Genomic DNA, 144,179 nt, shown 5'->3' on the forward strand with positions numbered 1-144,179 from the left:
AAAATGCAGGTGTGTAATTTATGGCTTTATACATTTGCTGGATTTTTGAGAAATCATACAAGAACAGGTAATTTCATATTATCTTTCCCTTTTATGTAAAATGTTTGTAGACCCAGTGACTAAAGTTTTCAAAATAAACTATTTTATATCTTGAATCTCAATACCAAAGAACACGGGGCTAAAGTTTTGGTGTAATTCTTAAGTTTTCACTAGAAAACTTTCTTCAAGTTTATTTTGCTAAATAAACAATTATAATTATGATTTGCCCTCCGCTGTTGTGTTTCTTCTGTGTTCTATTAAATTCAGAGTGCATTTACATTTTCCAGAATCTTCCAAGAGAGGGCTTTATTTGGATATTCATTCATGGAACTTACTTGATTTGTTTGGTTTTTGGGCGGCGGGGGGGGGGGGGGGGGGGTTGTTTTGGGTTGTGTTTTTTTGTTTTTGTTTTTTGAAAAACATAACTTCACTGTTTATATTTCTCTAGCTTAAGCAGAATCCAAGATCTGGTTGCCTAAGTGAAACAAAGTTTCTCTAATTATGAGCAGTTAAGTCCTCAGGAGCTATCCGCAATATAAGACGCTGGAAATGTAGTCCACATTTTCTGCCTGAGCAGAGGAAAATGCTATTACCCTTGGACTAAAAGCATAAGTCATCTTACATATAGTGTTTTTGAGTCTGATATATTTCTCCCTTGAAAACCAGGAGTGCATTGAGCATACATTTTTGAATAAGGACATGCTCACTGATTTATGGAGCTAATTGTAATAGCAGCCTTGCTCCTACCTAGGCCTTCTGTGTTCATAGAAAGAGCACTAAGCATCAAAGCCTCAAACCCCAAGAAAGCCCTGCGAGCGCCTTTTGGTGCTTCTAATATGAATATTTTGCATGAGGAAAATTTAAATTTCACTTTGAGCAATGCTACCCTTATGCCCCAAGCCTAGAATCTGATCTCTGAGAAATAAGTCTGTCCCTCTCTGGCTGTCTCTAGGGAGGGTGTCATTGCACACTGTTTAAAGACCAATGCTTTCCCTGCACAGCTGCTCTTACTAGGATTTAAACTTACTTTATTTGACAGAGTGTCCATTTACTTAACCTCACCCAACATTCCTCTCTTCTACTCTTTCTCATTCAAAAAGATGAATTGTCTCAAATGACCAAAAAGGATTTTTTTTTTCTAAAGAGTTGGGAGGTGGGCTGGATTACTCTTTGAGGTTACCAAGAAAACCTGATCTCAGCCACAAGACACAGGCATGGTTTGTAACAAGGATGGAAAGTCCAATTGAGAGCCAAATCTAGCTTTCCTTTTAAATAATAATAAATTGTATTCAAGCTAGATGATGCATTAGTCACCATTGCATGACCCTATTTAACCAGAACATGACCTCCTATTTGAAGGAGCTTTTTCAAATATGTTAATATTGCATCTTCAAATGAATGAATCCGTTGCATGAGTTTTCTCACTTCTAATAAGCAGTGCCATTCTTTAGTATTTTATTTTAAGAGAAACTTCTTAGATGATTTTAAGTGACCAAGAAAAAGATCATGCTAAAACAAGTCAGATCTTTTCATAATGAGACGTTTTATGTCAGGGATAGAGTATACTTGGGTCAAACTAAGGAACTCTTTGTGTCTTTAATTAAGCCAAAGCAATGCTAGATCTCCCTTGAAACGGAGCCGTCAATATGGACTCTGTCTCAATGCAGCTAACAGTGAAAGGAATGTTTCCAGTTTGTGGCTAATCTATGAGCTGTTGTTCAGGACTGAGCAGGACTTTAGGTGGCAGCCTCTCAGGAAATATGAACATCACATAGTTATCTGTGTGGTGAAAGCAATATATTCTGTGTTTATGGATGATTGGCTTTTAAGCTATGAAAACATTCTTTGGATATAATTGTTAAAGTCACCGTGTGTGGTAGTGAATGCCTTTAATCTCGCGACTTGGAAAGGCAGAGGCAGGCAGATCTCTATGAGTTCAAGGCCAACCTTGTCTATATAGTAAGCACCAAAACAGTCAAACCTATGTAAAGAGTTACCTATGTAAAGTTACAAGTCAGAAAGTTGGGCTAGAGAGATGGCCTGGTGGGTGTGTACATAAGGACCTGAGTTTGAATCCTGAGCACTCGTAGAATCTAGCCACAGTGGCTTTAGCATCTATACCTGTGACACAGAGGAGGTGGGAATGGATGACTCCCCGGAGTTTTCCAGCCAGCCCTTGTCTAGCAAAAAGGGTGAGCTCCAGGTCCAGTGAACTGTTGGCCCTCCAAACTCAAATGCATGAGCATATTGTCACACACACACCACAGCTGATAGAATTTACTCTAGAACTGATTTAATAATTAAAATGTATTGTCTAGACTATTAATTCCTTCACAGAGGTTTAAGTCATAATTTTTGAGTGCCACATTCCAAGACTACCAGAGAGAATGTTTTAACAGTATTTGCACACCAGACAATAAGACTTTAAAGCAAGTTTTACATTATGAATTGCTGGCTTCCTAAGGAAATTTTTTTTTCAACAGTAGGGCTTGAACCCAGGGCCTTGTACATGCTAGATATGTGCTACCCCTCTGGGATAGATCCCCAGGACTTCTTTCATTTTGGTACAAGATCTGAGTAAATTATTCTGGCTGGGTTTGAACACATTCCGTAACCCACATGGGCCTTGAACATGTGCAGAGGTGAGAACTGAGAAATTCCTATTAGTTTGTAAGACACACACACACACACACACACACACACACACACACACACACACAAAGAATCTGAGGTTCCTCCAAGTTTTAAGAAAATTCAAGTGAATGAGCACTGTATAACTTTAAAAGTCAGTTCAGGACCAGCAAGATGGTGCAGTGGGTAAAGGCACTCACTGCACAAGCCTGGAGTCTGCTCTGTACTAGGAACCTGCATACTGGTGGAAGGAGAAAACCAACTTCAAAATGTTTTCTACTCAAGTGTGCCACAGCATATGCATACATACACACACACACATGCATGCACACACACATACAGACATAGATGCATACACTAATAATAGTTTTTTAATTAAATCTACATATTTACTTAGAATTATAAAACAAGATTAGCGTGGCTATAGTCGTAGATATAACATGGGTGTACACCTGCATAGAGTGAAGGATAGGCTTGGATTATGAGGTATAACACTGAGTTTGACCCCAACCATTGAAAACATACAGATTATGAAGTTTAAGTCATGAGTCTTTTTGCTAGTAGCCCCAGCTGTTTTGCTGTTATTTGCAGGGGATAGCATTGTACATTACCAGAGAATAGGGAAGACTCTGTACTGGTCTTCAAAGGATTGCTAAAGACTTTAGACTTTGTTCTGTAGCAAGAGCTACTCAAACTTTTTGATGTCTCAGCAGAACTGAGATATGATAATGATCCATTGCTGAGAGAGCTTAGGTGAATTTTTATGGTATGAAAATTGTATATGGAGGATGATTTTACACATCTTCCTGTTCTGAAAACTGGAAGCGGCTTTGATATGCCCTCACATCTTAGCTTGTTTTCTGCTGAATTTAATATGATTCTATAAACTGAGGAAATCATAAGCAGTATCTGTCCATTTGACTCACAGCTGTGAGATCCTGATGCCGTGTACCATGAGGACTTTCTTGGCACAACAGGACATGGCCAAAGCTCACATATCTTGGGGAAAAGCAATGGAAGAAACTGAGGAAAAGGACCACACACTGCATCCTTGATAACTAACATTTTTGCAGAGGCTCATTCTTCTCAAAGCCATCAGGATGGCATGTAGTGACAATTTTGGAGTTTGGGGCTTCTTTGAAGAGCAGTAATGTAAGAACATGCTTTCTTTTTAACCTCAGGTGTGGGGATATGAGGCTGCTTCGTAGCAGCTGACTATGCTTTGCCTCCTGGCCTGGTGGGGACAGAATTTTGCTAGCTGCAAACAGTTTCTGCAATTGTGTGACATTTGGAATTCTGGGGACTTTTTGGCGGTGGCTGCAGGGGGCGGGGGGGATATATAAAAGCTAGAGCCCTGAGAGGTGGAGTGAGCAGTTGGTTGGTGCTGGCCGCATTTGGTTAAGTAGTCCTGCTCAAAGATGCCCCTAATCAGCAGGAAGTAGCCTACAATAACATCGTCCCTTTTCTGACCCCTGACTTTATTTAGGGATTTCTTTCCGTTCTCTTCTATCCTGTTTTCTCTCCTATCTAGTGTTAGGGGTTTGAAAGGGTGGGGGAAAGGGGGGAGGGTAGAGAAGGGTGGAAGGAAGAAGAAGAGCCCGCAAAGTAGCCAAAGAGCATCTACAATGGTGGTAACATTTCATCAAGTGTTCTAGAGGGGGCATTCAAACTACACACACCATTCCATATCCCGTACTCTAAGGGACGGTCTCCCTCTAACTGGAACTCACTGTAAACAATGGGGAGACACTATGGAATTTTCTCTTTAAGCGACAGGACTTGCAAAGACAGCTATGGCTTCAATGTAGATGGGCCCGGTGGGGAGGATTAGAGACTGTTTCCATGTTCTAAGCAGGAGACGATTAGCTCCTTCACAGCTCATAGGCAAAGCATTTGACTGAAGACATGTTTTGTGGGAATGTTGACCAGACAAAGGGTGAGTCAAGATCAGTCATGATGTATGTGTCTGAATCCTGTCTGTCATACAAGAATATGACTTCCTGTGTGTTCACTTCACCTCAGGCCATTTTCCTGGATTGTCTTGTTATTTCTCTTTTCAGGCCTCTTTCTCCAGGGATTAAATTTAGATTGCCATAGCAGGAGTGTTGGTGGGAAATGGAGAGTGAAGGAAAAAGATACTGGAAGGACAGACCAGGCTAATTTTAAAGAGAAAGAATACAAGGGTTATAACCTTAACCAACTCAGGCTATTTGGCAGAATGAGTATGACCACACTCCACAGTGAGCTGTACCACTTAGTATAGTTCATTACTATTTTGTGGCCTACATTGATAAAAAATAAATAAATAAATAAAATAAAATAAAATAAAAAAATAAAAAATAAAAAAAAATAAAAAATAAAAAATAAAAAAAAAAAAAAGAAAGAAAGAATACAAGGGCTGAGAGATGCTTTGGTGATTAAGAGCACTTGGTGCTCTTGTAGAGAACCCAGACCCTGTTCCCAGAACCCAGAAGGCAGCTCTCAATGGTCTCATGACCAGTTCTGAGAGACGCAGCCTTCTTCTTCTGGCCTCTGGGCACCAGGTACTTGTGGTGTAAGCACACGCATACAAACACCTATACTCAAAAAATGAAAATAAGTCTTGGTAGGCCGGCATGGAGGAGATCTCGGTGACGGATGCCCCGGTGCTTTGAGTGTGTAAGGCTCAGGCAGAGCGCTAATGATTTAGAATGGGCTCCTGAGGTTTTGAGTTAAGGTAGATTGGCTTCATGCAAGAGTTTGCAGCCAAGCCTAGTGCATTCCAAATTAAACAAGGAGCGCTGGTTTGGCTTCTAGGAATCATTTTCTGAACAAAAGGTTTGAAATGGCTTGGGCATCTTCCTTTTCTTCCAAAGAAATGGAAATAATGGGATATGAGAAAAACATTTTTTGTGAACAGGGGACATTTTGCGTTGTTTCTGCTACCTTTCATGTCACTTGGCACTCCTGCTTCAGAGTCAGGGGCGTCCAGGAAAGTCTTTCCTTTTGCCTTTTCTATTTAAACACCATCGCCACACTCACCAAGGATTGTATCTCACTGACAGAAGAATAAACTCATGTATTCTGAGAATTTTTTCCCCCCAAAAAAGGTTTCTTTATGTAGCCCTGGTTGTCCTGGAATGTAGTCCAGGCTGGCCTTGAACTCACAGATGTGCCTGCCTATGCCTCCTGAGTGCTGGGACTAAAGGTATGCGCCACCATTGCCCAGTTGAGAACTCTTATAGATTTTTAAGAATCAAAGTTGCGGTCTTAATTGAATGATCAAATTCAAACTGATTGTTATTGCTGATCACTGCCTTTGCGTGGCTCACACTTAGGGAATTTAAGATCTTTTAAAATTATGTATGTGTGCACACGTGCGCACAGACAGGGACCCACATGTGTAGGTGGGAGAGCAACTAGAAGTTATGCAATTTCCTCTTCCACCCTGGGGCCTCCCAAGGCATCTGACTCATCCCGTCAACTGTCAGAGACTTTAATAGTAGCTGGTCCTGTCTCTTCAGCAAGAGACTAGAGTCCCTTGGAGAAGGAAGGGTGGTGGCTGCTACACAGTGCCTGGCCCGTATTACACTTTTTATTCAAACAATGCCTGGTGAAGTAGAGATTGAAGAACTGAGTGCCTGGACTATTGAAGAACATAATCCCACAAGATTTTAGCATCAGTCTTGTTATAAACTAAATGTGCTTCACACTCAAATTCACATGTTGCAGCTGGATGCTCAGTGTGATGGTACTGGGTAACTGGCTTTGGGAAGATGATACAGTCATGAGGGGGGATCAGCTCTCTTGTGTAGAAGTTAGCAGTCTTATACAAGAATCTCCAGACAGGTCCCTTGTCTCTTCTACCATAAGAGTTGACAGTAGAAAGGAACCCATATATAAACCATTGCGACTGGTTCCAAGCTGCTAGTTCCTTTATCTTGAACTTTGCAGCCTCCAGAATCAGGAATAAATAGCTCTTGTTTAAAGTCCATATTTTTTTTTAGAGGGCTGAGTCAACTAAAAGCAAAATTTCTTGTAATGAGTGTTGTTAATCAGCCACAGAGTGGCCTCAGGAAGTGTCTGGAGCGGATTCAAGGCCATCATCAACTCTGAGCCACACTGTATGCCCTGAAACTCCATCTCCATGACAACGTGTGCATGAAAGATGGCTGTTAACAAGAGCACAAGTGGATGCCACAACGCTGTGATGTGTGGCATGTCAGAAACGGACAAGACTGCCCAAGATGCTACACTGCAACCTAAAATAACACACAATCCCTGTAGGATGTTGGAAACTCCGGGTAATCCACCCATTGCTACCAAATGTCAGCAGCTGCCCGGGGAAGTACCTCCGAGGTTCCAGACTTGTGCAATCCCCAAGGCAGGGCCAGCCAGCATCCCAGACTCCTGCAGAACACAGGACAATGAGCCGTGGGTGTGGAGAAGTGGGCCGCTGCACAGCAGGCAGGCTTGGTTGTTCAGCTGGCCTTTCAGCCACACCTGTGTGAGTTCACAATTTTTCCTGAAAAGGCCTGTGGCATGAAGGGTATCTTGTGTAAGTTACCATGTGTTTTCTTTGCAGCTAAATGGCGTTTCTGTGTTGCCCCAGGGTTTAAGGGCCTTATATTCTCTACCTCATGAGAGGATCTTTGGAAACTCACTACTGAGAAGTCATATCTTATTTTTTTTAATTAATTTAGATGCCATGGGAGAAAGTAGGGAATAAAGGAATATTTGATAATTTTGCAAAATAAGACTGTTTTTAAAGATAGTTTATAAGGAGTTCATGCACTGGGCTTATTTTTATAAAAATAGGCTAAAATTCAGAAAATATTTACTCAGTCTGGATTCGTATCCTGATTGCTTTAAGCACCCTGGGTGACAGTGGTAATAACACTAACTTAGTAAGGGCTGGCAAGGTTCAAGGACTGCTACCAACAGCCCCTTATAACAAACAGGAAGGCAGGCTCAGAGACACACAGCCAGCAATGGCTACAGGCCATGGTATGAATCTCAAAATAAGTTCCAGTATTTGAATTTTAAGTATTTGGAATGCACAAAATACCAAACAATAACCATTTAAAATATCTTTGAGCTACATATAGTTTTATGGAAAGTATGAAGTCTTTACTATGCTTTAACCTTTCAATGGTGTAAAACCAAACATTCATCTTTTTTGGACAAAGTAGGTTATATCGTTATTTAAAATGCCTTAAGTGAATTTTCACAATTAGAAACTAACGCGATTATGAGCCATAGCTCAGAACTCCACAACACAGCCTATAGGAAGTAGAAAATGAAATACTGCCAGCTTAAATTAGACTTCTTTTTTTTGCCCCTAGTTCTAGATTGCATTCAAATGGAGACTCACTTTGATCTCTGCAAACATAAGGTGACATCCTGATCTGTCTCCATATCTTAATTTAATATTTATTATTGTATAGATATTGCTCTTAAGTCATACATGTATGTGGTTTTCTCAAGTGGTTGACCTGAATGGAATCATTGTAAAAATGCAATGATTTTAGTTGGCTAATACCATATATAAAAAGCATCTACTTATACCCTATTTAGACAAGGTTTGCCTGGGCTCTTAATGTAAGGTGTGGAGATACAAATAGGCCAGTTATTTTTCACAATCTTTCACAATCAGCACACCATGCAGACAGCCAAACCTCTGTCACTCACTTTTTTTTTGTTGTTGTTGTTAAATACATTAGACAGGAGGAAAAGTAAGGCCCCAATTTTTGTTTGATTGGCTTAGTTTTTCTTTTGTTAGATTTAATTTTTAAAGCTTTTCATTGAAAAATTTCCACTTACTGCAGATATGTTTTGTTTTGTTTTGTTTAATTTCCCAAGGTCTTTCATGGTTCCTTCTTAAGTTTTCTTTTTTTATCTGACACGTAACAGTTGTACATTTGTGTAGGGCACAGTGTGCTGCCACTGTGCGCGTATTCACTGTGTAATGATGACGTCTAGTTGATCGGCATTTCCAGCATCTCTCGCATTTCTTCTTTCTCTGGGCTGGGAGCAGCTGGTTCTCTTTTCTAGCATGTTAGAAATACCCAGTGAGATATTGATATTATTAACCAGAGCCACTGCTGCACTGCGGGCTACTGAAGCTCACCTGCCTATCTAACTGCAGTGCGCATGCGTTAGAGTCCCCCATAAGGTCAGCTTTTCAGCGTCCTCTTACCAGAGCCTGTCTTTGCGAGCCCATCCTGAATCGTTTAACATACTACCCTCCAGGATTGCTGTAAAGAAGAGCGTTTCGTTCTTTTATAATTTTGTGAATCACAGAATGCTGGAATTGAAAGCTTTCCCACTTCAAGGCAGGGCAGGTCTCCAAAAGATTTTTCTGCTTTATTTTTCCACTGCTTATTGAGCTAACTCTAGGTTGAGTTCACAAAATAGTCAAATAAATAGTAGCCAAACATTGAATGATTTTTTCCCCCATTAAATCTAAGGCTCCAATATTTTGCTTCCTAAACATCTGATTCTTGATTAGATGAGGAAGGTCAAATATTAACATCAGCGCCCTCTAGCTCCGCCTGAGAAGAACAAACAAAAACCCTGAACCCCCTTTGTTTTTAACCTTGTGCTACTAGACTCCTCAGAGGATCTCATTTTAACTCTACCAAGACTGTGAGGATGGACAGAGGTGGCACTCTACAGGACGGTCATCCACACCCTTCCAGTATGTGCTGTGTCCAGGGCTGTGGACAGGATGACTCCACTACTGTGGTATGAGAGGACCAGAGAGGAGCTCTGAGCTCTGGAAAGTTCGGAAAATATGTCCCCATTGCCCAAGGAAGGAGAGTAACAATGGTCACAGTGAAAGCTATTGGCCTGTTACTCTTTGGTAAATGGCCGGAGAGCAACGAAAGAAAGCATTGCTAAGGGAACGCAAAGATGGCCCGAGTGGATGCACGGCCTGGGTATCAAAGGGAAGGGTAGTTTGTCAAGCGAAGAACAGCGTGACCCCATCCACAGCAGCAAGGAAGCAGACCGCAAAGTGTGGTGCTGAAGAAGAATGGGAAGTCTAAGCGGCGAACGGCCCTAGAAACCAGGTACTTGGACGAAGTAGAGCATAGATATTAGACTGGGCAGAGCGCCCACGCCAACGCAGGGCATCTGGAAGTTGTCCCCCTGAGAGCTGAAAGCGTGGTCATTTCTGACTGGCAAACAATGCTTTCTCTCTCCTGCCCTATAAATTAAGCAATAGAAGCTGTAGAAGTGACAAATACTAAGACATAGAACATAAATCACTGGTTTAAATCAATACACCTGTGATCTTCACAGAGTTTTTTTAGGTAGTAAAATGCCAGCACCCCTGTATTGTTCCCAATTGTATGTTTCTTCAGGCTACAAGGATGAAAAGTGCTCTTCTGGTTCTCAATCATTGCCTTTGTCTTTCTTTATAGCTTTATTATAATAGACACAGATACACATAATTTCAGAGATAGAATTTACTTTTTAAACTGTTTACAAATCAAATTATACTAGTCGGATGGCGTTAGTCCACACTTTTAGCTCCAGTACTTGAGAGGCAGATGCAGGCAGATCTCTGAGTTTGAAGCCAGACTGATCTACAGAGAGATTTTCAGGAGAGCTAGGGCTACACAGGGAAACCCTGCCTTGAAATCAAAAACAAAAACAAAAACAAACAATCCCCTCAGAAAACAAACAAAAAAAATTATACTAAATAAATTTTGGAGGTTTAATCCTATCATTCAAATCATATCCTATATCTATGTATGTATGTATCTATCATCTATCTATTTATGGGACAGGGTTTCTCTGTATGGCCCTGGCTGTCCTAGTACTCACTTTGTAGCTGAGGCTAATGAGGCTACCCTTGAACTCAGGGATCAACTTGCTTTGCCTCTGAGTGCTGGGATTAAAGGCTCCAACATCACATGTTAAAGATTTATCTTTGTTACTTGTTGCTACGGTAGTGATATTTATTGATTTATGTTGCTACATAGTGCTGACTTGTTTTAAACACTATGTACTTTACAGCTTGTCTGATGTTGGATATTTGTTATTTGATTTCTTCACCAGTTCTTATCCGACCACCATCCCTCTCAAGGCTTTCCTAAGGGCCTTAATAGCAGCCTCCAGCCTCTCACAGTGACAGAGTGGCCAGCTCCACCCCCTACAGAAAAATACACAAGAACAGGCCATAACATCCCACCCTGCAAAGCTCTGCTCCCTCCCCCCAAGAAACCCTATATAAAGCCTATAGAAATCTCAGTTCTTTGCTGGTCTCTCCTATGCGGAGGCAGCCACCCTCCGGTGTCTTTCCCAGTACATCTCTTGTGTGAGGTTTGTTGTGCGCTGTGACTTTGTGGCATTCCTTACCTCCTGATTTCCAGATCTTTCCCCTCAGAGCTGCAGCACTTACATCACCAGTTAGGACTTTAACCAGCTTTATTTACCTGCTGCTGTGAACAACACCACTGTGTAATTTTATACCCTGTATCCTCTTCACATGTGAATAACCACTTCTAACTTACACATGCCCTGTTTGTTTGTTTTTAAAAGAGTTTATTTTAGGTTAACTGAAAACTCAGAGGAAGGTAAGACGTCTCATGTGTTCCCGGTAGCACACGGGTGCATAGCCTCCCATTTCTTTTTCTTTTGTTTTGTTTTTCCAAGACAGGGTTTCTCTATGGAACAGGTCTGGTTGTTCTGGAACTCACTCTGTAGACCAGGCTGGCCTCAAACTCAGAGACCCACCTGCCTCTGCCTATTGAGTGCTGGGATTGAAGGCAGGCCTCCCCATTTCTAAGAGCACCTTCCAGAAAGGGACATTTGTTCCAAGGGTTTGGATAAATGTGTCATGGCCTATATGTACCCTGGACATATCATCCAGAATTTTTATTTCTTTTTCATTATTTCCTATTGCCTTTCTTCTTTTTGTTTTTTTCTCTCTCTCTCTCTCTCTCTCTCTCTCTCTCTCTCTCTCTCTCTCTCTCTCTGGTGCTAGAGCTTGAACCCCGGGTGCATGCACACTAAACATCCAGTCTACCACTGACCTTCAGGTCCAGCTTCTCTCACCAAGAATGGACCTCTAGGTTTCTTTCTGTACTCTGTGTACTCAACTCTCCTCCTAATCCTCATCACTCACTCATCGCCTTACTGTCTCCAGAGATTTGTTTTTTCCAGAGGTCATAGAACTGTACCAGCCAGTGAGCAACCTGTCCAGAGAGTGCTTTGGAGTTTTATCATCTTTTATATCTTTTGGGGGGAAGGAAGTTTCCTGACAGGGCTTCTCTGTGTAGCCCTGGCTCTCCTGGAACTCTCTCTGTAGACCAGGCTGGCCTCTGCCTCTGCCTCCCAATTGTTGGGATTAAAGGCATGCACCATCACTTCCTGGCTTGTGTCTTTTATATTTTGACAGCATTATTTTAGAGATGTGTAATATTCCATTGTCTGCATGTACGCTGTTGGTCTGTTTACTGAAGAACAGCTTGGTCATTTGTGGAAGTATCACAAAAGCTGCTATAAACATATGTGTGCAGGTTTTCAGCTGGAGACATGTTCTTGCCTACCAAGAGTCATAAATACTGGATAATAAGGGAAGAGTACTCCTATTGTCTTAGCAAGGGTTTTTACTGTTGTGAAGAGACACCACGATCATGGCAGCTCTTATAAAGGCAAATATTTAACTGCAGGCTGGCTTACAGAGGTTTAGTGCACTGTTATCATGGCTGGGAATACAACAACATGCAGGCAGGCATAGGTTTGCAAAAGGAGCTGAGAGTTCTACATCTGGATCTGTAGGCATCAGGCAGACAGTCACACTGGGCCTAGCTTGAGTATCTTAAGCCTCAAAGCCTGCCCCAAGTGACACACTTTTTCCAACAAGGCCACACATTCTAATAGTGCCGTTCCCTATGGGCCTAGGGACATTTTTATTCAAACCATCACACCAATTTTGTAAGAAAATGCCAAGAAAGTCTCCTGAAGCAATCGTGCCATTTTTCAACCCTGACAGCAGTAACTCACAGTTGTTTCTCAAACAGTTAATGTTGCTGAAAGTAGGTGTTGTGAGCTGCAATAGGGTGAGGTGATGAGGGTCAGGTCCATATTTATCCTGGGACAGAATGAAATTGCCTAGAAAACTGAATGGTACCCACCACCACCTCAAGTTTTCTAATTGAAAGCCTAATATTTTTAACATTAAAATGAAAGAGACAGACAGCCAGACAGTGGTAACACAGGCCTTTAATCCCAGCACACAAGGAGGCAGAAGTAGGAGAATCTTTGTGAATTCGAGGCCTGCCTGGTCAACAGCTTAAGTTCCAGAACAGCCAGAGCTACACAGAGAAACCCTATCTTAAAACGAAACAAAAATCTAAAAAAGAAATAAGTTTGGGGGTAAAATCTTATGAGTATTGTTGAAAGAGTAAGGTGGCTGCTGGATGTGGAAGAGGAGATACCTGCTAAGCAACTGGAAATGCCTGTGCAGAGTTTTGGAGGGGGAAGGAGTGAGGAGACAGATTTGGGGCATATTAACCATGGTAAAGAACACTGACAAGGTACAGTATAGTTCAACATTTACCATGTGCTGGAACTTTTATAAGTATGCTACATAGTAGCAGGGCATGGTGACCCACGCCTTTAGCCCCAGCACTCAGGAGACAGAGGTAAGGTAGGTTGCTATGAGTTCGAGGCCAGCCTGGTCTACAAAAGTGAGTCCAGGACAGCCAGGACTGTTACACAGAGAAACTCTGCCTCGTAAACCCAAAAATCAAACCAACCCAAGTATGTTGCATATGTCAACTCATTTATAGTCTCCGAAACCCAATGGGCCAAGTAAATGCATTTTCTTTTTTTTTTTTTTTTTTTTTTTGTTTGTTTGTTTTTAAAGATTTATTTATTTATTATTATGTATATAGTGCTCTGCTTGCATGTACTCCTGCAAGCCAGAAGAGGGCACCATATCACATTACAGATGGTTGTGAGCCACCATGTGGTTGCTGGGAATTGAACTCAGGACCTTTGGAAGAGCAGGCGGCGCTCTTAACCACTGAGCCATCTCTCCAGCCCCGTAAATGCATTTTCATCTTATAGGTGAGAGAACAGAGGCATGGGAAGATTCCCTTGCTTGCCCAAGTTTGGTGGCATCAAGAAGAAATTAATCAGGTAAGGATGGAGCTTCAGTGGGTAGCAGTATTAATGGTAGGAGGAGGCACAGCTTGGGAAGAAGACCTGGGTGAACAGTTAGGAGCCAGAAGAGAGACATAGTAGCCAAATTTGGATTAGCCGAATAAGGAAAGTACTGCAGGTGTGTGTGTGTGTGTGTGTGTGTGTGTGTGTGTGTGTGTGTGTCACACGAGACCAAAGTAGAGTCTGGCTTAGAGTGTGGCTGTGAACAAAACCTCTTCTGCTTCAGCTCACTGATTCTAAGAAAGGAAGTAAAACCTATTTTTAAAAATATCTAAAAACAAAGTACAAAAGTTAGTTACTGCTCTTTGGTCACTTTCTAGAACTCAAGTTAAAATGAGCATCCTTCTGTGGAGAGTTGAGTTATGTGTAGTTATGGGAAGGTGGTAGGAAAACAAGGGAACCAGCAGGGAAGACACTTGTGATGAGTAAACAAAACAGAAGCAATCACAGAAGCTCACAAGAGGAAGTCACGGGAGATGCCTAGTTCTGGCCATGCCTAAAGCTTCACCAACCCCCACTGGTGACTGATGAAGGGGAGTGGGTGTGGGTTTCCAGGTAGCTATTCACCCGCACCTGGGACCTTCCTTCCCCAGGGCTCTGCCTTCTGAATGCATCCCCATTTCTCTGTGGGTAGGCAGTCTACTGTTTGTCACAATTGTTAACATTGCAAGGTGTCCTCAGCTCTGAGCTAAGTGGCATGCTCAGACAGGCATGACCTCAGCCAAAGGGCTTGAGTGTGAGCTGAAGAAAACAGGTGTAGTTCTGACTGCAAAAAGAGAAGAGAAACTCTAAGTAGTCTGCCTTTTGTCATTTGCCCACTAATTATTCCCACAAACATTTATTGGCCATCTACAGAATTCTAGGTGCTGTTATAGTTGGCTTTGACTTAACAAGTTAAGTCAAATCTGACCTTCATCCTCATGGAATTTATAATCTAGTTGGAGAGATAAACAAACAAACAAACAAACAAAAATAGAAGGCATCAAATTAACTACCACAAAGCTGTCACCTGTAATAAGAAAAGTAAGGTGTAGCTGAATAAAGAACATGCGTATCAGAGTCTCAGAAAGGTCATGGGAGGTGCTGCTGAAACACATGCCATGAAGTCACGAGCATGGACCATATTTCCCCTGTCCCTTGCAGTTAGCGGGAGCCTTGAGATTCCTTCCTGCCAGCTGTTGGTGTCTGAGCAGGGCACTTCCCTAATAGAAACCTTTAATAAATAGTTGGCATAATGTGGAAGCCAGCGAAAGACTGCGTAGACATTGATCAGAGAGGTTAGAGAGATGACCATCATGTTATCAGGTGATTTATGAAGCTAATTCTTGTTCTGAAAGATTCTGTGACTAAGGGAAAACGTGGCTTTCAAGGGGGGAGAGAGTGGACGCAGCATTCCTGATGTGTCCTTGCTGATATCAGTTAGGTGTTAGCAAGGTGGCGTAAGCTCAAAGGGTAAACAAGAAAGGAACAGAGCTATTTCAGGAGGAAAAAGCCATTTCTACTCAGCTCATGTCCCAGAAGGAAAAAGTTCTTCTTACTCAGCTGACATCCCAGAAGGAAAACAAGCCCCTTTGCCTTTACCAAGCAGTCTTAAATACCCTTCAACTTAATGTCCCTCCTTTCTGCTTAATCTCTGTCAGCTGGTGCCTTGCTTCATCTCCTGACCTAGGGATAACTTTATTTAATCTGGTTCACAGAAAGTTCTTGGATAAAAGGTGTTTGCTAGAGCTGAGCCACACCACAAACCCCCTGTTTGCAATAAACAAGAAGTTCTTGGATTAAAGACACATGCTAGGACTTGGCCACACCCCAAGACACAGATCTTCCCAGTACACAATCTTGGGGTTCACAGTGTGATCAAATATCCTGCAAACATGTGACACTGGGGATAAAAATTAAAGGATGAGGAAAAAGCAATGGAGAGAAAATTCCAGGCAGAGGAAGCTTTGGCTCCAAAGCCACTGAGGCAGAAAAGGATTCACTGTGCTGTTGTTGATGTCTTAGAGGTTGAAAGTAGAGCGAATACCAGAGCTATGGATGATAGGGAGACACTGGACAAACCATACACAACTAAAGCTGGAACGATGGAATTAAAAATATCCAGAATGGTCAGTCAATTGACAAAGAACATGGCTAAAGTGTTGTCTAGTGGCTCAGGGATGGGAAGTTAGAGGGTAAGCTGGAGAGAGGCAGGAAATGAGGATGAAGACTAAATGTCATTGAACTTCTCTTTCATGGGATGAAAATGTTCTAGGTCAATGGTGGGGGGCAGTTTTGAGAACATAGTGAAATGTTGCAGGGCACACTGTGAATGAATGAATTATATAATAAAGGAAGTATATGTTTCCATCTCAATCAGGCTCTTTTTAATTCCTCAGATATGTTCCTATTTTCATAGCTAAGGAAAAAAAAACATGAACACATGTACTCTATGCATAAAGACATTCTCTTTAATGTTAAGAGTTTCCTAGCAAACGCAGTCTAAGTCATGCACAGGAGTGCCCCTAGCTGTCTCCTGAGGGCGGTGCGGATGGCCGTGAGAAGCAGCTTGCTGCAAATGCACTTGCAAACAGCTTTCAGACTCACAGCTCTGTGTTTTCGTTCAAGTTTCTCTTGCTTCCTTTCTCCAGAAATGGTCTGTGGTGATTTGAAACCCACTTCTGACATTGCTCGTGATAGACGAGAAACAAAATACACAAAGAAAACCGAACACAACCATCGGCTTTGTGGTGTGTAAACATGAGAATCTTCGGCTTATTGCTGAGAAAACTGTACAAATCATAGATTCTCCAAAAAAATCATTTAAGCATCGCTATTTTATGCGAGTCTGCTCCCGCTGAGAGCTTAATTTCTGAGCAGTGTTCTCTGGAATACAGCTGGGTATAAAGGCTGGATTACACTCAAAATTCCCCGAACTAAAAGCACTCACAGAGCCAAGTGTGGTCGAGGCAGACAGCAGGGGCTGGGAGAAACGTCAGGCTGCCAGGCAGCCTCCAAGGCTGCAGAAACTTGTGGATACAGCATGAATCCGAGTCCTCGGGAGACTGTGATTTTTGAGGCCAGAAGAAGTAAGCCCGTTGCGGGGGTGGGGGAATTTAGAGACACAAGCTGACCCAGCACTATGCTGCGGAACTCAGGCTGTGGGGAATTTCCGGGCAGTTCCAAGTGACAGATTCTGGTTTACAAAGCGCTAAACCTGACCTTCTGCCTGTAACCTTGTCCTCATGATGCACCACCTTGCTTGTCACCTTTAACACTCCCACTGTTCTGGTTCTCTTTACAACTAGCCTTTGTCATTTCGTGCATATTAATTACCATCTGCTCACTGGATTCACACAATACTCTGTTTTCTCCCTCGGTATATCCTACCTCATTTTCTGTGATCTTTCTGCTTAGCTACTGGGGATGGCATGAGACCCTTCTTTTTTTTATCTTGTTGCATATAACAGTATCAGGCATTTCCTATAGGAGCTCAGCATAGCTGGTATGCGTATGAAACATTTTTGTTTTGCTTTATTTGCTTTGTTTGTTTGTTTGTTTTTTCAAGACAGGGTTTCTCTGTGTAGGCTTGGCTGTCCTGGGATCAATTTGTAGATCAGGCTGGCCTTGAACGCACAGAGAGCCACTTGCCTGTGCCTCCCCAAGTGCTAGGGTTACAGGTGTGCGCCACCGCACGCAGTTGAGTCTTAACGAATGACTGACTGAAGAGACTAATTAATAAACTGGTTAACGGGCAACTTAGTTTAGTTGGAGAAAGAAGCTGACAGTTTATGTGAAAAATAAAAATTGAAATGATGTATTTGATTAAAAGGAGCCAGAGAGTAGAAGGTTGTCTGCCACCTCCACTAAAGTTAAATGAATAAAAGAAATGAAAACAATAGAGCTGAGGTAGAAAGGGAGGCTGCTCTGGTTAGCTTTGAGCTTTGGCGGAGGATAAAGTATTATAGAGTGGTGGGAAACCTCATGTTTGGCCATTTTAGAAAGTATTCAGGAAAGGACTAGCCCTCCTTGGCAGAGATATATGGTTGGGAGGGAATCTTGTCTGATTTCAGAAGCTATGTTGGGTTTGCCTTAGTTTTTACCTGGATGGCAAAAATGTAAGAATAAATAAGCCTTAATCACCAGGCTGGAAAATATGCACTTTCATTAGGTTTTAGTTAAGAACACAAGGGTTGTGAACACAGAGATGTTTTTTTCTTGATGGAATGTGGAAATTGTGGATGAGGAAGAAAACATGTGGAATGAAGATGAAGAGCCATTACCGAGCAATGAGAAGGAAATTAGCCGAGACACGTGGGGAGGGAGAGGTTAGGAAGACAGGACAGCAGAGACAACAGTCACGGCTTAATCAATTGTCCTCAAACAGGCAGAGGGTCTAGCCCTAGAGAGGCTACAGGATGGTAAAAACCCTGACCTGGGCTTGGCTTCTTGTCATGGCACTCTTGATTTTCTGTGCTAGGTACTACGGCAGTCACTGGTGTGTATAGCTAGGAAGGCAAGTGGACTAAGAAAAGAAAAGTTCCCTTTGTAGCATAAGCTGTTTATACTTATTAAGTGAAACAAAGCTAGCCTAGTTGACGGGCACCAAGAGCAGCCGATTTATTGTGATCTGTCCACTCAGACTCTACGTGTATGCCCTTCTTGTGGTCAGCTAAGGGTCATGTGAACTACTTAGGGTAGTTCATGGTGATCATATGCCTGTGCGTATTCCTTGGTCTAAAACTGACCACACATAGAGCCTTGGATAATACACAGTGAAGTTGGCTGTTGTTGTATGCTCTTAGGGATGTAGGGTAAGTTATAACCTGTCAGACTGAATCACTCTTTTAGTCTCAAGAACCAAATGCAGTTTTCTCATATGCTGCTCAACTTATCACAGGCATTATGAGTTGGCCGCTACTAACCTTAGAGAGTGGTGGTAACACAGAAATGGAACACCCCAGTTCAAAGCTACTGTTCTTTCTAGTATCCCCACTGCATCCGGGAGCCGGGAAATGGTAGGGTTTTCAGTGTTACAGCCTTGCTTACAGTTTATATCAGAAGAACTGCCATGAGAAAAGTAAAGACCGGAGACATATTAGATGTGTGTGGCTTCAGGTTTAAAAGTCTTTGGTTTAACTAGAGTTCTTGTCCTTGCTATTTTGTTTTGTTTTGAAACAGGCTCTCACTGTATAGTCGTGGCTGCCCTGGAACCCCAGATATAGACCAGGCTAGCTTTGAACTCACAGAGATCCACTGCCTCTGCCTCCCCCCAGTGCCGGGATTAAAGGCATGTGCCACCAAACCCAGCCTTTCAGACAGTGCTTTTTGAGTATCCATATACCCTTATCTGTGCTGACCAACCTGGTAGTCATGAAGTAATAATTTGATATTCCTCAGGTTACAGACAGTGTTATGGTATACCTGTGAAAATACCCATTCCACTAACAGGTAACTTTGCCGTACATTCAGCCTTTGGGAAGGAGAGAGAGAGAGAGAGAGAGAGAGAGAGAGAGAGAGAGAGAGAGAGAGAGAGAGAGAGAGAGAGAGAGAAGAGAATGAACTAACTACTACTAACTTGGCCTCCATCCTGAGGGGTAGAGGCATCATGCAGAGAACTAGACTTGACATCACTTTCAGTTTTTCTGTGGTTTAGCTTACAAACGGAAAATGAAAAAGTGTGCCCCTGTTTCCTGTAAATGTGAATTTTGTAATTGGGAGTTGGCTTAGGAAATAGGGTTGTTGCAATGGAGGGCGGGGGGATTCAGTAGTTTCCCTGGTTTAATCAACTGGCTACATTGTAAGAGGTCCCGCTGGTTTGGAGGAAAGCAAAGGAACAGAACACGAGTTCTCTTTTGGTAGCGTTTCAGAATTGCGGGAGCAATGTGACTGGTGCCTCAGACTTCTGCTCTGTCTTTTGCAGCTTAGATCCAGGAAGGCTGGCTAGGGGGCTGAGAGGGGAAATGAAGAATGGACAGGCACACAGACGACATCGCCGTAGGCCAGTAGTCACAGCCTGTTAACTTCCAGGAGGAAGCTTAAGTTGCTAGCCTTGCGGGTATCGATCCATCGTCTATAAACACCCAGACCCTCAGACTCGGACACCCAAGGAAAGCATTGCCTTTACGCTTGAGCCTGACCCATATGGGTATAATAGCTTTGCAAATTTACCATAGACCAATTGATCTCGCAGGATGCCCATATCAAGATAACACAGTCACTCAGATGTTCTCTCACTCAGGGCTTCCTCTGCTCCCTATAGCCCTGGGATGTGGAGTGGGTCCAGGGATCTCAAGGTTCTTAACGGGCATATTTGTGGGCCTATGCCAGAGCTAGTTTCGTAGAAAAAAGAAAGCGAAACCCAGAAAGGACTGAGAAGCCCTCTTCCCTTTTCTAACTTTGTTTCAGAGCAGAGTGTAAAGTTCACTCAAACTTCGTGACAAGCAGAGCAGAGCTAGCGGGGTGCCCAGGGTGAGCAGAACCCATGGAGAAGTTCAGGACATTGCTGGACCTGCAGAGTAAGCACCGCAGCGCCCTAGGCTACGGTCTGGTGACCCTGCTGACTGCGGGTGGGGAGAAGATTTTCTCTGAGGTAGTGTTCCAGTGTCCATGCAGCGCCACCTGGAACATGCCCTATGGCCTGGTGTTCCTGCTGGTGCCAGCGCTCGCACTCTTCCTTCTGGGTTACGCACTGAGCGCGCGCACCTGGCGCCTGCTCACCGGCTGCTGCTCCAGGAACTCGAGGGCGCGTTGCAACGTGGGGTTGCGCGGCGCGTTCGTGTGCGCGCAGCTCAGCGCTGCGGCCGCGCTGGCGCCCCTCACCTGGGTGGCGGTGGCGCTGCTCGGAGGCTCCTTCTACCAATGCGCTGTCAGCGGGAGCACGCGCTTGGCTCCACACCTGTGTAAGGACCGGGACCCCAGCTGCATCGCCAAGCTGCCACAGGTTCCCTGTAACAAGCAGGAGGCGTGGATGCAGGAGATCCTGAGTCAGCTCAAGGCTCAGTCTCAGGTCAGGCTCTGGGCGTGATGTGGAGGTGCAGAGGGGTGAGGAAGATGTCGGTAGCTTTTCTCTGGACCAAGGACAGTGAATATTTAAATAGCAGGGGAACAAGGAGGTACTGGTCCACTAGCTGGCTATTTAGGAGCCAGAAGTACCTCGAAATTTGTGGACAAATGGATTGAGCTAGAAATGATCATAATGAGTGAGTTAACCCAGAAGCAGAAAGACTCAAATGGTATGTACTCACTTATATCTGCATACTAGCCCAAGGGGCATGTCCCACGAAAGCCTTCACTTACCAGGAAACTGGGACAGAGTGGAGGACATCCTATTGGGACTTTAGATGAGAGAAGCATGGGAGAATTATACATTATTCTTTAGCGTTCACTTCCACTGTGTAGCAAGTCCTTAGGCCAGAACTCCTCTTGCCAGGCTCATATCCACTCCTCCACACTAAAGAAGGTCTGGGCCTCTTTACAATGGATGGCCCTTTCTTTGGCTCCATAGAAAGCCCACATTTTCAGTTCCAGGGAGTGATGTGTGAGCTCTTTCTTGTGCACTTGACTTGACTTGGACTTCTGTTGACTTTCAAGACAGCAGTTGTATATGTTGTACTCAGGGTGGGGGTGGGGTGAATTGTTACAAACACTTCTTATTCTAAAGGTTTAAGAAAAGACTTACTAGCCAGGCGTGGCGCACACCTTTAATTCCAGCACTCGGGAGGCAGAGGCAGGCGCGAATTGCTGTGAGTTCGAGGCCAGCCTGGTCTACAAAGGGAGTGCAGGACGGCCAAGGTTACATAGAGAAACCCTGTCTCAAAAAACAAACAAAAAAGAAAGAAAGAATGAAAGAAAGAAAGAAAGAAAGAAAGAAAGGAAAAGAAAAAGAAAAAAGAAAAGACTTATTGACTATCGAAGCTGGTAAATAGTTTAGATTTTATCTCAGGCTTTTACGTTATTCTAATGTCAAAAGTCACTAAGTTGCTGTCCTCTTGTGAATCCTGTAGGTGCTGGGTTGGATTCTGATAGCAGCTGTCATCATCTTACTTCTGGCTTTTAAGTCTGTCATTCGATGCCTCTCTCCGGTCAGTTATATGCAGTTAAAATTCTGGGAAATCTATTTGGAAAAGGAGAAGCAGATCCTCCAAAGTCAAGCTACGGAGCACGCGACCCAGCTGGCAAGAGAGAATATCAGATGTTTCTTTGAGGGCACGAAGCCAAATGAATGCAACACCCCAAGCAATAAAGACTGGCAGCAAATCTCATCCCTGTACACTTTCAATCCCAAGAGCCAGTTCTACAGCATGCTGCACAAGTACATCAACAGAAAAGAGATGAGTGGCAGTGTCCGTTCTGTGGACGGGGATACAGTGGTCCCTGTCCTTAGTTTTGTAGATGCTTCTTGCGTACATGACACTCATGGGGTGTGATGTTGCAAGTGAGCAGAAAAAAAAAAAATCGAATTGTTGCTTCATATAAAAAAATAAGCACTGGTATGTTTTATGGATGCTTACGTTCTTCCAAATTGTGAGGCTTTTGGAGCTGAAACTGTAACATAAGTTTAACCTTTTTATTACATTAATTGCTAACTGAACAAAACTAGGGGGAAATAATTTACTGGAAATGAAGAAGTTTTCTATCTCAGTTCTAGGTTTGTATCAAATAAAGAGACATTAATATAAAGCAGTTGAATTTATATTGAACTTCAGATCACTCTGTTGGGTTATCCGGTGTTAACTTCAAGGTTTTTTTGCTTGCCAAAAATGTAGTATTAACAATATAACATTTACAACATTGCAGTCGGTCTGTTCTTTGCTATAGTGGCAAGCACACTGTGCTTCTAGCCAGGCCTACTATGATTGCGCAAATACTGTGTATGACATTCTATGACTCTCATTTGGTTTCTGTATGGAAATTAATCATGAAAAGAAAAAGTGCAGGCAATGATGGTCTTAGTTTTTAAGGTCAAAGGCTGGGTATGGTAGCACTCAGGAGGCAGAGGTAAGTAGCTCTCTGTGAATTTGAGCCCCATCCCCCCCGACCCCACCTGCACCAGCGATCCAAGTTCCAGCAAGAGCTATGGAGTGGGACCCTGTCTCACGCAGAACAAAATAAGACAAACAAAAAAGATCTGTTTTTAAGTCAGAGGAAACTTTCAGAAAACCTATCCACTATGGTGAACTTAAAGAACACTTACCAAAAATTGGCTGAGGGCTGGAGGAAGGACTCAGTGATCGAGAGCTTTAGCTGCTCTTGTGGATGACCCAGGATGGGTTCCCAGCACCCACATGTTGGCTCACCACCATCTGTAATTTTGGTTCTGGGTATCTGATGCCACCTTATGACCTCTTTGTGCACCGTGTACATACCATGGTGTATGTACATACACACAGGCAAAACAAACACAAACAAACAACTTACAGACATAAAATAAACATAGATCTTTTTATTTTTAAATATATTTTATTAATTTATTCATATCACATCGAAATTGTTATCCCATCCCTTGTATCCTCCCATTCCTCCCTCCTTCCTTTTTCCCCCTTACTCCCCTCTCCTATGACCGAGACTGAGGGAGACCTCCTCCTCCTGTATATGCTCATAGGGTATCAAGTATCTTCTTGGTAGCCTGCTATCCTTCCTCTGAGTGCTGCCAGGCCTCTTCATCCAGGGGATGTGGTCAAATATGGGGCACCAGAGTTCGTTTGAAAGTCAGTCCCCACTCTGCACAAACATAGATCTTTTCAAAGAGAGAAACAGAACAAGCCATGTGGTACATGCCTTTAACCCTGGCACCTGTGATTTTGAAGGCAGCCTGGTCTACAGAGGAAGTAGCAGGACAGCCAGGAGCCCTGTCTTGAAAGAAACTAAAGGGGTTGGAATCCCACACTTAGTCATTATACATTTTCAAAAAAAAAAAAAAATCGAGACGCAAGATAAAAACACCATGTCATCTAAATAATTTTTAAAAATACAAATTGTAATTTGGGTTAGGTGAGGGGAGTTAGGGGTTTAGGAGACGCTGGAGTGTAGAGCAGCAGGTGAGCAGAGCATTTTATTCAGGTGGCACAGTGTGTGGGAGGCTGAGGAGGGAGGGGTCTTAGCACTGCTGAGGCTATAAAGACAACTGGGAATATGAGGAGGGGACAAATTGTGCAGTACCTTGGAACCATACTAGGACTTGGTGGTCAACCTATTGACATATTCCCTCCCCCTAGCCTCCCCATCCCCCCCCGCACTCCCCCCACACCCCCCCCCACACACATCCATTGTCTGTGACATCGAAACAGAGAGGAACGAACTTGACCTGGGTTACTGGTGATCAAAACAGGAAAAGTGCACTTTGTACACAGGCAAGGAAGGACTGCTGATCACAGGATATGCAGCTTGAAGAAAGCACCTACAGACAGAATCCCACTGCTTGAAACTAAGATCTTTCAGGAACACTTGTCACTTCTGTCCATCCCCCAAGTTTATGGCTGCTTCCTGTGCTGTTAAGAATGTGAAATCTCTAAACTGTAAAAGAATTAGGCCTTGATCAGAATTAGCCCTCTTTCTTCCTCTGGCAAGTCCTGTTTCAGTTTCTGTGTGGCGTTTTTTCCCATTGACTGGGACTAGTCATCAAGGATGACTAGTTCTGTTGTGGAGGGTCACATTTACCAAGAAGGTTTGGCAGGAGAAACTGCAAGGCCCATTCTTTAAAAGATGTAGTTTTGAAAATCATACCATGTCTAATTTCGTTTTCACTTCTTTTATTTATCTAGGTTGTGTGTTCACTCCCCTTACAAAGCATTACATTTTCTCCATTGCGTTGGCTTGTGCACCACATTTTCTTCTAGAATTTGGAACGTTTTGAAAAATCTATTTCAGACAAGAAAACATTATAGTGGAAGAAATCTATGAGATAAAATACTTCATTCCTTTGTAACATGCACTTTTCAGACATCGCCTCACGCCAAAAGACACTATCAACATTTACATGCCGATGCACCATATAATTTGGCCACATCAACAAATTACAACTCACCTCAACAAACAGTTGTTGCACAATTCCTGGTTTAAGTAGTATAAGCTCTTTTATTTTATACACACATTGGAAAACATACACATACTCATAAATGCGCAAAGACAAGCACTAAATTATCAAATGTGGTTACCTCTTGAAGTTAAGATTGGAGTAGAAAATTGGGGGGGGGGAAGGCCCTGGGATGGAAGAAACCAGAGGGGGAGACCATCAAGACTGGAGGATCTGGACTCAGGGAGCCCTGCACAAATGTTGTACCAACCAAGGACAATGCATGCAGCAAACTTAGACCGCCCTCCCCCCCCCCCCCCCCCCCGTTCAGATCTAGCCAATGGACAGCTCATTCTCCATGGCTGTGGGAAGAGTGGGAGGGGGGGGAATGGGAGGTGGAGGGGCTGCCTCTGAAATGAACTCTGGTACCCCCAATTTGATCACTTCCCCTTGGTGGGAAAAGCCTGGCAGGACACAGAGGAAGGGGAAGCAGCGTGTCTGGATGAGACCTGATAGGCTGTGGTCAGGCAGTGGGGGAGGAGGTCCCCACCTGTCAGCGATCTAGGGAGGGTAGGACCAGGGAGATACCAGTGAGGGGATAACAATCACAATGTAATCTGAATAAATTATAATAATTTTTTAAAGTCCTTGTGCGCTTTCATTTTTGGATTTGGGGATATTAACTGTGTAATTAGAGAAGATTCAGAGTTGATGGTTGTTGCGATCTGTATCCAACAGAGCAGCTTTGAATCTGTAGCCTGGGTTCATTTTAGACACGTCTATGGGATACCCGCAAAAACACACGTTATTCGCATTCAAGGTGAAGGACTGGAATGGTAGAGAAGATGAGCATCTAAGGTCACATGGGCAACGAAGGTAAAACTGTAGGTAGGGTCTGACCTTCGTTTGGCTCCTCGGCTGTTTTCATCACCAGCTCTCAACGTTCCGTTCTCAGCCCTTCTGCTTCTGCGCACGGACTCCCAGGTGTTCTCAGTAAGGCCCAGTGCTTCACAGTTCATCCCGAAAACCAGCAGCTAACGTAGCTAAGATGACTTTGAGTAAACTTTATGTAGCCAAGACACGATAGGATTACATCCAGTCATTGTCACTGGGCAAGAAACACCAGTCCTCTGGGCCTGGCCTCAAACAGACCACATCACGGACTCAAGAAGCATTTCCTGACTTGCTGTGTGTTTGCTGGCTTAGCCAAGGAACCTTCATTATCACCCCAGCTTTACACGACTGTCCTGAAGCTTTATTCTTAGCAGAGACTCAGGGCAGAGACTGTGTGCCTAAACCTTACTGAAAGACAAATACGTAATTATTGTAAGAGATGGCTGTAGGTAAGGCAATACAGTTCAGAGATCCTAGATTAAGTGTGGTCTCTCTCCATCCTAAACCATGACTAGAAATATCCACGTTCTTGATTAACACTACAAGTCCCTAGGGAAACACCTACCGACAGAGTCCCCAAAGTCTCTAGCTGAACAAACTGTGGGAAAACCTGTTTCACAAGATCCTACATTTTTATCAACCAGGTGGCCTGCGGTAAGTGATTCTCTAGAAGGCAAAAGACAGATAAATTGTCCTCTTGTCAGCCTCTTCTGCCGAATCTTATCTTCTTCAGCTTCCAGCTGTGGCAGTCTTCCTAAGACACCGCTTGCTTCTGTAGCTTTGAAGGAGAGATTCAGATTGTTGACCCCAGCAAACCTAGAGGCTGAGCTCCACCTGTTGTCGGAGGAAGAGGCCGCTAGTCGGTTTCCAAAACAGGAAGCTGAATTTGTGCTTGTGGGCAAAAGAGGGCGTGACTTGTAGGGCACGCTTGTCACTAAGGAAGAATCTGCTGACTTCGTCCTGCGTTTTTATAGAGGCAGTAGATTTCAGGACATTGTCCTGCAGAAGCAAGGGTTGCAAATTTGAGCCATGGAGGTGCAGCTGTTGGCTCACGAGCCAGCATTCCGAATTGTGAGGCTTTCAGCGGGCTCTGAAGGGTTTCAGAAGCATGAGTTTGTGGCTGGCCCGTTAGCATTTAGAATCGGCCGCTTAAGCAAAAGGCTCGGTGAGCAACTGGAACAGGTTTCCGTTTACTTGTAGTTTGGTTTCTGTTGCTGGATAAACACTGGCCAGCAGCAATTTAGGGGGGGGGGAGGGACTATTTGGCTCACATTTCTACATCACAATCCATGCTAAAGGAAAGCCAGGGCAAAAACTTCAGGCAGGTACTCAAGCAGTGACCTTACTGGCTTGTTTCTGCTGACTTGCTCAACCTGTTTTATTGCCTAGGGATGGCACTGCCCAGGGTGGGCAGGGCCCATCTACAATAATTAAAGGAATCATGGCAATTCCTAAATTGAGGCTCCCTACACGGGTGATATTAATTTGTGGCAAGTTGCCATTGAAACTGACGATTACAAACGGCTTCGTCGTTAGAGCTTGAGTACAATAGCAAATTGTTGTTGTTGTTGTTGTTGTTGAGGCAGGGTTTGTCTGTGTAGCCATGGGAATCCTGGAACTCCCTCTGTAGATCAGGCTGACCTAGTACTCAAACCTAGAGATCTGACTGCCTCTGACTCCCAAGTGTCAGTATAAAAGGCTTGCAACCACTACCAGTGCTTAGCAGAACTTCCTATTGTACATGTTTCTTCCTTGGATAGAAACTAGCATCCTTTATTTATACCAAGTGGGGAGATTGCATTTGTGTGTGCTCAGGGCTGGTGCAATTCTTTGTTTTTGTTAACAAAGGGCTAGAGGCCTTTGCCTTGTGTTGAAGTATCTACCCTCAGCCACTCACCCACCCTCCTTTCCTGCCTATCCTTTTCTTTCTAGTTATCTCATATAATATCTGTTTTTATTAAATATTTATTTATTATTTATACAGTGTTCTTCTTGCATGTGCCTGTACAGCAGAACAGGAGAGGGTACCAGATTTCATTATAGACTGTTATGAACCACCGTGTGGTTGCTACTATGGTGTTTAATATTGTAACATCATGGGATGTAGATCACCATGGAAACAAATCTCAAAATACATGAGAGAATTTCTTAAAATGTGGTTTTTGATTTTTGTTTTGTTTTGTTTTATTGGTTTTGGGGACAGGGTTTCCCTGGGTTGGCCTGGCTGTCTAGTACTTGCTTTTTAGACTAGGCTGGCCTTGAACTCACAGAGATCCACCAAATTAATAATATTTCTACAATAGATGATAAAAAAAAAAAACAGAAAAAAGAAAAAACAAAAATCCAAAAAAACCGAGGCAGAATTAGAAATGTGGGACTTCCAGGTAGAGAATGGGGAGGTAACCAGCCATGAAGCTTAACTAAGTTTAGTACAAACGGGATGAGAAGTTATGAGTTGGGGCTGGAGAGATGCCTCAGAGGTTTAGAGCACGGACTGCTCTTCTAGAGGCCTTGAGTTCAATTTCCAGAAACCTCATGGTGGCTCACAACCATATATAATGTGATTTGATGCCCTTTTCTGGCCTGCAGGTGAGGGCTTACTGGGGTGGAGGTCCTCTTCCGCAAACCAGCTACACCTGGAAAGCCTTTCCCAGTAGGGAAGAGGGCTTCCCCATAGCTGCATCAAAAGAGGAATTTTCAATTAAAACTGTTGCTTGCAAGGATAGATTCAGCTAAAACAAAATAAAAGCAAAAGGTGTACTGATTTAAAATATAAGAAAATAAGGTGATAATAAGTAAGATGCCAGGCAACAGACATTGTATTATATGAGGTTTATTAAGTGAGCATGGGGGAGAAGGAAAGGGGCAGGGTACCCCAGAGAGAGAGAGAGAGAGAGAGAGAGAGAGAGAGAGAGAGAGCGAGAGAGAGAGAGAGAGAGAGAGCCAGGAGGCCTGTCCTTTTATATAGCCCTGGCCAGGGCCACACCCCCATGGCAGGTAGGCAATGACATCACAAGTAGGCAGATTGAAGCAAAATTCTAACAAAAGGGGCTTTTCCAGTGGCATGAGATAACCAGAGACAAGGAGGGAAGATAAGGATGCTCTGCTCTGGGGATACTGCCGCAGACATAGTAGGTGCCTATTGTCCCAGCAGACCAGAGCAGTCTGAGAGCCAAGCCAGAGTGGAGAAATGAGCTGTGTGATTACACCGCAGAGTCTGTACATCTGCTCAGGAATGACCAGCACCCGGCCTCTGGCCATGGGGCCCGGACTGGACTGCCTTTTCAGCTGTAAAGGAATCTCCCTCAGAAATGTCACCTGTCCCTACTCCACTCGGTCAAATAGTTGCTTCTTCACCTCCTACAGAAGGTGGGAGTTTCAGTCATTAGATGTAACTATTTAGAAGTGATCTCTAACTGAGGAGCAGCAAGAATAGTTGGAAGTAGGGACAGGACAGTGAGTAATGAACATGCACTTGAGATGTATCCACAGAGGGGTTTTTTTTTTCCCCCTTACCCTGGCCTTAGGCCTATACTCTCTTATTATCTAGTTGGTTTGTTAGAAGACTCACTTCTAACTTCTAACCTGACTGACCAAATGAAAACATAATAATAAGATTGGCACAATATGGGATTCATACTTAACCTGTGTTGAAGTACATGTACAGCATCTACCAAACTTCTTATTTTATTCAGTATATGTAGATATCTGGACTACCTAGGTGGCTCAGCAGAAAGAGGTGTTTGCTGCCAGATCTGGCAACTTGAGTCTGACTTCTGGGTCTCCATGTGGTGGGTAGACAAAGTAAGGACTGAACATCATCTTCGGGCCTCCACACGTATGCAATGATACCTGCACATGTGCACAGGTATGGATATGCACACACATACAAGCACCAACAATAAATTAGTGTCATTTTAAAATTTAAAAGAATAGGTGGATAGCCATGAAATGCCAGAGATATGACAAAAGACACATAAAAAAAAATCAAACAGGAAAAAAGGTACTTAATGATTTCAGGCTTATAAAAAGAGCATTGTTGGAAGGGTAAGTCTTGGGGCTAGAGAGATGGCTCAGAGGTTAAGAGCACTGACTGTCCTTCTAGAGATTCCGAGTTCAATTCCCAGCAATGACATGGTGCTTCAAAACCATCTATAATGGGATCTGATGCCCTTTGTGGTGTGCAGATGTATATGTGGGCAGAACAATGTATACATAATAAATATATTTTAAAATAATACGCTTTCCAATCTTAAAAAAAAAGAAATGGTATGTCTTAAAGAAATTATAAGACATAACCATTCTATCCATAAGATCAGCTTAGATATCAGGAAAAAAAAGTTACAATAATGTTTGTTGGAAAACCACTGAAATCTCATTTAAGTCATTTTTGGTGTTTTTAAAACATGTTCCCAAAGACTTTAAAATTCTTTCCAGCACGAGGTAGACATTAATGCCCTCCCCCAAGAGTGTCCTGGACCAGCCAAGCTAGTTAAAATGAAGAGGAAACGGTTAAAGAGATGACAAGATCTTCAAACCCCGCTCTCATAGAGGAAACAGGATCCGCACCTCCTCCTGTGTGTGTGTGTGTGGCTGAGGTGGGGAGTACATGTGAGAAAAACCTCACCTTCTCTATGCAGGAGTTGAAAAATAGAAATACCAATGAAAGAGAAACATGGATATAATAGATTCAGAAAGGTCATAAGTAACAGAAGTGGCTTGCTATAGTAGACAGGAAGTGCTGGTATCCGCTTAGGGACTCATAGTGGGGCTGGCAGCCATGGAGCTCAGGAAGGGAGAAGAAGAAAGCACATGGCTCATATTTTAATCTTGGTCCTTAAACTATTTTCATACATTCATCTTAAAGAGTAAATTAAAAAGAAAGAAGAGGGGTTATTTGTAAAATACACGTGGAAAGGTATGGGAGATTCTGAAAGGATATCAGGCCTCCTATCACTGCTTGACATCTGTAATGCCCGATACTCTTCAAGAGCCCTTCAGATATGGTCAATATGTCTACAGAACAGACATTACTTAGGTGAAGATGCCCCATGTGCTCCTGGGCGAGAAACCTGTGGTGTGGTGGTCCAGTGATTCTGGAAGCAACTCGAGGGTTTTGTGGTGGTCTCCTTCGTGGATTTAATGTGCGCAAACCTATCCTGTTGTTGAATAGACTCCTTCTTGCTCTGGGTTTTCTTTCTCTTTATAATGCCACTCAAAAACTTTAAAGCAAGAGCTAGTGTCGACCGAGTGTATTTGTTACATGGCTGCAGTGTAGGGGTCAAGAATGGCCAGTGATGCAAAGGAGAAGGAGCCAACACACAAGCGTGCCGGAGTCTGGTCTAGCCGTTCTCAGGGAGCAGCATCACATGGTATGGATTAAGGCAAGACTTACACTGACTAAGAAGTTGGGGAAGGGCGAAGCAGGAAGGCAAAAGGCAGGAGCACAGAATACAGTTCTGGAGCCTTGATTGCTCACTGTCACAGCATGGGAAAAGGTGGAGGAAGTAGAAGCAGCACTGTGCATTCAGGATTCAACCTCTCTCAGCCTGGCAGTGCCTCAGGGTGCAGAACTAGAGAGGAAGGCATGGGGCAGCGAGCGTCACTTGTCACTCAAGGGGCTAATGCTACCCTGTGGACAATGGAGGAGCTGCTAGTACTATCAGATGAGCCAGCCATAGGAGGATTTATTTTAAACTCTGTGACTATTATATAGACATAGGACACTGCAATTAACCCACCATGAGCATGGATTTAACAGTCGTTAGAATGTCTAAAAACTAGTATTTTTAAACAAGGACTTTCAAAGGAGAGAACAGTAAAGTATCAAAAATGATGATAACAATAAATCCAGATCCCAAATATAATCAAGACGCCTATCCATATGTCAGCGTCAAAAATGATCAGTATCTTGTCTGTCTTTTCTGTGGTGCCACTGTTTCCTCAACTACTAGATTATTTCAGGCATGCCTTCACCATCGTTTCTTCTGTGAATGTGTACATATGTGCACTTACATAGTACATATTCAACGGAAAACACACCGCAGCTCGTGCCACCACCACTGTACCTGAGAAACAGCAGTTCTGTAACATTTAAAAACACCCACAGCACTTTACTCCCACATGTGTCCCAAAGGTATCAGTCACTTGAATTGTGATTCATATAAAGTCTGGGTGTTAAAAACTTAGAATGCTCTTTATATGTCTTTTTGTTTGTCTAATCAACCCTTTATTGTGGATACTTGACACATTATTTTAAAATTTTTACATTATGGCAAAATTTCTGTAACGAGAGGTTTATAATGTTGACCACCGTTAAGAGCACATTTCGACAGCATTAAGTTCATTCACAGACCTTTTGCTCATTGCGTCTCTTTCTAACATCCTCAGGCTTCATCTATGTGTTAGCACAAGTCAGGAGTAAAAGTCTTTGTAGCTATGTCCATATATATTAAAACGTACGCTGTTAACAGTCATTTGTTGATGGCCCCTTAGGCTGACTCCACATTTTTTTGGTTCTGACAAAACAATGCTGCTACGAACACGGGTGCACAAAGATCATTTCAAGACTGCTCTCAACTGTTTTTATATTTAACCAGAAGTGAAAATAATGAGTAATAGGTAATTCTATCGTTAATCTTTCGAGGGGCCGGCATAGCCTGAACCACAGCAGATGCACCATTTACATCCTTTACAAAGGCTAACAAGAGCCTGTATCTTTTCATTCTCACCAAAACCGGCAACTGGCTGTTTCTTTTGTGTGCATGTGTGTGATGTCAGCATGTATGAGGAAATGTATGTGCTCTGATTTCATGCATGCAAGTGTGGCCCGAGGTAGATACCAGACTTCTCCCTTCATCACTCTGCCTTACGGGTGTCACTACACCGAGCTTTTTAGGTGGGTGTTAGGGATCCAGACTATTATTCCACATAATGTAATTAGCAAGATGACAGCCAGCTTTCAGAAAGGGTGGGAATAGACAGCCACTGCCCTAGTGATAGTGACCAATGTAAGCAGTGACTGCGTTCAGGAAGAACTTTCATGCATCACAATGACCTTATTAGATAAAAAGAAAGGTGCTCAGCATGGTGGCATGCACCTGCAATTTCAGCCATCAGGGAGGCAGAGGCAGGTGGATCTCTGTGAGTTCGAGACCAGCCTGATCTACAACGCGAGTACAGGATAGCAAAGGCTGTACAGAGAAACCCTGTCTCAAAAAAACCAAAACCCAAAACCAACCAACCAACCAACCAAACAGACAAAACACAAAAAAAGGTGGCAAGGTGTTTTATGCAATCCTCAGGATCATTTTTCATTTTCAGTATCTCTATAAAGTCACCTATTGCAGAACTGGGAAGAGTTTTCCAATTATTTGGTTCACCCATCTGTCTCCAAACCAAATTTGTGACAAATATTTTTACTTTTTCAAAGTTAGCTACTAAGAATATCAAGATTTGGTACCACTACAATAAATACATTAACTTTAGACTACAAGAGGACATGCATAGAAATACCCTGGATTTGGAGAATCTGCATCCTTAGTAAAAAATTGCCCCTGGAGCTGTCTACACCAGAGCAGCCCATTTGGAGACTCTGTCCCTCATCCATTCATTTTGTTTCAGCCTCCTCCTGAATGGCTCCAAACAACAGGTGTTCACAGAAACTTGAAGGCAGTTTTCACCTCTTGGTTGTGTTAGAAAGAGTTTTGCTTTGAAATAGAATTCTTTCTGATTGAAGTGCAAAAGTCTTAGACAGCCGTAGATAGTTATAGCTGCAGCTTGGGAGGTGTCTAGCTACCTAACAGTTTAGGACAAGGATCTTCTCTTTCAGTTTTTTTTTTTTTTTTTTTTTTTTCCTTTCCAAGACCCTGTTTCTCTGTGTAGCCCTGGCTGTCCTGGAACTCACTCTGTAGATCAGGCTGGCCTCAAACTCAGAGATCAGCCTGCCTCTGCCTCTCTTGCAATTTTTAAGCATTTTGTAGCAGTAACAGTTGTCACTGCATTGGCTGGGGACATCGCATGGTAGAAACCTTGTTAGCAAGTACAAGGCTCTGGACTTGATCCTCAGTATAGTCACATCAATCTGTAAATAAAATTGTCTTTGACTCCAGGTTTTTGTACAGATTTCTCTGGGGGTATTTTCCTTTCCTTTCCTTTCCTTTCACTTCCCTCTCTTTCTGATCCTTCCACCCCATTTTTTTGTTTTTGTTTTTGTTTTTGGTTTTGGTTTTGGTTTTGGTTTTTCAAGACAGAGTCTCTCTGTGTAACCTTGGCTGTCCTGGACTCACTTTTTAGACCAGGCTGGCCTCGAACTCACAGGGAACCACCTGCCTCTGCCTCCCGAGTGCTGGGATTAAAGGCGTGCACCACCATGCCCGGCTCCCTTTTCCCCCTTTTCTTTGCTTCTTTCTTTCTTTTTTTTCAGTGTTATATTTACAACTTGGGACAATACTATTGTATGGTTGGGAAAGGAAACATCCCTGGATGTTTGGTTTGGTTCCCATCTAGTGACGTTAAGGAAGGTGCTTGCTTATGAAGGCGCTGACTTAAGTACCTTCACTAAAGACCTTCTCACTACCAACTCCAACCTTTTTTTTTTTGTTGTTCTGGCCAAATTACTTTGAGTCTTCTGTGGTAACTAACACCTCAGACCAATCTTTGCCTTTTGTAACTGCACTTCATGCTCCCGGGCCTCCTCCCTCTGCATGTCTGACTGGAGTCAGCCTCTGAGGACCATTCTTTCCTTACCGCCTCTTGAGTGAATTTAATGAGGAATGATGGAGGCTGAGTTTCAGGAAAACAGGAAACTGTCCCATGGCATCTACTTTTTAACTTTTTAGGGAAGGCCTTGGAACTTTTTACTTGGTTTGGACTCCCGCTCATTTGATGTGGATTTTCCCCTGCAGAACAGTCCAGCTGCCTGACGTGTGCTATCCACGGCAGAACACTCTTGCTATATTCAAACGTATGAAAAATAAAATTTTGTTTCTGACTGTTGTGGCTGCTGTGGCTATGTTTCTGTTGACTGCATGGGAAGCGAGCTTCTCCTCAGATCACATATGGTTGTATTGTACATGCGGCATTCCTTTATGGTCACCCAGTGGCTTCTGTAGATCCTCTTTGTTGACTGTTGATCTCATGCTCAGCTAACATTCTGGAAGGAGTTTTCTGAATGGAGCTATAATAGTCCCCAGCAGCTGTATTGAATAACTTCCTGTCGCATCTTTACCAAAAGAGATGAACTTCCGACAAGAGTGAAGACACACTCTGAGGACTGGGACACCAGTGCCTCCCCTATTCACTGGGTTTCTCTGGGTCACCTCTGGCATGGACTGCTATGTCTTTTTTTCTTTTTTCTGCATTTCCAGGGCAGTGGAAGGAGACTCACTGAATCTTCAGCTTTGAATTTGTGCAGCCCATGGCAGCAACTGCAAGACACACGCTTACCGTATGACCGCTGTGGCATTTGTTTCAACTTAGCCTTATGAATTCAGATTTTTAAAAACCAAAGCCATCAAACACTATTAATTACAAATTTATTTTGTAATTGGACTACATTTTTGCTTTAAACTCTACTGACTATTGAGCTGAATAGTCAGTAGATTTCAAAGACTATATCAGAAAGGAATGTAAGATGTTCATACTAAACTTACTATCTAGGGAGGTAAATAGAAATGGAATTTATTATTAACATGAATGTCACTGATGTCTTTACACCCATTTGATGCTGTTACCAGAAAAAATTTTAATTAACTTAAGCATAATGGTACATGCTTGAAATCCCAGCACCTAGAAAGTGGACACAGGAGAATCAGGAGTTCAGTTCCAGACTGAGTAAAATGACATTTCTTTAGAGAGGAAAGAGGAGGAGGAGGAGGAGGAAGAGGAAGAGGAGGAGAAGGAGGAGGAAGAGGAGGAGGAGAAGGAAGGAATATTTGAAACTGTAAATGTGAGTTTCAGGAGTCTCATGGCCTTCAGGATGAAACATACTGAATTCAAGAAAGCCATTCTGTAGGTATGTGGGTCACCCTCGCTAGCACGAGTTCAATGCCAAGATACTCTTCTCAATCCAGGATGATGAGGTGCAAGTCAAGAAATAATACTTATTTTGGTGACATCACTAGTTCTATATGCAGTGTCACTGAGAGAGAATATCAGGTAAAGCTGCCTTCAGAGCAGTGGGTTTGATGGCTAGGTTGGCAAGACAAGAGATCAGGCATAGTCTAATGGGGCCCATTCCAGGATGCAGAGAGCTTGGGCATCCTGCTTTAAGGGCAAGACTCTTAGATTTGATCTTCATGAGTTCCATCAGCCAACTATCATGAGATGATATTTGCTTGATCCTAGCCATCTCCAAATTAAAGACATTAAAACTTAAAGCTAAATGAATCAAAATTAAATATGATCTTAAATGCTTCAGAATTGGCATCCAGATAAATAGCTGGCCTAGGTAGTTGTAGCTAGAGAGTAGTTGAAGCCATAAGCCAAGGCAATATGTGAGAAAAATCACATCCATGATTAATAAAATCTATGAGAAATGTTATAAGTATATCTGTTATACACCATCTTTAGAGTCTGTCTCTACAACGCTGTATCATTTCATCCATTTTTTTTTCTATTGAAAAGAGACAATATCCCAATGACTTGGATAGGCAGAACCTTCTACCACCCCACCCCCACCTCCATTGCTACAGGTAGTTAATAGATAGACCGGCTGAAGACGGATTGAGTAATGTGTGGTGGAATTCATGCTTACTGTTTTGTAAGAAGTTATTTGTATCTGGAATCCTGAAAATATGTGGTACACAAGTAAGGCTTTTAAGTCTGCCAAAGCCCAGGCCATCAGGCCATGCAACATTTCTGTGGCTATGAATTTAGCTAACTGCCCATGGCACTCTGCATGCTATTTTTCATTTTTTCCGTCTATATTTTTTCTCGTCCAGCTTTTTCAGAAATGTTATTCCGATTTCTGTCACACTGTCGCCTTTTAGTCTGTCTTGCAAGAATGTAACATCAGCCGCCAAATGAACCTAGGAATGAAAAAAAATGGGGGGTGGGGGAGAAACAGGCTTGTGTCATTTAAAAAAACATTTGTTTTTGCGAATAGCGAACCTTGGACCATGTTCTCCGGGCATAGCTTGGCCCTGTGTCATCAGTGTGGTGTGAATACTGAAAGAAAGATAAGCAGCCCATGATGAGAGGCCCACACTTGTCCACTCATTTCAGGAAGAATATCCGTTTCTGACTCACAGATAGACCTCACTCTGGATGCTTGGCCGAGCGAAACTTCAGAGGAGAAATGGGCCCATATAGGACTCCTCTCAAGCTGACTTTCCATAAGCATTTCGTCATCAGCTGAACAATATCATCGCTTCTACTAACCACATTTAGCAATTGCCTATGGCTTTGAGAGCGTTGAAACAGACTGCCTAAATACGTTATAAATATAAAATTAGATATTGAACTGCTGGCATGAATATTTGATGGCCAGGCCTTCTTTCAACTTGAGAGCATTTCCGATTTCTCAGACAATGAAGTAAAGCCCAAGGGCTTACTTCTCTATTCATTAAAATGTGTTCATGTAAGAGCTACACGATATTGCTGAAGTCTTTTCAACGGAGTATCTGATCAGAGTTATTTTTAGTCATCGATGGAAAGAAGATAAATGAGTGAGGGGAGCCGGTAGAAGAAAGTGGAAAATGAAAAACTCTTGGGTCTAGCAGGCAATTAATTAATATTTATTGAGCCTTACCTGACTCACTTCTTCCAGATAAGGAACTCCTAGGCAGTGAGCCTGGAGTTTCTAAACCACAGACCTCCAAATGTCAGATTATCTGGCTCACAGAGAAAGCAAAAAGCCCTTGCATTCCAACACCCACCACCCAATGAAAAGAGTAAACTGTACTTTGAAATACAGGGCCTATAATTAATCTCTGATTTTTATTCCTTTGTCTATTTTTGGTTTGCTTTTTTTTTTTTTTTTTTTGAGACAGGGCTTTTCTGGTGGCTCTGGCTGTCCTGGACTCCCTTTGTAGACCAGGCTGGCCTCGAACTCACAGAGATCTGGTGCCTCTGCCTCCCTGATTGCTGGGATTACAAGTGTGCACCGCCGCCGCACCTGGCTTATTCCATATTTCTTCATTCTTGGAAAATATAACAAAAAAAATCCATTAAGGAAACACTATGCGAAAGCTCTTTGGACATGTGCGGCCACATGACTCCTGACACTTGTGGTCAGCACGTACAGTTAACAATTACCCATGAGAGCTGGAGACTTCTTCCTCCTGGTTTTGCTTTAGTTATATGCTTACCCATTTCAGTGTGACCTCCTAGACTTCCCTTTTCCCACCAGAGAAGATCAAAGCGAACTCAATCTAAGGTACATTACGGAGGATCTCCATTGTTTTACACTTTGGGAGTATCCATTACTTCGTCCTTCCTTCACGTCCACAAATAAAATCATATGCATGGGTCCTTATGGAGTAGGTCAATGACACAGGTTTAGAATGGTTAGGGCCTGGCCTTTGCCATCCTGATAGAGAAGATTCTAAGAAAACAGGACTGCTGGCTGTTGCTTCTTCATCACCTCCTCCTACCACCTCACCGGTCTTTGAGACTCTCCTCTCCATCCTTTTTTCTTTTATCATAGCCTCCACCAAAACCCTCTCCAAAGCTTGGTAAGTGGTACTCACTGTGTTGAGCTGGTCTTATTAATCTTGGAATCCTGCGTGCTCCCCTGTTTCTGTGACTCAGTTGCTCTCTAGTACTTTCCTACTTCTGAGAACCCTATGTCTTCAACCTTTACTGGTGTGTTCTGCTTAACTTTACTTTTTTTTTGGTATGTGCTGTTTCCAGTATCTCCTTTCTTCCTGCCATAAAGAATCTCCTTAGGTATTTCTGTCCATTCTGATGTCTCTCCCGTCATGTTCTCAACAGCTTGTGCCATGCCTGGTGGCACACCTGTAAGGCCTGCAAGCTGAGGCTGAGGCTGAGGCAGGGGACCCATGAGTTTGAGGCCAGCCTCTGCTACATAATGAGACCTTTTCTATAGATGGATAAGTTAAAAAAAAAAAAAAAAAAAGTAAGCCACTTCTTTCTAAACTCCTCACTGTGTGTTTGTTAAACATCTCAACACTAGCAGATTCAAGACTGAGCACTTCTCCTTGTCAGTTCCAACCCTCTTAGTTTTGTTCTATTGGTTAATAGCTTCCCTATAGGTTCTTCAGAAACCACATGGTCATTTTTCAATCTTTCTCTTTTTTTTCCATTTTGACCTTTTCAGTCAGCTGACATCGAGTCTTGTCTGTTCTGCCCTGCCAAGTGCTGTCCCAGTGAGTCGCCTCTTGATTGCTAGTGTCAGGGATTTCTTCTGGGTTTACCTGAGGTTACCAGCATCAGATTCACACTTGCTGTCCTCCCTTCTCCCCTCCCTCCTTCCCTCCGTCCCTCCCTCTTTCCCTCCTTCCCTCCCTCCCTCAGCATTCTCTCTTCCATGTATGCCCTCATCTGCCCAACAAGGGAATTTCTACAACACACGTTTCTTTTGTCTTCAGGACATGGTTTCTCTGTGTAGCTTTGGTGTCCTGGGCTCCCTTTGTTAGACCAGGCTGGCTTCAAACTCACAGTGATCCACCTGCCTCTGCCTCTGCCTCTGCCTCCTGGAGTGCTGGGATTACAGGTGTGTGCCACCACTCGAACACAAATTTCAAACCCTCATTTCCTTAATTATAAACCCGAGTCTGCGCTGATACTTTCATTGTGGAAGACTGAATTTCCAGGTCACATGGATCCTTTCTTTTATCATTAAAGAATTTAAGACTTTCTCATGGGTGTCCCTCTCTCAGTCTTCATTTTGTCCTTCTGAGTTTCTGGTTTTGTTTTTTTGTTTTTTGTTTTTTGTTTTTGTTTTTTTTTCTTTTTTTTCATTTTGAGAGGTCTTTGAAGATTCTGATCCGTCTACCTGAGATGTTTCTCTCCTTACTGAGACCTTCACCTAACCCTTATTGTTCCTTTAAAAAGCCAGTAAAGAGTTTCTAGCAAGAGCGTATGGATTCTCTCTTCCCCAGATGCCACCGGCCCGCCCCTGCCCCCCCCCCCAGCCTTTTATCACACTTCTTTGCACATGACTTCTTGAACTAGACTGGAGATTCTCTATGGGCAGCAAGTGTATCTTGTGTATGTGCAAGCTCAGTGCTAATAACTATCTCAGTTAAACTAACGAATAACTCAGGAGTAGAAGTCAGCCTCAAAAAACGCCCTGCATTCACCTGTACCCCTGTAAGACATGCCCTCAGCCATCATCCTTCTAGACAGCACCAAGGTTGGCAGCTCACACTGCTGTGCTGTGATTAGAGGTCTATGTGCTGAGGAACTTTATGAAGACTCTGCACAATGGCCTGTGAGTCATGAGACTGTGTGACCTTGTAAATAGTGTCCCTGGCATCAGCAAGTCTGCAGAGGCTACAACTAGACTGCATGTAAACTAGGCTGTGAAAGATCATTGGCCACAGCTACCTGAAGTACTCCTGGAATTCTTTTATTTTTAATTAATACATTTAACGTGTGTGTGTGTGTGTATGTGTGTGGGTGTGTGTATGTGTGTGTGTAAGTGTGTGTGTAAGCGTGTGTGTAAGTGTGTGTATGTGTGTGTGTGTGTGTGTGTGTGTGTACCATCAATAGGAGTGAAAGTCACAAGACAACTCATAGGAGTCAGTTCTGTCCTTGTGTGATCAGGGTTCCAAAGACTGAAGTCAAGTTGTTAGGCTTAATGGCATGTGCTGAACCATCTCCCAGATTTCTTTTCTTCCTCTTGGGTAAAATTTTCAGTCTTCCATTTTACTTAAAAAATTTTAATACAAGGCCTGTCAGTGATGGTGCATGCCTTTAACCCCAACAGAGGCAGAGGCAGGTGGATCTCTGAATTCAAGGCCAGCCTGGCTTACAGAGTGAATTCCAGGACAGCTACAGCTACATAGAGAAACCCTGACTTGAAAAGCAACCAAAGCAAACAAACAAACATCACCAAAAACCAAAACTTGAGGCAAAACAAAACACAAACAAAAACCCAATAGAATTAACCGGAATGAGGCTGAATTTGCACACACACACACTCTCTCTCTCTCTCTCTCTCTCTCTCTCTCTCTCTCTCTCTCTCTCTCTCTCTCTCTCTCTCACAGTTTTGGCCTTGAATTTGCAATCCTGATCCCTGTCCCTTACCTCCCATATCTTCCAAGTCACTGAGAACACAGGCTTGCAGTAACGGGCCTCTCTTGGTCTAGGATTCCCCATCTTTAGAGACTGTGCATTCATTTGATGCTGTTCCATTTTTGGGACAGCAGTGTGTAGCTAACATGCATGCCAAGATGAAACGCAAGCTTTACCATCTCCAGGGCTCCTCTGATGATGCCACAGAGTAAGTTGCAGTAACACAGTGCAGATCGGCCAGCAGGGAGCTCTTCCACGAACTCTGCCAGAGGGTTCTTGTCTAGGATCAGGGAAAACTTTGTTTTGCTTGAATTGTGACAGGTCACCCTTGGTGTAATTCCCAAGTACATCTTGAAGGCAACCTGAGAGAGGGAGAGAGAGAGAGAGAGAGAGAGAGAGAGAGAGAGAGAGAGAGAGAGAGAGAGAGAGAGAGAGAGAGAATATATTATTGCTCTTAGTCTCAAACAGAAGTCTACTCAGAAAACCCAATAGCCTATTCTAGGCATCGCAGCCCATTGATTGTCAGGCTTGCCAGGCAGAGTCTGCAGTCAGGGTGTCTGTATTCACACTTGTCTTTGTTTATTTCTGTTTGAGTATGAGGAGGGCACACAGTTAAGAGGAAAATGAGGAGCTGGTTCTCCCCTTGTACCACGTGGGTCCTGAGGAGAGAATTCAGATGGTCAGGCTTAGTGGAAAGCACCTTAACCCACCAGGCGTCTCAACTGACCCTGCAATTTCTTTTAAAGCACAACTTTCACAAGTGTGTGACCTGGTATGCAGAGAAGTTAAAAAAAAAAAAAAAAAAAAAGACAGGGAGGACTGTAACCTTTTAGTTCTTTGGCTCCTAATCCAGGGCAAATTCTTTTCACAAAACACCTAAACCAAGCTTTTAAAGCTTATTAATAGCTTGATGTGTTGCCATCATTCCAAGGCCTTAATTAATTTAATTTTAAAATTAAACACAGTGTAGGAGAGAAATGGAAGCAATCTTCTTCAATTACTTATAATTTGAAGTACAAAAAAAAGAGTTTGTTCATTTGTTCACTGGTTCATTTAACAGACACCTATAAAGAACTGCTTTTCTCTTCAAGGACCTACTGTGGTACAAATTTAACAGCCACTTGCAAATCGAACTACCGGGTGAGTTTACGATCTACGTTTGACACCACGTTTAGGCCTAGAATACACGAGCCTGGGATGAGCTAGGATTTGCTACATGTGCACATTGGGATGAAGAAGAGGCAGGAGACACTGTAGACAGAAACATGTCCTGGCACGAAGCACAATGCTGGGGTCCAGGGAAAATCCGCATCGCCCAAGGGGTGGGCAGTTGGGAGCCACGCAGAAATCCTAATCCTGCAGACTCCGAATCTGCTTTAGAAGGATCAGGATACGAATCATGAGGTTATAGGGAGAGAAAAGAGGACCCCTCTTTTTCTCTAGAAGCCCCAGCAGTTATTAAACTTCCCATATAAATTCCCATAATCCCAACCCCTGAACTATGTTTTAAGTCTTTAATGAAAACCCTTTCAGGAAGCCAGACCCCATGTCTACAGAACAAGAGAAGAAACCTATCATGAAACGCTGGATTTGGAGACTGGATTTTGCCAAACGTCAATGGCTGAACCCCATTTTCGCTCGTGCTGAGCCTCCCGCTAGAAAATTTCTGTGCTAGAATTGGTAAGAGAACTTTCCATTCGCAATCAGAAGCACATGGAAAGAATGTTAAGGGAAACCTGTGTCCTTCGCATTTAGTTTTCAGTGGTTTTGGCTGCCCTCGAATGTCAGCGTCCACCAGTAGGAGGCATTATCTGAACATTGTTGGGAAATAAGCATTCCTGGGGAATGACATTGTTTCCTTATCTGGCTGGATGCAGACAGAGGAGGACTGTTGTTTCAAAAGAGCTCCACCCTCAGCCGGAGCCACAGTTGCTGTCTTAGAACCAAGGCAAACGTCTTTCCCTCTTCGTGTGTCTCCAACATGGATGCTTTTCAGAGCATTTTGAAATTCTTTCTTAACCAAAAAACCGCTATTGGCTACAGCTTCATGGCTTTGCTCACCCTGGGGAGCGAGCGTCTCTTCTCACTAGTGGCGTTTAAGTGCCCCTGCAGCACTGAGAATACAGTGTACGGGCTGGTTTTCCTTTTTGCCCCTGCCTGGGTGTTACTCATCCTTGGATTCTTTCTGAATAACAAGGCATGGAGGCTCTTCACTGGCTGCTGTATGAACCCCAAAAAAATCTTTCCCAGGAGACAATCCTGCCGCTTCTTCTACGTCCTGGGTCACATCACACTGAGTTCACTGGTGGCCCCAGTGATGTGGCTCTCCGTGGCTTTGCTTAATGGGACGTTTTATGAATGTGCTATGAGCGGGACAAGAAGCACAAGGCTCCTGGACCTGATTTGCAAGGGCAAGCCCAAAGAGTGCTTGGAAGAACTTTATAAAGTCTCCTGTGGCAAAAGTAGCATGACACCGGTGGACAATGAGGAGGTGAAGCTCTCCCTGCAAGCCCAGTCTCAGGTAAGGACAAACATGCCTTTAGCTGCCAGTGTGAGCTTGGAGATGTCTCTCTGTCTTCCTTGCAGCCAGGTCAGGGTCTGAGAGATGCCAGAATATTTTGACACTAAGTGGAAATTGGAACATGACACAGCAGTAAGACAATCCGAGGAAAAGCTTTTTAGGGACAGGATGGCTTAGGAAAATTGCTGATTGGATTGTGCCGTCTCCATTTCCCAAAAGAGAATACCCTCTGGGTTATGCATATGTAAATACTTAAGTGCTCAAACCCATCTCTCTGGGTTGACTTTGTAAATAATGCAGAACAGAGAATCATGCACTGAGTGCTAACCCTGAGCTGTAAATAAGCATTACTGCCTCCTATCAATTATTTATTTTCAAGCCGCTATCTCAACACAAAAACAAAACAAAACAAAAAACCACAAACACATCTTATTCATCCACTAAAATATAGCTGAGCCACTACTCTTCAAAGTGGCATGTGATGTAATTAGCATGGAGATCCCCTTGAGTAACCACTGTGGCGACTGGTATCCCTATGGGCTAAAGCTGTCAGGGCCCAGAGTTTCTCAGATGAAGCAGGGATGAGCACCTTCAAATGGCCTTCAGTGAAGAGTGGCCATGTTGCCTAGGGAGATTAGGGCTTTGAGTTTCTGTGCTGTACAGCTACAGAAGTTCTCACACTAATTCAGAAGCTCGGAGTTTGGAGCATCGTTTTACTTGGTGGGCAGTAATTTACAGCCTCCGGTAACCAATACAAGGGAGGGACTTGTCATCTTGCCAGGTATCTGAATGTGCACAGATCTCGGGGCTCATTCCTGGCCTGGCCTTGAGAGGAAATCCATTTCCTATTTCTGAGGGCAAGTGAGGTAGTAGGCACAAGCCGACTCATCCTTTCTCAGGAATACTGTTGGCTTCTGGGTAAACGTGCGGGCACATGACAATTTTAAGTTTTAGCAAGGACTTGCCCTGACAACAAACACATCAAAACAAAATCTGCTCCTACAACCTAAAATGGTTAACAGCAAAGATATATTCTTTGTAAATCAATAAGCCAGAGAATGTCACTAAATCAACTCCTTTGTTGCCACACTCCTGAGTGCTTTTCGTCTTTTGTTGAGGGAAGGCATTAATTACTAATGTTATGATAGTGTGAGTGACACATGGTTTACCTCGGCAGGCACCAGGCTCCATTCAGCCAGTGCCAACCCCAAACACTCACCACTGTGTCAGCTCTTCCTTAATTATGAGCCCACAGAAAGTAGGCACATCTGGTCACGGCTTAGGTTGGCCACAGTGACCTGTTGACTTTTCAGTAGAATGAGAAGGACCTACAGGAGGATGCCCAAGAGATGTGGATGAAGGGAGATGTGGCAATAGCGGGCGCTAACCATGAGGTTCAGATGGCAGCTGGAATCACACAGTCCAAAACAATAATTGGGCATGTGGGCAGAGGTGGAAAAGTGCATTCATTCATGGGCGAGGCAGAGCAACAAGAAGCCCAGCTGAATGACTCTCCGTTCTTACGAACGGCAGAATGGGGTAGTGGAAAGCGCTCAGCCTTGGAGTCAGCTGACATTGAATCCTGCCACTGCCACTGCCCGGCTCAGTGATACAGAACTCTGAACCCCAGTTTTCTCACAATGGGGTAGAGGGGGGAAACGATGATAACACCTACTGTGGAAAGTTATTTAGAGAGAATGAGGCATAAGTAGGCATAAAGCTTCTAGAGCCTTCTCAAGGATTCCAAGGTAAGGGGAAAACTGCCAGGACCTGGAATGAGACAGACAGGAGACAATCAGGGGCAGGGCTGGGCACAATCAGCCCGTTGTAGCTGGAGTCCTGGGTGCTGTTGGTCAAGGAGGACAAAACTCAGCAGTCAGGAGAGAAGGCAACAGAGGGAGATCTGAAGCTGATCCAACAGTTTCTAACTCGTTGGGATTAGCTCACGTAGAGTGGAGACAGCTTCTACACAGGGGCCCAACCACAAGCCCATTAGCGGCTGAAGGAGAGCTGAAGTGCTCACACATGGCAGCGACGGTGCCTCACCTGGCTATCGTCGAACAGAAACACCTGACAACTGGGAGGTAACAGGAAGAGCTGATGAGCTTCTTGCGCAGCTCCTCCCAAAATACCTTCTGAGATGGGGGACCTTAATATTACAACAGAGCCTGAGCCACAGTGAACACCAACCTACGGTGAGGAGAAATTTAGGTGTCACACTTGAGGAATGCCAACTCAGAAATGACATTTATGTCAAGGGGAGACCCTTTTAGTATCCCCACTTCTGGTCTAGAGTTTGGGACCCACTGAGTGAAAGCTAAAGTGATGGTCTGAGCACACCCATTTACAAATTACTGTTTTTTTTGTTCTTGACTGAGCCTGTTGGCTAAGGGTCCTTTGAACTGGAATCAGGAGGTGCTTTCAAGAAATCTGTTACTCGAACATAAAATTAATTCAAATTATGAAAAGTTAAACTGGAGAAACAAATTTAGAAGATATGTTAACTATAGATGCTGGTGCCTCATATGTGACCATGTCCCCTGGAGGGGGAGACCTGGTGGCACTCAGAGGAAGGATAGCAGGTTACAAAGAAGAGACTTGATACCCTATGAGCATATACAGGGGGAGGAAACCCCCCTCAGTCACAGTCATAGGGGAGGGGAATAAGGGGAAAATGGGAGGGAGGGAAGAATGGGAGGATACAAGGGATGGGATAACCATTGAGATGTAACAAGAATAAATTTATTAAAAAAATAAAGTAAAAATAAAAAAGATCATTCATATTTAGAAAAGAGTTTGCTCTTTCTAACTTTAGAAATTAAGGACAAATATTCCTCAAAGTTTGGAATGACTCACTGCCCCTGCACCCTCCTTCCTCTCTTTTAGTATTTAAAAAGGCTTTAAGTCCTTACAGCTTCTGCTCTTTACTGTATTATGTTTTTTCTTTCTTTACTGTGAGAAATGAATTCAGGGACCCACAGAGTGGTGGCTGCTCTCTCCAAAGTCACGTGGGATGAATTAGTCAGCAGTGCGTGCATGCACTGATCGGTGCTTGAACACCTGGCTAGCAAACTGATCATGCATTTGTATGACCACCGTGACTCGTTAGAAAAAATTCTTCCTTCTCCTAATACTGTCTCAAAGTGCTTCGGCAGTAAGTTATTGAACAGTCACTGTTTCCATTGTCAGCCTTCTAGTTATTCTTTTGCTTAGCAACAACATTGGGTAGAAGGATGGGTAGTTGGTTGACTCTCTCCTTATGTTGACCGTCAAAGAGCACTTAAAGGTAAGATGAATAATTTCAAATGAGGCAGTAGTAATGACTATGGTATATAGCTGTATACTGTCCTGTGATATTATCCAGTGCCCTGAGGTGCTGTCTTGCTTTTCTGTGTCCTCAATATTGCTTTCATCCTAAGATTCTAGGATGGTGCCTGATTTGTTCAGCATCCTTCTTCTCTCTGCTGACCACTTGTTATGGACGCTGCCGATCTCAAGTCAGCTACCTGCAGCTGAGTTTTTGGAAGACGTACGCACAGAGGGAGAAGGAACAGTTGGAAAACAAACTCCTGGAATGTGCCAACAAGCTGAGTGAGAGGAACCTCAAATGCTTTTTTGAAAACAAGAGTCCAGATCCCTTTCCCATGCCCTCTTTTGCTGCCTGGGAGGCTGCATCCGAGCTGCATTCATTCCACCAAGACCGGGAACACTACAGTACCCTTCACAAGGTTGTAGATGATGGTCTGGAGCAAACCGCCCAAGAAGAAGAGACAACAATGATCCTTGTGGGTACCGCCCAGAGTCTGTGAATCATCCTCCATCACTGGCTCAAGGGTCCGGTTGGTACACCTGTTCAGAGTCTCTTGCTGTCTGCGCAACAACTTGCATCTCTGCACTTTCTCAGCATCAGAGCTACTTTGGGAGGCAGTAGCATGGTCTGAAACTGTTCTGAAGCCTCGCGGTGCTATGTCTAGAACTGCTCCAATGGATGCTGAGCGATGACCAAGACACTTTGAGTCAGTGGAGAGTTGGGTCCAGGAGGTCCAATAGTTGCTCCAAGCTCTAAGATTTTATGATTCAGCCTCCAGAGTCTGGCAAAGTGGCCTATCACTCTTTGGAAGTATCTGGCCGTGGTATTAGAGAACAGATCTGTGCACAGTGGCCACCTGCAGAGTACCCAGCTGGGACCCTTTCAGAAACATATATCCAATGCCTTTCAAGATGAGAGGAACTGTAACATTTAGCTAGCATCTCTTTCTACAGAATACCTCCATTCTCCAGAGTCACTGACTGAAAGAATATAATGTGCCACATTTTCCCCAAATTCTGAAAGCCTGCCGCTAGGGGCAAGGTGACCTCATGCCTGCTGTGAGTAGGAGGCACTTATGCCTCCATAGGTCAATCTCTACATTCAAAAGACAATCACAAAAGACACACATATAAGACTGCATTGATATGAAGACAAATCCATTAACATTGTATATTAAAACACTTTTCTCAATTAAAAATTCCATTTTTTTTTTCTGCTTTTAAATTTAAAATCACTTTTACTAAAATTTTGGGTCCAGGGCACTATTCCTGCTATGTTGTGGATATGTCTTAGTTTCCTTGGGCTTCTAGAACAAAATGTCACAGACTGGGTGGCTTGCAAAAACACTAGTTCTCACAATTTGGGAGGCTAAATATTCTGAGGTCAGAGTGTAGCTCAGGCAGGGCTTAGTGAGAACTTTTCTTCAGATTGCTGATTGCTTATGCCCTACTGTGAGTCATGGGGTAAAAAGGGCAAATAGACCTCATGGGGCAACTTTTTGAGGGAGCTCAGGCTGTGCTGCAGGCTCTGCCCCATTAATCTAGTGACCCCACAAAGACCCGCCTCCTAATGACATCACCATTGAGGTTAGGTTTCATTAGATGAATTTTAGAGAGATATAAGCATACTATAGAATAGATTGGTAATAACTTGACTTGAGAGATGGTCCATAGTAGTCCCAGCATAAAATTGTGTTCTTATTTTATCCTTATCAGAAATAATGTGTTACTATGTAATATTTACTCTGTGTGTGTGTGTGTGTGTGTGTGTGTGTGTGAGAGAGAGAGAGAGAGAGAGAGAGAGAGAGAGAGAGAGAGAGAGAGAGAGAGAGAGAGAGAGAGAGAAATCTCTGAGCTAATCTACACTTAAGGCACAGTATCCACATTTGGCATTGTCGCTCACTCACACCTTATATCACTAGCTCTCCGAATCCCAGGTTTAAGATGGCGTCATCTTCGCTCTTCATTAACATAGAAGTTGATGAGAAACTGTGGGAGAATCCTACAGGTCCAAGACCCCCAGAAAAATCTTAAGATTGTGATTTATAATGAGAAATGTTTGCCTTTGTATTTATCCTTGGCACAAAGCTTCTAGAACCCTTGGAACTCTTACCATTTGTCCTTTTTTAATGAGATAATGCGTGCAGAGCTGAAGATGAGATTGGCAGCCAGGAACAACTATTTGACGAGAGGCCAAAAGTTTCTGCCTCATCCTCTGACCTTTGAAGTGTAGAGACAGGGATTGGACATTGATTTGATCCTGGCAGGAATGTTCAACCTTTTTGACATCACAACATGATGTTATCAACTATTAAGTTCATGCACCAGGACTGGCTGGGCAGTCAGGACACACACACACACACACACACACACACACACACACACACACACACTCATTCACACACACGTGCATGTGCACACATCACCACAATCAGCACTCACTTATATATACACATATACATGCCATACTCATACGCAGAAATACACACACCACATACATACTTGTAAGTACACATGTATGTCCATACACACACTCATACACATGTGTACACATAATACTCCACACACTCATATACACACATACACATGCATACACACATATACACACACACTACTTCACACACTCATATACATGCATACACATGCACACACACATTCACACATAAACACTCCACATACACACTCACACACATAGACATATACACACATATACCAAAAGTACTAGAAAAAAATCCAAACACATAATAATAATCAGTATGGTGCTTTCCTGAGTCTTATGGGCAACTCTAAGTGAATAAACCAGCATGAAGAAAGAGACAGGAAAACCTTTAACTGGTAGCTGCACCCTGCACAAGTAGCCTGGGAGTCTTCTGCTCACGAATGGCATCCAATGTCAGGAAAAGTTCTTGGGAAATGGGTTCTAAGCCTGCGTGGGAGACATGTATAACTGCAGAAATGATGTGAATTATAGGACACTCAATTTACATTGGGGGATTTATCAGCATGAAGGAAGACACCCACCCTTGTAGGCTAAGAGCGTCAATATGGAAGGATTAAAAAACAACACCCTTCAGATTTCAGAGGAGCAGTATTGGGAGTGTGTGTTGGGTTTGAGGATACAGGGATGAGACAAGGCAGAGGTGTCAAAACGAGGATAAACAAAAGTTAAAAAAAAAAAAAAGAGCATCTTTCCTCAGTCCTTTCTTGATTAGGAGCTTGTCCATCTCCACATGTTTACTGATACCTAGGAAGCAGATGGGACCCAGCCAATAGCCTTGCATCTCTTGGGTTGGGCCAGAGGCAGAGGCAGCAGTTTTACAAAAGTAGCTTAGGTGCAGGAGGTCAAGGAGTGAGGCAAAATCACTGGGGCATTATCTTTGCCTCCCTCTACCTCAGGGCCCTTCTATAATCAACCAGCCTATACTCAGGGTTAAGGATGCTGCATTCGAGGATCTCCAAGCTGACGAGCCAGCAGCCTGTACTTTTTGCTTAGTAAGGAGGGAGAGAAACTGCCACTCCTATTCTGAACAAGTCACCTTGAGATGAGTCAGGTTCTCTTCCTGACTCCTGACTCCTGGTCTGATTCCTGTGGAGTGGTGTTTTATGCAGGATGTAAACAAGCTCAAGACACCTTATCTATCCCCTCAGCAGCCTTGGAGGGGGCGGATGGAGACAAGGAGAGCAAATTGGTATCGGTTCTTTGGTGTCCAGAGGGTGCAGTTCTCTGGAGGTGGGGAAACAGGTTGGTCTGAATAGAGAGCCTTACAACTGTGGGTAGTTTGTTATTGCAGGTGGGGCTCCCTAGAAGGAATCTTAGGGAGCTTGTGTGACATTCCCTCTTTGTCTTCTGTTGTACAAGCAGAGGATATTTAGTTTCCTTATGAGTAAGACTAGGCTCTGTCTCTTTTATTATCCCAAAATCATTAAGAAAATAAATTAAGAGATCAGAATGTTGGGCTGGACCCAAGGGTCTGTATGTCAGTGTGTCTCAATCTTGCCTGTGCTTTGCAATAATCTGAGGGTTTGAAAAATCTCACCGTCTGATCCATGCCACATACCATGATATAATTTTTCCTATTGGAACCTGGACCTTGGAACTTTGAAAAGTACCCACATGGCTGTTTCCAGGGAATTCATGGAAATGGTAAGTCCTGAAGTTGTGATACTGTCAGGCTTTCATAACCAGACCTGTGTCTCCAGGTAGGGGAAAAGCCCTGATTAGAACTATTTGCCAGTGTGCACTGTGCAATTTTAAGTTGCCAGTGTAATACCATTAAATAAATAGGTAGGAAAAAGAATAACTGTTTATTTGTGCTATATAGCCCAGGTCAGCCTAAAAGTCACTATGTCACCTTGTAACCAAAGATGGCCTTGAACTCCTGATTCTATGAGTTCTGGGATTGAAGACCTGCATCACCACACCTAGTTTTCTTTGTTTTGTTTCTTGGAAGTGCACAGTTCTAGCCAAGTCAATTTTGGCTCAGTTCTGGTGCATATAAACCTCATTTTTACAAAATCTAAATATCAGAGTGTTTGTTAACTGGGGTTCTTCAGTGAAACAGAACCGGTAGCATCCGTACACATACATGCAGATATATGAGGAGGTGTTTGCTGTGGCAATTAGCTTATACAATTAAGAAGGCTGGAGAGTCTCCTTACAGTCCGTTTACAAGCTGGAGAATTAGGGAAATAGTAATATGGTTCAGCTCAATTCCAAAGGCTCAAGAACTAGAGAAGCCAGTGTTACAACTCACTTTGAGGCCAAAGGACAGAGACTCTGTAATACTCATATTGAAGGGCAGAAGACAGATACACCTACTCTTCAGGAACAGTGGGAAGAATGGGGAGTGGGTAATGACAAAGAGGACAGAAGATAATGATGAGGAAAGAGAGATTGTAACCTAATTAAGGGGGGGGGGGAATATGGAAATCCACACCTGATCTGTCTTTCTTGGGTTCTCCAGGCCACCAGTACACTTACACGGTGCCCACTCACATTAGGTGAGGGTGGACTTTCCTACCCAGTTGACTGATTCAAATACTAGGTCACACCCAGAAACACCCTCATAGACATACTCCCAAATAGGGATTTACTAAATAAGTATTAATCTAATCAGGTTGTCACCCAAAAATCAACCATCATACATTGGTGAATGAAATAGAATTAACTCCCGACAAAAGATGAATCTCCCTGATCCTCAGACTTAAGCGAACAGCAACAGTAAGAACAACAAAAATACAATGGAATATGAACCTGGATCAAACGAGGTGTTACAGCATGTTCGTCGATGTTTTGCAATGTCCAATGTTCTGCTAACACTGGATATCAAGCAAGAAGTCCAAGTTTAGGGAAGGGTAGAGACAGAAGCAAAGGGAGAGGAGAAGGTGGAGGAGGCGAGGGAAGGAGCGAAGCAACCTAACAGCCCCAATTGTTCCAAACACTGAAGGCTGGCTGGCAAGCCTGGGGGTGAAGAGACACTTTTTTAAAGCCTGGTCCTAATATGGCAGGCATAGCATGAAAAAGGACCAGGAAGCTTTGAAAGGTCCGCAGTGTGAGACCCTCATCTAATGAGGATAAGCCATTCCTACACCGTTGAGCTAATCCATATGAGGCTGTGTCCTTTTTGGATTTCTCACCCAGAAACACCATGACCTTCGGTAAACACTTATTGTATAAAGTCACTAAATTAGAAGGCCACCTGAAACAATGTATAGTATGAACTTAAAAAACCCCATAAAATCTATTTTTTAAACATTAAGAAAAAAGGTAGTTCTCTGTGTAATTATACAAAGGTCCTCCTTTTCTTTGCTAGTGACACTTTCTTCATTAGGTTACAAGTAGCACCATAACTCATGTGTCATGATTTAATAAGCACTAATTACTGCTTATCCAAAATATTTCCACCAAAGTTTGAAGTATGTTTTCAAACTATTTTTTTGGTTAAATTATATCTGAAAAGAACATAGTGCTGTGGGCTAAATTCCATTTAAAATAAACATGCTATTGGAGAAGTAGTACATTAAATTATTATTTGTTGTTGATACCTGGGTCAAAATAAGAGTCGGGAGGTTACAGGGTAGGTTGGTTTTGAGTAAGCGGGAGACAGATGGATTGGCCCTCAAATCTTGCTTCTCCGTGCATTGTCTCAGAGCATGAGGGGGAGCTTGTTAGAACTTAGAGCCAGACTCCATACCTGCTGGACCAAGTCGGCTCTGAAAACACATAGGTGATTCCTAGGCAAGTGAAACTTGAGCTTAGAGAGTTCTCAAACTTGACTCATGTTGAAATCATCTGGCTTAGTAAAATATAGCTCGCTGGCTTCCTTTTCCAGAGTGTCTGAGTCAATAGGTCTAGGGACATTTCTAGCAGATTCTCTGCTAATGCTGACATCACTGGTTCAATGCCTACATTTTGAGAATTTGAGATAGATCCAAGTGTGGGGCCAGCTATTCTGGGAAAGGAGACTAGATAGAATCCATAATTTTGGATTCTGTCCCAGACCTACTCACTCAGACATCTTTGTTATATCAACCTATCCAAGAACGTGGGGGCCTTTCTATTGGTTCAGAGATATTCTTGATGCTTTAGGAATGTTTTAAAGGCTATCTAACATAAGTTTCTTGCAAAATTTATTTGTCAGTATTCTTTGTTGCTAGTCTCAGTGGTGTCTCTTTCCATTATCTCTGGAAAGGGGTTGTTATTTGAGTAGATGAAAGCTATTATTTTGTGCCATTTTATGCTCCTTATTGATCTTTTTATTGCTTGTAGAGATTTTCAGAACTAGAAAAAGAGACTTTTACAACTCCTAAGGACATAATGGATGTAGACAATAAATATTAAATTCTAAACTATTAGGTGAAAGAAGAGAGTCAAATCCTGTGTGACTTGAAGCCACTTATCTAATGTTAACATCCTCAAAACCAGACATTTGATATCTTGTGATGCAAGGTAAGAGCGAGCACGCAGTCCTACGTGGGGAGGTACTGGCAACTGAAAAAAGGAAGCCCTAAGATAATTAAACATTTAGAGAAAGCTACTAGTGTATAGGGAATGTTAGCAAAATAAAGCAAAGTAGTTAATATAAAGTAATCGACCAGCCAAACTCCAATTTAGATTATTTGACTTTGCAGTTGGGTCTGAACTGTCTTCTAAAGAGCCCTGTAGGTGAGTTGTCAGCTTACGGTGTTGTTGGAAAGTGGTGGAACCTTTAGGAGACAGTTCTTCATGATAACTGGGCGGCAGGGGCGCGGGGGGGGGGGATAGCCTCGAAAGAGATGCTAGGACTCTACACCTGCTATGTTCCCGTTAACAGCGCAACATTGCCTGTATGCTTATATTTAACAACTAATAATATTTCGAAATATGCTTTCGGATAGGTAAAGGTTTCTGTTATAAGATCTGTTCTTTTCTCCTGGAGAATCATTTTTTAATTTTAAGCTTAGAAAATTGACTTGATGAGTCCACTCTTTATACCCCTGTCTTCTCTCCTTCTCAAGGACTGCATCCTTTGGATTCAGAACCAAACTACGGCTACATTCCTGTTGGTGTCTCATTAATTAATTTAAAAACCGTAGCTAATATTGTAGCGTTGTTGTTGTTTTAAATTTCACCTAAGTTCCACAAGCATAACATGGGGGAAAGAGTATTACTATTTCCATTTTTTATAAAATACATTAAAGTTCAAAAAGGTTGCCATGGTTAATCAAGCCACTGGCTTCTCCTGCTGCTTCCTTTAAAAGCATGTGCTCTCATTTGTAATTTGGAGATTCTGAATGCATACATCTCTCAGTCTGCCACCTTAAATCGTACACAGTAGTACGTGGGTTCCCAGTGAGCAGACTTTCTAATGTGTTCCTGGAAATAAAATGTTTTTCTTCGAGTGTCTAGGCCTCTGTTCGGCACACTGGACTCTTCTGCACCCACTATCTGGACATTTGGCACAACTCTGTTCAGCTCTATTAATGGGGCCATGGTTTAGGTTTGTTTATTCTTAGTCTAAAATGACAATTGATAAAATTTTCATTGGTAGGAAGTCCATAAAAGGCTTAGAATTCTCCCTAAACTTTAAAATTTACAGACCTATCATTATCTGTCTGACCAGCTAGCTCACTTTTTATCATTTCCTAAACCTGCGGCTATATCAATACAAGAAGAAAGTATTTACAACCTCTAATGTCATATAAATTGTAATGAAAACAAATTAAAGTGAAGAAACTTAAAATAACACATCTAATTACATTTGCTGGATCACTTCAAAGAAGAGGATAAAATGAGAACCTGGCGTTAATATATAACTGACTGTTAGGACAAAACTTCAAACGTATTCATCCTCGGTAGAGTATAGAGCCTAAGTCTGGGGAAATGGTGACCGATTGCACTGTAAAAACATCTGAGCCCTCAATGTCAACATAAAGAAATGTGCTTCTTCAGTAACTACAAGCGCTGATGGTTTAAACAGGACAGGGTTATCACTCCCAAGGGCTTTGCTGGAATCTGCATGGCAGGATTCGGAAACACCAGAGACAATGACTAAGGCTTTACAAAAATTTGCTTCCTTAAACAGTTGGCTAACTCTGAGTTCACGGACCCTGCATGTGAAGCAAAGCAGTTTTTGAAAATTTAGGAATTACTGTTTGAACAGTTTCCATGTCTTTGGAGCAAGATTTCTTCCCCCTGAGTACAACCCGCCTCCCCAACCAGGAGAAAATGTGCTTTTTATAAACCGAGCTCTTTCACCAGTTTCACATCTTTGGAATATTTTCTCTTTTTACTCCAGTGCACCTTGTTTTACTGTCTTATCTTATTTAAAGAGTTTAATGGGCGTGACATGAGAGTTCCACCTCGCTCCCACAGTAGTTGCTGCACAGTGACATGGGACACACTTGCTCTAAACCCTTCCTCTAAACGCGAATGTTCATTAGAAACACGCAGGGAACATTTAAAATGTTCTATAACATTGGTCTTATTGAGAGACCGTGGCTCAACTGGTCCAGTTAGCCTGGAGAGTGGGACTTTCTGTGATGGATGCTCAGGGGCTTGATGGAGCCAATAGAAAAGGACTGCTGCCTGGAGATTCGGGAGAGGTCAGGGAAAGTCTGGACCAAGTTTTCTTTTTGAAATGACCTATAAATCCAGACAGGCAGGGGTGGCCCAGAATTCAATTGGCCTTACCAATGTCTCTGAGTCCTGATACCCCTAAAGCTTTGCAGTATTTTGTTTCCCAGAATATTTGTTCCATAGTTTCCATTCCTTAATAAAGAAATTCACTGTAAATAGCTACACTGATGAAATGCTCTCAAAGCTACAGGAATAGGCTTGTTTCAAAGGTTTTGGGGCTAAGGCATACTCTCTAAATGTGTTACTTTGGTTTTTTTTACTCCTGAGTTAAAGACACCTGCAAAATGTCAGGATCAGGAGGTCACTTTGACCTTCATGCTGTTTTTAAAAGCAGGTGACGGGATCCCCAAACAAGATGCTCTCTGTCTATACCACAGGGAGCAATTCCATTCTTGTCATGTAGGATGGGAAGTGGGGGCTGAGAACACTCTCCACAGCCTTCATTAACTCAACTCTCGTCTCCCAGGCTTCCTGCCCAGTTAATTTAGTTGCTCTTTGGCAACATATTATCCTTTTTCTAATTAGTATGTAAGCATTCAATCCTTTGGTTCTGAATTTCTTAATGAAGGCTCCCACACATTGTAAAGCTTACATTAAATAAGTTCAGGTACTTTTTGTAATTATATCAATTATAACTCAGGCTCAATGTAAAACAAACAAAGGGAAAACCTATGGGCTTAGAGGTGAATGATTTGACTTCCCTGTAGATTTTTGTTGTTGTTTTTATGAGTTTGATTGAGAGAAGTTAAACATTACCAAAAACAAACAAACAAACAAACAAACAAATAACAAAACCAAACCCTGGAGCTAGAGAGCTAGCTCAGTTGAGAATAAGCCTCGAGTTGGAGCCCAGGGACTCACATAAAATGCCAGACATAGTGATGCACTTCTAACTGTACAGCTGGGGAGGTGGACACAGGGAGGTCACTGGGGCTTGCTGGCCAGCCAGTCTAGCCTACTTGGTGAGCTTCAGGCCAATGAGAAACCCTCTGTGAAGAACAAGGCTGATGGCTCATTTTGTCCACCCCCACACCCCAAGATAAGGTTTCTCTGTGTAACCTGGTTGTCTTGGAATTCACTTTGTAGACCAGGTGGGCCTTGGACTTGAAGATCCTCCTGCCTCATGAGTGTTGGGATGAAGACAGTGTGCCACCATGTCCAGCTAGGCTTGTGACTTTTAAGGAATGACAGATGTTTGTCCTCTGTCCTATACTAGCATGCTTGCAGGTGCACAAGTTTTCATACACACACACACACACACACACACACACACACACACACACGCATGCACACATTCATATGCATACATATCCATCTACATGGTCATACAATATGCACAATAAATAAATGAATAAAACCAAGAGGCATCTATGCAAAATGAGGCAGCCTAGTTTACATGCGCTACCATGAAATATTTAAAACTTCTCTTCTGAGTATTTGGTGGTAGTACCACAGGGAGAAGATGCCTGAAAGACATCTGACTTAACTGCTACAAAACTTGATCACAAACAGAAGAGGAGGACAGACATCCCTTAATAAGGCGAAAGGATGCAGGGGTTTTGTTTAGGGACTTTCTGAACCCACTGTCAATCAAACTTTAACAGAGACTTGTCTGTGACTAAAGAAAAAACATCGTTCTGAAATATAATCATCACAGTTTAAGGGTCATTTCCCTGAAGGCGCCTTTTCTTCATATTGGAACCCTAACAAAAGCTGTTCATATGGCTTCTGGGTTCTTCCCAAATCTGACTTCCCAAGTCAGTGGCTGCACACACATGCTTTCCACAAGAAACAATTTCCTCTTCTACAAGAACATATCTCTTCTACCCATCCATCCCTGCAGAAAAGAACGTACCAAGTGTGCATTAGATTATATTACAGTTTCTTTCTGCTGAAAGGGAGAAATTTTTAAGTGGTTATACATATTTTTGCAAGTTTCTTCTTTTTAATAGCCTACCTATCCTATTTCTAGTCTAAATAATAACAATTTTTAAAAATATTTTATAAGTTGGTTTGGCCGGTAATATTGTCATTTCTTTAAATGTTGAAAGTTTTATGACTACAAAGAATTTTTCTTCCCTTTTAATTTATTTCTACTCCTTTTTTCTCTGCCCCAAAAACGTTTGGTAGGAAAATGGTCTGGCATTCAGCTAACTTTGATGCCAGTCTTCTCTGGAATGCTGTGCTGTGTTGGGCTGTGACTTCTGAGGAATTTAATTCCCATTTACTGAGGGCTCCCACTTATTTTAATATATGTTAGAGGAAGAAAAACAGAAGAAACAAAAGCAGTTCATTATGCTTCTGTGTTAGGCTGTGAGTTAGGCTTTGCCGAATAGCTTCGGCAAAAGAAGATGTCAAGCTTAAAGGTAATCTGATTAGCATCTAGTTTTTCCAGTTGAAGAATCAGAGGACGTGGTGAATGCAGTCCTGGCGTAGAATGTGGCACCCGTGCTACTTTGGCCCTCATTCCTGCTTTGTCGGCACTGTGCTGAGAAGTGCTCTCTTTGGCCTGGCCTTCGGTTTCCACCCAAGGTGTGGTGAGCCTTTGTTCTCCACATCTGTCCAAACTCTCTGTTTTAGCAAATGGACTTTCTGCTTGGCCTTCCCACCCAAGTCCTCAGCTTTATGCACGGTAAGGGCTGCCTGGGTCTTCATCTCAGAATTCTTGGCATTATTCCAGGATCTCATTTTTCTACTCCAATCTTTGGTTGCCTGAGAAGCCTATGAAACAGCAGTTCCCAACAATTATTCCCATATAAGAGAGTGGCAAGGTATCCAAACAGTTTAAGGCTCAGGGTGAACTCTGAAACAAGTGGTTTCCTCACTCACACACCCTCCTCCCATCCTCCTCATGAACAAGTTGTTCCTCATAGAGCATTGAGTCCCCAAGATGGGAAAGTAGGCTATGTGGAAATGCTGTGTTTCTATCTGTCCTGGGTAGTAATGTGTGGAGTCAGAGGCTCTTCTAGAAGGCAGGGGTGGCGCTGTCACCCGGAGAAGCTGACAGCTAGGCAGGCACCGCGATGTGCTCGCAGCTCTGATGAAGTAACAGCAGCAGGAATAGATCACCTTTTGGGAAAATTATCAGCAAATATCAGTCCAGTGAGAGATTTTAACAGAGAAAAGCCGAAACAAATGGCACAGAACCAAAAAGCTTCTGTTAGGTCCAAAGTGGCCCCAGATGACAGGGCTGCTGACAATGTCTTAGGTGACAGCCCGGGCCTTGCCCTAGCAGGACCCTGGCTTGGAAATGGAAGGACTGCAATCAGGTAAACAGAAACTCAAGCTCAGCTTTCCTCGGGAAGCTCATGAGGCAGGCCATTACTTTCCTTATCTACCCCCAATCGTCAACAAAAGGCGTCTGGTTCCCAATTATCCCAAGCAACCTGCACCAGATCAAAGTTCCCACGCAAATCCTAGTCTCTTCTGGCCTTCACCCCTCTTCCTGTTGCTACCTGTTCCCATAAAAATGACCATGCTTTTCTCCAGCAGTTTGTGTCCCCCAATAAACATTTCTTTCTACGCATGGAGTGATCTAGTTCCGTGGTTTCACTGTGCCTGGAGTACAGGTTCCTGGGTCTCCTCTGTACCCTCTGACTATATTTCTTAGCATGCACCTTTAAAAAAAGTTGTAAGAGAAAGTGTGTGTGCAGTGCGTATGTGTGCATGTGCGTGTGTGTATGCATATGCATGAGTATGTGTGTGTGCACGATGTGTGTACGTGTGTGTGTGTGTGTGTGTGTGTGTGTGTGTGTGTGCATACAAAGGAAGCAGTTAGGAGAGAGTAGAAAGAAGCTGTAAAATGGAACTACAACTTCCTGTCCTATTTTTTTTTTTTTTAAATAAAAGAAAGACCATCAAGAGGTAGTGCTGGGCATCATAAGGGAGCTAGCTCTAAGTGTGAAATATGGCAGCATTCGGGATGAATAATTTTAAAAATATTTTATGGTAAATAATTAAAAATTGTTTAGAAAAATAAATATAATCAAAAAGAAGGAGGAGAAGGAGAAGAAAAAGTAGAAGGGAGAATAAGTAAAATACAGAAGTACAAAGTACAAAAGCTTTTTTTTTTTTTTTTTTTACAAAAAAGAAAAATAGGCCTCAAATATGTTGATGTCTCTGTTTTTGAGAAATCTAGTTCACATTCATTTTACCCGGGCAGCTCTCCTAGTCACATTAAAAAAAAAAAAAAAAATCAGGTCACCTCAGGCAACGTAATTTGAAGAAACACAGAATATGCCCACAGAAATGACTGGAAACATTTGAGGGGAAAAAAGAAACAAAAGAAAGAACTAGAGGACTAGGATAAGTTTGCATGCTTGCTTCCTTTCTAAACTCAAAGGAAAACCCAGGCTGTGTCCTGCATCACAACATCACTTTCCTCAGGAAGCTGTCTGCCTCTCTGTTCTCAAAGTATCAATTTGCATTTACTATGCTGAGAAAATGTCAGCCCTACTCTCACTAAACAGTCTCAAATACTTACTTTCAACAAACAATGTGGTTTCACTTGGACTGCTTTCCAGGAGAAGCATTTTTTCTTTTTTAAGGTTTACGTACTTGATTCTTATCTGCAAAACACTTAAGGAAGGCAGTTCTCTGCACTGCAATACCCATGGTAAGTACGAATGGAGCCTGCTACACCGAGGTTCCCTGCAAATTCTAGCCTCTGGGAAAAAGAAAGGAAACATCAGGGTCTGGAATGAATAAGGTGGGCAGAGGGTTCTGAGGCAGTAAGAGTTACATTTTACTAGTTTCCTAGGCAGGATTTACTCTAAATCTCAGAATGTTTTTAATACCCAAGCAGTGTGAGGGGTTCCCATGATGCTATGCTCTGCCTGCTGACCCTGGCGCTGTGGTCATAGCTAATGGGCACCTATGGGCATTTGAAGGCCTGGCAGGCAGTCTTGTTTCTCTAGGGATCTGGAGATGACCTAGCATAAAAAACTATCCAGGAAGCTCATAATTGAATGGGTGGATTAGAAATATTCTTTTCAGATCTCCACACATGTGATACACAGAGAAAGTCACAGTGGGTGGCTGACTGGAAGAAGACAGACAATACCAAGAGAAAAGAGTGGTTCTTGCTGAACAAGCAAGGTGCTTGAATTCAACACCTGGAACTCCTAGGAGATGAGAGGACCAGCTCTTTAAAGTTGTCCTCTAACCTCCACATAGGACACACGGACAGACAGCCACATGTTTGTGTGTGTGCATGTGCACACAAATGCGCTCTCTCTCTCTCTCTCTCTCTCTCTCTCTCTCTCTCTCTGGGCAAAATCTACAAGACAAAGGATCCTGTGAAGCAACAGAAGAATTGAGAGACACACAGAGAGAGAGAGAGAGAGAGACAGACAGACAGACAGACAGACAGACAAACAGGAGAGGGAGAGAACAAAATATTAGCAGCTACCTGCAAGAAGAAACAAGCAAGCAAGAGAGGAATCACCAAAATGGACAGAGATTGCAACAGGGGCCGCAAAGGCCTGATGAGACTGATTGAACAATTTTCTAAGTCTTTTCTTCTTGGGACCTGAATATCACATCCCAGAATATACTTCAGTAAATCCCATGATGAACCCTAATTCTGGCAACTGGGGGAGTCTATCTATTGCATTTTGGCTCCAGGTTAAATTTTAGGATGCATTTCAAACATTTTTCATAATAATGAAAAATATAATTAGGAATTACTTAATTACTTGTTTAGCGCTTACATTTTGTAATTGTGGCTGACCTCAGAGTAGAGGGATGGATGTTTCTCTTCTGAAACTGCCCATACTCATATGCAGAGGCAACAGTAAAAATAAAGATTTTGATGAAATTATCAAGATGAATCACTGTCTATTATTTAATGAGAGTCAGGTACTTTCCTCTTCTTGACTCTGCTGTTTTGCTTTTGTGGTTTGTTACTGTGGCTACCAGATCTATCTGGGACACTGAGTTTTCAATAGTGCAAATATTGCTTAGATCACAAGGTTCTTCTACATGTGGTAGGAATTAGGGCAGAACAGGAAAGGGTGGGAATCGTCAACATAGACAGATGTGGACTACAGATCTCTTTCTGTAGTTTCTGGAAAAAATAGGAAAAAAAATATACACTGCATAGATGTGTGATTTAAATTTTTTTTCCTGAAGTCACATTAACAGCACTTAATGAAGTCTATATGTGTGGCGTAGCAGGCGGAGTAATAGCACTGTTGGACAACTTGCTCCCTTTAAGAAGCTGACTCATATAATAGAGAAATGAAATTGCCTAGAAATATCACTGGGCAATACAGTAACGTACCAAATCAAACAAAGTTGACATGTACCGTCCTAACTTGGGAAGCTAGTCTCCTTGATCAGGATCTCACGTTGATGCCTAGCCTCCTTGACTCAGGGGAATCCTCCCACCTTGACCTGTTGTGGAGCTGGGACTATTAGCCTGACCACAGTGCTAGCAGTCTCTGTTCTCCTCATGACACTGTTACTACAGTAAGATGGAGAACTGAAACGCATACAAAGCAAACTGATCAATAAAAAGTTGTGGAAGATCAAATGCAAAATAACTGTATTTCTCAGGCTGGTTAAAACCTTAGAGCCAGAAGAGCTGGCCCTGCTCCTTCCCAGCTGTGGCAGTGGTTGAGCTGGCTGGGGCAGTGCTGGAGAGCTCGCCTTGGTGCTGCCAGCACAGGTGAGCTGGCAGGCTGAACCATTCAGTTACCACCCAGGCCCACATCGACGGCTTTAAGTTGGTCCACCCACACTAGCATCTACCTCATCGGTGAACTTCTAGAACATGTAGTGAAAAGGCCAATCCTGCAGGTCCAAAGCTGCAGAATCTCTGTGACACACGGCAACAACAGGATATCTGAGAGGAGTCCTGTGAGGATTGACGGTGTAGCAGAGGCCAGAGGCCTCGAACCAGACCAAATGACTCATTGCAATGAACATTTGCAAGTAAAGATGCGCAGCCAAAAGGGAGTACTGTGGGGGCACACTGTGACACACTATAGCTTCCACAATGAGATGTTTTGTTTTATTCATTTGTTCGTTTTAAAATTTTCTTTTGGAGGGAGGCTGCATGAGTGAAGGGTGGATTCAAGGAACAGGGCAATGAGTGCCATTGGGTTGCATGGTGTGAAATTCACAAAGTATCAATAAAAAGGAAAAAAAAAAAACCCATCATAGATACAAATGTATATTCATGTTGCTCACTTTTTATAAAAGATGTATTTAAGGAATGAAATCAGGGCTTTCCTTTCCTTTCTAAGACTGGTCTGTGCTTATTTGTCTCGGCACTGTATCTCCTGCCCCACAAACTGGATTTCACGCTTTGGCCATGAAACCAACACGTACTGCAGAAGGTGAAATATGACGTAAAACTCTACGATGCCTTCACACGGTCATCAAGTCTAAGCCCAGAGCTCATACTACACTAGCTACGAACAGTAGCTGCCACTGTGCCTTACATGTCATGTCCTTGGGCTTACAGAGAGATTTGGTCTGTAATATCCTAAAGTTCTTTGCCACTCAAACAAGTAGTAGCGCCTCTAGCAGGTCTGCTGTGTAGTAGCACCTCTAACAGTAATAAAGTGGACATTGGAATTAATAATCACGAGAGCAATTTAGAAAATCAGTTATTAGCGTTAAGAAATTCAGACAGTGGTGACTCATGCCTTTAATCTCAGCACTTGGGAGGCAGAGGGAGGTGGGTCGCTGTGAGTTCGAGGGTAGCCTGGTCTACAAAGTGAGTCCAGGACAGCTAATGCTGCACAGAGAAACCCTGTCTCAAAAAACAAAACAAAACAAACAAACAAAAAAGAAATTCATAAAGACTAGAGGCAATGGCTGTATTTGACAAATTTCTCAATAAAATTACTTATTTCTGAATAAAAGTTTACTGATTTACAATAGTACTACTCCTCAGTCTACTTGCTTTTATTGGTAGGCTCTGGGAAAGGGAGAGGGGGTAATGCAGCTTCCTTAAGCTCCTGTGACCACCCAGCTTGAGTTGCCCATACAAGAATGAACTAGTCAAGGGTGTGAACAAACAGGTGGGGTGCAGTCAAACATAAGGTCACATAGCTAAGAAGATGCCATAGCAATGGTTATAGAAATATTAATAATCAGAATGGCCCACGCATTTTGCATTGGTTTTAAGACAAAAGCCACTCTCAGCTGCTCTGTGATTCTCCATTTAGAACACATGAGCTTCCTTCCATTACAGGTAGAAGATGCAATAGGGACAAATGGAGAGACACCTGCTATGGCTCATCCTTTCTTGGTTTGCACCTACTTTAGTAACTGGCAGAACATGGGATGTTCTCCCTTCCTAATGTCCAAGCTTCAGCCAGACTGTTTAGACCACATGGAGGATTTCCTACAGGCTAGTTTTACACACACACACACACACACACGCAGAAACTATCATGTGTGTGGTGGCTGCATCCTTCAGTGGTGTAGCTCCCTGCATGACTTGCAGGGAGCTCCAGTGATACAGCCTTTGTGAGTCATCAGCCATGGTGGCATGGGCTTTTCCATGATGTAGGTACCCAAGTCACCCTTGCTCCTATGGGAAACCTCTTACTCATGCCCCTGTATATAAGCCCAATAAACTCCTTTGTTCACAAAGTTTCGCTTGGAAGATATCTAGAGTGGACATGTGTTCATTCATGTTTCTCATTAGTCTCAGCCTGGATACCCAGCAATCTTTTCTACGGTCCGTGCTCTGAGCTCTGAATCTTTCCCCCTTCAACCAGATTTGACCTTTGTGCTTTCTTCCTTCGAATTGTGTTGCTTCTTTACATATTATTTCTTACCCCTAGAGCATGTTTTGTAGCTACCATGGTTGCTTGGTAACTAATCCCTGTATAATACTTACTTTTTTTTTTTTTTTTTTTTTTTTTAATGTTTGGCATTTCTTGTTGACCATTGGATAATTTTGTGTCCTGTCTCCTAGCATTTCAACAAGGAATGCCGAGACCTTCCATTCCGTGGCACTTTTGTTTTTCTTTTTTGTTGTTGTTGTTGTTGTTGTTGTTGTTGTTTTCAAGATAGGGTCTCTCTGTGTTAGCCTTGGCTGTCCTGGACTCTCTTTGTAGACCAGGCTAACCTCGAACTCACAGCGATCCACCTGCCTCTGTCTCCCGAGTGCTGGGATTAAAGACGTGCGCCACCACACCCAGCTTCATGGCACTTTCATCAAAAAATGCTTTCTAATGTCAGACTTTGATGCTTCCGTTAAAGCAGGAAATAACTGCTTCTGAGTAAAGACCTATATTTTAACCTATTATTTATTTATTGCTGGCAGTAGAGTTTTGAGTTAGGGCTTCAGGCATGCAAACAAATGCTCCATTGCTGCTTGTAGCCTCAATCTTCATACTTCTACTGGCTTCACAGTCTATGGCCATGGTGCTGTCCCCAGTCTAAATCAGTGAGGGACCCCAAATTTTTTGCCCTAGAGCAGTGGTTCTCAACCTGTGGGCCACAACCCCTTTGGAGTCAAATGATCCTTTCACAGGGGTCGCCTAAGACCATTGGAAAGCACAGATGGTCACACTATGATTCATAACAGTAGCAAAATTACAGTTATGAAGCAGCAGCAAAAATAATTTCATGCCTGGGGTCACCACAGCATGAGGAACTGTATTAAAGTGCTGCAGCATTAGGAAGAGAGAACCACTGCCTGGAATATATATTTACCACAGTCACTATGTAGATTTCCGCCCCTCCCCCGCGCTAGGCATCCTTTGCTTTCTGTGACCATTTCTTTTCAGCTATTTCATTGATTTTATATCACTCTCCAAAAAAATTTCATTGCACATATTATTTAATGAAGGTAAATTTTAAGTTACAGTATAAAAGGATTTTTTTTCTGGTATTTCAACAAGTACAGTATATTCAGGTTTAGTATTTCAAGCCTGAGTTCAACGTTCCAAGTTAAGCCAATCTTTTTACTCTCTACTTTTTCTCTGAGACTCCTAGCAGTGGGATATACAGAACTTGAAGGGGCCACCTCCTGTAGCCAGGCATGATTCCCAGTGGAGGGAGGGGAACACCCACCCACCCACAAAACCTTCAACACAAAATCTGTCCTGCCTACAAGATGTGCAGGGATGAAGATGGAGAAAAGATTGAGGGAGTGGCCAACCAAAGACCCCGGCCCAACTTGAGACCCACCCTGAGGAAGAAAACCAACCTCTGACAACCAATTGATGCTCTGCTATGTTTGCAGACAGGAACCCCAGGTCTCTGAGAGGCTCCACCTAACAGCTGATGGAAACAGATGCAGAGACTCATAGCCAAACAATAGGTGGAGCTCAGGGAGTCTTGTAGAAGAGTTGGGGGAAGGATTGACGGAGCCAGAGGGGTCAAGGACACCACAAGAAGACCTACAGAGTAATCTAACCTGGGCCCATGGGGATTCACAGAGACTGAACCACCAGCCAAAGAGCATACATGGCCTGGACCTAGGCCTCCTGCACATATGTAGCAGATGTGCAGCTCGGTCATCATGTGGGTCCCCTAAGAATTGGAGTAGGGGCTGTCTCTGATTCTATTGCCTGCCTTCAGATCCCTTTCCCCTAGCTGGTCTGCCTTGTCTGGCATCAGTGGGAGAGGATGTGCTTAGTCCTGCTGTGACTTGATGTGCCAGGGTGGGTTGGTAACTCAGAGAAGGGGAAGGTGAATGGGGGTGGGGGGGAGGATGTGAGGGTGAGTCTGGGAGGAGAGGAGGGAGGGGGCTGCGATCAGGATGTTAAGTGAATAAATAAATACATTAATGGAAAACAAAAACAGAGAAAATCTATTCATGTCATATACATGTCTGTTACCCTGTGTTTGCGAGATAATGAGGAGGAGAAAAAGTACATCCCCAGTCCAGACACAATTTGTTTTTCAAGATTTCTGATAAGTAGCTTGTTAAACCTACAGTTGTGGCAGCCACAATGCCCTAACTAGGTCTCTGATACTGTTATAAAACAACACAGCCAGCAGGGCTGTGGTGACACACGCCTGTAATCCCAACATTCAGGAAGGCCGAGGCAGGTGGATAGCTGTGAGTTCAAGGACAGCCCGGTCTACAAGCCGAGTCCGGGACAGCCAAGGACACAGAGAAACCCTGTCTCAAAACAAAACAAAACAAAAAACAAAAAACATAACCAAAAATTCCCCTCAGACTTACCTACAGTCAATATCTTGGAGGTGCTTTTTTCAACATAAGTTTTTCTTCCCAGATAACTCTAGTTCAGTGGTTCTCAACCTTCCTAATGCTGTGACCCTTTGGTACAAGTCCTCATGTTGTGGTGACCCCCAACCATAAAATTATTTGTCACTACTTCATAGCTGTAATTTTGTTACTTTATAATCTCAGTGTAAACATCTGATATGTAGATGGTCCTAGGCGACCCACATAGAAGGATCTTTTGACTTCCCAAAGGAGGCGTGATCCACAGGTTGACAACTGCTGTTCTAGTTTGCATTGAGTTGACAAAAAAGCATCCAGGACACATGGTTATTAAAGCCTGGCTCTGCTTCTTATTTAGATTTGTAACTGTACTTGGATGCAACTACAAAAATTAACCTTGTAGATGATATAGTCACATTTTAAACCCGAATCTGTTTTTATGTTACAGAAAATTAAACTTAGAGTTAGCCTATCATCTCACAATCGAAATGTAATATGAATAAATTAATAAAAAAGAAAAAAGAAAGAAAAGAAAAGAAAAAAAAAAGGAATGTGTTGCTACCCTCCTCTCCTGTGAGATTTTTCTTCAGGCCACTAGATGGCAAAATTTGAGATCTTATACACACTGAAAGACATGGTCTGATCCTGGAAAGTACAAAGAACACATGAGAGAGAGAATGCTGTTAGCCCTCGAAGCAGCCCAGCCCTGGGCTCTGAAAGGCAGAGCATCGCAGAGTGGATGTCAAGTTCAGGAGCCCTGTTCTCATCCAACATTCTCCCAACTTTCTCAGAGGAATGATCTGGTCTGGACATACATTTCCCTGTTTAATAAATTCGCTTGAAATGTGTGTGTCCTTTCTCTTTCTCTGATCTCAAGACAGCCAGGGTAGCTTCCACGGTGGCAGGAGGATATGCATGTTCAGTCCTTTAGAAGGAAGGCAGAGAGCTCCACACTGTGCTTGGTCTGAGCGAGCAGCCAAGCGAAACAACCACTGCCGCCATTCGGACTCTGCTATGCTCTCAGGGCATAAGCTATGACTAAACTCGTCTGAATTTGTCCTAGTTCTCTGAAACTGACTCAGCCACATTTACCACCTGCTTCCTCTGAAGAGTTTACAGGGTTAATGAGATAATGCTGCTAAAGGCCAGATCTTTTCATGAAAGCTGCTAATTATAAGGAAAGCATCAGTGGGTGTGTACATAGCTAAAGCCTGACCTTGCATCTGTGTCAAAATGCTCCTGAAGCGGGTGACATCATCACCATAGGTAAGGGCTTTTTTTTTTTTTTTTTTAAAGAGACAAAAATTAAGAGGTGAAAACTAGGCCTTGGAAGGAAGAGGTGTCCAGGAGACAGCCGCTCCATTTGTGAGAATGAGAAAATGCTAAAACAAACAAAAAAAAAACAAAAACAAGAAAAAAAAAAAACCCCAAGAAACCAACAACAAAACTTGTGCAGGAGTAGGAACGCAACTACACTGAGGACAGAAGATAGCAGACAAGCAAGAAGGTACATGTGACAGGATGGCTGACAAGCCACGAAACATTTAGAGAAGGGAGTGATGGAAAGCAGACATCCTACACGTTTTTAATCTTAGCTCTGAAAGTCAAGTATTATGTAGCTCCCAGGCTGGTATCTGTAGAAGTTGCTTTATTACTGTTAAAGACAGAATGTGCACTGCACTCTTAGTGGGGGAGATTGGTGTGGACCTTTTTTTTTCTCCTTAGCTGAGATACTATTTTTCCCACTGTTTTTGTTTGAGTTCTTTTTGTTTTTTCTCTGCCCCTCCCTGCCTCCCATCCTTTCTCTTCCCTTCCTTTCCCTCCCCTCCCCTCCCCTTTTCCTCCCTTCCCCTCCCCTCCCTTCTCCTCCCCTCTCTTCTCCTCCCCTCCCTTCCCTTTCCCTCCCTCCTCTCCCCTCCCCTCCCCTCCTCTTCCCTTCCCTTCCCTCCCCTTCCCTTCCCTGGTTTTCTTCTCTTCCTTCCTCATGCCCCATGTACCACTTTCTGCTAGGTTCCTCTCTAATCTGGTCCATAGAGACTGCTCTTGTTCAATTTCTACTGAGAAAACTTCACTGCCAGGTATGAACACACCATAGATCCTCATGAAAGGGGCTGAGGGAGCCCCATAACAGCCGGGGAGCGTTCCCATGCCCCTCCCGGTTAGAGAGAAGCTCTCTTTCCAAAGGCCTTAAACAAAAGCTTGCTTTCATTTCTTCCCTCTCCTTCCTCCCTTCCCTCTTCCTTTTCGTCTCCTTGCCCCCATCACTTTCCAACTAATACTAGTTTTACCAACTACCAAGTTCTGGCTTAGGTCCCTAAACACGAACTACTAAGCATGCACCATAGTTCACACTGTAATTGTTGTTTTGGGGTTTGGCTGTGTAATCTCCCTGTAGCTAACAGCACACATAAAACATTTTCTAGGCTGCACAGGTGGTATGAACATTCCATGTGAGGCTTTCATCATCATAGCCACCTCTAAGAAAAAAGTTCATAAATAATTATTTGTTGGAGATTCTTTGGAAAATAATTTTTATTAGGGACAAAGTTATTTCTAGTTTTTGGTTTTTTTTGTTTGTTTGTTTGTTTTTTTGGTTGTTGTTTTCTATTGAGACAGGGTCTCATTCTATAGCTGGCTTCACTTTCTGTGTACCTTTGGTTGGTCCTGAACTCACGATCCTCCTGCCTCAAACTCCCAAATGCTGGAATTATAGTTTATGCCATTACACTCTAACAGTTCCTACATGGATTCCTTTCCTACTAGAGAAGCTGTTTTAGTTACGGTTTTGACTGCTGTGATCAAAGACAAGCTGTGATCCCAACAAAGCAAGTTGGGAAGGAAAAGGTTTGTTTGGCTTATATTTCCACACCATTGTTTATCATTGAAGGAAGTTGGGACAGGAACTCAGACAGGGCAAGAACCCAGAGACAGGAGCTGATGCGGAGCCCATGGAGGGATGCTGTTTACTGGCTAGCCCCTCATGTCTTGCTCAGTCTGCTTTCTTACAGAACTCAAGACCAGCAGCTCAGGAAGGGCACCACTCACAATGTGCTGGACTCTACCCCATCAGTCACTAATTAAGAAAATGCCTTTCAGCCTGATCTTTTCTCAATTAAAGTCCCTCCTTACAGATAACTCTGATTTGTGTGTCAGGTTGCCATAAGACTAGCCATCACAGAAGCCTAGTTTCCTTCTCTTTTTTCTGACTTACATGGTAAAGGCCTCATGTGTTCTGGAGTTCACTTAGCCCAACAGCCAGTCTCCAGTGCATCCCAATACACTGAGCACAGATCAGATGAGTTCCAATCTTTCAATGTGAGACAGAAAGCAACCCCCACTTCTCAATACCAGGCTACACAAACCTCCATCCTCAACTGGATATTGCTGTTAACTGATTTTTTAAAATAATCTGCTAATTGTGTCCTTTTAAACAGGGCTGTGAGCTGGGCTTGGTGGCACATGCCTTTAATCCCAGCACTTGGGAGGCAGAAGCAGGTGGATCTCTGTGAGTTTGAGGCCAGCCAGGTCTACAAAGTGAGTCCAGGTCAGCCAAAGCTACACAGAGAAACTCTGTCTCGAAAAAGCAAAAACCAAACCAAAACAGAACAAAAAGACACTGGGATAAATTCAGGTAAAGGCCAACGGAAGTCATTCCCAAGGAAATATCAGATTCATCATTATTGGAATACAGTGACCACTGATCAAAAGGATTTGGAGAGCTACCAACAGAAAACACAATAACCAGGGCCATATATGCTAATATATTTCAGTTACAGTATCTATGTTAAAATGACAAGCATTTTTATTCTATCCCTCACATAATTGGCTTAATGAAAAGGCAATTTTATTTTTTTAAGACTTCTGCTTTCAGTTGACAAAGTGCCTGTCCCACAAGCATAAGGACCTGAGCTTGGTCCCCGGAATCCACATGTGAAAAAGGCAGATGTGATGATGACATAGGTTATAATCCCAGAGACAGTGGAGGATGCTCTGGGCAGACCCCTGGGGCTCTCAGGCCAGGCAACCCAGGTGAATGGGGAAATCCATGATAAAGGGAGACCTCATCTCAAAACTCAAGGAAGGTAGTACCCGAGGAATGACATCTGGGGTTGAGGCCTGGACTCCATGCACGTGCGTCTACACTTACATGCACTCCCACACAGGAACACACACACAAAAAACAATGCTGCAGAATCTTGCTTGTTCTACAAGTACCTATGGAGAGGAGCTTCTTTTCTTTTTTTTAATCTGTTTAATGATATGTTACGTTCCCTGTGCCGAAGTTGGAAGATAGCAGGATTCTAATCTCAGCTTCATGGTTCCCTAGCCCTAAAATAATAATAGTAATAATAATAATACTACAGTAGAAACAACTTTCAATCTTAGCTTCTTGGTTCACTAACCATAAGATAATAATAGTAATAATTGTACTACAGTAGAGACAAATTTCATTTGAACTGTGGTTTTGAATTTTATTTCTTCGTGTATCTTACTCATTTCCATCATATTCTTTCTGGATGTTGGTTTTCTTGTTGAAAAAAAATGACAATAGTCAGCTCCTGTTCTACCTTCACAGAGAGGCTGTGAGACTGAAGGGAAAAGGGCAGGCCTGCCTTCAGAATCACGGGGCGAGTGTTGTGTGGTGGGGTCAAAGCTGTTCGTGTGAACAGTCAGCTTCACCGCGTATGTAAATCTCAGGGCTCAGAAGAGCAAAGGGGACGAAACCGTCTGAGTAGGCATGTTGGGTGAACTGGATTCCACAGCATACCAAGGCCTCCTACGTACCTTGTATCCTCGAATACTAAGTAGGTCACAGAATGACAACCCTGGCCTGATAACCACAGGTCTGAGACGAAAGGACTCTGGCTAAAGTCGTGTTATTCTAAGAAAGGTGAGCTAGTCTTGCATGATTCCAAGCTGTCTTCCACACACCAGGGCTGTGTAGGACTAGCTAGCACATATCGAGTAAGGCACAGGAATCTTGACTTTTCTCTTGGGAAAATACTGCTCTGGGAAATCATCTCTGCCACACGATCACATTTGGTACTGGTTTGGGGGCATGTCTGCTTTAAGGTTGCCCATGATGCCCTGTTTACCTTCACAAAGCACTTGCAAAGCATATGTGGTTGTAGAAATAAGTGAAGGAAACACAAACGATGGGCGAAAACCCTAGGCTGAATGAAATCAGCAGCCAAAATCTACCTAATCTATCTGTCTATCTATCTATCTATCTATCTATCTATCTATCTATCTATCTACCTACCTACCTATCTATCCATTTCCCTACTTCTGTAGACACAGAGAGCAGTAGACCTGATTGCGATTTTTTTTTTTTTTTGTCAACTTTTGGCTGGTTTAGAGCCCTCCTCCCTCTAGATTTGACAGCTCTTCTCTCATTGGTCTCATTTTTTCCACCTTATTTTCATACCTACATTCAGCCTATCTGGGGCTTAGTTTGTTCCCTAGAAATTCAGGTCATCTTTTCAGGAAGAAGCCTGCCGGCTTCAGGACCCACCCCCTTGCTGCCTTGTTTGTCTCTGCCCCCGCTATCCCTTAGACTGGGAAAAGTCTGTCCAGGCCCCCACCACTCCATCCTGTGGTCCCTGACCTGTGGCTGCCTACTGGGGAAATTGTTCCTTTCACAGCGTCCAGGACCACACACTGGCTGCATAAAGGATTGCATCTCTGCAGCTGCTTCCAGCCTCCAAGGCGACTTGTCAGCCTTCAACATCTGCCAGAGATGCTGCTGTTGGAGACTTCTTTCTGCAGATCGGCACCCTCAGGTCATCCGAAAACTTTCCAGCTGTAACCCTGATGGAGATCTGAACTTGGGTCCTCGAGCTTGTGGGACAGATACTTTACAAGCCAAGCTACCTTCCCAATACTCTATAAAACACTGCTACCAATGTGGCACACGTGCACACACGTGCATTCTCTCTCTCTCTCTCTCTCTCTCTCTCTCTCTCTCTCTCTCTCTCTCATACACACACTCACTCTCTCTTGTACACTCTCTCTCACACACACTCTCTCATATACATGCTCACTCTCACAACACTCTCACATACTCACACACTCTCACACACAAACTCACACACATATACCATTTCTCACACACATATATATATACATACATATGCATATATATTCATATATACTCACACACCTTGAAAGGTTTTTTTACTCTCTCTCTCTCTCTCTCTCTCTCTCTCTCATGCATATTTTCTCTATCTCCTCACACACATGCAAAAACATACACATATCATGGAATAGGTTTCTATTGCTGTGATGAAAACACCATGAACAAAAAACAAGTTGGGGAGGTAAGGGTTTATTTGGTTTACACTTCCAGATCATGGGAGGAAATCAGGACAGGAATTCAAGAGGGCTAGACTCTGATGTAGAGGCCATGGAGGGGTGCTGCTTACTGGCTTGCTTCTCATGGCTTACCCAGCCTGCTTTCTAATAAAACCCAGGACCTCCAGCCCAGGGATGGCATCATCCACTCTGGGCTGGACCCTCCCCCATTGATCACTAATTGAGAAAATGTCTTACAGCTGGATCTCCTGGAGGCATTTCCTCAACTGAGGCTCCTTCCTCTCTGATGACTCTAGCTACATAAAACCAGCCAGTAATTATATATGCAATATATATAATATTTGAAGCATGTATTTCAAATATATATTTGAACTCAGTTTGGAAACTTGGTCTTCAGTTCATAATAGTTATACCTCTGTATGAAAATACAAAGCTTTTCCATCACAATCCCCTGCCTCAGCACCTAGCAACATGTGCAGAAGGAGCCTGTGTAGTCAGAACTGAAAACTACCAAACTCAGAAAGACTTCAGGCTATTTATTTTGTTTTTGTTTTGAGAATTCAAGTTGTTTATTGTTTGCTTTGTTTAGCGGACAGAATCTCGCCTAGTTTAGGCTGGCCTGGAACTTACTACTTAGCACAGACAGACCTGGACCACACAATCTTTTGTCTCTTCTCCCAAACGGTATGGATTATAGGGATTATAGCTGTTATAGCCTCATGCTTAACATGTTCCCAAGACACACGGACAGAACCAGAAATGCATTACCTGGGCGATTATGTCGATAATTTCCGAATAACTATGGCATCTTCTCACACAGGACCGAGCCAAAAAATCTTCCACCAGCCGTGTTCCAATACCATAACCCCTGCGGGTGAAGTAAAGTGTGATTTGCACAGTTGATAACAAATTATGCTGATATAACAGATCAACTTGTCTTAGATAATAGGTCTGTGTGTGTGTGTTCTGTAGACCACAGAAGCAGAGAAGAGTGTATCCATGAGACATTAATTAGCCTCTCTGAGCAGAGGCATGTGCCTGGAGTTGAGACTGGCCCAAACTTGACTGTAAATTCAGAGAAGGATTGCCTGGGGCCTAAGAGTTCTTGTTGTTACTTATTGTGCAACAGAAAGATCCTTGCTGACTTTCCTGCTGCGGGTGTGGTCCTGGCTACCCAAGCTTTCTTTGGTGTACACATTGCTCATTTCTTTTCTTTTTTTTTTTTATTAATTTATTCTTGTTACATCTCAATGGTTATCCCATCCCTTGTATCCTCCCATTCTTCCCTCCCTCCCATTTTCCCATTATTCCCCTCCCCTATGGTTGTTCGTGAGGGGGATTACCTCCCCTGTATATGCTCATAGGGTATCCCGCTCAAACTAAGGCACCAGCCAAGAACAATACAGGCGGTAAACATTACTCATTTCAGGGGAGCTGCATTCACAAGAGGAGCTGTGCAATAAAGAGGGGAAGGGAACAGAGAATTTTTTCTTTAGTTACCAGAGAAGGTTTCTTAAGCTTATGTGCCCCTCTCCTTCCTCCTAGTCTTCTCTCCACCTTTGTGTGTGTCTATGTGTCTCTGTGTGTGTGTGTGTGTGTGTGTGTGTGTGTGTGTGTGCGCGTGCGCCAAGGTAAGCAAGCAACTTCAGAAAATACATTTTTCACTCCATTGATGCTAGAATGAGGGTCCTGGGGGAAGGCATGTCTTCACCTCCTGACTGCACCCAATACACTTCCTCTAACAGTAGCTGGAATACAGTTCAAAAAACTCTCACTGAGGTGTCGTGACATACTTCAGTGGCTGAGATGTTCTTGAAGAAGACAACTTGAGAAACTTAAATTTCTAAGAAGGATTTCAAGAGATACTACAATCTCTGTCTCTTAAGAACTCCTAATTCAGTTACAGAAATAAGACCTTAGCATAGAAGCAAAAAAGAATGTTATTTTTTTCTAAATGTTTCCCCCTCCCCTTGCCAGAAAGGCCTTTACTTTCACAGCCATATAGAAAACGACAAATGAAACCATCTGGACAGAGTAAGAGAAAAACCCAAGAAAATCAGGGTTGGAGTTTTCCAAGGCAATAGTTGTGCCTTGGAACCTAAAAAGTGGAAAAGTCAATGGTAGCTTGGCAGTTATGGAGAGATGGATTTAAGGTCAGAGTCCTTAATAATTCACCAAGTCTACTTTGATGTTCTATTTATTAAACAGGAGTTCTATGCAGAGAGAAAGTGGTGGGGGGGACTACAGGGGCTCAACCCTTAAAGTCTAGGCTCATAACTACAAAGATAAGACCAATTTGTCTATTCCAAAAGACAGCTGAATGGGGACCTTAAAAGTCCAATATTTGTTAATTATCTTTATGTATAGTTATAAGCTCAGCCATGGGGGGAGGGGGAGGAGGTGCAAGGATAAGAGAAATATGCAATGAGCATCACACATACTGTACATACACAGTAATGTATGTATTTGGCTTCCACCAAGGGATACCTCTCTACAAAGTACGTGTGTGTGTGTGTGTGTGTGTGTGTGTGTGTGTGTGTGTAATTTAAAATGTGAAATGCTCTCAGAAACTAGTCAAGAAATTCAAATGTGAAACCTTTTTTATTGAGAAAGGCCTTGCTGCAGTATCTCAAGTTTTCTTCTTTGCCTACTATTGTTGCAGTCACACTTGTTAGGGTGTGCAGTGGGTTCACCAAAACACATGTTTAATCAAACACTGGAGTTCCTTGTCTTCTATGGCATATCGACAAATAATACAGAATTAATTAATGTAAGTCAAAGAAATTGGAGTCTTTTCTAGAACTGTTACATCAGATGTATGTGTCCTAAGCTTAACTGATGGTATCATCTCTCATGGCCTCAGACACTTCAGCTATGGAAGAAAGGAAAGAGGCTGCAGATACTGTCCAGACATTTGCTTCTTTGAAAAAGCAACTAACAAGAAATGCAACAAAATTATGTGTGCTAAACCTACAAACAAACAAACAAACAAACAAAACCTTACTCTGAAAGAAGAGTATAAGCACATAAAAACAGAAGAGAATAGGAATTTAAACCTTTTTTTTCAAGCTTTTCTTTGTATTGACTTTCTCTGCATTCTCCTGGAAAAACACCATGGGCTCTTTTTTTTTTTTACCATTCTTAAAAACCTAGGCTCAATTTCTTCTTCAACCCTACCTGAATAAATCTTATAATTCATACATATTTCCCAGTTATGACTCTGCTATAGCCCCTTTCAGAGTCCATAATTAGGAGATTACAAAAACTCCAGAGCTAGAACAGTTTAAGTGGGAAGGTCAGTTGGGCAGATGGGGAGAGAACAGGTGATTGAGTGGGTCAACAAACCCAGGGTGTATGAAAAAGCTATTAGGAGATTTAATATTTGATAAACCAATAAACATAAATAAAGTTATGGCCTAAATGGGGAGATGGCTCAGTCAGTAAAGTGCCTGATATGTAAGCATGAAGGCTGGATCTCAGATCCCCAGCACATATATGAAAGCTAGGCATGCTGGCTTGTGTCTGTCAACTTTACCACTAGGGGAACTGGGCAGAGCTTGCTGACAGCCAGTTTGGACAATCAGCGAGCTTGGTGTTTGGTGAGAGATCCTGCCTCAAAAGGGAGCTTACTTAGCAGGTAGAGGTGTTTGTGCACAGACCTCATGACCTGTGTTTGATCCCCAGAGCCCAGAAGTGGGAGAATTGAGACAAGATCCCAGAGTAGCCTCCTGACTTCTACATGCATGCTTTGGCTTGTGACACACACACACACACACACACACACACACACACACACACACACACACACACACATGATTGAGCTGTCTCCCTATGAGTTCTTGATCATGGAGGTCCCTGAGGTCTTAAAAACAATGTAGGAAATTGCTGCTGCTGCTGCTGCTGCTGCTGCTGTTGGTTTCACATCAAACTATGCTGTCCTAGTCAGGTATCATTCCTGAAGACACAAGCAGCTTGGTTGCAAGGCATAGATAAATCAAGCTGGCCCTGGACTAGAAGCTTCTGGCTAACTTGCCATCCTCCTAGCACTGGGTGTTATGTAGGCTGCTGGGAGAACTGTCTTTAGCAGCTGTGGGACCTCTGAGGACCAGTACTGACCAGCCAGGCAAAGTGAGTACCATGGTGCAAGCCTGTTATGTGATAACAGCTTTCTGACTGGATTGGATGACCTCTCGATGGGGAGAGACTCATGTTTCAGACTGTAAACCCAAAGAGAAGAACATGTCGGGGAGGTCCTAGACCCTAGGAGGGAAGCTACTGCTGTTGTTTTGCTTAGTGCACACGATGAACACAGCAAACTGCTGTATAAATGATTGTGTTTATATCTATATAATAGTGCTGCTGCTGCTGGCTTTGGTAAGAGAAAGGGGGTTTGCTTGTTTGTTTTTGCAGTTGACAACAGTGACTCCTTTATGCTCAGAACACTGAAAATAAATGACTATTAAATGCCACACTAAATGCCAAGTATCACTCCTTTCAAGATGTAGAGAACATTGAGGACGAAGAAGTAGAAAGGGAGGAATAGGATGAGGAGAGGTAAGGAACGTTGACATCTGGGCTTGAAGTGACTGTTGCACTCACAGCAGCTGTAGCTACCCACACAGGGTTTGTACAAAAGTGGGCCAATCAGCACTCTGTTATGAAAGGGGGATGGGCTCTTGGGGTCCTGTCCTTCTGTTTCTATGCAGTTAATGGTTGATAGGAGAGGGAGAGACATTCAGTGATATAGCCACTGGTAAGGTGGTCATCCTCCTGTAAATCACCCTAATGGAATTCACAGGGTATAATAAAGACATGAAAACAGAAGTGGGCTTGGGTGAGAAGAGGAAGGGGAGTCGTGGAGATGAGAGGAGGACAGGAGAGGATAATGGGAGTGCCTATGATGAGAATATATTGTGAACATGTGTGAGAGTCATGCTGAGACCCATTATTACATGTAATACATATGTGCTCATAAAACATTAAAGATTGTGACATCGTTGCAATTATTTGATCATTTTTCGGGAGATTAGAAGGCTAAACATAAGCTGGAGGAATCTTCACCACTGAAAATAAAAATAAAAATGGGCTTTATTTTAAAAGAACAGATTGGGTTTCTTTATTCTAAATCTTTCGAATTAGTGGCAGTACTAAACAGGAAGATGAGTCGCTTTTCCATCAAATGCCCCGTGTGTCATTCTTCTCAGGGGACGACTGACCGTTAGCTTTCTGTTTTGCTTATCGATTGCTTAGCCCTGCAATAGGTGGCCCATGCTTATGTAAGCAAACACTTTCACTGTAAGGACTTGTGAAAGTTCAAAATCAAATTAGATCATCCATCATCTTCCTAAAAGAACACCTTTGTCCCATCACGTCAGTTGCTCTTACGTGACTAATAAAGAAACCATTTCCTACCCGAGAGGAGAGGACTCGCGTGTAAAGTTCCTTCCCACTATTTCTAACTGAGTTATAAGAAATTATGCGCCACTCTCTGGTGTGGCTCATAGAAGCCGAGGAGGGGCTGGTGAGTGGAGCAAGCCATTACAGACAGGAAAACATGGTGATACCAACAAGCAGTAGATATTCTACAGCAATGAGACTGACACTTACATTTTATCCAAGTATTTGTTTACATCTTCATCTTTTTCATAATCCTTGCATAGCTGAGCAACCAGAGCTCCATAGGTGAGTACAAAAAGGTCTTTGTTCTGTAGGGGGGCGGGGCAGGGACACATGGTTTTGTTACTTCCAGTTATGACAGTACATTGCTATGTTATTTATTTTTAATCTATGGGTTGGAATCAGGCTCAGAGATCAATTGTTCACCTTTCCCATGCTCCCGACTCTGCAACAACTTGCACCCTTGAGTCATCATTTACATCTGCACATATTGCTAGGCTGTGAGAACAGCTGAGAGGTAAAGTCTGCGATCTCACACAAGAGCATCGTCCTCCGCATCGGTATCGACTGCACACCTTGGTGCGTATTTTCACGGAGGGCGGCCTTTAAAAACTATGAATTTCGCATATGATTATTATGGGAAGGCTTGTGTTTTATGCTCCTGGTTCTGGCTGTAAAGAATAACTGATGAGGCTTGTTGTGAGCTTGCATGGTCCCTTCTGAATCCTAGATCTGCCAACGAAAGCTTCAAGGGCAGATCTTGACCACCGTAGCAAGCCAGCTGGACTTCTTTCTGCTTTTTGCTTAAGGAAAAGAGGAGAAATTTAGAGGACCCAAATATAGACATTAGTTGCTTTTTAAAAAATAGAACTCCAAAAAATTAAAAAAAAAAAATAAAAATAGAAAGATAGAACTCCAATTATGTTCCATTTTTATTGTGAATTATAAGCAAAAAGGGGTCTAGTCAGGCTTCACTTAGCACAGAGGAGATGAAAATAAAGGAATCAGAAAACAAAATCTGATCAATGCATTTAAAAAAGTCTGCCTTGCTCTTGCCAGGAGGAGCCTCTGAAAGGGAGAAACGCTTGGTAAGAACTTGTTCCATACAGTCCATCCTACAGGCACAAAAGAGGACCCAGAGGATGCAGGAACTTGCCTAGCCATCTAGAGACAGACGGGCCCCTCCAGCTCCACGATCCAACTCTAACATGGACCTAATCACTGAGGTGCATGTGTGGAGGGAGCAGAGGCAAATGGAACTGGGAGGTGGGAATGGAACCACTGTTGAAAATTTGTTTCCTATACTGTATTGTATTTTTTTGTGAGAGGTCAATATGGATTTCAGGCTTGGAGGGCCGTCCTTACCTCTACCATCAAGTGTCTTAGCTTCATATGTAAAGGAGCAGAGGCTTGATAACGTATGGGTTTATATTTTAAAGATGAGTGTGAAGGGCTTTAAAAAAACAATAAAACGCTTATTCAATCAAACAACTTCTATAAAACATCATAACTTTTTATTCAAATAATTACAGTGTTGACCTAATGTCTCACTGGCCCCAACGGGAGTGGGGGGAGTACCTGAATAATATATGTGGGTTTATATCATAACAAATATGCCTCTTCATCAATGAAAATATTTATTAATGCTAAATTTTTAAAGACTCTAAATATTAGTTGTTACATAAGGGCCCAATTTATGTGAAAACTAGGAATAAAATGCCAAAAGGATATGTTAGCATGGACATTATAAATTACTTTATATTGCATGTTAATTGTAATATATATAACTCAGGTACAGGAAAATAATGTTAATGCTTTTACCAGGAAATAAGGGATGGTAAGGAAAAGAGGTGAACAAAAAGAGCGTTAACCTAACACAAAGGGTCACAAATATTCAACTCTATTTCTGTCCTTCGGGTATAAACTTTCCAAGAGCCTGAGTATAGAACACAACAAATACCCATGAGTTTTAAATGAAGCTTCTGCCTCACGTTGAAGAAGCCACAGGAGAAAACAAAGCGCTGCTAGAGCAGAGAAATAAGCAAAGGTGAGTGGGGGTGGAGTGAGAAGAGGGAGCGAGAAGGGGGAAAGGGAGGGGGAGAGAAAGAGAAAGGATGGTGGGGAGATGGGGAGAGAGTGAGATGGAAAAAGGGGGAGAGGAAGGAGGAAGGGGAGAGGAAAAGGAGGAACGTGTTTGTTGCCACTCTATACAAATAAGAATTTGTACAGAGGAGAGAGATAAAATTGCGCCCCTCCTATGAGTCATAGCCTGGAGTCTCAGGTGCTCTCTCTCCCATGGGATATATTAATACGTCTTGAAACATGTTTATTTCTGCCTGGTGTGATGGTGCATGCCTGTAATCCCAGCACTCTGGGAGGCAAAAGCAGATTACTGTGAGTTCAAGGCCAGCCTGGTCTACAAAGTGTCTAGGGTGACAGGCATGGTGATGCACGCCTTTAAACCCAACACTCAGGAGGCAGAGACTGGCAGATTGCTGTGAGTTCAAGGCCAGCCTGGTCTACAAAGTGAGTCTAGGACAGCCAAGGGTACACAGAGAAACCCTGTCTCTAAAAACAAAAACAAAGCAAAGAAACAGTCCAGGGAAACCAATGCTATACAGGGGAACCTTAGAGAGAGAGAGAGAGAGAGAGAGAGAGAGAGAGAGAGAGAGAGAGAGAGAGAGAGGAAGAGAGAGAGGAAATACACTTTTTAATGAGTTTCAAGTACAATGTCCATAAATATCTATTTCTTCATCTTGTTTCATGACCAGAGATTATACTTTGAACTGTATATCTAGCATACTTTAATGTCTTAAATCCATACTACAGATCCCAAGAAATATCAACAAGAGTTTCTTAAAATAATAAAATCAATCACTTTCATGTGAAAAATAAATCTCTAGTAATTATATCCAGTGGTTTTGGGTACAGTAATATAAAAAAGTTTTAACTGGTGTGTGTATTTGTATGGTAATTTAGGCACAATATGAAGTATGTACTATACATTTTTGTCATTTGATAGCTCAACAGACAAATGGTTCAAGATCCCAGAATTACAGATAAGATCTTTGTAGGCATTTCCAGCTGTGGTGCCTACCAGGTTGTCAATGCAGCCCTGAGAGCAGAGAGATGAAATCACCTGATTACACTAAATCCTCACTAGTACCAGAAATAATTAATATACTAGTAAACATAACCATAAGGTGTATCTGTAATATCTGAATTACTAAAGCTAGAGTGAAAGTTTTTAAAAGTATTGCTTCAAATTAAATGTGCCAAAAATTTTTAAGAATAAAAGAATTTGGAAGATGTAGAAAGGACAACAGCACACACCAAATACAAACACATTTAAGACTAGGCAATGAATTTTTAATGATAATCTCTTGGTTGCTCATATTTTGATCATCTTTTCCTATTTAATGTATACATAATGGACTATACATTTCATTTGCTATTTAGTAGTGGATTGATGTTTTCATATTTTATCTTAGAAGCAACAGGAATATTTGATACCATTGTCTGAGTCATCTGCCAGCAAAGAATATCCTAAAAATCTTCTGTATAACAATTAAGTGCTGTGCTATACTCTTAAGAGATACTTGTAACTGTCCCAGAAGGGCTGTTCACTAAATGTTTCTGCTTAACTGAAGCCTTCTACTTGTAACATCACTTCCCAAAATACACAAACCATCCCTACAGGAAACATTTACTGGGAGGTAGAAGCAAGGCTCTTTGAAAAAAAAAAAAAAAAAAAAAGGTCTTACTATTTTGTGAGATTCTGGCCTTTTGTGTGCAGGGCGAGACATCTCTCCTGGTGTTTGGTAAAGAATGGTCTTCAGTTCTTCTCTTCAGACTGTGACTTAGACGTGCATCAGCAATCCGCTTGCCTTTTCTTAGCAAGTTCCTCCTCACTTTGCTGCAGGAGTGTTCTCTCCTGCCTTTGTTCTTTGCTGAATGGAAGAGAAGATCGGCGCGCACAACAGCGCTGTCTTGCACCCCTGAACCTGCTCTGACCAAGGAACAGGCTCACTTGTAATCCAGGCCCATAAAAGCTCACAGTGTGTGTGAAGTCAGACGCAAAGCACCAAGACACTAAAAATTCTGTAGCCCCAGGGAGTTGATGAGTGGTGTTTTGTTCTGGTGCCAAGGCATTGCTTTAAAATCAGGAACAGAAACCTTCGCAATCCAAGAGAGATCTAAATGTTAGCATTATTCACTCCTGTATTGATTGTTCTGTGAATTAGAGAGACAGGATCAGCAAACCTTAGGCACTAAATTTCGAGTTTCAACCTGATCAACAAATGAGCTCTGCATTGTTCTCCAGAACAGTGCCTTCCGACTCTTGTGTCTTTATAGCATTCAAATATATCTAGCATCTTGTGTTTAAAAGATAACTTTTCATAACAGCACCCAGAAATTTTAAGGAGTCATAAGGCGGATATTTTCTTACAGGGCTGTTGCACAGAAAGGGTGCTCTATAGTTTAATAATGTGTAATGATTCTGGCAGAGAGAGTAAGCCCTTAGCGTTCTTTTGATAGTTCCTGAGCTATTGAAGGCCCTCTTTATTTATGCAAAAGTACTGATATTTAAAGTTCAAATAAGAAATCTCATTGGGACAACTGCAGGGTGCGGGATTTCAAAGCTGTTCCAGAAATAGGCGCAGAAAGTTCGGTTGAGAAGGCAGTCTTCTGTTGCCGGCATCTTGAGACAATTGGTCCTATGGCTTCCAGCACACGCTTCATACAAAGTGAAGACGGTCTGGCACTTTGAAGAAGACTGTGGCACAGTTGAAAGAGCCTAGGATGGTTGACCAGGCTCCAGTTCAGTTGCAGTTCTCTTGATTACTAGCTGTGTGGCCATGGGCAAGCGACTTTATTGCTCTGAGGCTCAGTTTCCACATCTTTGAAACAGCAATAGTAATACCTACCTCACAGAATAATTCTAGTATCAAAGAGATGATATGCTCAGTAAAACACATTATAATGCACTGTATAAAAACTAATTACTGCAGGCTGTTCCTAGCAGGTGGATATATGGGGTGGACTTCTAGACTATGTGAAGTATTTCCATACTTGTTTATGCTCTGCGAATCCATGGTCTCAGGGAAATCAATTTTAATGGGTTTGGAGATTTGACAGCGTTTTTAGGGGCAGACTAATTAATACCTTATATTTACAAATTCATAGCTTGCAGTATGGTTTTTCACTATCTATATCATTTTAATTCAACTACAGTCATTGAAGTAGTCAATATGATAATCATTGCCATTTTACAGGATAGGAATATAGAAATAAAAAAGACTAATACAGATTTTTAATCTTATCTGGATAGTAAGGAACAGAACTGCATTTGAAGATTCCAAACAGCCACCCCCCCCAGCTGCCCTCTTTTATCTATGTTATACCATCTAATGTAGTTGGTAAACACACACACACACACACACACACACACACACACACACACACAAATAGAAGTAGACTCTAAAGAACTATGACTATGCAGTTGACAGCATGTTGCCAATTTGGGGGCAATTTAGGCTTCAAGATAGGAGATCTGGAGGAAAACAGAAAGTCTATGTCCTTACAGAGAGGGAAAGGTGGCGCTGTAGTCAACAGCGATGCAAGACCAAGGCTGTGTTGTGGTCTTCTCAAAGCCGCTACAAAGCTTCAAGGTGTTGTGGGTGCCAGCAGAGGAGGGCAGATTTCTGTGACTTTGAGGCCAGCTTGTTCTATAGAGTGAGTTCCAGGACATCCACAGCTACACAGAGAAATCCTGTCTCAATAAGCAAATAACAAAAGCGGGGTAGGGGAGAAGGCTGGGGGGGAGTAAGGAGAAGATGGATTCCTTTCTCCAGACTGATTAGACGCTGCTAACCAACAGCCCTCCAGATGGGACCCAGAGCATGAAGAGGCGCTGAGTGTTTGATGGGTGCACGGCACACATCATAACCAAACACAGCTGTAAATCACTGTCACTTGGACACTGTTTTGCTATGTTTCATGCCACGAAACTCAGCCCTCTTCAACACTTCTTAATATCTGTGCGCACCTTGGGTTTTCCAGGCCCCTTATTTTGATGTGAAAACATTCCTCTCTCAAACAGACGAAAACATAGTTTGGTGCTTCAGAAGGTAAGTGATCAGTGTTTGCCCTGGCACTAGAGCAGGGATTGTGTCAAAATAATGCCCAAGTGTTGTGCTTCCACTTTTAGTAAGACTCTTTCAGGGGCACAGAATAGAACTTGGAGCTGGGCTTGAGAGAAAGCAGTGTCCATAGAGCTCGTCAAATTTACCCCGCATCAGACACCACTGGTGAACACTGTCTTAGATGACACCGCTGCCCAGGCTCTTTGGGAGGCAGCTGGGCAATTGAGTAAAGACTTGGGAAGAGCCTAACAGAGGACAAACAGCAACTCCCAGCTACCAAGAGGCCTGTCTCTTCTTAAGGAGTCTTTACTAGGACCTAGGGAGATGGCTCCATGGGTAACAGTGTAAAAGCAAGAGGACCTGAGTTCAAATCCCCAGCATCCTCCTAAAAAGGCAGATGTAGCTGCATTTGCCTATAACCCCAGCATTGGCAGGCAGAGACAGGCAGATTCTGGGAGAGTCACTGCTCAGGCAGTCCAACAGTGAACCAGTGAACTTCTGGTTCTGTGAAAGCCTCAGTCTCATAAACTTTAGTGATAGAGAAAGACACCAGTGCCTTCCCCCCCGCCCGCCTCCACGTGTATGTGCAGTCACGCATGCACACGCATGTGTGTCTGTGCACACTCACACACATGAAACACACACTCCTTTCTATTTCGAGCTGATATCTGTGTTTGTTTTAACCTGATTTCCTTATATGAAAATAACGTATGGTTTGTTCTGTGACCGCCCCCCCCCCCATCCCCTAAAGATGGCTGTCATGCTCCGATACGATTTTCCCAGTCATAGACTCTGTTGCGCTCAGTGAGGGCAAGATTGTAAAACCGGGTCTGACTGAGTAGTACACATGCAAGGGCCGGCACGGGGGGCCAAACAACAATAAACTAACTTTGGGATTCAGTTTTATTATAGTAAACAATACAGAAAACGGAAATCCAGAAACTTAACAGGAGAACAGATGAGACTGGAATATATTACATTAACTGAGGTCACAGGCTCAGAAAGACAAGGACGTTCTTTCTGTGTGGGTTTTGGTTTTGAATTTTGATGCATGCGTATTTGTGAGAGGAGCACCTAGGAGAGGCCTGGGCAGGGTGACACAGCACACATGACGTTAAGGCGAAAGGGAGAACCCAGGGATGGAAAAGCTTAAGTGTGGGAGGAGGGGCAAAGGAAGGGTTTGCCCATATTGAGCACACATGGACATGCCAAGAAGGAACCTGCAAAACTCATCTTTGCAGATTTGCATCAACGAAGCCCTTACTCCTGCAGGCTTCAGCCAGTGCCCTACTGTGTCCCATGCGGCTCTGAGAAGGAATGCTCTAAAATGCTCTTCCCCGTTTCCTCATATACCAGATACTGTAATGAATGGATTTCAAGGTACGAGATAATCAACACAAGGAAGGATGTGGTATTGTGCTACCAAGCTTTGCTATATATGCTTCAGGCTTTGTTTTAAGCAATAAAGCAGGTCCGAGCCAGCTCAACTCTCTGGAACTCTCTTTAACCTTATCTTCCTTTCCTATTTAGTGGTCATCACCCTGTGGACCTGGGTGGTTATCGCTCCTGTGCATCTTTTGAAGTTCCGCATATGTTGCTGTCCACGCAGAATATGTAATAGTACTTGCAACTTTACTTTAGAGTGACGTCATACAGCGTGCACCTCATGGCCAGAACTTTCCCCTCGAGGTTGACTGCTGAGCTTGAGCCACAGGGATACCCGCCACTGTAGCTAATTTACTTATACAGACTAACATCAAGTCAGCAAGCCTTTCTGTGAAGAACCAGATAGTAAGTTAGGTTCTGCAGACACACAGATTCTCTCATATCAATCCCATCCTCCCGTCAGTATCAGACAACACAAGCAGTGGCCAATTTGCCCCCCCCCCCCGTATGATCCGTTACTAACTCCAGCTCTGTAGTACACTGTGGTCGTGGTTTCCGAATCAGTTTCCTTCGTATTGGATGTTGATTCTGAGATTTTTCTTGGTGAGCCTCTGCATTTTCAACACATCTCAGGGGGAAATTATTTGTGGGGCTTATAAAATATTTATCCTTTATTTTTAGAATGCCATGCACCTTTAGCAGTCTGACTTTGGCAATACTGGCCAAATTTATTCTTTTCTTTTTAATCTTTTATCTGTTTTTGTTCATTTGACGACTTGCTAGTGTTACATTAAAAATCTTCCTGTGAAAGAATTCTTCCTTATTGTTTGGCTAGATCTTCCGTTTATATATTTTAAAGTTATGCAATCATGGGCAGACAAATTGACGCTATCATATCATCATGATGCATTTTTTATTATGGTGGGATGTGCAGCTAGCCCTTTAGATGAGTCTTGCCTTCTCCTAATATTATTCTTCACAGTGATCCATGCTTCTAAATCTTTGTTTTCAAGCTTTGTGTGTGTTACAGTTTTGGGAGCATCACTTGTAAGCAGTGTGGATGTTTTTAGAACATTACACTGACAGGCTTAAACCATCTCTGGTATGATGGAGAAAAATGTGTGTCAGGCAACATGGGTCATAATCTTGAGTCCTCCATTCATCTGTGTGTGCTGCTAAGAAAGTTCCCTAAACATGCCACACCTCAAAAACTGGATCATTCAGGAAATTCAGTGTTCTTAACGTTGTGCCTAGCAGAGAGTAAGCACTCAGTCATTCTTAGTTCTTTAAAATATTTTATTGTTATCATTGATGTGCTTGGTCTCATTTATATTGTGGTTTTTCTTTTCTCTTTATTGTCAACTTGTCTTTATTTACTCTCTCCTTTCCTATAAAGACTCTCTTTCTATTCCCTGTGTGCTTTAAATGACCTATACACGGCATATCTAGTCTTTCAGTGATCATACTTAAATGTTTATGCTTTACAAAGACATGTTTGGCCCATAGTTTGAAAAGTATATAAATCAAGTTTTTAATCAATATAATTAACATTGCTATCACCCTGTTCTATGTTTATCTATCTGCTATCCACTAATTACAGGGCCAAATAAAAAGCTACTTGTATTTCCCCTGTGAGCCAAAGGTCAAATGCCAAAGCCATCACCTTATCTAATGCTCACATACTGAGTTAACAGATTCTTGCCCTAAACCAACCATTGCCAGATTGTAGACATACAGGGATAATATACCCAAAAGCCCATTAGATTGATTTAAAAGCCAATCCTAAGGGTTCCCATGGTCGGCCTTCTCTTCCCCACAGATACACCAGTAAAGGTTCTGGTCTAGGCTTTCTCTTCCTTCTCTCACCTTCTGACCCAGTTTGTTGCTTCCTGGTGTGACCTTGCTTGGCAGGCCCTGACCTGGCATCCTGGGGAAAGAAAAAGAATAAGTCTTTGGATAGCATTGCCATCTCTTCTACAACTCCAGACACTGTGAGCAGAGATGTATGCCTCCCAAAAGTTGTCTCATGTTTCTTTACAGTCCCTCTCTTCTTATCCCTCCTTCCCTGCTCTCCCAGTAAGCACTGTTCTGTTTTCTGTTTGGTATACAATTATATTTTCTAGAGTTTCTTCTTCTTCTTCTTCTTCTTCTTCTTCTTCTTCTTCTCTTCTTCTTCTTCTTCTTCTTCTTCTTCTTCTTCCTTTTCCTCTTCCTCTTCTACTTCTTCAAAGCAGGGTCTCTCTATGTAGCTCTGGCTGCCCTGGAACTCACTATATAGACCAGTCGGGCTTTGAACTCACAGAGATCCATCAGCCTATCTGCCTCTGCCTCCAAAGCACTGGGATTAAAGGCTTGTGCCCCATGACTGGCTATAGTTTCTAGAGTTTTATAAAATGAACATGATACATATTTATTTTTCAAATTTTCCACTTAGAAAAGTATTAATTCATTCATGGGGGGTTGTTTTTTGTTGTTTTTTTGTTTGTTTTTGTTTTTTTGTTTTTTACTTTGAGTCTGCTGAGAGCAGTAAATATTGGACATATACCAGTTTGTTAATTCAGTCATATGGTGATGAACATTTGGGTTATTTTTAGCTTACAGCTTTAATGAAGGAAGTTTCTATGGATATTCAGGTATAAGTATTCATGTAAACAGATGCTTTCCTTTACTGTTATAAATAACTCAGGGATATGACCATTATATGATGGGGATAGATGGACTTTTAAGAAAACCACAATTTTCCAAATGGATTTGACTTTCCTGTCTGTCTGTGTTGCAGTTTGGATGACTTTTAGTATACTGTTTCAGTTCACTAAGAACATGTTTTGCCACATGCAGCTGAGGGTTTGAGAATGAAGATTTGTAAATCCAACCAAACTCCATCCAGTACCCTTTACCTGGAAATTGTAGTAAACATTTACTGACTAAATAGCAAAAATGACTTACATGGTTGATAATTTCATTTATTTAAAGCTCTATAACAAAAAGTCACAGTTCTATATAACCAAAGGATATCATAAAAATAAGTTTGCAATTTAACTTTTGTTGTTTGTTTTTGAGGCAGGATTTCTCTGTGTGGCCTTGGCTGTCCTGGACTCATTTTGTAGACCAGGCTGGCTTTGAATTCACAGAGGTTCACCTGCCTTTGCCTCCCTGAGTGCTTGGATTACAGGCATGCGCAACTGCACCCAGCTGCGATTTAACATTTAAATCAACATATATCAATATTCTGTTGACGAACATCGCTATTTTGATGTGGCTCTGCTGTGCCTAGCTTCCACTCTTTAGAAAAACGATTTGGGAACCTCTTAGAAAATTTTGGATTCCTCTAATATTTGATATTTTTTCATTTCTCTGTGTTTTGTAATGCTTGGCTGTAGAATCAGTTTGCCACTGAGATAAGAGCATGCCCATTTTGTTTCCTAGGCTGTGCTGTCTGACACTTAAAACTCTGTGTTGTACAGAGTGATATGGAGAAAGATGGAAGGAGTCTGCCCGGCAAGTGTGCCGTGGCCATCCCCGAATGAGACATTGAAAAAGTCTCTTTCCAGACAAAACTGAGATCCCTTCCCTTTCTCCCAGCTACAATCTGGTGTGAATTTATTAGCTCAGGATTCACGAAGCACATGAGAAGAATCTAGAATCCTTTAAACACACAAGGATGTTGGGTTACGTGACACAACCAGTTAAACCAGTGCCATCCTATAAAATGGTCGCAGCCGGTGGAGTCTAGCGATCAGAAAGGGCAACCACCAGCTGGCTGTGTCAGAGATCCCAAGATGAACTCAGCTTTCAACTGTATTCTGTCTTCTCTGCAGAGAAGTGAACCGTGCATCAATTCTTTGATAGCGATTTTGACTGTCTGTGGGCAGCAACTGTTCTCTTCTTACACTTTCAGTTGTCCGTGTCAAGTCGGGAAAAATTTTTATTATGGGTCAGCTTTTCTCCTGATTCCTGCTTTGATCCTCCTGGTTGCTGGCTATGCCCTAAGAAGCCAAATGTGGGCAGTCGCCAGCGAATACTGCTGCTGCAGCTGTACCCCTCCATACCGGAGAAGCAGCCCCTTGGAAAGGAGGTTGGCCTGCCTCATGTTCTTCAGCATCACCGGGAGGGCGCTGGTTGCTCCACTGACGTGGCTGACGGTGACCCTGCTGACCGGTACCTACTATGAATGTGCAGCAAGCGAGTTTGCCTCTGTGGACCAGTACCCAATGTTTGCTAACGTCACCATCGGCAAACGGGAAGAGATGCTAGCTGGATTTCCATGCTACACGTCAGCTCCCTCCGACGTGATTCCAGTAAGAGATGAAGTGGCTCTTTTACACAGATACCAGTCACAAGTAAGTTTATGACCTTTTCTCCCTCCTTTCATACTCTTCCAAACTTACTACAGTTTCTACAGACACATGGCATGTCTGCTATTTCTCATAGTATCTGAATTCAAAGCATAAGTTAGATCCCATCAATCAAAATGGGTTCTACTGGACAGCTGCACACACACATAAGTAGGAAGTTGAGAGACCTGTTTCACTCTTGTTGCTTTACCACTTAGTAGCCAACAAGTTGTATTATTATTATTATTTATTAAGTTTACTTCTCCATGTTTAACTTTCCTCGCTGTGAAAGGAAGATGTCATCAGTCACCTAAATGTTTGTGGATGAGAAAATGAACTAATACATTTAAAGAGCTCATGGCTGTGTCTAGAGTCTGTTAAAAATGATGAATTTTAGTAGTATTACAAATATTATCAGAACAGTGCTATATTACTAGATCACATTCTTTTCTGCAGGCTTTCATGTTTGTCTTCTTCTATACTAATTTTTTTTTTTTTTTTACAGGAAGCTCAATTAGGTTTTTAAAATCTCCACTGGTGGTTCTAAATGTAATGTCCACGGACACATGAGTGTCAGAGAAAGGGATGGGACAGGAGGAGGAAGACACAAGCCTGCAATACTTTTAGGTTAAATTTCAGAAGTGCAGTTTTACATTTTGGGAAGAAAATCTCATGGCTTTCCCCAAGGGATGAATTAAAACATATTTTCAAAGTCCTGGATCTTAAAAGTACTGATTGCAAAGGCTTCCAAGGGTTTTGGCCTTTTATCTTTCCATGATTTAGATATTGTTCACTAAAAAAAAAAAAAAAATTAAAGCCAAGACACAGAATCCTGAAATGCTGAAATAATTAATACCCAGCTTAAGAAAGACCAGAAAAATTTCACTAAGATACGCTCTGTCACAGTTGGTTTTGTTGTTGTTGTTGTTTTTAGATTTTTTTTTGTTCTTGTATGCTTCTTTGCTTGTTTATTTTTGACTAATCAAGAAAACCAGCTCACTCAGACAAGCTTGTGAACGCTTGTAAGAGAAAGGCCAGAGGCAGAGGACTCCTGCACTACCCACCAGTGACTGTGGACTGTTAGCATTCCTAAGCAGAGGACTCCTGCACTACCCACCAGTGACTGTGGACTGTTAGTGTTCCTAAGCAGAGGACTCCTGCACTACCCACCAGTGACTGTGGACTGTTAGCGTTCCTAAGCAGAGGACTCCTGCACTACCCACCAGTGACTGTGGACTGTTAGTGTTCCTAAGCAGAGGACTCCTGCACTACCCACCAGTGACTGTGGACTGTTAGCGTTCCTAAGCACTAGACTTTGCCTTCTTTACTTACCTACCAGTAAGTGATCCAGAGGGGAACAAAAGAGAATCTAAGACAAAAAAAAAAAAAAAAAAAAAAAGAGTCAGCGTTTAAAAAGCAGGTACAAAATAGTCACAAATAAAGCTAGCTAATCTAAAAAGGAAAACATTGAGGAGCCACAGGTATAGTTGTTTCCTGACACTTTGCTTGCCAAGGATAAGAGGAAAGAGGAATGCAGGAAGATATATCTGTGAGAACTTGGTAGAAGGTCACTGAAGTCACTTTGGGAGGCTGCCATTAGTGTCATTTTCACCAGCATCATTACGAAGTATTAATTAAGCTCCCAACAAACGCATAGTCCATACCTAGTGATTGAGAAAGAAGATTGGGTTATAAGCAAGGGACAAGGTTTGAGCATTCTATATAAGGTTAATTGGTGGTTGGTAGGACCTCTAACTTCAAGGACTTAGAGTCTATCCCACATCAACAGGTCAAATTCCTTTGTAATATGAAGGCTACGTAGAAATGGCTTGACCTGTCCTATTTCCACATCAAACGATCATCACCGTATATTATATAGTACAAGCCAGAAGCAAAGTTTTTACCCACATTTTAGTTCTGAGGGTAGTCGGGCTCCCTCTTACCATGGCTGTTTCTTGAAGATTTACTGTATTCGATGCTCAAGCCTACTAATTATATCTTACTTGTTATGTGTAGATGCTGGGCTGGATTCTGATCACTTTGGCAACCACCGCTTTCCTGGTCTCCAAATGTCTGGCAAGATGTTGCTCTCCCCTCACCTCTCTGCAGCATCACTACTGGGTCAACCACCTCCAGAATGAGAGAGCTCTCTTTGAGCAAGCTGCAGAGGAACACTCTCAACTTCTCATCAGACAGCGCATCAAGAAAGTGTTTGGCTTCGTTCCTGGGTGTGAAGACATCAAACATATCCGTATTCCTTCGTGTCAGGACTGGAGAGATATTTCCATACCCAATCTTCTATGTGTAGGTGACACCTCACAGGGTCCTTATAGCTTCCTTGGAGATAGGGTGGTGGAGGAAAATGAGGAAGACAAACAAGAAGGTATTGAGATGAAACCTTGATAGCTGTACCTTTCAAAATTCAGGGTGCTTGGTTTTCCGATGCAAGAATTTCAGTAGAATCTATTTTTTTTCTTCTTTCTCTCTGACACTTATGTACAGAAGTCCTTCCACAATCAGTTTATAAGGCGACAACTTTCCCATCTTTATGAAGTTTTATCAGGTGCTCGTAATGACTACTGTGCCTTTTTGGTGCATTTTAAACGGGCATGGAATTTTAAGCCATGTCAAATTGGCATTTAGGTTCTGTTGCTCGGTCTGTGTGTGTGGGGGGAAAACCCAGTATTTCTGAGTGTTATTTTTGTCATACACCCATAACAGCTACCTCAGAGAGTGGTTGAGAAGTTAAATGTGAAGGCAGGAAGCATTTACCACTATGCTCTCAGATCCAGCGTCATTTTCCTCCATCCTCCCCAAAGCCCATATTCTATCACTGCCTTTCGTCACTCTGTTTCTTCACTAACGTTTGGCTTTCACCATGTCTTCATTTAGATTATAAATTTTATTATCTTCTCTTCTTTCCTCAGATCAGACTGTGTAGCCTACTATTGGGAGAGAATAAAATGGCCTGTCTGGCATGGTGGCAGTCAGGAAGGTTTTTGGGTGACGTCCTTTGCTCAGGGAGGATGACATATCCCCACGTTGTCATTTCGTCTCAGCATCACCCCATCTTACAAAGGCTTTTCTAAATCTTCCTCTCTGTGCCCCATAGTGGGGGTCCCAGCTGCACCCCTTCCTTGTCAAATTGTACCTTTATGCGCAAAACCCTCTTAAGGAACTAAGTCATGGGGTTGTACACCTTTTAGTTGTTGTAGAACTCATACTGGGGGCGAGGTGTGGCTGGAAAGATGGCTCACCGGCTAAGAGCAAATACTGCTCAGCTGGAGGACCTGAGTTCACTTCTCAGCACCCATGTCAGGTGGCTTACACTGCCTGGAAGTCCATATCCAGGGTATCTAATGCCTCTGGCCTCCATAGGTACCTGCCTCACAGGACCATGACCCCACAGAGACGTATACATGTCTATAATTTAAAAATAAATAGATAAATAGAACCTAAGGTGGGGTGGCTTTCTCCTACCAGGCTTTGTCAAATATGACCTCTAGCACTTGACATTCTCTCATGTACCTTGATTAGATTTGCATCAAACCTGATTTCGGTCATGTTCATTGAAGCACCTAACTCATTGGCCCAAAGAGGGATCTACGGCGTTTTGTGAATTTTGATTGCCTGAGAACCAACTGCCAGTGGTCAGCTTGACACCAATTTCTTAGTAATCCATTTGTATACCATTATGGAGGATTCTATTTTGTGTCAAATCCTGGCTACGCTGACTTGACAAAAACAAGTAAGAATGACATTTTGAGGAAACAAAATTCATATTTTTGAAGCAGGGCTTTCAATGTATTTTTAAGTTTGATTTATTTATTCACTTTACATCCTGATTGCAGCCCCCTCCTCTTTTTCCAGTCCTCCCCCCCCCCCCACATACACAGAACACCCCTTTGCCCCATTCTCCCATTTCCTTCTCCACAGAGATGAAGGAGGTTCCCCATAGGTACTCAACTTGCCGTGGTGCACTTAGTTGCCGCAGAACTAGGTGCATCATCTCCTATTAAGGTTCGACAAGGCAACCCAGTAGGGGATGGGATCCATATGCAGGCCTCAGAGTCAGAGAGGGCTCCTGCTCCAGTTGGCGGGAGGACCCACATAAAGACTAAGCTGTGTATCTGCTACATATGTGCAGGGTGCCTAGGTCCAGTCCATGTATGCTCTTTGGTTGGTGGTTCAGTCTCTGTGAGGCCCCATGGGCCTAGGTTAGTTGACTCTGTAGGTTTTCTTGTGGAGCCTTTGACCCCTTTGGCTCCCTCAATCCTTCCTCTATAGGACTCCCCGAGCTCTGACTAATGTTTGGCTATGGGTCTTTGCATATGAGAAACAAAATTCCTTTCAGGAGTTTCCCTGATGGTAGATTGCTTAGTATAACACTTTGCTTGGTCAGGAGATCGCCCTGAACTCACTGTCAACCACTGATAACCATCAACCATGGATAACCTGACCATTTCTCCAGGCTAACTCTTCAACGTATAATGTAGGGATAGTGGTACACTACTTTCTGAAGGCAAAGAGCTGAACCAAATGAACTATTGAAGTCCCTTCCTAAGCTGATAAAATGCTTCTGTTTGCTGTTGGGTAGGTTAATTAGTGTATATGGAGCAGCGGCTTTCAACCTTCCTAATTACTTCTGCAACACTTTTTACAGTTCTTCATCTTGAGGTAATGCCAAACTGTAAAATTATTTTTGTTGCTACTTCATAACTGCAATTTTGTACGGTTATGAATCATAAGGTAAATATCCCCATTTTCAATGAACTGTGTATTCCGCGCTGATACAATGTTATAAAAGCAATTTGTAAACAAAGCAGATGTACGTTGTGGAAGGTCCTGGAGGCTCCAGTTTCCTCGGTTACGAGACTTCTCAAAATTCTTCTAAAGCTCTAGAATTGTCTCCTTGGTGCTGGGACCTATTCATAAACCAACTCGGCATTGGTTTATTGGTTTTTCAGGACCTGTACACAAAAAAAGGCACTCTTTAATAAGGTTTTCAATTAACAGCACAATCAAAGAACATATGACATCACAGTTTTACGCCACCAGGAAGATTAGTAGTTGCTAATGACTTAACTCTAGGAAACAGCCTGGGCTGGCTTCTGAAGTCCTTTCTACATCAAACTCAGAGCAGGACTTAGGAAGTTTACCTTCTCAGGCAGTTAATCAGGATCATGGCTTTTTAGTAAAGAACATGGAGAAATCCTCATCTGCATGGTTTCTAAGAACTCTTAGCATCTATAAGAACAATTGAAGAATAGTATATATACTTGGAATTTCATTGTATTGTGTATCATCCACTTCAAGTAAAATAAATTAAATCCCCACCCTGACCCTGACTTTTGGTGTATTTTGTTCCACAGCCTGTTAGGTAAATTTTTTTCATTAAAAACATGGCACTTCCTCCCCTTTATGCTTAATGGATTTAGGTAATTATAAAACATATAATTAAAATCAATTATATGTACTAACACTACCTTATATTTTGCTGCCAAATGGTTTTGGCTTGTGCATCAAATTCGGTGGCTTGGCAGAGAGAGACTTGCCAACTTCTTTGTCAGCTCCACTACTCCACCAGGATTCGGACCACTTCCTTTCAAGGAGAAAAATAAGGCCAAAGCTTAGCTGTGGCTGATTCTGAGTCCTTTATGTTATCAAAGTTGAATTGAAGAGAACTTCCTTACACTTGTCATTCTCCTTGTTCCTGTGCTCTGTGCTCATTTCCAGCTGTGTTTTTGTTTAAAACGTCAAATTAATGACTGTAACCAGGAACAGTAGTGTGGGGGTTTGGGTGGGGTGGGGCTCAGCAGTTAGGATGCTTGCTGCTTTTCCAGAGGATCTGTGGTCTGTAGCCCGTGCCCGCACCTGGTACTTTATAGCTACTTGTAATTCTAGTCCTAGGGGATTCTTCCCCTCTTTTGCCGTCCTCTGGCACCTGTAGTTATGTGTCCCATGCGTGTTCTCTGTCTGTCTGTCTGTCTCTGTCTCTGTCTCTCTGTCTCTCTCTCTCTCTCTCTCTCTCTCTCTCTCTCTCTCTCTCTCTCTCTCTCTCTCTCTCTCTCTCTCACACACACACACACACACACACTAAAAAAAGAAAGAAAACAGAAACAGCAGTGAGACCTTGCTAGTTTGTATTAAAAGACAAGCACATATTAACCTTCACATTTGAAGTCATATGACTAATTAAAGGCCTTCTGAATACAGAGTACACATATACTTGTTATCTTAAAAAGGTATCATGTATAGAGACACAATTTTAGTTTCAAAACGTACCAGCATAGCAAAACTTAGATGTGAGCAAGAAAGAGCAGGGCGACAGGCTTGGGGGTAACAGACAGGTTTAAAACTTCTTGTGTGAGCTGAACAGCAGCAGGTCTGCAAATATGACTTCTGGAAAGAATAACACACTTCATCGTGGTTCTAGACAGGCAAACAGCATTTCTTGACTGCTTAAAGTTCTCTAACCTCAGTGTACTGGAGGACTACAGCTGTCGTGTGTGATCTCCTCTGTTGCCACCTAGTGGTTTACACGGGCACCTGCACCTGTCTGTAGCGGGAGATTGCAGTACAAGCTGAGCATGAAAAAACATGAGATCTGAAGTACTCCAACATGAAAACAGCAACCTGATAGATTAAGAACGCTCAATTAGTAGATCTACACAAATATTCCCAACCTGAAAAAACAAACAAACAAACGAACGAACAAACAAACAAACCACTCAGAGAAATCACCAGCCTGTCCAGGAGTTTCAGTGCGGGCGCACTCTCTCTCTCCAGCCAGGGCAGCACTGTAATTTTTTTTTTTTTCAGGAGGCCATAGTCACGAAGGGTTAAAGTGGAGGTCAGGGAAATACCGTCTCTTGTTAATCATATGGCCTGATGGCTGTCAGTCACTCTGGAACTTTAATTTTCCTTTATATGAGATGGGAGATGGGTGTGGTTGAGTGAACTCTTCTGAGCACAGACTTACATGAAGAGTAGTTCTGGGGAAACCTATACTGAGAAAATACCCTAGAAAGTTGCACATGTATACGGACACACTCATACGCCACAGAACTTATACTCAAAGTCCTCCATATGCTAGCCCTCGCAACTTGTCAGTGTTATTCTCACGAAAGAAGACACTTTGCAGATGTGACCAAGCTAGATAGCTTCAGATGAGAGGATTTATTCCCATGTGGTCATAAGCCATTCCTTTACAGGAGGAATCAGACAGAGAAAGTGTGGGGCTCTTCAGGGGTGGGGGATCACAGTCAGTGTCTACTCACCATGGATGAGGAAGAAACAATAAACAGAGCAAAGAAACAATTCTCCTAAGTTCAACGTGGCAAGCCAAGGAACTTCCTGAAATTACTCATAGGAATATAAGTGAGGGGGTGCTCATAGGAGTAGAGGTGACTTGAAAGTGAGCACAACACTCAAAAGCCCAGCCTACGAGGGTGACAACTCACACAAGAAGGACACCCCTGGGTCTCTCTGCACCATCTTTACTATTTATGTAACTTTTACAAAGGAAAGAAGTCTTGTCAGTCACGTAAGCTTCCAGACTTCCTGGGACTCTTGAGGTGCTTACTTCCTGAGTCTTGAGGAATCTCCACTCTGGGAGAAATATTCCAATGTGGAGTATATTGCCACACAGGAGAAGGAAGAGTCATAACTGAGTGTCTAGTGTCACCGACCAAGAGGGCCACGAGCTGAAGGAGGTGAGCATCCTCTATAAAGAGGCAAAGATGTAGACTTGTTTCCAAGAGCCCGCAGAAGGAACACTGCCCTGCTGACATCTTGATTTTGACCTGTAGAGATGTGTGTCAGACTAGTAAGAATTCTAGGTAGTTCTTATAAACTACAAGATGGTAATTTTGCATTTCTTAAAACCAATCACATAGTGTTGTATAGTGGTGGCACACTCCAACACATCTTGAGAGTTTAGGGACCCAAGACCTTTTCAACAATATTTCTAGCACAAGATTGTATCTGCCCCAATGGTCCACTTAAGCAAAACTGTTGCTCCTAGAACCTGTCATCTATCAACCTATCAATTATCAATTATCTTTTTTTCTTTCATTGATCTATCCATCACCTATCTCTATAATAGTTTTCAAATAAATAAAATGCAATGTAGTCCAACTTTAAGGTATTGCAAACTGCAAAAGGGCAGCTTATATTAACTTTACTGTATTCATGAATGTTTCCCTCTCCCCTCTCTGGTCTCTCTCTTTTCAGTCTAGAACTCACTGTGTAGCTCAAGCTGACACTGAATTAATGATCCTTCTGCCTCGGCTGTCTGAATACTGGAATTACAGAAATATACTAGTCCAGGTCTGCAGGCTTCATTTGTAAGCTTCAAGTATAATTAAATATATATTCTTTTAGTTGGCAGTTAGCATTAACGGAACTGTATACTGTAAGTTAATTTCATCACATATTTCATTTTTTCAAATGTAGGAAAGCAAAAAACTTATTATTTTGTTCCGTTGTTTTGTTTCCTTGGCTGTCATTTTAAAAGGAATCTCTCAATTTCCGTGGATCTTTACGGACTGTATACATTCCATACATCAAGCTAGCTTGCTTTTGGAAAGACTATGTGGCTGCTGTTCCTTCCCGTGAAGAAAATTCACCTGCTAAATAAGCATCTTTACTGGAATAACTGAGATACTTAGAGAAAGGTTTCTTTTGTTTGTTTGTTTGTTTTTTCCTCCCCTGAGGATAACACCCAAAACATGTCTCTGTCCCCCAAACAAGAAAGCAGGTTATTACAGGCAAAAAAAGGAGGTAATGGTTATTACAGGATTCTGTTCTCCTTTCCATCAGGGTGCCTAGCCTTTGAGCTTTCTCTGAAGCATCCTGGGTACCAGGATGGGGCAGGCGAGCGAAGCAGCATTGAACAGCAGTTTTACGCCCTCGCGCGGCCAAAGATACCCGGGAGCTCCGCCCCCAGTTGCCAACTCCCGCCTGAGTCTCCAGTCCGGCATTTCCGCTTTATCCCCCCTACTCCCGCACCAGGGTGGGCTGCTCCAGCCGCTAGCTGCCCAGGATTAAACTTTCTTTGAGCCCTTTGGCTTGGATCTCTGTCTTCTGGCCGCTGTTCAATTTGGACGCTCTGCGGCGGATCAAGGACTCTCTCACACTGGAACGAAAGCTAGGAGAGAGTCGCCAGCAGGTCTGTCGCAGGTCGTTATTTTCACCTGGCCGGGTGTCCGAGGCACCTGCAACCAATACCAAAAGAGAACCTACTCCAAGAAGGCAGTGAGCATGGCCTGAGAAAAGTGTTTGCAAGACAAATCTGGCCGATTAAGAGTAGACAGTCGCTCACGTTTTCCTGTGTATTTTGGATAAGTTTTTTTTATTGGCAGCCATCAAGAAAGCACATCCTAGCTGGGGTACAGCGGCTCACATCTTTCGAGGGCAGATTGGTCTACACAACTGAGCTCCAGGACAACACAGAGAAACCGTCTGAAAAATCAAATACGAAAGAAAGAAAGAAAGAAAGAAAGAAAGAAAGAAAGAAAAAAGAAAGAAAACCCACTCACTAACTAATAAAAAGCAAGCAAGCAGCTTCTGGAGGGGCGTAGGGTGTGGTGGTGCCCGCCTTTAATCCCAGAGGCAGAAGCAGGTGGGCCTCTGAGTTTGAGGCCAGCCTGGTCTACAGGACAGCCAGGGCTACACAGAACAGCTCTTTCTTGGGGGAGGGCGGAAGAAAAAAGGCAGTAACAGAACAAAAATAATAAAAACAAACAAGAAAGAAAAAGGAAAAGAAACATTAAAAAGAAAGCACACTACGGAGCCTGAAAGATGGCACTTGGCACCAAGCCAGACTGAAAACCGGACTTGGATTCCGGGAACCCACAGTAAAAGAACCAAATCTAGACAGATCACTTTTAAAAAGATAAAATCTCCAAGGGGGTGGGGGTAGGGACAGAGGGACGGAGGCGAAGATTCCTCAAAGGTTAGAGAGCTTGCTTAGCCTGCCTGTGTATCAGTGTACCTTCCGGATTAATAAAGGAGTTTAGACTTCACGCAAATTAAGCCCCGCCCTCGGCACTATAGGTAATGGATACTGAGAAGACAGAGATATTTACTGCCATGATTTCGCCCCTAGTAAGGAGTAGGCATATATATATATATATATATATATATATATATATATATATATATATATATATATATATATATATATACGCCCCTGTAAATAATCTCACCTCCAGACCTCTGTAAGCAACCCTAAGGTGTAAGTAAGTATAAGTATAAGTATAAGGTTCTTGTGTAGTTAGGATTATGTCTGTCGGTATGTCTCTCACTCTCTCCTTACCTCTACTGGGCTCACAGGGCATAAAAATGGAAGAGGAGCTGGTTGGCAAGGGGTGAGGGGCGGGGCAGGATGAGAAGGTAAGGAAAGTGGAATAGGATCAAACCCACTCTACACAGATATGAGATATCATAAGGAACCTATTGCTAACCTAGGTAGCATACAGTAACAAAACATTAAAATGTTTAGGACTTACTCTACTTAGGATTTTATTATTATTAATTATTGTTATCATTATTAGAGATAAGTTCTCATTTATGTAGCTTGGGCTAGCTTCAAACTCACAATCCTGCCTAAATCTTCCAGGGCAGAGATTAAAAGCTTGAAACACATTGGAAGGCTTGGGATTGTTCTGTTTGATAGGATAAATTGTGGTGAGGGGTGGGGTACCTTTGCTGTGCTGTGCCAAGGTGTACCCCTGAGAAAGCACACTCTCAACAGATCTGGTGTAGCAGGTGGTGGAGATGGGGGGGTGAGAAGAGAGAGAGATAATCTGGGATGGCTGGGGGGCGGCCTTTTTATGTGCAGCACCTAGCAATGACAGAAGCTGCTACTAGGTTCCTGAGGGCAGGCCAGTGATGTCGCCTGATTACTAACATTGCTGTTGCCACTTCCATTGATAAGATTGTTTGGACCTGGTTAAAGTTTATAGCCTGAAAACAAAGAAGCAAACAAACAAAATCCCGAGAAAAGCTAGTGCATACCTTTAATCCCAACACTCAGGAGGCAGAGGCAGGGGGACCTCTGTGAGTTTGAGGCCAGTTTAATCAGCATAAGCAAGTTCAGATCAACTACGGTTATGTAATAAGACCCTGTCTGTAATAAGAGCCTGTTTCAAACAAAACAAACAAAAAGAAGATGGCACGCTGGTCAACAAAAATTACAAATGAACATTTGACATAAGAACAGGAAGCGGAGGCCGTTCAGTCTGAACTGGAAGAGACAGAACATAGAAAACACTGTGTGTGTGTTTGTGTGCACGCACGTGTGTGAACTTGTGTGTGTGTGTGTGTGTGTGTGTGTGTGCTATGCATGTATGTATGTATGTATGTTATGTGTGTATGCATGTTCAAATGTGAATGCACATATGGGTGTGGATGCATGTGAATGTTTTGCCTGAGTAGGCCCCCCACTGACAGCAGATACTTTGGTTGCCCTACACTTTATTTATTGAGGCAGGGTTTTTCATTGAATCCAGAGCTTACAGATTCCAGTTAGCCAGCTTACCTGGGGGACCCTTGTCTCTGCTTCCTGAGTGCTGAGGTTACAAATAGTTGTCACACCTGCTTGCTTTTTACATGGGCTTTGGGAATCTAAACCACAGTCCTTTTGGTTGCAATGGTTGTGTATGTACCTTTTTATTTATTCTAAGTCTTCAGGAGTACATCCACTGTGTCTTAGATGGGACCATACAGTCTAAATTAAAAAAAAAAAAAGATTTGTGTGTGTGTGTGTGTGTGTGTGTGTGTGTGTGTGTGTGTGTGTGTGTGTGTTGTCTATGTGTATATCATGTGCCTGGGGGTGCTCATGGAGGTCATAAGAGAACATCAGGTCCTGTGGAGTGGGATTTACAGGAGGCTGTGGGCAGGTTAATGAGGATGCTGAGAACTGAACTTAGGTCCTCTGGATGAGCAGCAAGTGCTATTAACTGTTGAGCCATGCAGCTCTCCAGCCTCAGGGGCTCGTGAAATTTAAGAACATGCTTTAATGCGATGAATCGCTTAAAAAGACAGATAGCCCTGTTATTGCACAGTATGGTAATTAATTGTGCAAAGGAGTTTATTTTAAGGGGCCAAGAATGGAGACAGAAGACTCAAGTTTCAAGTCTTTCTCTCCAAGGACTGAGTATGGATACCTTTACAGGATAAAAGAAGCATGCTTCAGGACAGGGAGGGCTATTCTGCACAAAAAACCGCCAGTTTCATGGCTCTTGAAAGAGGCTTGTGCAGAAAATGTGGTGTTAATAAGATACAGTGGTAGAGTTGGCCTACAGACATTAAAAAAACCAAACAAAAACAAAAACAAAGGCAACTCACCAGTTTGACACTTGCTCAGGCCCAGCTGAAGGGTCAGTAGTTTCAATCAAATGGCCTCAGTGCTCTCGGAAAATGACTCAGGCTATTGTTTCCAGAAACCACAAGTCAGAAAGCAACACTAACAATGAACCTGGGGTGGCAGTGACACTCTGTTTTGAGATCTTCCAAATGAGTGGTTTTTAAGGCCAACTTGTTTTAAAGAAAGAAAATACCCACTGTTTGATTTTACCAATGAAGACTCAGGAGCTAGATGCTGATGTGAAAAACCTGCTAGCTAAGAGAGGCAGAGAAAGCACCCACCTGACCTTCCTACTCAGCAGACATTCCAGAAGGAAAAAGCCAAAAATGGCCAACAGCCCTGAAAAGCTATAAGCCCTTTTTTCTCCAAGCTGTCTTAAACAGCCTTCTCTCAATGTCCTTCCTTTAATCCCTGTCAGCTGGCTGCTTACTCTGCCTCTTGACCTAGGTTGATTTTATTTAATCCTGTGTACAGGAAGCTCTTGGATTAAAGGTGTGTGCTAGGGCTGGAACAGATGGCATGTGATTAAGGTAGGTATCCCATACCTGCTCCACTATGGGAAGTAGTTCACATGCCCCAGGTTAACCAATGCTATTTTAAAATGTAACAGGTGTCTGTGTCTTGATTGATTGCTAGCCGGGCATACTGATAATACAGATAAATTAAAAATAACACCAAATTACATTAGTCAGAGGCTTATATAGGCAAAATCCAAAAGACTATGTACTTCCCACCTTGATCCAATTGGGGGCAAGATTACTTCCTGCCTATGGTACCTCACATGTATGTGTGTGATCAAGCACATCTTGTACAGTTGGAGCAACAAACCTGTTTACACAACAGCTTGTTATCTTAAATGAATAGCCCCTAGCATTCCAGGAAGTTATCTATCCATGGGCGATGAAGCTTACTGGTAAGAGGCATTTTTGTTTTATAGATCTGTTATAAACAGTAATTTAGGTTGGCTGTGGTGGTGCCCGCCTTTAATTCCAGCACTGGGAGGCAGAAGCAGGTGGATCTCTGTGAGTTCAAGGCCAACCTGGTTTACAAAGTGAGTCCGGGACAGCCAAGGCTACAAATAGAAACTCTGGCTCAGAAAAACAACGACAGCAAAACAACAAATGCCAGGAATTTAAATCACAACTTTAACCAAGGTGGGGGGGGGATGGAGTAGGGGGTGTGAGAAGAGTTGTGTTGCAGGGAGATGGTAAGAGATGGTAAGAGAGGATACGGAAGTTGTTCCTTGTAGCCAGGAGAGAAGGATGCATTTGCTTCCAGAACCATGAACACAGCTGTGGCAAGCTCCTTCCTCACTATGCTCCCTGCAGCCCAGCCTTGCCACAATGGGAATATAACCCTATGAGCTGTTAGCCAAAGGTAAATGCTTCATTGAGCTGTTTACTGTTGGTGCTTCATGGCAGCAAAGAGAACAGTAACAAATAATACAACTAAGAAACAGCTACCGTAACTGTGTAGTGTTCATAGAGGAAACTTAAATACTAACAATAAGATGACTCTCTTCATCTATTTATTCTTTAGCAATAAAGAGCAACTATGTGAGTATATTTTGTGGGCAGCAAGAGCAACCCAGGGCTTAATTAGAGGCCCCGCTGAAAGGACAAATGGAACTTTAGCTCTGCATCATTGTTCAGGAAAGGACTTGGCAAGGCCCACCCATTTGACTCTGGAACTAGGGTCTTGTTGGAGTCAAGGTTAGGGTTCTGGGGTCCTGACTCTTGCCCCGGATGTGTGGTTATCAGTCCTTTGGCAGCTATGTCTGAGGTATTCTGTTTTCTCCTTGCCAACATTGTTTGACTTAGTTCTCTGTTGGTCTTGGCCATTTCTCTTCTGATAAATAGTACGTATGATACTGGGCCTCGTAATAAACTTGACTGGTGTAAATTATCAGCTTATGCAGTACTTCCTGGTTCCAGCTATTGCTTTTGTGTTCTTTATTTCCTATTGTCTTTATTTCTACCCCCAGTCCTCTCACTCAACACCTCACCGCTCAGGACCCTTATTCCTGCTGTTTTTTGGTTGATATTGTATTTTTTAAAATTAATAGATAAAACTGATATTGTATTTTTGAGTTTACTGCATACTTCATGGACCCTTTCCCCTCTGGTCTTACATGCTTATGTAGCTTGCAAACGACATTGTATCATGTTGACCAATTTCATACTGTCTGCTGTCTGGCAGAGCCTGAAACAAAACACTAAAAGGATAATTTTCCCTTTAAGAATTTTATACACATCCAGTGAAGGGCTTCCTGTCCTACAAAAGCCCCTGTTACTGCAGAGTGAAATAAAGTGATCAACAGAACATGCTAATAATCTCCATTCATGTATGACACAGTAATTGTTGGGGACACGTTCTCTTCATGGCAGCAGCCCTGGAGCTCTCTTCAGGTGCAATCTCCAGTATTAAAACAATACTCAAGGACTGGAGACAGGACTCAGTGGTAGAGCACTTGCCTAACCTGCAAAACTCCCTGGGTTTGGGCTCCAGCACCACATTCAAACGCCCATGAAGACTTAAGTTTGCTATAACATATAATAGGCATGAAAAAGATAGTTTACAAAAAAAAAATCCTTTTTTAAATTGTCTTTTTGGTAATTGTAGTTCTTAAAATATTTTTGATTAAAATACAATTACATTTCCTCCTCTAATGCCTCACATACCTCTTTTCAAACCAATGGCCTTGGCTATATATATATATATATATATATATATATATATATATATATATATATATATATATGCAATTGCTGAGTCCATTTAGTGTTACTTGTATGTATACCTTTTAGGACTGACCACTTGGGATTGGATAACCACTTAGGGTGCCATCTGTGGAGAAGACACTCTCTCTCTCTCTCAGCAGCTATTAATTGCCTGTAGCTCTCCATCAAGTGACAAGGACCTATGGATTTCTCCCTTTCTTGTTGGCTTGTCAGTTGGTGTTGTCATTGTTCAGGCCTTGTTTAATTATTTTTGAAATTTCATGTCCACAGAAACTTGTCATGTCTAAAAAGACAATCTTGCAGCAGACTTTCTGGTCCTCTCTCTTCTGCTATGTTCCCTGAGCTCAGGTGTATGGGTTGTGTTCAAGATGTATTACCAGTGAGGCATCCCATAGTCACTTGTTCTGTGCATTTTGATTAATCGTGGCTTCTGTTTCTCAGTCTGCTTTGAAAAGCAAGTTCTTTGACAAGACGTGAGGACTACACTTATCTGTGTCTCTGAGCCGATTAGAGAAGTTAGGAATGTTCTTAACCTTTTCTTAATAAAGAGGTGATCAATTAAAGGGACATTCCATTTAACAGGGGAAAACATGCAAGTAATCGCCGTGCTGTAAGTTTTATGGTGGTTGAACATGACCTATTTTGACAGATTGTTTTTAGTCATTCTGTCAGGAAACAAACTTTGCATTCACTTTGTCCTTTGACCCACTGGTCACTGAAACACATAGCATCATCTCTGTCAGATGTTCACTGTCTTTTTCACTTGCCATTTCTGATATCAGAACTTCATCATTAAAGCTAGTCTAGCCAGAAGTGATACTTGATTCTTCCTTTACTACCCATCATCAAGGCCTGCAACTTGATCCTACTTTGCCAGTCTACACCTGTCCAAACCAGCACAGTTTTGCTTAACTTATCGCCACAGCCTCTTGTCTTTCTACTCTCAGACTGCCCCATCGAGTAGCCACAGTAGTATTTCTCAATACAGTCTGAGCCACTTCCGCTTCGACCGCCAACCAGATCACTGCGCATGCGCTACACTGGCCTCCAACCTGCCAAGGGAACTGTCTCCTTTAGCACTTTGAAGCAACTGTTCCCAGAAGTCCCTCCTGGTAACAAATCATTGGAATTCATTTGAATAAGCAAATAAGCAGCTTACATCTGAAATGTTGCTTTGTGGACTTTGGTCCAAAGTATCTCAGGAGTTTCCTTTTCTTCCTTTTAAAGTTTTAAAGAAGACAAAAACAAACAAACAAACAAACAAAAAACAAAAAAACAAAACAAAACAAAAAAACCCCAGCCCTTAATATATTTAAAACAAGAAATCAGAATTAAAGTGTGCCTCAATACGTTTGATATAAAATATTCCTATGCTGTGATACTAATTAAACAAAACAAAAACAAACAACAAAAACAAAACCACAACTCTCTGTGTAAGTGAAACACTGTGGTTCACAGTGTTTAATCTCAACACACAGGCCGCAATCTTGGGCGAGACAGCAAGACCCAAGCAAGCAACAGCAACAACAACCACAGTCAAATGCTACAAAACCTAAAAAACTCATCTATGGAACGATCATAACTTTAGCAAGAGAAAACTATACAAGTAAAGCCAGCTTCCAATACGTAAGAAAGGTAGAGAAATTTGGGGTATTTTTCACGAAGCATATTTCCCCACATTCTGTTTAAGCTAACACGTGTTCCTTTTTATAAACAAATATAAACCCAAGTAACTGCTTAATGCTCATCTCACAAAAACGTATTTCGACGTTTTCTTAGCTTTGCAGTTACGGTTATTGACATCTTGATTGTTGTAACGAACTTGAAGCTGACAGATCTATTAGCAGAAGGGGAACGTAATCAAAGGCTGAGTAATTTTCCCGATACTTCATTGCAATGTTTGCAATGTCAAAACCTGTTCCTAAAACCCGCACTTCCATCTGTTCGTTGAAACACTACTGTAGACCTCTTTAAGCCAACTCTCTGCCTTGTTTATTTCACGTCTTTAACCTGCGGCCCAAGATCTGAACCCGAGGCCCGACTTCCTGCCTCCCGGGTTCGGCCCGGGATCCACAGACACCTGGACGGTCCACATGGCGTCCCGGGCAACCCCAGACCCCAAAATTCCTACAGCAGCTGACTCCACACTGGTCAGGCCCAGGGTTTAGAACAGGAACCTGGAAAAGCGGAAGTCGATGACCTCTGCGCCCCGCCCTTGGCAACGCCACCACGCCCTACGCGAGGCGCAGACTTTCAGCCCAGAGACGTCGAGCCCAGAACGAGGTTGCGGAAGGCCGCAAAACCCAGCTCCCTCCAGCCAATCCCGAGCAGTCGTGGGCGGGCCGCGAATCCGCGACACGCCTTCCAGGCGCGACGAGTCGATCTCCGACGTAGGAATCTGGCGCCCGGGCTGTTTCTCCGCAGGCCCGGCCAGGCGTGGGTCCAGGCCTTTTCCCACCCGGACTGTGCGCGTGCGCTCGCCCGGCAGCCGGCGGCCGCGGTGTCCGCTGCAGCCTGCCGCCAGGGAGTCGCGCCGATGCACGGGCAGCAGCGCGGGCCACGATGACAGATTACGGCGAGGAGCAACGCAACGAGTTGGAGGCTCTGGAGTCCATTTACCCCGACTCCTTCACAGGTGACTTTGGCGGCCGCGCGGTTGCTGGGGCGGAGGCCCGGGCCGCTCGGCCCTCTATCCCTCTCTCCAAGTCACTTTCCAGCCCTCCGCTGCTCCCTGTCCTGAAATCTGAAGGTCCGGGTGGCCTGGCGGAGGCCCTGGGATCGATCCCGAGGGTTTTGGTTTCGCGTAACCGCAGCCACCCGAGATTCACGGAAGCACACGGAATTTAGAAAGTGCGATGAGTTTCGCCAGAGCCACGGAGGGTCCTCCCCCCTCTCACCCCGCTTTTAACCTGTGAAGTAGCTGCTGTTTTCCCTGCGGCGGTAGTTGGGATGCTCAGTTTGGAGAGCAGCACCCTCGGGGTTGTCTTTATTTTCTTTTAAGCATAAGAGTGATCGATGAACGAGGTGGCCGCTGTGGATCTTAGGTATCTTAGACGTCATGGAAGTTCTGGACGTTGAGGGTAGGCAAGTGGTTTGCGCTCTGGGTCTTCAGGCCAGAAGTCCCCCAGCTCTCACCTCTTCTTTGACCCAGCAGACTTGGGTTTGGGATTCAGCCTTAGCTCAGAATGAAGGAAAAGCAGATTGGGGCTAAGAGACAGATTCCTTAGGAAAATTCTTCCGTGTGAGTCTGTGTTTCCTTGGACAACCTATCTATGGTTTTCCCCAGATTTGAGACGCACTCAAGGTAAAGTCAGCTCTGGATTGGCAAGGGTTTCTACTCCACAGCCTCTTTGGGGAATCTAAGTGTTGTCAGTATCTGATTGTCTGAATTAAGAGCCTAAGGGATATTGCTTTATCTCCTAACCTCCCCCACCCCCCATTGTTAAGCGTAGGGTGTTTTGTTTTTGTTTTTTCTTTCTTTCTTGGCTTCACTTTTTGACCCACTTCTTGCAATGGTAGCAAATTTTGTTCTGCTCTACCAACAGGCAGATGTGTCTCAGCTACCCCTGTGTAGCTCCAGTGCTGTTCATGTTCTCTCACACCAGCAGTACAGCTGTGCTAAGGATGTTAAGGGCGTGAGTGAAGAGGGGTTTGAGAGTGTCATTACCTGGGTGAGTGTGTGATGGAGTCTCACTCCCTTCACTGTCCTTGCTTGTATAGCAATGTCAAACTAAAATAGATAACATAAATAGGTAAAATAGATAGACAGGGCTTCTCTGTGTAGCCTTGGCTGATCTGGACTCCCTTTGTAGGCCAGGCTGGCCTCAAACTCCCAGTGATCCACCTGCCTCTGCCTCCCAAGTGCTGGGATTAAAGACGTGCACCACCACACCTGGCTTTAACAAAACTCTTAATGCCGGAAGCCTCCTGCTTCTCTCTCAAAAATACTTTGATTCTGGGCTGGAGAGATGGATGCACAAGGGTTAATAACACACCTGCCTCTAACTTCAGCTCCAGGGGATCCAACACCCTCTCCTGGTCTCTGCAGGTCTTTCACACCTGGTGTGCGCGCAACACATGCAGGCACGCACGCACGCACGCGCGCACACACACACCCCTCTGTAAGAGTATTGTGATCTTTTCACAGTGGTGGAAGTCTGGCACCTGTGGTTTGTCTTAGCCCACAGCAGTGCATTTGAGCAAGCAGTGCATTAAAACAGGGTCACTCATCATCAGAACACAGGAACCCACCAGGTGTGGTAGGACATGCCTATAATTCAAGTACTGGCAAGCCTGAGTCAGGAGGATTGAGAATTCCAGGCCAGTCTGGGTTATGTGGTGCAACCCCATCTTGAAGAATACAATGAAGTAATCTTTCCATCCCTACATTGGTATTATCCCCTTCTGACATTTTTGTTTTTGCTTTCTTGAGACAAGGTTTCACTGTGTAGCCTTGGCTGTCCTGGAACTCACTCTGTAGACCATGTTGGCCTCTAATGTTTAGAGGTCTATCTGCCTGTCTTTTTAACTCCAGAGTGCTGGGATCAAAGCCATGTCCCTCCACTACCTACCCAGATAATATTAGGTTTAAAAAGTTAAGTAGAAGTTTATTTTTATTATAGCAGCACCCATTCAGGAAGGTTCCTTCAGGAAGGGGCTTCTGGCTTTAGTTTTTTTTTTTTTTTTTTGTCTTCCTTAAGGTGTAGTCTCATCAATATTGGTCAAGGAGCAGCAGCAGCAGCAGCAGGAGAATCAAAGGTGGGGGTGGAGAGCTAGAAGGTTTTTAAGGGAGATTTCCCTGTACCTGTCCAAAGGCATATCTGTTTTCATTTGTTTGTAAGAACTTACCCCATCTCACAGAGTTTTTTGTTTTTTTTTCCATTTCCTTTTCTTAGTTGTACCCAGTCTCCTTTACTTCTTCTTTCTAGAGGCAGGTGTGGTGTCCTCTGCAAGCTTGGGTTTCTTCAGGTGTCTGATGGGAAGTCCTATAAATGCAAATACTCTGCAGCTTTCAATAAGTATAAGACACTCCTTTTTAGACAGACAGACAGGGGGTTAGCTGCTTCTGTTAATCGGTCCTCATTGGTCTTTTTTTTCATCAGCTGCTGATTGTTTGCTCTGTGGACATCTGCTGCTCACCATGGAAATGCCAGAGCAATTACTGTCCCCACTGTGCTCCTGTGCTCTTTCTGTTCTCATGCTCTTACAGGCTTCCCGTGACTTCTCATGGATTGGCAGTTCCACCCCCTTTGCTCCTCCTTTCCTCCCTGCTCTTGTCATCTGAGATGAGGTTGGAAGTGTTGTTCTTGCTAACTGCTCTGTGTCCTGGGGGCATCTTCATTGACTAAGGATTTATTAGCTACTCGGTAAAGAATTCAGTCTGTTAGGGAAGTAGGTGATCTATATTCAAAGAGAGGACGTAGGTCAAGTTGTTTTGGGAAACTGAGAGATTATGAGTTAAGTGGAACTAGGGGGGGCAGTCTTTCAGAGGGACATCATATGTGTCCCTCTTTGCTGAGTACATTGGTGCTGGTGCTAGAACACAAAGAAGTGGGAAACCAATGAGAGGGCACTAACAGGCGAGCAGGAACCAGAGGACCGCGGGCCTTGTCGGAGGTCAGATATGATCTAATACGTCAGTAGGTCCTCGGTGCCCAGTGCATATGACAGACGTTGCTGTGTCACCCATTGTTTTCACAAGGACTAGGTTTTATATAGCTCCATCCCTTTTTGTAAGCATTCTTAAACTCTTTGAGGACAAATAGAGAACTGTTTTAGTTTTTGTTGTTTGTCTCCCTCCTCCTCTCTTTGACAGGGCTTCACATAGCTCAGGCTAGCCTCCAGTGCCTTATATAGCTGTGGATGTCCTTCAATTCCTGACTATCCGACCTCCGCCTTCTAAGTGTTGGAATTACAGGCAGGTGCCACCAGAGCTGTCCTTAGACAGGTAGTGATGTCGTAAAACTCATCATCGTAAAACGAAGCAGAGATGGTGCTGGGGGTGGGGGGCGGGAGAGTCTTCCTTTGATCTGTGTAATGCTTATATTTTGCTTGTTACTATCTTCCGTGGCCTCAGCTTTCAATATCTGGCAGTTTTTTCCCTCTCGCTTCCCCCCCCCCCCCATCAAATTAAGGGTTCCTTAGAAAGGTGCTGTTGTCCTTTGTCTTTTATCTTTTTTTCTGATGATTGCATGAATCTAATTCTCATGATCTCCTTACTCTGATAGCTTCTTCAGCTTTTACCAGAAGATCCAAATTGAATTCAGGCATTGTTTGGTTCTTCTTTCTGCTTATTTCTGACTGCCTGTTCCTCACCTCTGCAGGATTTAGAACATGTCTGATTTCTTCTGTACTCTTGATTGCTTTAATGGCACCATGTTCACAGTTGCAAACTCAGCCTTAATTTCCTGCTATTCCCATGGCTCCCATCCTAGTTCAGAACCTCATTATCGTTGCCTGGTTGATTATAGAGGTTGCCTAGTTTCTACAGCTTCTCACTGTTGCTAGGTTTACCGTCCTGTGTAGAGATGCAGAAAGTGTTACAGCCTAGGATTCCACTGTCAAACATACTGTGACTAGTCTACTTATGTATGTCCACCCAACAGACAATGTGGCTCTCCTCTACGTGGGCCTCAGCATTTCAGCATTGTGCTCTGCCACCTGGGAACCTTCACATATACCCATCTCTACTTGCTAATGTGCCATCCATACCTTTTAAGATCCCTGAAATCTATCATCAGGAAACACTTTTCTTTTTCTTTTTAAATGAAGCCCTGTGTGGTTTATACAGCCCTGCCACATACAGCTGAAGAAATATATTTAGGTAGTTTTTATGAAAGCTCCTTGGCACAGTGTCACATCTGCGGCATTGAAGTGTTGATGTGTTTGACTGTTTCTGAGATGCATTTGAACATGACTTGAAATGAGAGCTTACATATCATAGTTTAATTGGCATCATTTTTAGTGGTATATAACATAAATTACTTGTGTTTAAAGTCTTACATTTGACTGACTGTAGATAAGGGTATAAAACCATGGCCTTGGTATTGGAGTTACAGGATTTGTATTTAACTATTAGACTAATGGCTTCCAGATGTCCTTGTTGGTTGGTATGTTGCTTGGTTAAAGCTTTTATTTCTGTGGTCATATATTTCATGATATATTAATGCTAAGGAAGAGGAAAGAAACCCATCAAATGTATTATAATAAACACTTAAATGTATTATAATAAACACTTAACATCGGTAAGAACAACCTATCTGGGAGCCTATAACAAGCTTTCAGTGCCTTTTCTGCATGGGGTGTGTTGTCTGAAACTGTGTGGACACTTTGAGTCCAGGGAGAGTGCTTCATCTTTTGGGCAAACTGCGAGTCATTCTAGATGTTCATCATTGTGTTTTAAGCCTGACTCAAAGGCCTCTGTCTTACAAACAGTGCTGGTAGCATGTGTCTGAAGTGGCTTCAGGAAGCGCCTGGAATTTTAAAGCCATACAGTATCCCTGGTGGCTTGAGTGATCTGTGTTCCTCCAGAGTTCACACAGCTGCTACCACCCTTGGGAGGTCCGTGCTCCCCTGGCCCTGTAGCCACCCCTGCAGCTAGGGCCGTCCTGATTTATGTCTCACTTGGTTTGTTGTTGTTGTTTTGTTTTCTTTTCTTTCTTTCTTTCTTTCTTTTTTTTTTTTTTTTGAGACAGGGGGTCTCTGTATAGCCTTGGCTGCCTTGGACTCGCTTTGTAGACCAGGCTGGCCTCGAACTCACAGTGATCCGCTTGCCTCTGCCTCCCAAGTGCTGGGATGAAAGGTATGCGCCACCACGTCCGGCTTCCACTTGGTTTTTAATATAAATTTCCTTTGCTCTTTTCATTTTTGTCCATTATTTAATCCATTAAGCCAGTATTTGATGACTTTCTAGTACCCACAGGGCACTGGTTTGGGGTTTCTCACAGCGTTTGTGTGGGAGTTCACGATTAACAGATGTTGTTGAGCATGCTCGTAAATGGTCTTGAAGCTTCCTTATTTATGTAAATGTTACAGGTCTTGATTAGTGAATAATTTGATGTTCAGGTTCATAGGTGATTTCTTTATAATTGTGTGAAAGGTGGCTCAGTCTTTTGGAAAGATTTGACTCCACTTAACCATGTAGAAAATAACAGGAAATATAACCTGTCAGAACATGAATATCAGTGGGGGGTGGCTGGTGTAACAGCACCTGTTTATCTTTCTGTGTAGGATTTTTTTTGGAATGTAATTTTTCATATACAGACACATTTTGAATAAAGTATACATGACTTACTGTTTAACTGGTTAGAGAGTTATTTACTGAAGATACTTCCTTGCAGATTAAGATGACTTGATTGAAATAGTGGGTTTATCGCTTCAGGGTTCTGTTGTCTGTGTTGGCTGAAATGGAAATACATCGAGGAACAAACTTCTAGTGCTGAGCAACAATAACTTGCTGGACGTGTCTACTTCAGGAAGCATCTCAGTAACCGCTGTGTGTGTTTTCTTGCAGTGTTATCAGAGAACCCACCCAGCTTCACCATTACTGTGACATCAGAGGCTGGAGAAAATGACGAAAGTAAGTGTGATGAAATTACTTGTGGTTTTCTAGGCTCCTTAGGAACTTTGCTCCTTCTGCAGTGCTCCTTCTGCAGTGCTCCTTCTGCAGTGCAGGTGTGGAGTTGCTGTTATGGTGCACAACTGTGGGTTTGTAGCCTGTGTTTACTGTGGGTGTGTCTCCCATGATGGAGGCAGTCAGTCCAGGCTCTGTAGTCTGGCACAGTATGCGCTGTGTCTAAAAGTGAAACAGGTAGGTTAACAATACAGCAGATGAAGGGAAGAGAGAGGTTTCTGTTTCAGAAATTTGTCAAGTGACTCCTACTTTATGACTTCTGCTATGTTTGGGAAGTATGGCTTCTTTATTGACTGTTCGCTTTTACCAACACGTTGAATGTGCACCTGCCTGTTTATCATTGTCCTCATCCTCTTAAAGTAAAACAGCCCTAACACTAGTGGGTTCAATAAGTGAAATGTAGTGATCATGCGAAGGCTACCGATTTTTGGTCTAAGTCAGTTAACGTATCAATTTAAAAAGTTATATATAAGTGGACGGCCTCAAGTATGTTTTTCTCAGGTGGGAACACCAGTTCTGTGAGGAGAATCAGCCAATTATAGTGGCACCCCTTGGAAACTGTTAGTTTCTTAACAATGGAAAGTGAGTTTCACATTGAGGTATTTTGAAATCTCAATGAAAAGGATAGATACAGTTCCTGTTTCTGTACTTTAAGTATTTACAGATTTTCCAGTACTACATTAAAGTTCCAAATAAATACTGCTCTAAGCCCCCTGAACATCAGCTGGCTGTGTGAAACCAGTATGTATGCTGAATGGCATGGCACTGCTCATTGAGATAGAATTTAATTTTCTTATTAAAGTTGCCAGAGATTATTACCGTATTCTTAACAGTACCTTTATTGGGAGCTAATAGCGCTCCTGTAATAACAGCTGTGGACAGTTCATTCTTAACTCGAGATACGCTTTTTACTCTTGTGAAACCATGCCCACATTGTGCTGGTTTTTCCCTTATACCTCACTTTAACGAAGCAATTACTAAAAGAGTAAGCCGAGGAGAATCCTGGCATGGGGATGATCTTCACCCTCGTGACAGTTGTTCAGAATCAGATAAAAACCAAGAGAGAGGAAGAAAAGAAACAGAAAGAAAAGGAAGCAGAAGAAGCAGAGAAGGTGTAGATGAAAACCTTGTTTTCCATTTTCTTCACATCTCTTGATTGGCTTATTTGATATATAGCTTCTGGATGTGGCATAAATGATTATTTAAAAACTAGTCTTACTAGTTCTTATGGCAAGTTGAAATGAAAACATTTCATCTCATCCAGTAAACTTTCAGTGCTGGGGAATAGAGAAATACGCTGCTGTGGGCTTAGTTTAGTACAGGAAAACTGTTAGGCCATGGAGCAGGAATGTAAGAAAATCTCTCTTTGTGTGCTTCTACCTATAGGATGTTATTGAAAGGAAAGTTATGTCAGCACCAGCAAATGACGCATGGGGTGTTAGAATAGTCACGGTTCTGTCTTAACCACTAAGTGGCGCTGTACTTAGGGAAGTTTGCTTATTTTTAATATTGAAGGAATATTGCTTTTATTTTTTTTAAGATTTATTTTTATTTTATGTGCACAAATGTTTCTCTGGCTGTAACTATACATGCTTGCTTCCTCAAGAGGCTAGAAGATGGGGTTCAGATCCCCTGGAACTAGAATTATAGATGGGTGTAAGCCACCATGTGGGTACTGGGAAATGAGCGTAGGTCCTCTGGAAGAGCAGGTAGTGTTCCTCACTGCTGAGCCATCTTCCCGGCCCCTGGTGTGTGTGTGTGTGTGTGTGTGTGTGTGTGTGTGTGTGTGTGTGTGTGTGTGCGTGTGCGCGCGCGCGCGCGCATGCGCGCGTGCTTGTGATTCCTTGCTATGTGTGGAGGTCAGAGGACGATTGTAGGTGCTGGTCTTTGCTTTGCCTGGTGTGCAAGCTTTGTCCTGTGTTGGCTTCCTATCTTGGCACTGGAATTCTGTGTGTGCTATATTTCACCCAGCTTTTATGTGACAAATACTTTACTCATGGACTGTCTGTTCAGTCTTTCAGTCTTACTTTGAATTGATAAATAATTGCAAACATGGTGTAGTGTTTTGATTTGGTAAGTTTACATATGGTGAAATGGCTCAGTTACATGTGTAGCGTTATAGCTATCATTGTTTTTCTATAATGAATACCTGGTGTTGCTTATAGTAGAAGCAGCAAGTTTGTGAAAAGCTTATACTTTTTACCAGGTGTGGTAATACATATTCAGTCCTAGCAGTTAGGCTCTCAAAATGGCCCAGTGTAAAAACGTGTCACCTAGCCACCCAGTTAGCAATATCCTGCTGGAAGCATTCATATTTGAATAGCAATTCCAGGCTACTGCTAAGTCCTGTGCAGTCAGGAACTTCTTCTAGTAAAGGCTAAATGTAAAACTATGCAATAATTTTGTTAATATTATTTTTAATTACGTTTTGTTTATTTAGCCAGGATTTTTAAAAAATTGGTTTTGTCTGCCTTTAGTAAAATGCTACTAAGTAGTAAATGTATTTCATGGGCAGAAGGGATTTCTGCCATTCCCTTGATTTGTTTGACTCATGTCCTTGAGGGGGTTGTTTATATTAGTAATTCTGCTGTGCTACTTTTCACTGATGTTATAAATTATTGACTCACTAGAAGCACTGATTTTTATACTTTTAATATATTCACATTAAACCTTTATCTTGTGCCTTAGCTGTCCAGACTACTCTCAAGTTTACATATAGTGAAAAATACCCCGATGAGGCTCCCCTTTATGAAATATTCTCCCAGGAAAACCTAGAAGATAATGATGTCACAGACATTTTAAAATTACTGGCATTGCAGGTAAGGAAATCATTTTGTTTCATAGTAGCATATTTTATTGGCCTTTATTAAATGTTGGCTAGAAAATGTTTTTAAATGTATGTAAATAGTACATTGTCCAGAATTCATATGTAGCCACAAAGCATCGTTTTTTAAAAGACAAGATTTTTATTTTTTGTGAATTTCATTCATGTATAAAATGTTCCCTCCAAGAGTCCCCTCAATACAGCGTCCCCACCTTCATATCTTTTCTTCACATCTTGTTCTTTCTTTTTTGTTTTAAAGATTTGTTTAATTACGTGCATGTATGTGTGTGTTTCTAGGTGGCTATGTGCATGTGAGTGCCGGTACTGTCAGGGGTGTTGGGTCCCCTGGAGCTGGGGTATCAGGCAGTGTTGGCTGTCCAATGTAGGGCCTGGGAGCTGTATGGTCTTCTGAAAGAGTGCTTGGTGCTCTTAACTCCACTGAGCTGTGTCTCCAGCCCTTCCTTCAATAGCTCACTAAGACCAATTAGTGCTACCAATATGCAGTTGGCTAGGGGCCATTCACTGGAGCATGAGCAACCCACCGTCAGCCATACCCCAAAGAAAAATGACTCTTTCCCATAGAAGCTACCACTCAGCTAAGGGCAGGCGGGCCCGGTGCCTTGCCTCTTCAATGCTGGAATTTTGGCGGGTTGATGTAGTACAAGTTTTGTGTAGGTCTCTACAGCTGTCATGAGATCATGAGTGTAATGGCTGTGTCATGTCCAGAAGACACGTAACACCTCTCTATCTTCTGGATCTTATAGTCTTCCGTGATGTTCCGTGAACTTTGGGGATAGAATGGGCTGACATACATGTCCTGTTTATGGATGAGGAGGCAGCAGTCATTTATTTTCCACACTTTGGGCAACTACAATCTCTCCAAGGTTGGGAACACCCTAATCTATAAATACAATCATAAATACTTGAAGGATGTTGGACAACACAGTCTTTAGCAAAGCAGTAATAGTAGGTTCCCTGTTAGGCTCTGTGACTTCCCTAGTCATGGGCCAGGTTTTGACCAGGTTTATAGGAAAACACTGTATGAATTTGTACTATGTATTTAGCTCAGGCCTGTGAAATCTAGAAGAGGCTACTGGACCACCTGGAACTGGAGTTACAGAGAAATATCTAAATTAAATGATTTATCATAGATCAGGTGGACTTGAAGGATATCTATGTAACATTCCATCCAAACACTGAAAAATACACATTTTCTCAGCATCCTGTGGAACTTTCTCTAAAACAGATTATTTATTAACACACAGACCAAGTCTCAGAAAACACAAGAAAACTGAAGTAATTGGAGCAAGAGAATCTCTACAGTGCGCGCGCACATACACACACACACACACCCCCGCACAGAGATTAAACAGCATGCTACTGAATGAGTAAAGGTCCTTGAAGAAGTCAGGAGGGAAATAAAAACATTCCTAGAATCAAATCAAAATGAAAACAACATAGCAGAACCTATGGAATATGATGCAAACAGTCCTAAGAAGGAAGTTTATAGCTTTATCTATGATAAAAAAAAAAATCTCAAATAACTTAAAGATACCTCAAAGCTATTGAAAATGAAGGATCCAAACCCCAAATCAGTAGACTGAAAAAAAGAAATCATTACACATAGTGCTAAAATAAATGAAATGGAAACAAACAGAAAAAAAAATACAAAGAATCAAAAAACAAGAATTGGGTCTTTGAGAAGATAAATAAGATAGACACTTAGCCAGACTTACCAGCAGAAAGAGAATAGGGCTGAGGGATGGCTCAGCAGTTAAGAGCACCTGCTGCTAATGCAGAGGTCCTGGGTTTGCTCCCTAGCACCCACATGGTAGATCACAACTTCAGGATATTGAAGTCATCCACTCTGCTCTGCTGGGTTAGTCTCTGATGTTACATCCATGTCCTCTTAAGTTATCTTAATTGGTAAGAAGTGGCCTTTCTTTTTCTTCCTCATGAGGTTTTGGTTTTAAGTCTAAGTTGTTAGATTTTAGAACAATGATACCTGCTTGTTTCCTAGGTCTGTGACCTAGTCATTAAAGACAAGGGCACATGTAGCTTGGGGTGGCCTTGAACTCCCTGTGTGGCCAAGAATCCCTGACCCTTTTACTTCTACCTCACAAATGCTAGGATTTACAGATTACTACTTCTGGCTCTATACTCAAGTTTTCAATGCCCAGTTATCCAACTATATGGTATAACTGAGAACTGAGTGAAGAATTATATTATAAACATGGGATTTAATTATTACAATAACATTGTATTTGTGGTCAGTTTTTTCTTTCCTGAGAAGTTTGTTTTTTGCTACCTTTGCTTGCTTTACACAGGCCGAGGAGAATCTTGGCATGGTGATGATCTTCACCCTCGTGACAGCTGTTCAGGAAAAGTTAAATGAAATAGTAGATCAGATAAAAACCAGAAGAGAAGAAGAAAAGAAACAGAAAGAAAAGGAAGCAGAAGAAGCAGAGAAGGTGTAGATGAAAACCTTGTTTTCCATTTTCTTCACATCTCTTGATTGGCTTGATATTTAGCTTTGTTTGTTTGTTTGTTTTTCTGATAATTTTAGTAACTTTTGAAAATTGTAATAGACTAAAATGTATATTTTACTATTAGTGAAGTTTTGGCTAATGACATATTGTGAGTAACAGGAGACAGATTGATAAAACTTACTTGTATGGCACCAAGAAATATAAGTTGTTCAGCCAGGGAGTAGAGCTGAGCTATCAAGTCCCATCACAGTGATCTAAACAGTTCCTACGTGCACAGAGACCAACTCCAAAGCCTGAACTGACACGAAAATGTGATGGTTGTTATAAGCTTATGTGTATTCAAAACACATTAAAACCAAGAACTTTCTTAATAAATACCTATGGCGAGTACAGGTAGTACATTGCATATTATCTTTTTTTTTTTTTTTTTTTTTTTAATTTTTAGAGGAAGAATGTTTTTAAAAATTGGCTTTTCCATTATAAACTGCTGAAACTAACTAGAGCTCTCGCCCAGGCAGAAATCATGAATGCTTTTCTGTGCTTCACTTTTGTGATTGTGTGTATCCAGATGGCAGAATGATTTGACTTCATTTGTTAAGGTACTGCCTTACTGACATAGTGCTTTGTGTCTTTCGTTTTCTAAGAAACTATTTCATGGCACTCCTGTTACAATTGAGAACTTTTTGAGTTGGAAGGCCAAGTTTGATGCAGAACTCCTGGAAATTAAAAAGAAACGGATGAAAGAAGAAGAACAAGCAGGGAAAAATAAGCTAAGTGGTATGGCGCCTCCCTGGCATAGTCACTCCTGCCACCTCACACTGCATGCCACTTCCTGACAGCAAAGATGATGGGACAGATTTCTGTAGCATCCTTGTGTCTTTTCATGCACAGTTCATATTTACTGTTCGTGCTATAGCTGGTTTGGTGTTTGGTGAGTTGGTTTGTAGTCTAGATCCTGAGATAAGAATATTGAGGAAGGGGATGCAGGCTATCCAGGTGCGACCTGATAGGCTGTGGTCAGAGGTGGTAGAGGAGGACCCCCCTGGTCAGAGGTCATGGGGAGGGGAATAGGGCGGAAGAGGGAATGAAGGTGGGAACTGGAAGATAAAAGCAAGGGGATTACAATCGAGATGTAGTGCAAATAAATTATAATAAGAAGAATCAATGAGTAAAAGTAAATACTGAGGACTAAATGAAACCCAGAGTTTTCCAGGCCCACGCAACCTAAGCTTTTCACTTTTTTCTCTTAGTGTGAATACATGTCTTGCATTTTCTGCTACTGCACAATTCATATTTATTGGAATTCCCAGAACCACAAATGCTCAGATTTGTTTTCTTGAGTTCTTTAGCCTTTTAAGTAATTGTAGGGGATGGAGGAATGCTATGCCATTTGATTAAGCGTATTTCTTTCTTGTAGGGAAACAGTTATTTGAAACAGATCATAATCTTGACACATCAGATATCCAGTTCCTGGAGGACGGTAAGATACTCTCAGACATCCTTATGGATGTCATGTGTCCTCTTCCGGTCTCTGGAAAGCGGGGAATATTTTTATTTAGTGTGAAATTTTTCTACCAGACTTGTTAAAAATACATTTTGAAGATAAGGCGTGGTGGCGCACACTTTAATCCCAGCACTTGAGAGGCAGAGCAGGCGGTTCTCTGTGAGTTCGAGGCCAGCCTGATCTACAAAGCGAGTCCAGGACAGCCAAAGCCACACACAAGAACCTGTTTCGAAAAAACAAAAACAACAAACAAACAAACAAAAAGTTCATCAGTTGATATACTCAATCTAAGTGTTTAAATTACATAGCAATGTGACCTTTAAAAAAATTTTTTTTATGACTTAAGTGTTTGAAGGGTGGCAGTTATAGTACATGAACTTCTGTCACTGGAAAACTGGGACAGTGTGGCTCAGGTGACAATTTTTCTCAGAAGTCTGTATCACAAATGCAGGAGAACCAAATCCATTTCTGCTCTGGGTGTCGAGAAGCCTCTCATGTGGAACTCCCAGCACCCCCTGCTAGGCAGTCAGCCCTTCCTCCTGCTGCACAGTTGTGGAGTATTTTGTCTTTGCTTTCCTCCTTTTGCTCCTATTTCTGCCTCTACCCGTCCACCCATCCTGCATCTCTGCCCAGCAGAGAGCACCATGAACCATTCTCTGCCTTCTGCAGCTGATGGTCTGCAGTGCTTGAGCACTGGCCCCCGTGCTCATCACACCTGCTCACAGCAGCCCCTTCTCAGGGTTACACACCCCGTTACCCTCTTCCGTCCACCTTGTTCTTTGGAGTTCTCTGTGTTTGGCCTCTCAGACATGCCCTGGGTCTGGAGAAGGGCAGGCTCTGCTGCTGTGGCCCACTGCTAAATCATTCCTCCTAACCTTGCAGGAGCCCACACTGGTACTCGCCCCGTGTCCTTTCTTTGCAGTGTTTAGAATGGAACTCAGGGCCTTCTGCTTGAGTGTTAATGCTGTCATGGAGCTGTCCTGCCACCCTCAATATTTTTTTTCCTCAAATATATATTATTATCTTCTCTAGGAGATAGATCAAGATTTTTCTTTTTATGATCTTAGAAACAAAACCCAATGCGGGGCATGTGGCTCTCTACCTGTAATCTGTGCACATGGAGACTGAGGCTGTTCTGTTCTACAGTGTGAGCTATAGGCCAGTCTGCTCTATAGAGTGAGACTCTCACACAAACCAAAAGTCAGAAGCTCAGTAGAATATTCTCTGTTTTGAGGAGGAATTCTAGCTTCCCACAGCCTCATCTCATTCTATTGTGCTTAAGAAACTGTACTAGCTTTACTTTCCCCTCCCTCACTCTTTCCTTCCCTCCTTCCCTCCCTCCCTCCCTCTCTTTCTTTCTTTCTTCAGCAAGTGTCTCACTGTATAGCAGTGGCTGGCCTGGAACTTGCTCTGTAGACCAGACTGGCCTTGGGCCCGCAAAGATGCCCCTGCCTCTGTCTCTGTGTGCTGGGATTAGAAGCAATTTGCAGCATGCTTGGTTCACTTACTCTTGACTCCTTTCTTCTCATAAGCTGAAGTATCTCCTCATTTGTAGTACATTTCCCAGAAAGACCTGTGAGTCTTCCTGATGTGTCTCCAAGCAATTAATTTCCTTCTCTCCTTTGGAGGTTTTATTTTTTTGCCTGTAGTTTCATTGTAGCCACCTAAATCATTTCTCTGAATCTCTTTCTCCTTTTCTTTTTAAAGATTTATTTGTTTTATGTGTATGAGTATTTGCTGCATGTATGTGTGCTTATTGAGCATGGTTGTCAGAAGAGGGTGCTGACCCCTGAAACTGGTGATACAGATAACATCTGTAACTCCATGTATGAGCCACCGTGTAGGTGCTGGAAATGAAACCTTGGTCCTCTGGAAGAGCAGCCAGTGCTCTTAGTGTCTCTCCAGCTTCTGAATCTCTTTGCCCTTCCCAGGGCCTTGGATGCTCTATATTAACTGCGCTTCTTCTGAGAAGGAGAAACTCATTCTTAACAATAAAACTTTACAATTTTTTGAGGAAAAAAACTGCACAGTGTCTCTCAATCAGGCCTTTCATGTATTACTTGTAGGTGTTTTTCTTTAAAATCTTGTTTTCTAATTAGAAGTGTCAATCTCACTTTTTTTTTTTTTTTTCCCTTTCGAGACTGTTTCTTTGTGTAGCCTTGGCTGTCCTGGACTCCCTTTGTAGACCAGGCTGGCCTGGCCTGCCTCTGCCACCTTGTCTGGTTCCTCTGTGTTTTAAATACTTCTAGAATTTCTTCATCCTGACCTTTGTATACTGGTGGGATTCAAATATTCCCTGAAGGTATCTGAGAAGCTTTCAGTACTCCAGAGTCAATTACCCTTTGGCCTGGATTTAGTAGATTAGTACATTGCGTGCACAATGGATGTGCTGTTTCTGGAGTTAAGGCGAGGCTGTGTTACTCTTTACAGCTGGGAACAGTGTGGAGGTGGATGAGTCCTTGTTCCAGGAAATGGATGACTTGGAGCTGGAGGATGGTGACGATGATCCTGACTACAATCCTGTTGCCCCAGGGAGCGACTCCTCAGACTGACGCGCTGCCCCCGTATCCAGAGAGGTGTGACTGCCACAGCATCTGTGGCTATGATGAGAGGGTTTGGATCTTCCTTTTGTTTTGTTTCGTTTTTTTTTTTCTAAGAAAAAACATATTTTTCAGGAGAATATTCTTCTGATAGCTTTCATCATTGAACTTAATAAACTGCCCATAAAATTTCAAATATAAAATGTTTACTTGCTCTTATTGATAAGCAATTTAGATATTTTAAATCATGTAGTGTTGGAGAGAGCCTCTGCCTATATCCCTGATGTAGCTGCTGCTGCACATGTATAGGTTTACAGATGGGGACCTGGCAGGACTCAGGGTTTCTATGCTGGAGTCAGTGTCTTACAAGAAGTCTTGAATGGATAGCACAATGACCTGGACTCCCGGTGCCTGGTGCAATCATTCTGAGTGTTAACAAAGTTAGAAGCTCAAATATTATGTAGGGAGGAAGAAAATGGACTTTATCACAGTGTAGGCAGCATTTGAGTCAGACTTTGATGGTTTTGAGGTATGTACTCCTGTGTTCTTTTTGGGGTAGATCCACAAGGAACCTGATTTTAAAACATTTCAGTCTCATTACAGCTGGTTTAGAGGTGCTCTAATACATTCCTGATGGAGCCTCTGGCCTGTTGGTTTGTCTTCTTTTTTTCTTCTGTAGATTTAGTGTTTCGACTATTCAGTGGCATGAGGATTTTCTTTTCTGGTCCAGTCTTATTGGTGTTCCATACGCTTCCTGCATGTTTATAGGAATCTTCCTTTAGGTTGGGAAATTTTTCTTCTCTGATTTTGTTGAAAATATATTTGGGCCATGCACAGTAGGACTGGCACACACATGAACTCAGAGAGATTGCCGCATGGATAGGGCCAGCATGAGTGCACTGAGAGCAGGGTGGATACAAACCCCCATCTCTTATTCAGATGCTTTCTCCAATCAATGATAACTCACAAGTGAAAAATTAGTTTTCTCCAATGGTGTATCATTAGGGATACAAACTATTCTTAATGGAAGGTGCTGTTCCTAGTGGTAGATGACCAAACCCACTGAACACAAGGGCATATTTGGAGGTTCTTGGTAACATAATGTATTGTCATGATTTTAACTTTTCAAGTTCTTTCTTTGCATATTATGGCTTCAAATCTTGTGTGTTTATGGAATTGCTGTGTGAATATGAAGGTGTGTTTTATTCATTAATATGTGTTTCTTGTGAGTTTTTATTTTTTACTCTTTTTCCTATGTTTGTTTTGTCCTCTTCTGATTTGATTGAATTTCTTTTGTCTTATTCTTTTCACTTTAATATTTTTTCACTTTATTATTTTGGTAGATGCTGTTTAGTTTCCAAGTAGAGAAAGTTTATGGATGACAATGAGTGGGGAGGTGAGGAAGACCAGAGGAGTTTGGGAGAAGCAGCCTATTTTCAATAAAAGAAAATAGACACATGTTAAAAATAAATACAATGCATAAATATGTAAGGGTAGCTCATTCATAGCAAAGGTGAAATGCAAGCTGACTTGTGAGGAGGCCATCATCTGTATCACCTTTCATCTTTGGATTGGTACCACTGCCATGGTGATGTGCTCCCTTCTGTTGGCAGGCTGCATCAGTCACATAGAGGACCAACCAGATTGCTTCTGTTCTGATAGTGAGCATCCCAGTATTCTCATCCTCTGTTCATCACCAAAATGCCTGTAGGGCCTTCCAGGTCTACTCTTTCAGATTGCGAATAGGCACATGACAGCCCAGAGAAGAGTTAATGGTGGGACTCAACAAAGCTGAAAGACTGGCAAAAGCTATAGAACACTATACCAGAAATTAAGGAATTTCACAGCTTAGGAAATGATGAATAAAATTATGACCGTATTTTATAAGTGCATTCTGATATAGCTTAATAGAGGAGACACCTGCTGCTATCCTCCACTTTGGTGATCACTCACATTAGCTCATAGTACACATGGCAGAGAGAGAGACAGAGAGACAGAGAGAGACAGAGACAGAGAAAGACAGAGGCAGAGACAGAGACAGAGAGAGACAGAGACATAGAGAATGCTAAACACTGCAAACTTGACCCAATAACTACCTCAAAAGGTTTTTGGACAAGTCTTTCTATGTATCCCTCTCTGTCCTCTTTCTCTGCCTTTGAACTGAATAGGCTTCTGCCTCTGCCAGGATTAAAGACATGCATGCACCACCACACAGGCCTCCTAATTTCTTCAAGTGGCAGATAAGGGGTGAAATGAAGGCTCTCAACAACATAAAATATTTGAACATTCTATATTAAAATATTTGAGAAAAACAACTTGTAAAACACAGTGACACTTGATGCTTACACTGACACTGATTAGTTTGTTGTGACATGATTAGCAACTGAATACAGCACAGCAGGGCTCTTTGTAGAGCAGTTAAACAAGTTTTGTAGGAAAAAATGAAAAGTTTCCTACTTAACCTGATCTTGTATATGAAGGAAAAGCTTTACAACCAAGGCAGCAGAACATCACCTACAATTAACTGCATTTGAGTTCATAGTCATAAATTAATCAAGGTTTTTAAAGATGCTATCATTTCTTTAATTTGCCCTGAGCTTACTTCTTTTATTTTGTGAATTAAAACTGTTGTTTCCATTCCTATGACATCTGTCTCTAATTCGTGGTGTTCCCTTTAGCTTCTTAAATTTCTTTTCTTCTTTCTCTTTCTTTTCTTTCTTTCTTTCTTTCTTTTTTTTTCTTTTTTTCTTGTTACTCAGTCATAGAGCTCCTTCACTCAATGACACTACCAAACAGTCTTTAACATCTACAAATGTCCCTTTCAAACCTATTCATCTCTCTCCTCTTCCCTAGACCTCTCCAGCATCTCATTCCCTTCAATTTTGCCCCCGCCACCACCAGCCTTCATCACAGGTGTGCATGGAACACAGCTATCTCTAGATTCAACATGCTGAAGCTAATAAACAAACAAACAAACAAACAAAACCCAGCACTACCTGGAATTAAGACTAAGTATAACTGTTGGTTATAACATCAACTTGCCATAAATCAAAATATCTGAGTAGAGAGCCTCCCTGAATAAGTATCCTGTCTTGGCTGATTTGGAAAGACCCTCCTCAATTGTGTCAACATTCTGTAGTAATTTAGATAAAAATTGGTATGGCCAAAGGAAGATAGTTCCTCCATGTGTGCATTTGGCCTTCCCTCTCATCACCCATGTAATTTGCCCACTTGCTGCTGCTGCTGCTGAATCTATCCCTGATATCAGAAGCAGGGTTTCCAAGATTTCAATGTAGAATAGGGAGCAACAATGCTCTGGGCCCTTCCAGCCTTCTACTACCACAGCAGTACAGCTTAACCACCCAGCCTTGTGGACTGGACAACTCAGGGTTATAGCCACACACGCTTGCATGCTGAGACAGCAACTGTGGGACTACCCTCAGTGCTCATGTACCCATAGCAAGGACCTAACTCCTGGGTCCTCAGGTTTTCTAAGCTGAGATTCTGTTAATGTTACTATATTAAAACTGACAATAAATTCACACACACACACACATTTAATTCATGAAGAAAGGCTTTTGAGACATTTAAGTGACTTCTAGATATTTTCCTGTCACTATCTTCAAATTTAGTTCACAGTATCAATAAAATTATATATATGAGTAAAAGAAAATCTTAAGTTCATTATTCACAAATGTTGAAAATAGTAATAGAAATCCATTGTGTAATAATACAAAAATAATTAAACAACCAAATTCATCAACAAAATATTAGCCTTTTTAAGTAAATGAGTACATCTTCCCTCTTTTATACCTCTTAAATTGTCAATTCTAGTTGCCTTCAATGCTTGGCTAGTTTCCCAAATTAAAAAAAATTAATATTCCTTACATATTCTTGACTCAGCCGAAGTTAAATTTTTATTGTGTGAATGGGAAGGTGTTTAATGTTTCTTGATCCAAACTTAATTGTAGATGATGAAGTTAAAAGGTGTACTGCAAAATAGTGTTTGCAGCATTTCCTACACCACAAAACATCATGATTTATGTCATCTGTGCATAGTGACCATGCTAAGTCAGAAATAAACTAATTTAATACTATGATTTGAAATAAATTTTTAGTCTCATTATGCTTAATTAATGCATAGTTTACTCATTTTGTACCTTTATATAGCTTGATATTTAATGATTGAAATATGGTAACATATCAATATTGCTATTACAATATGACTTCTGATCAATGGACTTTTATGCTTATTTTATGCAAATATAAGATGGAATTCTAGTCTTCATTTATATCCCAGATAAACTTCAAGGGAAAATTTTTCATATTCTTCTTGAATATCATGTCAAATCTTTCATTTTGCTCCACAGTCAAATGAAGCTTCCAGTCTCCGATGGTACCTAATGGGATAAGCACGGGGACAGCACAGTGTAAGTTAGTGGAGCTACCAAAGCAAAGGTCACTCTAATTAACTTAAGTATGTTCGGCCACTCATGCAAAATAACTTTGTGGTTTCTGCTGAGATTGGTACCTCACCCTCCTTTATGGAATAATGAACATTGAAAGAAATGTATACCGTTGAGATTTAACAAGAATAAATTAATAACAAAAAATTAAAAAAAAGAAATGTATGCAATAACACATTTAAGACACTAACATGTCCCTGCCCATAGATCAGCCAACCAATCGTAACCAATTTTTACAAAGAAAGAAAAGCCTTAGGAAAGATAAATACATGAGAATTTTTGAAATGTATTTTCGTCTGTGTCATGTATCATAATAATCGACTATATTAACCCATAAAATGTAACATATATCACATGGCTCTAATTATACATTGTCATGTTTGAGTTTTCCTGTCCCCTTGGTCTTTATATCTATTCTGTGACTGGACCACATTGTTTTTATTGTTATATCTCTGTAATATGTTTTGCAACCTGGAATGGGAATCCCACCAGTGGGATGGTTTGTTACGATTGCTTAGACTAAGCGGATTTTTCAGTATTAATTTTACAATGGCCTTTTTGTATATCTGAGAATATTGTTGACATTTTGATTGGCATTGCATTGGATCTATAAATTGCTTTTGGCAAAATTGTCATTCTCTCTATATTCCAATCCATGAACATGGGAGATCTTTTTATTTCTAATGTCTTCCTTAAACTCTCCACAAGCTTAAACTTTTCTTTTTTTTTTTAATCGTTTTTATTTTATTAATTCATTCATTTTACATCTCAATAGTTATCCAACCTCTTGTATCCTCCCATTCCTCCCTCCCTCCCGATTTCTCCCTACTTTCCTCCCCTATGACTGAGGGGGGCCTCCTTCTCTGTATATACTCATAGGGTACCAAGTCGCTTCTTGGGAGCCTGCTATCCTTCCTCTGAGTGCCATCAGGTCTCCCCAACCAGGGGACGTGGTCAAATATGGGGCACCAGGGTTTGTGTGAAAGTCAGTCCCCTCCCCCCTCAGCTCAACTGTGGAGAATGTCCTGACCATATGCTAGATCTGGGTAGGGGTTCGATGTTTACTGCACATATATTTTTTTTGCTGGTGTCATAATTTGAGCAGGACCCCTGGGCCGAGATCTGCCCGTCACACTGTTCTTCTTGTAGGTTTCTAGGACCCTCTGGATCCTTCTCTTTCCCCATTCTCCCATACTTCTTTCGCCTAAAGTCCCAACAGGATGTCCTCCCCTCTTTTCCACATTCCTTATAAGTGAAGACTTTTATGCGACATGCCCCTTGGGCTAGTTTCCAGATAGGAGTTAGTATATTCCATTTGAGTCTTTCTGTTTCTGGGTTAACTCATTCATTATGATCATTTCTAGTCCAATCCATTTGTCCACAAATTTTGGAAATTCCTTGTATTTAATAGCTGAGTAGTATTCCATAGTGTAAATGTACCACAATTTCTTAATCCATTCTTCTACTGAGGGTACTTAGGCTGTTTCCATATTCTGGCTATTATGAATAAGGCTGCTATGAACATGGTAGAACATATGTCCCTGTTGTTTGCTGGAGCTTCTTCGGGGTATATTCCAAGGAGTGGAACCCAAGTGGATTAACGACCTCAACATAAATCCAGAGACACTAAATCGGTTAGAGAAAAAAGTGAGGAAGACCCTGGAACACATTGGCACAGGAGACAACTTCCTGAACAGAACTCCAACAGCCCAGACCTTAAGGTCAACAATTAATAAATGGGACCTCATGAGGCTGAGAAGCTTCTGTAAGGCAGGAGACACTGTCAAGAGAACAAAACGACAGCCTACAGACTGGGAAAAGATCTTCACCAACCCTTCATCTGACGAAGGTCTACTATCCAAAACATATAAAGAACTCAAGAAATTAAACACCACCAAACCAAATAACCCATTTGAGAAATGGGGCTCAGAACTAAACAGAGAATTCTCAACAGAGGAATATCAAATGGCTGAGAAACACTTAAGGAAATGTTCAACGTTGTTAGTCATCAGAGAAATGCAAATCAAAATGATATTGAGATTCCATCTTACACCCATCAGAATGGCTAAGATCAAAAACTCAAGTGATAACACATACTGGGGAGGATGTGGAGAAGGAGGAACATTCCTTCCTTGCTGGTGGGAACGCAAACTAGTACAAGCACCTTGGAGATCTACCTGGTGCTATCTCAGAAAAATGGGAAGAGGGCTTCCTTAAGACTTAAACTTTTCATTGCAGAGGCTTTTCATTTTCTTGGTTAGGTTCATTCCAAGGTGTCTCACTACCTTTGAAGATCCTGTAAATGGGATTAGATCTCCTTTTCAGCATGTTTGCTATTGGTGTATAGAAAGGCCACTGATTTTTGTAAACTGGTTTTGTATACTGAAATTCAGGTCAAAGTGAAGTTCCTACAGGCTTCTTGTGGAAGTTTTGGGTTCTCTTATGTATACTATCATATTATGTCATAAAATATCAGGTTACTATGACTTCTTTTTTTCTGTCTATATCTCTTTAATTTCCTTCATGCCTTAGCTAGTGCTTCATACACTACATTAAAAATCATTGGATATAGTGGGTAGCCCTGTCCCATTCCTGTTTTTAATGAGATACCTTTGAGTTTTTAATTTAAGTAATTTAGTTTTTAAGTTTAAGTAATTTAGGATGTTGGCTGGAGGAGTGCCCTATGTAGCTTTTATTATGTTGATGTATATTCACTCAAGTTCTACATTCACTAGGACTTTTATCATGAAAGCATGTTTGATATCATCAAAGGCATTTTTTTGCAGCTATTGGTGTGATTATGTGATTGTAGTCACCAGGTCCATCTATGTGACTTGTTACATCTATGTGCTTACATATGTTGAATCAGTTCTGGATTTCAGGGAGAAAGCTCCTACATGGGCCTTGCAAGGTCATGATTTTACTTCATTTCTAACTTTTTGTGTTTTGAGACATGTTTTCTGTCTGTTGCTCTGACTGTCCTGGAACCTGCTTTGTTTTTGTTTTTTAATATTTTATTAATTTATTCATATTACACCTCAATTGTTATCCCATCCCTGTATCCTCCCATTCCTCCCTCCCTCCCAGTTTCCCCCTACTCCCCTCCTCTATGACTGTGACTGAGGGGGACCTCCTCCCTCTATATATGCTCATAAGGTATCAAGTCTTTTCTTGGTAGCCTGCTGTACTTCCTCTGAGTGCCACCAAGCCTTCCTATCAAGGGGAGGTCATCAAATATAGGGCACCAGAGTTCATGTGAAAGTCAGTCCACACTCTCCACTCAATTGTGGCGAATGTCATTTCCATTGGCTAGATCTGGGTAGGGTTTCAAAGTTTATTGCACATATTTTCCTTGGCTGGTGCCATAGTTTGAGCAGGACCTATGGGCCAGATCTGCCCGATGTAATGTTCTTCTCGTAGGTTTCTAGGACCCTCTGGATCCTTCTATTTCCCCCTTCTCCCATGTTTCTCTCACTTAGAGTCCTGATCTCAAGCTGTACTATAAAGCAACAGTAATTAAAACAGCATGGTACTGGCATAGCAATAGGCTGGTTGATCAATGCAATCTAATCAAAGACCCAGAAATAAATCCACACACCTATGGTCACTTGATTTTTGACAAAGTAGAAAAATCTATTCAATGGAAAAAGGATATCATCTTCAAGAAATGGTGTTGGACTAACGCAATTAGATCCATATTTGTCACCATGCACAAAACTCAAGTCCAAGTGGATCAAAGACCTCAACATAAATCCAGAGACATTAAATTGGTTAGAGGAAAAAGTGGGGAAGAGCCTGGAACACATTGGCATGGAGGGTAACTTCCTGAACAGAACAACAACACCCCAGGCCTTAAGGTCAACAATTAATAAATGGGACCTCATGAGGCTGAGAAGCTTCTATAAGGCAGGAGACACTGTCAACAGAACAAAGCAACAACCTATAGACTGGGAAAAGATCTTCACCAACACTACATCTGACAAAGGTCTACTATCCAAAATATATATAAAGAACTCAAGAAATTAAACACCAGTAAGCCAAATAACCCAATTGAGAAATGGGGCTCAGAACTAAAGAGAGACTTCACAACAGTGGAATATCGAATGTCTGAGAAACACCTAAAGAAATGTTCAATGTCTTTAGTCATCAGAGAAATGCAAATCAAAACAACTCTGAGATTCCATCTGACACCCATCAAAATGGCTAAGATCAAAAACTCAAGAAACCTGCTTTGTATGGCAGGCTGAAGTTGAGCTGAGTGTGTCGCCTTCCTGTGCCTCTGGGGTGCTTATATTAAAGGCTTGTGACACCGTGCCAAGCAGGGTACTAGTGTTTAGAAAAGAAACCACTACCCTCAGTGTACTGGAGAAGGATAAGCCATACCTGCAGTCTAAAAGACATCCTTTACCACAGATAAGTGTAGCTGTCACCTGTCACCACAGCATTTGCTCTTTATAGAAATACAAATTGTTACAGAAAAGCGTAACAGTAACCCTAACGCAGAGAACATGGCTCCTATGGAGCTCACTCCTAGTGACACACTTATAACATGACTCCTAGGCCTAAGACACAATAAATATTATGGAAGGGGGTAGCAAGAGTGATAATGTACCCCTAGAAATGACAGAGATGCTATACAGAGAAGAGACATTTATGTTGTCTCAACATCATGGCTGCCTAAGCAAGACATGAACAGGGTAAATATCAATTGCCATAATGGCAAGGAAGGAAGAAATTTCAAGGTTCTAATCACCTGGACAAGAACTATAGGACCCTTCATCTGCTGCAGGACACCTGGCTCCATACTTTGCCTGGCCAGCATCGGAAAGCTGGCTCTGGTGGCCTGAGTGTAGGAGTGCTGGTACTATCTCTTGATAGCTTCAGCCCTCAGGAGCACAGGCCCCATACCTCTCACAGGCAGGGCAACAGAAAAGTCTCTATTGGGGAGGATGCTGATGAGTCATCCCAGTCTGCCCTGCTAGCGTGGGAATGGGAGCTATGTTCCCTGTCGGCCAATACCTGTGGCAGTCTTGGGAGATGACCTCTAGAGCATGAGAACAGGAGAGCTGACCCCACCCCTGAGCAACAAGATATCAGGCTTGCATAGTCTGGGCAGCCTAGTAGAGCTGGCCCTGGTGGCAATGGTCCCATTGAGCTGGCCGTAGGGTGTGAGGGCAGGAGGCTGTCCCTGCTTCTAGCCTGCTGCAAAAACAGGATATCCAACAGGAGTCCCAGTAAGGATCTAGTATTGATAATATAGCTGATAACAGAGTCCTTTAACCAGACCAATGACTCATTGCAATGAGCATTTGTAAGTAAGTCATTTTGCACAAAAGTGTACGATGTGTGGCATCCGTGGCACACTATATCTTCCATAGAGAGATGATTTTCTTTTTAAGTATTAGTTAATTAATTTTTCTTTTTAGTTTATGTTTTCTTTGCTTCCACTTCTCCAAACTGATAGAAAAAGACAGAGGTCAGATATAATGAAATGGGTTAATGAATGGGATTGGGGTGGATGGTGGGAATTTAAAAGGAATTAATAAAAAATAAAAAGACGGAACACCTGGCAACTAATGACGGCTTAGAGAAGAAGAATTCATGTCTCCTAGGAATAAGCTCTTGAATTGGTTAACAAATAGAAAGTAGGTAGTCCTGAAAATAATACAGCCTGTATCAGAAGGAATCAACAGGCTGTATATAAATATTTATGCATTTGTATATGTCATAATAAGAATCAAAAGAAGGCCATCGGTTGGAGGGGCCGTGAGGAGAGCACATGGCTGAAGGAGGCTGGATTGAAGGGAGCACAGGTAGGGTTAACTGTAACACAGGAAATGAAGGAAACTATGTAATATTTTAACTAAAATTTGTAATAAAAAATCAAAGAGCAATGTAAGTGCCAGAAACAAAATTAAACTGCAGAATGCCGTCATTGGGGACTTTTAATACTTACGTTGTTTTTACCCCATATTGATGAATGATGTGTACGATATAGAATTCAACATTGTGAAATCTTCAATTTTCAGGGTGAATGAGACCCAGGCTTTCAGATAACATTGTTAAGGTCAGAGAGGGCACCATAGCTGCCACTACTGTGATACCTTAGGATAAAGTTTTGAAATCACCGTAACTAGCCCTTTAAAATGGAAACAATACCGTGATGTTTTCTGCTATCACATGTGATTGCACAAACAACATTCCTTACATTTGTAATGGACAGAAAACTCATATTGGTATTAGAATTGATGAGCAGTGGTCTGGAGAGGGAATAAGAAGTAAAGGGAAGTTAAGTGGGAGAAGAGAAAAAAAACGCACATTCTTGTACATGACCAAACTCTAGAGAAATTTCAATAAAATGCTTAAAAATGTGTCCATAAAGGTAAGTAATGAATTACTTAAAGTAATCAAAATACATGTCTACTTATGCTATAATATGCTGCATGAAATCATTTACTGAATTAAAATTCTGTGTTCGGAGAATAAAGACTTAGGGAGAGTCACTCTTTCTTAACAACTTCTGGCACATAATAAGGACATAGTGACTGGATATGGTTGATCTTACTTGCATTCTCATGACTTGGGAGAGAGAGGCAGGACTAAGTGGGAGGGCATCCTCAGTTACACAAAGCAAGTTCAAACCCAGCCTGAGTCTCTTGAATAAGGCCATGTCTTTAAAATGGAAAAATAAAATAAAATATTGATATATAATTTTGTTTCAGGTGATAGGGTCAGACACCTCTAATTATTGTGTGGAGTTATGTAATGTTATATAATTATGAAGAAAAATAACACATAAGGAAAGAGCAGCTTAGCCTCCTGAACTTGAAATATACACTTTATACATTATGGGATTTAAAAAAACGATATCCTAGAGAAAAACAATTAAACTATGAAAATTGCCTCAAGTCTAGAGGCAGGAGGAAATCAAGTCCTAGGCCAGTCTGAGCTTCATAGTGTCTGTGATGTCCGCTTGGACCAAAAAGAATGACTTTCTTTCAAAATAAAATAAAGTAGCAAAATTTACAATTACCTCTGCTAAAATATCCATTGCCTAGGTTGATATACCATAAAATAGTTGAGTCATGTGAGCTATACAGAAGGAAATCCATACTTATTAAATAACTAAACCTATAAATATTTCTAAATATTTTCTAAAATACTATTAAAATTATGGTGAAATGCTTAGTTATCTGTGCATTATTTTTGTTTGTTTGTTTGTTTTCTGGTATCCCAGTGTCTTTATGTCCTGGGGAAACATTGGAATCCCAGTGCTACTTTTGGTAATCTGTCTAGAGACTCTCAGTAATCTGATTTAAAAAGACCGTTGAGTCTAACCTTTGCGCATGAAAGTGCCTTCCTTCTTGTTCACCCCAAATTTATAATTTATAATCTGTTCGTAATTTGCTCGTGGGTCAGATTTCATGGTCTGAAATGTAGCTTGTCTCACAACAGTAATCACATCTTCCTCACTCAGATCTTTCTCCAGAAAACTGCAGATTTTAAGCACTGAGCTTCTGAGGTCCTGAAATAGTCATGGGTTGAGAAATTACTGACATTGTAATAGAAGTTTGCATTACAGCCAAACATGAGAAATGATTATATATGTAATTGAAGAACTCCTTTCTGGATGGCAAAGATGGATCAACATAAGCAAATTAGTGAGTGGGGAATACAGCAGGTTCAGGAAATAAACTAATATGGTTATTGCCATTGATAACTGGAAATTTTTTTTCAGTAATACGTCAAACAGTATTAGAAAGAATTTCCTTCAAACACAGAATGCTACCTATAAAATACCTACACATGAAATCATAATCTATAGATAGATATATAAACCTTTCCAAGTGATGTTGGGATTAACTCAGACTTCTCTGGCTCTTGCCGCTACAGTGTTGGGGATAAGAAAGAACAGAAAAGTTAGTCAACAGCAAGATAAGCAGAAGGTAAAGGGAAGCATGCTAAGTCGGTCACTACTAAGCAGGTCACGTGGTTTTCATTGTAGAAAGTGTTCACAATGTAACAATGACATATAGAACAAAGTCTAAACCATACAAATGCTCCATGAATGTGTAGGTATTGATATAAACACTTCTTCAACAGTACATCATAACAGCAATAAACTTAGCATTAAAGTTAACAATGGCAGTCAGAAACTGTACGAATATTATTGAAAGAACACAAACAAACAGAAAAAGCCAAACAAATAATCTACATTCAGTACAGTACTTCGTAAAATATAATTAAAAATAATAGAACAAAATATTGCAAAATTTATTGGAAAAGACATTAAATATGTAAATAACCTTCAAGGAGAGGTTAAATTTTATGTATTCATACTTTCATATTTCAAAAGTTAATAAAAAATCATTGGACTCAGTATGATATAGCAATTACATAAACAGAGCATGTGAATGAATTTCCTTATCTGGAGCTTAATGTATCATTTTAATATACTATTAAAATTTGCATAAATGGCTCAGCATTATATTACAGTGACTTGTAACCAAGTATTGGATACAAATTCCTATAGTAAAATTGTGACTGTGAAGTTATGACTTCCATTTTTGCGGAGTAAACATCAACAAACATAAAAATTCAGAGAGAGTCTGAGAAAATATTGGTTGACAATACCAATAGTTCACTTTTGACTTTAGAAAGGCAATCAAAATTAAAAGTCAACCTAGAATAATCAGAGTTATTATATAGATTATATAGAATAATCACAGATTAAAAAGCTATGAGGGCCATCTACAGAATTTTTGTATCTGTACTTGTGTCATTTTTTGTGATAAAACATTGACCAAAAACAATTTGGGAGGAAAGTTTTTCTTCTCCTCATCATGTGAACTGAGGAACTGAAGGCAGGAAATGAGGAGACAAATAGAGGAATTCTGCTTACTAACTTGCTCCTCATGGCTTGTTCACCCTGCTTTCTTAGACAAACCAGGACCACCTGCCCACACTACTGGGTTGGGCCCTCCGTCATCAATCATTAAATAAGAAATTGACTCAGACTTTTCTATAGCCAATCTGATTAAGGCATTTTCTCAATTGAAGTTCCTCCACCAATATAACTCTAGTGTGTATCAAGCTGACAAAACAAAACAAAACATCACAAATCTTCCCAGAACAGGTGGAATCATACTACATAGCTACAGGGATAGAAACATCGTGGTGCTGGCATGAAAACAGACATAGTAATCAGTGGAATAGAGTTGAACACCTACAGATGAGCACTCAGTCTCGTATTCATCTGATTTATGGCAAAGAGGCCAACAACACAAGGAATTAAGGCCAACAGGGAACTCAAGAATTAGCTCTGTACAGCAAAGGAAACTATCCTTTGAATGAAGAGGTAGTCCAATGCATAGGAAGTAGTAATCACCTATACACTTGACATAGTGTTAGTATCTCGATACAGAATGAATTTAAATAAAAATCAAAACAAACTTAAACTCAACATCAATAAGAAAAACAAACAATCTACTTGAAAAATAGGACAAGGAATGAAATAGAGAATCCAAAGAAGACAAAACAAAATATGTTGGTGTAACTCTAACTTAGCAAGTGAAAGGCCTGTATGACAAGAACTTCAATCTCTAAAGAAAGAGACTGAAGGTGAAGAAGATGGAAAGATCTCCTGTGCTCATGGATCCATAGGATTAGCATACTAAAAATAGCCATCTTCATTTAAAGATGGTTTTATTATTTTAAAGATTCTTTGAAAACAAGACAGATTAGCTTCCAGCAACACCTAGCCTACCTTAAAGGAGATGGTGAGAAAAGATGTCAAAAAATGGAAATACGTGGATTTTTTTTTGGGGAATACATTAATTTCCAGTTCAGTGAACTGGAAATGCTTCCCAAATGTGAAGACTAATAAGTTTTAGAGAGCTTGATCCATAATAGAATCACAAGAACATGTAGCTGAGCAGTGTTGGAGTGAAGGAAGGGCTTTCTAAGCTTGCTACTGCCTTAATTTCTTTTGAAGTGATCATGTGAAAGACATTTATGTCGCTGACACAATAACTATGTCATAGTCATTAACCCACTTTTACAAATAACTATGTTGTGTGGACATCATGAATGGAAATGGAAAGCAAGGCAATATGGCCAAGAAGAAATGAAAACACAGTGATAGAAATAGAATAACTAATGTTACAAATACTGAAATTACCTGATCATTTTCAACATAAATTAGTTTATTATCTTCAAAGAAATAAAACACCAAAACAAAAAAAAAGTCCAAAAATCTAGATTCTGGCTGAGAATGTAGGTCAGGAGAATATTTGTATGGCATGTATGAGACACTGGTTTTAGTTAGTGGCATAAAAAAGGCAAATAAACAAACAAAATTAGATGGTCATGATGACATATCAGATTACACTGAGTGGATTAAGAGCATTCACCGTGGAAAACAGTGTAGGTCTTACACAAAAAAATAGGGCCACCATATAATCCAATAACCTCATTCCTCATTATATAGCCAATGAAAATAATGACACCATTCTTGACTCTTATTGGAATCCAATGTTGATGCACACTTCCCTCCAGTAAAGTCATGCGACGTCCATAGAGGCTCATTACTATAGAAACAAATGAAAGTGCAATACAAACATAAAAGAGTATTATTTAGACACAATGAGAGGTAAACAGCACTTGTTGGAAATGGATGAACTTTACAACACAGATTAAGAGAGATTTGACAATACACAGAAATGGTAATCACATCTGGCTCCCATGAACGGGGAATGGGGGGTTGAATGCCTGTCATTCTGAAAGTTAAAGCATAAATACTAAAAATTGCGAAGAGTCCTGAGCAAAGAAAGGCTGAGAGTGTAAGACAGTGGATAAGACCAAAGCATGCTTTGTTCATAGGTGGTAACACCACAGTGAATCTACTAATAAAAATAGTTGACGGTTGGTAAACTCTTCTAGACTAGGAGGAATGCATATAGGATTATGTGAAACATGTCGGGGGTTTGCAAGGCTCATGGGATTGGTAGTAGTAATGCAATTTCTAGGTCGAATAGAAGGAATGTAATGGCTACAAGGAAAAATTTTATAGAGAACGGAAGGCGGGCTGAGTCTATGGGGTCAAAGCCGCATTCGTAGGGGTTTGCTTTTTCTGTGTAGACGTTAGTTAGGGGAATTCAGAAGGCTACTGTAATTAGGAGGAGTGATAGGGTGATGTTAACAGTGATAGCTAGAAGTATGTTAATTACTTTCTTCTAGTTTTTTCTAGATCTAACTAATTGGAAGTCAGTTGTACTTATTATACTAAGAAAGTATGAGCCTCATCAGTAGATTGATACATATAGGAACAGTCAAACCACATCTACGAAGTGTCAGTATCATGCTACTAGCTACTAGATACCTGAAATAGTCTTTATTGACACAGGTGTGTACATAAAAAGGGATTGCAAGAGACATCTCCAGGGAGAAAGATCCCCAAGGCATTCAAGTCAATAACGGAGGGGTTGGATGCCAGAAACCCTGCTCCACAATATTCCAATGGGCAGTGAGGAATGAGGGGACCTGGGAGTGTTTAGCATAAATTCAGAGATGGGAACACTCATGTCTTACCTTCTTCATTTCTTCATAGCTCAGGAACATTATGTTGAAGTCATGTCTGTGTTCATACCAGCCTCTAATGTGATCAAACCAACGGCTTCCATGAACTGAAAGGAAAGTTACTGAGTAACAAGTCAAGGCATCATACTACTGAGATCAGACTGGATCCTTTCTTTTTTGGTTCACACTATGCAGAAACAAAAATGAAGCTCCTACTCAAGGATCGTCATATGATTACTTAAAAGAGCTGTGTTTGTGTGACAGCTACACAAGGCTCAGACCACCTTACCTACTTAGAAACACAGAATGCAGACACTGAGAAAGTCAAGGGTCAGGACCCAGAGACACCACTCAGTGGTTAAGGAACTGGTTGCTCTTGCACAGGACCTGAGTGTTGTTCTCTGCACTCACATGGTGGCTCCCAAACCAGCTATAATTCCAATTCCAGGGAATCTGATGCCCTCTTCTAACCGCTGAATTCCCTGCACACATGGTGCACTGACATACATGATGGTGAAATCTTCATAAAATAAATCAATCTCAAATCCTTTCAATAAAGAAGTCCAAGGGTCTGACTTTAAAGATACCTTTAAGGGAACTTATTTCTCCTCTACCTGAAGGCATATGTCTCCACTTCTATTCTATAAGATCTCTGGGCAGCAGTATGTCCTTGCCACAGTGAGACAAAACTTGAATATAACAATAGAAATGTGTGAAATCCTGATTCTACACTCCATATGGCTTTTTCATTCATCAATTCTCCTCAATAATGGCATGAAAAATTCATCACTTTCCTTACAAATGTGTGTCATGCGGTGTTCAACTTTACTCTCAACTTTAGCTTTATGACACTTCCTATGCCATTATCTAGGAAAAAAATGGATAAAGTATTTTTAAATATCTTATGGTATTGCCAAAATACCTTAATAACACAGTGTTGCAAATTTGACAACCTTCAAATGGTCCCAACACTGGCAGAAAATCTGTTGGTTTTGTTTTTCAGGTTACATTGTTTCAAAATCATAGCTCTTTATAACCTTCCTAATGTCCCCTCCATCTTGGTTATGTCTTCCCTAAATTTAGATGGGTTAAATATCATGTGTACTTTGTAAACAAGTGAGAGGGATAAACGTTGTTACCTTTTCCATCCAGAAAATTGTCCAGATAATGTTCTATGGTATATGTAGCTTCTATGATACGTGTGAACTTTGAAAAATGAAAAAAGGAGATCAAAACATCTTTGGGATTTCTATAAAGATAAACAATCTGTAGGAAAAACCAGCAAGTTTCATGAGAAATGCATAGTTATCCTGAAAAGTCCTGAACTGTTATACATTAGTTCATTATACATATTTCTCCCAGGTAATATTTATGAAAATGTAGTTAGTTATCAACTTATTTTTATGCTATAAACAGTGAATGAAAAATTCCATTTACATGGAGTTTCACACATGCACAAAAGCACACGTCAACTTTCTAGAAATTATATTATTTGTAAAATTGAGTGGGTAGTGATGGAGAGGGGATCTGGAAGGACTTGGGGTAGGGAAATCATACTGTTAAAATATATTTAATTAAAATTGTTTTAATAATGAAGATATAATAAATACAGGAAAAACATATTTTTGCTGTAAAAGGCCCGTGTTTCATGGTACTAAAGTTGAGAGCGTTATTAATAAAATTAAACCACAGGGTTAGAAACCATAGAAAAGGCCACAAGTATAAGTACGTTAGGATACAGAAGTGAGAGGATTCACATCAGTAGGAAAATTATTCTAAAGTTATAATAATGTAAAACAAGACTAATGGTATAGATCTTTCACAGAATCATGGCTGATCATGGTTAGTAATAACAAACATGTCTAGTTTCGTTTGTTGGGGGTTGGTCTTTATTTTTATGCTTTTTTTTCCCCTTGTTTTGTTTTGCTTTGTTTTCAAGACAGCGTTTCTCCATGTAGCCTTGGCTGTCCTGGACTCATTCTGTAGACCAGGCTGGCCTCCAACTCACAGAGGTCTGCCTGCCTCTGCCTCCCAAGCATTGGGATTAAAGGTGCTATGCATTTTAAATGCTAATTCCAGAACCACAAGATCAGGTCCCTGCTCAGATAAGGACATTCTTGGCTATACCTGTCCTTGTTGTGTAAACCTTGCTTCACCTAATTTAAAGTGGATTGGTTCATAAAATATGCTGAAGCATGGGATTTGGCAGAGGAGAAGGGGTGGAGTTTTGTTGTTATGAGGCTGGAGGTCCCCAGAGAGGGTGCAGAAGGAGGTAAAGGAGAAGAGAATGGATAGATTCCAGAGAAGACGCTCATGTGAGAACCTGGACCATTGGATGGGAAGAAACTAACCTGACAGTGTGATAACAGATTGATTATTATGTTCCATTCTACGCTTAATTCTGAATGAATCATAGTCTCAGTGTGTGGTTATTTGGGGAAACTATTGATTAATGAATAAATAATATTTTACTAAATATAAGACTGAATATTAATTACTAGTAGCCACCAACATCGTTATTGAGTTCAGATATGCAAATGAAGACCATTGTGAGACACAATCCAATAACTGCCACATTGACAAACACTTAAGTCTGCCATGTCAAGTTACTGGAGGGAAAATAAGTATTCATACTTTTTCTGGTTTCAGAATAACTGATTATCCCCACTTTTCAGAAATGCAGTGCCACCTCTGTAAGTAGAATACTCTCACACTTGGGGTTCTGTAGTACAATTCATAGATGTAGACTCTCAGAAAGCTGGTGGAAGAATGCCAGGAGACAAACTAAAGAATGTTTGCATGTACCATCATAGCACAAACACTGAAGTAGTAAGATTAATCACAAAGCAAAGCATTTTGTCTGTATAGGAAGCCAAAGCTCTATGACGTACTTTAGCTTTTTTGCTCTTCAGACCTTTTGGTACTAAGTAATATGGAAGGTGGGAAGAGAAGATGCGAGGTGATGGCATTTTGACATAGTCTAATTTACATTTATTGTACTCAAAGAATGGTGCTCTTTCAACTGTTCGGGTGTTTTCAGTGCTGTTCCGGTGACCCTCAAAGTAAATGGAGCTGAGGATCTGCTGAGCCCAGATGGTACCTGTAAAATATATATAACATTTGTAGTGTAAGATTAAGCAAGCAATACCTGTGGTAATACATTCTATTTAAAGCCGTTGGTGCTCTTAAAAAAAATATTCCATGTGTGCTAATGAGCAAGCATAGTTTTTATTTGATTTATCTGTATTTAGGTGCAAGATTAGAAATGAAAATCTCTGAGTTCCTTGTTTCAATTTTATAGTTGTTTTATACTGATTTCTTGGTGATGATCATTTAAATTATTCCTATAGATTCTCTGTACTCTAAGTTCCATGGAAAGTATTTTAAATTTCTAATTGACAGATACTATTTGTAGCTGTTAATGGGTATGGCCATATTATAACCCACATGTAGACACTGTGCTAAAATCACATCAGGGTTAGTAGCATAAACTTTTTACTACATTTCTTGTTTGTTTGTGATCTTATTGCTCAGTTCTTCTTGATGGTGTGTGTGTGTTTGTGTGTGTGTGTGAGTGTGTGTGTGTGTGTGTGTATGCATGTGTGTGTGTGTTGTGCAGTTATGCATAGTGTGTGTGAGAGAATTTTGCTTATACATGTTCATATGTGAGTGCATGCATGTGTGTGAATACAATGGCTTTTAGCCTTGTTTGCGATAGGGTGTTTTGGTTGTTTTTTGAGTATGTAATCCAAATGGCTCATGAAATTCTGGGAATTTTCATGTCTCTGGATAGGATCTCACCATAGGAAACATACAATTAGAGAAACACATAACCACATCTGGCCTACAGCTGTTTAAGTGACTCCCACTCAGGACTTTATGCTTGCAGGCCCAAGACATTCATTCACGATGCTCACTGGGCCATCCTCTGAGCTTTCAAAAGACTGCTATGGCAAACAGTGTACAACTCCACAGACTGTAGGATTCAGGGACATCTAAAAATGATTCAATTTTTTTTAATTATGCAAAATTTTAAGATTTTATTATATTTAAAAATCTTACAAATTACAATGTACAGATTAATAGTTCTAGAATTAATAAATTTAAGGATTCACCTTCAACTACATTAAAAACAAGAACAAAGACATCCAAGTGTGGCCCCTGCTTACTCAGAAGTGACCATCATATTAGATTTTTCCTCTCTGCAGCATGACACCACCTCTCCACCATTAGTCTGTACCTATGGACTTCAAACCACAAGAAAATGTCTCTGTGTCTGTGTGTGTGTGTGTGTGTGTGTGTGTGTGTGTGTGTGTGTGTGTGTGTGAAGTGGACCTTAGTTGCTGTGGAAATCTTTTAAAGTAAATGATATATGGTAGAAAATTCATCCAAAATTATGATGCATATGGATTAGGAAGAAAC

General features: G+C 42.0%; 6 protein-coding genes and 1 non-coding gene across 7 annotated transcripts in view; 5 read left to right on the forward strand and 2 right to left on the reverse strand.

Annotated features, from left to right (window-relative positions):
• Positions 1 to 4,818: 4,818 nt before the first annotated feature.
• On the forward strand, positions 4,819 to 4,959 carry LOC127205460 (small nucleolar RNA SNORA4). Its single transcript, XR_007832667.1, has one exon. It is a non-coding gene; the product is annotated as a small nucleolar RNA SNORA4 (small nucleolar RNA).
• Positions 4,960 to 20,214: 15,255 nt separating this feature from the next.
• On the forward strand, positions 20,215 to 22,262 carry Calhm6 (calcium homeostasis modulator family member 6). Its single transcript, XM_051164453.1, has 2 exons — positions 20,215 to 20,818; positions 21,816 to 22,262. The coding sequence occupies exons 1-2, from the start codon at positions 20,294 to 20,296 to the stop codon at positions 22,236 to 22,238; spliced, it is 948 nt and encodes a 315-aa protein (XP_051020410.1). The 5' UTR covers positions 20,215 to 20,293; the 3' UTR covers positions 22,239 to 22,262.
• Positions 22,263 to 36,404: 14,142 nt separating this feature from the next.
• On the reverse strand, positions 36,405 to 82,993 carry Trappc3l (trafficking protein particle complex subunit 3L). Its single transcript, XM_051164280.1, has 5 exons — positions 82,510 to 82,993; positions 78,956 to 79,053; positions 74,117 to 74,216; positions 41,098 to 41,283; positions 36,405 to 36,747 (listed from the first exon to the last, which is right to left on the reverse strand). The coding sequence occupies exons 1-5, from the start codon at positions 82,549 to 82,551 to the stop codon at positions 36,628 to 36,630; spliced, it is 546 nt and encodes a 181-aa protein (XP_051020237.1). The 5' UTR covers positions 82,552 to 82,993; the 3' UTR covers positions 36,405 to 36,627.
• Positions 42,817 to 47,956, forward strand: Calhm5 (calcium homeostasis modulator family member 5). The gene is made up of 2 exons (XM_051164279.1): positions 42,817 to 43,442; positions 46,862 to 47,956. The coding sequence occupies exons 1-2, from the start codon at positions 42,903 to 42,905 to the stop codon at positions 47,249 to 47,251; spliced, it is 930 nt and encodes a 309-aa protein (XP_051020236.1). The 5' UTR covers positions 42,817 to 42,902; the 3' UTR covers positions 47,252 to 47,956.
• Positions 82,994 to 89,989: 6,996 nt separating the features above from the next.
• Positions 89,990 to 93,111, forward strand: Calhm4 (calcium homeostasis modulator family member 4). The gene is made up of 2 exons (XM_051164318.1): positions 89,990 to 90,617; positions 92,628 to 93,111. Exons 1-2 carry the CDS (start codon positions 90,057 to 90,059, stop codon positions 93,012 to 93,014), a joined length of 948 nt encoding a protein of 315 aa, XP_051020275.1. The 5' UTR covers positions 89,990 to 90,056; the 3' UTR covers positions 93,015 to 93,111.
• A 15,080-nt stretch (positions 93,112 to 108,191) lies between these two features.
• Positions 108,192 to 123,815, forward strand: Rwdd1 (RWD domain containing 1). The gene is made up of 7 exons (XM_051164384.1): positions 108,192 to 108,360; positions 114,238 to 114,303; positions 117,046 to 117,176; positions 119,509 to 119,652; positions 120,315 to 120,447; positions 121,088 to 121,150; positions 123,605 to 123,815. Exons 1-7 carry the CDS (start codon positions 108,288 to 108,290, stop codon positions 123,724 to 123,726), a joined length of 732 nt encoding a protein of 243 aa, XP_051020341.1. The 5' UTR covers positions 108,192 to 108,287; the 3' UTR covers positions 123,727 to 123,815.
• A 3,848-nt stretch (positions 123,816 to 127,663) lies between these two features.
• Positions 127,664 to 144,179, reverse strand: part of LOC127205257 (amine sulfotransferase-like) — a 16,955-nt gene continuing 439 nt past the window's right edge. Inside the window, exons 2-6 of the mRNA XM_051164459.1 lie at positions 142,649 to 142,857; positions 140,897 to 141,023; positions 139,770 to 139,864; positions 135,519 to 135,705; positions 127,664 to 128,114 (exon numbers count right to left, since the gene is read on the reverse strand). Coding sequence (XP_051020416.1) covers positions 127,993 to 128,114; positions 135,519 to 135,705; positions 139,770 to 139,864; positions 140,897 to 141,023; positions 142,649 to 142,857 — 740 coding nt within the window. The 3' untranslated portion in view covers positions 127,664 to 127,992. The remainder of the gene's footprint in view (positions 128,115 to 135,518; positions 135,706 to 139,769; positions 139,865 to 140,896; positions 141,024 to 142,648; positions 142,858 to 144,179) is intronic.

This window comes from Acomys russatus, chromosome 21 (assembly GCF_903995435.1).
Source record: "Acomys russatus chromosome 21, mAcoRus1.1, whole genome shotgun sequence".
Classification (NCBI taxonomy): domain Eukaryota; kingdom Metazoa; phylum Chordata; class Mammalia; order Rodentia; family Muridae; genus Acomys; species Acomys russatus.

Coding starts and splice junctions, on each gene's coding strand:
- Calhm6 (XM_051164453.1), top strand. CDS start 20,294: ATGGAGAAGTTCAGGACATTGCTGGACCTGCAGAGTAAGCACCGCAGC. Junction 20,819..21,815: donor AGCTCAAGGCTCAGTCTCAG/GTCAGGCTCTGG, acceptor TGAATCCTGTAG/GTGCTGGGTTGGATTCTGAT.
- Calhm5 (XM_051164279.1), top strand. CDS start 42,903: ATGGATGCTTTTCAGAGCATTTTGAAATTCTTTCTTAACCAAAAAACC. Junction 43,443..46,861: donor CCCTGCAAGCCCAGTCTCAG/GTAAGGACAAAC, acceptor TTTCATCCTAAG/ATTCTAGGATGGTGCCTGAT.
- Trappc3l (XM_051164280.1), bottom strand. CDS start 82,551: ATGTCTCGCCCTGCACACAAAAGGCCAGAATCTCACAAAATA. Junction 79,054..82,509: donor GGCCAGAATCTCACAAAATA/GTAAGACCTTTT, acceptor GCCCCCCTACAG/AACAAAGACCTTTTTGTACT. Junction 36,748..41,097: donor TCAGAGGAGCCCTGGAGATG/GTAAAGCTTGCG, acceptor TTTCATTCCTAG/GTTCATTTGGCGGCTGATGT.
- Calhm4 (XM_051164318.1), top strand. CDS start 90,057: ATGAACTCAGCTTTCAACTGTATTCTGTCTTCTCTGCAGAGAAGTGAA. Junction 90,618..92,627: donor TACACAGATACCAGTCACAA/GTAAGTTTATGA, acceptor TGTTATGTGTAG/ATGCTGGGCTGGATTCTGAT.
- Rwdd1 (XM_051164384.1), top strand. CDS start 108,288: ATGACAGATTACGGCGAGGAGCAACGCAACGAGTTGGAGGCTCTGGAG. Junction 117,177..119,508: donor TAAAATTACTGGCATTGCAG/GTAAGGAAATCA, acceptor TGCTTTACACAG/GCCGAGGAGAATCTTGGCAT. Junction 121,151..123,604: donor TATCCAGTTCCTGGAGGACG/GTAAGATACTCT, acceptor TACTCTTTACAG/CTGGGAACAGTGTGGAGGTG.